This window comes from Enhydra lutris, unplaced genomic scaffold, assembly GCF_002288905.1.
Source record: "Enhydra lutris kenyoni isolate GAN:26980312 unplaced genomic scaffold, ASM228890v2 scaffoldscaffold39, whole genome shotgun sequence".
In the NCBI taxonomy this organism is placed as follows: Eukaryota; Metazoa; Chordata; class Mammalia; order Carnivora; family Mustelidae; genus Enhydra; species Enhydra lutris.
Window position 1 is genome coordinate 20,301,710 of NW_019154123.1, and position 134,494 is coordinate 20,436,203.

At 37.8% G+C, this 134,494-nt stretch overlaps 1 pseudogene; it reads left to right on the top strand.

Annotated features, from left to right (window-relative positions):
• The first annotated feature begins 5,226 nt into the window (after window positions 1-5,226).
• Window positions 5,227-59,723, top strand: LOC111154969 (annotated as a pseudogene).
• The last annotated feature ends 74,771 nt before the right edge of the window (window positions 59,724-134,494 follow it).

The window sequence follows — 134,494 nt, forward strand, 5'->3', positions numbered from 1 at the left end:
CTGAGGGTTAATGGGGGGAGGGGGGTGGGGGGGTGGGATTATGGACATTGGGGAGGGTATGTGCTATGGTGAGTGCTGTGAAGTGTGTAAACCTGGCGATTCACAGACCTGTACCCCTGGGGATAAAAAGATATTATATGTTTAAAAAAAATAAAATTAAAAAAAAAAAGCAAAAAAAAAAAAATATTTAGGCATGCTTATTTTATATATTTTGTGTCCAATAATTAGGAAATCTGTCTTTGTAGTCTTGATTTTGCTATTTTTAGACTGAATGAGCAAACTTTAGCTCATGTTGCACTGTTTTCTCCTAAGAGTTTTATTTTTGATTGTTTGTTTGTATTTATTAAATTTTATATGGAGAATTACTTGAGGTTTATGTTTAAGGTGAGTTCTTCAACAGGGTATCTTAAAGCAATACAAACCAGAGAGCACTTCCAATTAAACGCTTACTTTGGATTTTTGGCTCACACATGTAATGTAAATTTTGGTCCATGAAAGGGCCAGTGTATGGTTACAAATTCCCAAGGAAGACATCATCTACAACTAAGGAAAGTCTCCTTTCCATCTTCTTTGGTAGGGTAATTTAGCCCTAGTCCACAATTTATTTTTTCCCTGAGTGCCATTCTTTGGGAGACAGATTTAGGCAGAGAGCTGTGATCTGACTTCCTACCTTGTGCTGATCTTAAATTTTGTCTGTTTCCAGATCAGCCCTTGAAAACTGAGGCTCTAATTTATCTGGAATAAGCTGATATCCCAGGGCAACCATTGGCTTATTGCCTAATTACCTTTCTGGATTACTGCCTTACTATTTTTAGCCTTAAATATTTTTCTACCACTTTGCCAACTTAGCTACAGATTAAAGCTATTTGTATTTAAACATTTTATCTAGTGTTTTCAGGTATTTTGTACAGGAGGAGCTTCTGAATATTTTAGTTCACTATATGCTAGAAACAGGTGTGTCCATCATGTTTATATTTACCTTCACATCTGTCTACCACTAATCCACTTACTCAGTTTTAGGATAGCTAGGTCCCTTGGATGACAGCTCTTTAAAGAAATCCTCTTCCTTTCTGCTCATGTCCACACCCTTCTTTTCACTGCCTACCACTGAAATTTATCAATAAAATGAATCTAAATAGAACATAGAGATACAAATTCTTCTAAAATACCTTATGCTGTGGATGGAAAAAGTGAATACCTCTTTTAATCTTTTCTCTTTTACAGCTCTTCTTCTAGGCTGATAGTGGTAAAGGAACAGATCATCTCTCAGGTAAACCAGAATAGTCGAAAATGGAATCCGAACACTTAAAAAAATCATCATTATCACTTCAGCACACAACATATATCTTATTCAGTAGATAATTGCTAAGTACCTACCAGGCATTTCAGATGCTATACTAAGTTCCAAGAGCACAGCAAATGAGGCCCGCCCAATCTGAAATGACATTGAACATGTGCAGTGCGAAATGCTAACATACGTGCAAACAAAGTCAGTCCACGCAGGGTCCTGTCCTGCTGCACTTCCACAGCTCCTGAGGGCTCATCACTCTATGTCTCTCCTGTCCTTTCCCTAATAAGCAACCTTGATAGTGAAAACTCTGGGAGGAACCTTCATTCTCCCTGTAGCTGAAAGATTAAATAAAGTACACAAAATAGCCAACAAAACTCAGCAAATCCCCCAGTTTTGCCCTTTTGAAGAGAAATCACTTTCTCCTAAAGAAAAGGAATTTTAAGTTACATTCATTAAAAGTGGTTGGCTGGCAGTTTGTATTTTTCAGAAAGTTCATCAGTTTAATATAATGTGCTGTTCAATTTAAAAGAAGTGGTCCCTTATTAGAGATATGATTTATTCTTAGATAAATCACTGATTTATGGCTCACTATGGTATATATTTAATACTGTCAAAAAAATGAAAGGACACCCCAAACTATCTGCAGTGCCACAGCTACTCATTCTAAAAAGGATCTGAAGCAGCTGAGCCCCCTGGGTGTTAAATGTAATCTTTGCCTGGGATAAAAGCACGGAGAATTGCTGATCTTCATAAAAAGATCTGTCTCTACCCACTGCCTTCCTCCTCTCTCTTCTGCCACAGTGCAGTTCATCGTCAGAAAGCTCCAAACCGAAAATTAAGGGGGAAAATGGGTTATGTTTGTGTCATTTAAAAAAATCTGCAGCCAGACAGGACTCCTTTTTAATGCTTGCCAGAGGAAAGTTCATCACTAAAACAAATATAGCTTCTTGATGGTAATGGATAAATTTGACTAGAGAAATAATGGAAAACCTATAGAAAAACAGGAAATATGTTTCCCCAATCTTACTGTTATCATCAATTGAATGAAATGTAGTATTGGCTGCCAAAAGTAACTACATAAAAAACTCATGTAGCACCAATTTCCGATTCTGAGTCAGAACTTATGCCTTTATATTCACTCTGAGATCTCATCTACTTTTATCTGTATGGATTCTATGCTGATGACTTCTAGATCTACAGCTTCTATCCTGACCTCTCCCCTTCACAGAACACCCCCATTTTAGGCCTCTTAATATTTCCCACTTTGATACTCAACTCCACATCAAATTCAGTGGGACCAAAACAAAGCCTTACCATTTTCTTTCATTTTCTTTCAAACTGTATTTCCTTCCAACTTTACCATTTTACTCAAGAAACTCATCTGGTCTCCCAGTTGAAAAAATTTGAAAACATCTTCCACTTCAATCTTTTCACTCAGCTTCTGTGACTAGTTTGTCACGAAATCACCACATTCCCTATCTGAAACACTCCTTGGATGTACCCTTACTCTTTGATCCTGCTGTGGAACAGAGCTGGCAGCCTAGTTAAGCTTACACCACCTGAGACTTCCATTAAAAGACTTCTTTGTGATGTTCTCTAGATCCACTCAGTCCTTCTCTCTGCATTTCAGTTCATCTGACTTTAACTCTAAGAACCACCCTAAAGAATGTCTGCCTTCTTGCTTCCACATTGTAACTGATTTTCTCCAATATTACACCCATTCGTACTCCTGTGTTTTTGTCCATTTTGCTTTCCTTTCTGGGAATATCTACCTTCCCCTTCCCTGATATTTGCCTACTCAAATCCAGGTCATTCTTCAAATCCACATATGTAAATTTAGTTCAAAATAAGTATTATGTATTTTAAAATACATCAATTAATTGACAATGATCTAGTTACTCCTCTTCTCCAACCCTGTTCCAGACCCAAACCAGTATATCTAAATATTATAAAAGCATCATCCTTCCCTCAGAGACTAGGCAGAGTCATATTAATTTTAACTGAGTTCTATCTTCCCTTTAAAAATGATCCAATTGTGTCTATTATAGACTTTCTCTCTGTTTTTATACTGGTGCGAGACATAATATAATGATCCTATTTTACAATGTATAATGATCACAGGTTTTCATAGACCTTAGCATACTAGGTAAGACAAAGACTGGCTTCCATCTTCTAGGCTCTGGAAGAAAATCACGGACTCTATAATCTGCAGAGTAAGGGGTCTTTCCACTTTGAGTGTTCTTTGGTCTGCCCATTTTCTCTCTCATGAATTTGGAGCATTGTCTTCTGGTTTCATGGAGCCTTGACATGAAACCTGCTTTGTGACATGATCAAAGATATATTCTGAGTCACTAAGAGACAAAATAACTTATTTTCCTAAAAGATATCTCCTTACTTCTAACGTAAATCCCTCTGATGAACATCTGGCATGAACATCCCTACCACAGATATGAAGTAAATTCTCCTTTGGAGAACCTCATGGGTTCCTGGACCTGTGCCAAAAGTCCTAAAAGTGCAGTCCTAGAATTTCAACAGTATTCTCTGTTGAGAAACCAACACAAGTCTAAGTGCAAAAGAGGCTAATATTTTATGTCATCTGCTGAGAATCATGGAGAATATAGTCTTAAAAAATATAATAGCTTTCCATACTTGTTACAGTGTTTTATACAAACTGGAAAAAAATAAAGACATGCTCTATTTATTTGAACTCAGCAGGTTGTAATTTCATTTCAGACAAAAACTCTAATAAATACATTTGGAGTAATTGGCTTCATAAACAAATTTAAGTTTATAAGTATGGTAATTTCATGAAAACCACAAGTTTTAGGCATACAAAACTTATAATGTATAACCATTCATAAATTAGCAATCTGATTTCAGTGCTATAAAATAGTATAGTAATAGTTGTTAATTATCTTGTTTCCAATTGAAACAAATAATTTTCAATCTTTTGGCTTTTGGCTATAGACTGGAAAATATTTCTCTCCAAAGAAAATGTATCTTGGGTTGGAGACTTTAGCTCTTCACTGTGCAGGACAATCAGCTCTGGAGACACAAGGGTGGCTGGAGTACATATCATGCATAGGCATCGTTAATCAAAGTCAGAATCAAGGTTTGAGCAAGCTAATTTTGCTCTGCCCAAACCCTCCCAATATGACACAAAAACCATGCTCTTCAACACTATCTTTAACAAGAAATTAACTCTACAAATATACTGTGCTTTCAATAATTTTGATGAAAATTCCCAGAATATGGTTGCACAGTATGTGGTAGTTCCTTGGAAAAATCCCCTTTAATTACATCTTTGCTGGGGGAGGGCTTGGCTGGGGAAGGGACCTTATCCTCTCTTCTCTCTTGTCCTCCAACATCTCAGGTTGTCCATCTGCTTCTTCCAGGATTTCTATATTCCCATCTCATTAACTCACACACCTTTATCTTGTGGAACCATGTAACCCTACCCCAGCTCCTCTGACTCTGAACTTGCTTCCTCCACTGCTGAGGGCATTTAATTTACAAAGGGCTCCTCTATTACCTGGAAACACCCTACCCAAGAGGCAGAGAGATTAGAAACAATTTTAAGTATTGTTTTCCTCTTTATAAACCTTCCTTTATCATATCTGTCATATGCTACAAATGGACAAGGGGTCAGTTTAAATGGTTTCAGCTTCACATGGGTAACCAGACCTGTGCAGGTGGCATCATGACTGCCTTTTCTGGCTGGATCACCTGCTGGGCAGGGAGCAGCAAACTGGGTGGAAAAAAGACTGTATTCAGGTAAAGGAGAGAAGTAGATGGCAGACTAAGAGGAAAAGGACTGCATTCAATCTTTTAAAATACTTAAAAGTGGCAGATAAAAGGAAAAGGCACTGATCCCATGATGGTTCCGGTAAGAAATGTAGAAAAGCCATGACATTACAGGTGAGAAGCAAGGTGACATGACTTGGAGAGTGCAGGCTGCCCTCACTGAGACCAGCAGGAGCCTGGGCTGGCTGGCAGCCCCCAGAGAGTCAGGCAAGGAAGCCCTGCAGCACACCCCCATACTGTGCCTAGGTGCCTGGTGTGGGGAGTTCTGGACCAAGGTAACCCTGAGTAGCCTTTCTTTAGGTCACTCTATTTTTTTTTTTTTTTAAGCAGGCTCCATGCCCAGAGTGGAGCCCAATGTGAGGCTCATGACCCTGAGATCAAGACCTGAACTGAGATCAACAATCAGACACTTAACGGGCTGAGCCAGCCAGGCACCCCTCAGGTCACTGTTTTACCACAGCTTTCTCACATTTGTCTTAGAAGTAGATTTTAGATGAGAAGTCAAAAGATAAAAAAGATCAGGGAAATAAAACAGGTGGGGATTTTATATCTGGCCATCTGTACTGCTGAGGTACTTGCTCTTAGTTGGCTTTTAGACTTTAACCCAGTTAAAGTCTTCTTAATTAATGTTCAATTGGTATAAGACCCTATATTGACACTGTATAGGAGACAAAGATAAATAATTCATTTTTAGAAATTTTTTCACACCAGGTACAATTATTCCTACCTGTTTTGTCTGATTTCTGATCTATTATCTTTATTTTAACCACAACACTTCACTTATGGGGATTTTTTTTAATCTAATGCTTTCTTTAAAAAAGATTTTAGGTAAGTGATCAATTAAAACTAAATAAACGTATAACAAACATATATAAAGAGAATCAAGACATGGTCCTTGCCTTAGGGAACTTGCACTGGATTGAGAGATATAGGTGTATTTAAGGCAGACTGACAAGGCAAATAAAAGTTCCATGGAACACTGAGGGCAGGCTTCATCTAAGGAGGAGCATTTAAGAAAGGAATGGAAGTTGATAAGAAGGAGCAGAAGAAGAGCATACCAGGCAGAGGGGACAAAATGTATAAAGCTCCTGAGCTGGATAAGAGTTTGGCTAGTTTGAGGAACTGAGAGCAGACAGGTACCGCTGAGCCCAGAGACCAGAAGGGGGTGGGTGGCAGGAGGTGAAGTTGCCAAGGCAATGACTGAGGAGAACTGCTATGAGAACCACAGGATAGATGTGGTGATCACTCAGATAGAGGGACAATAGACCACATTCTTTACCTCAACAGCAACACCCTCATATCCTTTGTGTGCACTGTACCAGGTTCTTCCATTATTGGAGAAAAGATTTTTGTGGGATCAGTTACTGGTTAACTGGCTAATGGTCACACACCTTGATCACTTGGTGGCTACTGGTCAAATGCTTTGCCAGCTGATTAGTTTGGCTCTGATGGCAATCAATGCCAATGTCAATTTCCTTATAAGCTCATCCATTCCCTCATTTATGTATCCATTCGAAACATATTAAGCAGAGTTATTATCATATTCCTCGTCACAGCATTTGCATTTAAAACTTGTTTCTTTGTGGTTGTGTTTGTTGTTATTATTGTTATATAGCCAACTATATAACAACATGGTATTATTCATAGTTGCTTAAATCTAAAAACGTTCCCATTAAAAGCTAAGCAGAGAGGGAGGGGGGCACCTGCCTGGCTCAGTCAGAAGAGCATGAAACTCTTAATCTTGGAGTTGTGAGTTCAAACCCCATGTTTGGGTGTAGCGATTACTTAAAAGTAAAATCTTCAGAAAAATAAAGACTAAGCAGCAGATGCTTGGTTAAGGAATGAAATATTCATTTATAAAACAGTTTCAGTAGGAGAATCTGGGGATCCTTGTCATGATTTATTTTTTTTAAAGATTTTATTTATTTATTTGAGAGAGAGAGACAGCGAGAGAGAGCATGAGCGAGGAGAAGTTCAGAGGGAGAAGCAGACTCCCCATGGAGCTGGGAACCCGATGTGGGACTCCATCCCGGGACCCCGGGACCACGACCTGAGCCGAAGGCAGTCGTCCAACCAACTGAGTCACCCAGGCGTCCCCCTTGTCATGATTTAATTGGTAACAACTTTCCAGGAACCTTTCAAATAGGCAAATTTGTTTATTTTAGAAAAGTGACATCAAAAGGTATTTCATATCCTGGATTATTCAATAGAAAAGTTGTATTAAAAAGATAATGCTGAGGTGGAATAAGAGGAAGAAAAGAGAAAGTCTAGTTTTAAAATGTAGGAAATCCCCTAGAAGGAATAGGGTATTGAGACACAAATCTATTTTCAGGGAAATTAGAGAACTGAAATCTCCAATCATGATATAGGGGGAAATAATGCTAAAGCTGTGAAAGTCAAATGCAGATGTAGAAAAACTCCAAGAGAGCATTCTGATGGTTGCAGGCCTCAGGCAAAACTGTCACTCCAAAGCAGACAGAACACCCATCTGTCACAAGCCCTTGATGAGAGCACTGAAAACAGTGTGCAGAGTAGTAGCAGTAGTAGTGGCAGTGCTTTCCTGAGTAAGGTGTAGCTCCAAGGGTCTCAGGAAACAGGGAAAGATTACACTGTACTTGAATTTCAAATCAAACAAAGGAACATCCATTTAAAAGTTGTTTTTCTATACTTTCATATTCCCCAAAAGGTAAAATAATATGACAGACAACAGGAAAAGCTTTGATTGTGAGAAAATTCTTTTTTTTTATTAATTTTTAAATTTTTTTATAAACATATAATGTATTTTTATCCTCAGGGGTACAGGTCTGTGAATCGCCAGGTTTACACATTTCATAGCACTGATTGTGAGAAAACTTTTATTCTAGTTCAAAGATTTCCAAAATAAATGACATAAATGTGATAGTATAAAAATTGATGCAGGTAACTGTAATCCAGAAACTTTCTCCATATGAAATAAAAACAACAAAAGACAAACTGTAAATGTTTTCTTGGAAACAACTGTAGCTTTTTGATTGATTAAAAACAACTTCAGCCAGAATTCCACTACAGTCTAGAATGTAGAAAGTTAGCTTATGTGTTACTCCCACCCTACCAGCTCAAAAAAGACAGGTAAACCACACAATCATAGCTTTTCCTTAATCCAATAGAGAGCTGAGATCTTAGGGCAAAAAATAGCCAGAAATCCAAATGAAAATCACCCTATCCAAGGGGAAAGAGCAGGAGCATTGCCTCAGCTGTGGCGGAGCATGGGAGAGAAGGACCCCAGGAACCAGCCAATAGGCAAAAAGAATGCAGGTAAAGGCCAAGAAATGTGAGGTAGCATACAAGCACAGGATCCCTAGGAGCTATAAATAGAAGTGGAGCTCATACTTACTTCACAGACCTACACTGGGTCTCACAAGAAACCATGAGGACGCAGGCAGGGGAAAGGCAAGTGGCACAAGCCTGGAAGAGGGGAGTGACTGCTCTGCAAGAAGTGTATGGAACCCTATATGAACCTTCTCAGCTTCCTCCAGGTGAAACCCCATTGTACTGGGGGAAGGATTAAAGAAACCTCTTTACTCATGGGGAAGGAACAGTCATTCTGAACATTGGGGTGCCTGGGTGGCTCAGTCTGTCTTTGGCTCAGGTCATGATCTCAGGGTCCTGAGATCCAGCCCCATGTCAGGCTCCCTGCTCATGGGAACATCTGACTCTTGGTTTCAGCTCAGGTCGTAATCTCAGGGTCTTGAGATTGAGCAGCACATAAGGCTCTGTACTCAGTGCAGAGTCTGCTTCAGATTCTCTCTGTTCCTCTTCCTCTGCCCCTCCCCCTGCTTGTTCTCTATCTCTTTCTCAAATAAATACATAAATCTTTAATAAAAGAAACACTGGTCATCATTGGAGCATGCAAGGAAGTCACCTAATGTTTTTTAAACCACTCAATAAAGGGAAAGAATCAAGCACCTTAGCTGTCCTTCCTTCATGAACCAACCTTAGGGAACCCTAGTAGTTGTTGAGGGGAAGCTTCTCTTTAGCTGGATGTACTGTAGCTAATAAGGTAAGAAGTAAAAACAGAGGGGCATCTGGGTGGCTCAGTCATTAAGTGTCTGCCTTTGGCTCAGGTCATGATCCCAGGGTCTTGGGATGGAGCCCTGCATCAGCCTCCCTCACCAGCGGGAAGCCTGCTTCTCCCTCTCCTACTCCCCCTGCTTGTATTCCCTCTCTCTATCTCTCTCTCTGTGTCAAAAAAACAAATAAAATCTTTAAAAAAAAAAAGGGAAGTAAAAACAGAATATCACACTTTGGAATGCCTTATGAATTAATGGATCTAGAAAATAATCATCAGTAGGTGATAACACCCCCAAAATGGAGAAAAATAGACAATATGTACCTCCTGTTAGAATACCCAACACAAACTATGAAGTAGTCCTACAAAATAATCCATATAATTGTTTAATATCATTATTATTATTATTACTATCATCATCATCATCATCATAAATCTTTCAGGCAGGATAATGCTGTTATGGTATATTTATATAAAAGGAAGCCTATAATTTAATATGGACACTTTTACAGATAAAATGATGAAAAGAATTAGGTAGGGTCTAGATGAAATGACATTGTCCATGAGTTATAATCACTGAAGCTAGGTGATGGGTATGTAGGGCTTAATAAAATGGTTCTATTTTTGTATGTATTTGAATTTTAAAAAATTCGACTATGCACTGTAAAAAAAATTTAAAACCATATGAGCAGTGATAGCTGCTGAGAAACAATTTAATAAAAATCCTTACCCATTATTATTGTTTAAAACAAACCTTGATATAATAGCAGTAGATGAATTCTTCATGAATATTATTAGAAATATGCAGTTATATATTTACATATATAGTCATCCTAAAAGCAAACCTTGTTCTTAATGAAGAAACACTTAAGCACACCTTCTTGTTAAAGGAATAAGGCAAGAATGTCCTTTATCACCACTATTATTTAATATTGTTCTGGAAGTATTAGCCAGTATAATTAGGTAAGTGAAAAAAATTTAAATATAAAAAATAAGAAAGAATCTGCAGTAAAACTATCACAAATGATAAGAAAATTGAGTGAGATAGTTTGGCAGAAAGTTAGCATCCAGAAATCAAAAACTACACCCATTTAGAAAATCCTGAGTTTAAGGTGCCCTATTATATAAATATATTTAAAAAGGAAAAACTACATAGGAATAAAAATACTTAGGAATAAAAGAGGAAAATGTGCAGATCAAAACAAAAAGATTAAGTGCTACTGAGGAACACAAACAGACCTAAACAGACTTTGGTTAGAAAGATTTCAAAAATTATAAAGCACTTCTTCCAAAGTTAATCTTGAATACAACAAAATACATTCAATAGAAAATAAAGATGCCAATAAAATTTTTTTCTGGGGTAGATAAACTGCCTCTAAAGTTCATATGAGTAAATACAGATGCCCCCCAAAATCTGAAGAAATATTACTATCACAACCAGAATTCAAATATATTATAATAATTAAAACATACTGCTGCCTCTAGAAAGACTCAAATATACATAGAAATATAGTATTTGATAAACACAGCATTCCCAACTAGTGAGAGAAAAATGGATTATTCAGTAAATGGTGTTACAACATTAGGGAAGCCCTATGAGAAATTTAGATTTCTACTTTATACTTTTTACCAAAATTAATTCCAGAAGAATGAAAATCATATATATATATATATATATATATATATATGAATGAAAACATAAAAATACAGAATGAAAATATGAAACTTGATAACCTAAACCTACCCACTACATTGGGGAAGGCCTTTTAAAATATGACAAAAAGTCCAGAATCCATAAAATAAAAGACTGATAAATCCAACCTTATAAAAATTAAAAATTTCTCCAAGAGGAAAAAAATAAATCAAAATCAAAAGACAAATGAATAATTGAGAAATATCTGCAATCAACTGACTGGAAAAAAAATTCCCTTAATACATTAAGGACTCCTACAGTTCAATAGGAAAGAGAATAGCAATGCAATTTGAAAAAATGGGCAAATGATATAAACAGTTCATAGAGGAGGTACAAAAAGCTCTTAAATGTATAAAAAGGAACACAGCCTCACCTATAACAAGGGAACTTCAAAATGCAGTTGGTAGAGGTTTAAAAATTTAATAGCCCAATATAGTAATGAATCTCTGGTGGGAGTATAGTTATGTTTCTTGTGAAAGCAAAAACTGATTCACCCATATGAGGGATGATTTAATAGTATTGATTAATAATACAAATGAAGTGACTGAGCAATTCAAATTCAGGAGATTTATTTTCCAAATATTCTCCAAATATGCATTAACAAAATATGACATGTACTAGGTAATCATTGCAATGTTCTGTAAATAGCAAAAGACTAGTAATAATCCAGACATTCATCAATAAGGATCTAGCTAAATAAAGTATATCACATACAATGGAATACTATGTAACTACTAAAAAAAAAAGGCAGCTCTACATACATGTATATATGCTTGTATAGGCATCTGTAAACTGTAATAACACATAATAAACTAGTAATAATAGTCATCTCTAAGATAGGAAGTTGGTTGTCTAAGGGTTAAGATTAAGAAATAGATTTAATCTTCATAAAATACCCTCTTAAAGCTGTAGAATTTTTAATCATATGCATTCTGTACCTATTCTAAAATATTAAGTACAATAATTTTAATAATACACTGTGAGTTAGAAAAAAAAATACAATGTGATGTATCCCCCACCAAGGCATGCACACACATACATTTAAGGATAGCTTTAGAAATCAATGCTCATAATTATGACAGAATATCCTAGAACATTTCAAGGTGACTGCTTAATCATCTAGGAAAGATGGTCATTAGTGGAAAGTTCATTAAATATATTTGTAAATAAATACTACAAAAAGTAGAGTACTACTACAAAAAGTCTAAGTGTACTACAAAAAGCCTAAGTGTAAGCTTGATGAGTTTTTACAAGTGAATATGCCTGAGTCACTAGCACCCAGATCAAAGAAGAGAATATTACCAGCACCCTAAAAACCCGCTTACAATCACTAGCCACCACCATGATGTCTAACATTACAAAGTAATTTTGACTGTTTTGAATTACATATAAATAAAATCTTACAGTGTGGAGGGGTTTTGTTTGTTTGTTTGTTTGTTTTTGTTTTCTTGGTATCTAGTTTCTTTTGCTTAACATTATATTTATGGGTTTCATCCACATAGTTGCATATTATACTGTTATTCTCATGTAATGGTCCACTGTGTGACTGTACCATTCATCCATGTTGATGTACATTCAGGTTGTCTCTAACTTCTGACTGTAATAAATAGTACAGCTCTGAATGTTCTTGTACACCTCTGGGTGAACATATATGCACATTTCTGTTGGGTTTATACCTAGAGGTGAAAGTCGCTGGGTCCTAGGATAGGTGAGCATTTTTAGTAGATATTGCTAAGCAGTTTTCCAAAATGGCTGTGTCATATCTCACTCTCATTGTGCGTGATCAATTTCATATTTTAGCCATTTAGGTGGGCAACTAAAGTTATTACATTGTAGTTTTAATTTACATCACTTTGTACCTGTTCAGTGATGTGCCTGTTCAGGGTTTTTGCCCATTTTTCTATCAGGTTGTCTGAGTTTTTATTATTTGTTTGTTTTATAGTCTGCATATGAGCCATTTCTCAAATATGTGTAATGCAAATAATTCTCCAACTCTGGGGCTTTTCCTCCAGATATCTGCTTGGCTCTCTCTCTTTTCACATCTCTGTTCAGATGTCACACTGTCAGTGAAGCCCACCCTGGCCATCGCATATAGTGAATTTTTTCATGAAACCACCTGATATTCCTCACCTCTATTTCCCTGCTTTGATTTCTCCTTAGTATGTACAACCATATGACATGCTAAGTACTTACTTGTTTCTTACTAATTTCTCTTTCCCTCCCACCCTACACCCAATGGCATGAACTTATTTTATTTTATTTAATATGTTCCAGACATTCAATACATTTTTTTGTTGTTGTTGGAGGAATGGGTATAAACTAGATGAACTGCTCAGTGCTTTATATATATTCTCTATCTCTCCTTTATCCCTGAGTCTATGAAACATGTTATTTCCAAATTCAAACACACATTGATGTATGTTATGTGAACAAATTTTATCATCAAAAAGTGATATCAAATTTAATATTTAAGAACTGAAAATTAAAGATCACCTTTGACTCCAAGGGTCCAAAAAAAATCCCATTGATTCTTTGTCTCTTTGTTTTAACGATGAATCATCTGCAATGATGATTATTCTAGCACTATACATATATACATTGTGTTACCAAATAAATTAAAAAGAAACTCAACATACTAGTTCAAGCACTCGATTATTATAAAAATACAAAGAACTCCTCAAACTCAACACACACAAAACAGACAATTATATCAAAAAATGGGCAGAAGATATGAACAGGCACTTCTCCAATGAAGACATACAAATGGCTATCAGACACATGAAAAAATGTTCATCATCACTAGCCATCAGGGAGATTCAAATTAAAACCACACTGAGATACCACCTTACACCAGTTAGAATGGCCAAAATTAGCAAGACAGGAAACAACATGTGTTGGAGGGGATGCGGAAAAAGGGGAACCCTCTTACACTGTTGGTGGGAATGCAAGTTGGTGCAGCCACTTGGGAGAACAGTGTGGAGATTCCTCAAGAAATTAAAAATAGAGCTTCCCTATGACCCTGCAATTGCACTACTGGGTATTTACCCCAAAGATACAGATGTAGTGAAAAGAAGGGCCATCTGTACCCCAATGTTTATAGCAGCAATGGCCACGGTCAACAAACTGCAGAAAGAACCAAGATGCCCTTCAATGGACGAATGGATAAGGAAGATGTAGTCCATATACACTATGGAGTATTATGCCTCCATCAGAAAGGATGAATACCCAACTTTTGTAGCAACATGGACGGGACTGGAAGAGATTATGCTGAGTGAAATAAGTCAAGCAGAGAGAGTCAATTATCATATGGTTTCACTTATTTGTGGAGCATAACAAATAACATGGAGGACAAGGGGAGATGGAGAGGAGAAGGTTGTTGAGGGAAATCGGAAGGGGAGGTGAACCATGAGAGACTATGGACTCTGAAAAACAATCTGAGGGGCAGGAGGTGGGAGGTTGGGGGAACCAGGTGGTAGGTATTAGAGAGGGCACGGATTGCATGGAGCACTGGGTGTGGTGCAAAAACAATGAACACTGTTATGCTGAAAAAAAAAATAAAAAATTGGGGCACCTGGGTGGCTCAGTGGTTTAAAGCCTCTGCCTTCAGCTCAGGTCATGATCCCAGGGTCCTGGGATCGAGCCCCGCATCAGGCTCTCTGCTCATCAGGGAGCCTGCTTCCTCCTCTCTCTCTGTGCCTGCTTCTCTGCCTACTTGTGATCTCCATCTGTCAAATAAATAAAATCTTTAAAAAATTAAAAATAATAAAAATTTAAAAATTAAAAATTAAAAAAAAATACAATGACTTAATTATGTCAACTTCAAGAGAACCAAAACAAAGGATTAATTTCTTGACTAAATTCATCATTATTTCCAAAGAAGTTATGTGAGGGTGCAAAGAAGTTATGTGAGTAGTACTAAAAGGTATTACTGTAAAAAGTCAGTGAGTATTTAAATGAAGAAAAGAAAGAAAAATATAACTTAATATATTTCAGACATGATATTTAGGCTCAAATGTATCTTCCAATATGTGCTGCTATTAAATATTATAATACCAATCCAAAAATTGTGTCACTTATTTAAGATATAAGGTTTTTACCTTAACATTCCATTTTGCATGTCTTATATTTCAATATCTTTCACAAATCTTTCTTTACAGCTACTAATTTTATTTAACCAAGTATTAATAAATAGATACATATGGGGGGAAAAAGTCAGTGAGTATGAGCTTTAAGATCTTTCTTTATGTCTATGAGTGAACAGGGAGAATGGAGCTTCAATTATACCCACTGAACAAACATGCCACTTTAGATAATTCTATGTTGTCTAACAAGCATTCACTAGACATCTCCTCTCTGTGCATGGCCCAAGTTTCATTTCCCGAACTCTCAGAGTAGATGACTTGGTGGGAGAGAACATGTGTGCCTAAACTGGCATATGAGATTAGGTAACAAACAAAATGCATTATCCTCCTTCCATCCAGTCTTAATGTCTGTCTCCAGTCTGACTTGGGCTTCTGGGTTCAGGCTAAGTGAAATCTCTGACTTGAAAAGAATTAAGAACAAACAGCCCTGTCCTGCTTCTTTCCTAATATGCTTTAGGACAATAGGGGTACAGAAGAGAGTGTCTCATTTGTGAAGACGGCTTAATTTAAATAGCAGTTCATGAAGACTGACTTGAGCCAACATCAGGACTTCTTTGGTTTTCTCCCATCCTGTATCTACGGCCGCCCCTCATCACAGTCTTCAAGACATGATATGTGCTCCCCATCCAGGTGAATTTACACAAAATTGATTAACACTTCACTTGCATGTTATTAAACTTGACGTATGAGTTTTAAATCATATAGCTCATGGCACTTAGTCAACAAAACACTAAAATGTCTCTTTTTTATAATGATTTGGATGATGTGGCTGAAGTTTCCTAAAAATTATTGAGACTATAAACCAATTTGTTAAATTTAGTGAAAAAGTTTCCATATTAAGTAAGATGACTCTTTTTCTATGCAAAACCTTCTTGTGAAAGGTTAAATGACTTTTTCATCATTCTTTCAATGTCTAAGATAAATGGTCTTGGGTTGTCAGCCAGATGATATTTAACTCAGCACTCTACCAAAATTAAAAACAGCCTATGAGAAGAGGAAGAAAGAGATACAGGAAAGGGGGCTGAACAAAATAAATGGAACATTCATGTTTGTATGTGTGTGTTTAGACTCCCAGCCAGAATGTAAAGGATCACAAAATGATTGTGGGTTTTCTGCACCCTTTTTATGCTGTCTGACTCAGTGTCCAATGTGATGGCATTAAACAATGAACTACTGGAGAGGCACAACCTGGGACAGGAATACTGACCTTCAGAAAAATTGTGAAGAAGGAATGGTGTATCTTTAGTGCTTGCCAACAGTTGTTTCCTCCATTCTATCCTTTCCAGTACTCCTCCATCCTTGTAAACACTTTAATTTTTCAAGGGTCCAGGATCTCTCTTTCAGTGAAAAAGAAAATGCCCATGGAATACCTACCATATCTAGGTACAGCGCAAGACACTAGGTACAATGCGAGATACTTCCATAAGAACAAGGAAGATTGCTCTTGCTTGAAAACGTACACTACATAGGACGTATCATATATAGGATATAGATGTATGTTTAAAAAGCTACCAAAATACACAGAAGTTGTTGATATGATTCTGACAAGTTCAACTACATTAAAAAATTTTTAAGCCATCTATAAAGAGTAGTGATTAAGCCCATGTTTAGGACCAGATTATAGAAGATACTGAATAGCAACTGAAGGAATAGATTACACTGAGAGCAAAGGGAAGACATTAAAGGTTTTGGCAACAATGCATGAAAACCAAGCTTTCAAAAGAATAATTTAGGGAAAAACAGAGATTAAAAATGCTACTTTGGAAGCTACTATTGTCATAGCTGGCATGAGAATAAATAGAAATTCTGAATAGATCTATTTCTATTAAGAAATTAGCTTTATAATAAAAAAATTCATATAGTCTGCTTCTGAACATTTTAGATTGATACAGGATATGTTCTCTTGCAGTGAAAAGCTAAACAAATATTTCAGACTTTGCACAACAGGTAGTATAAGACTTTGATTTCTGAAAGAAAAGACACAGTATGATCCTTCTGATCATGCTGGAGACATTTTCTGGATTGTGATGCAGGGATGGGTAACAGAGAAGAGCCAAATGATCACTAGGAGTTAAGACGACGAAGACTGGTGCTGAGAAAGCTGAGGCAGTTGGAATGTGTAAAGCAAAATACTGGAAAGGAAGGTAATACAGAAAGAAAGAACTCTAGAAATAACCACAGTGGGTCCCCTTGAATGTCGTTTAATACTAACCTGTCATACACAGAATGAAATTCTACAAAGTTGAACAAAAAACTACCAGGGAGTTGTAAGCTGAACAATTCCCAGAGCTCATTCAGAGCTGATATTTGTTCAAGTTCTGTCCAGCTAAACTGAAGAGACTTTGTTGAACACTCAAGCCATTAAGACTCCAGAAAGATCATACCTTATTAGAAGGGCTAAAGTTTAGTCCCAGAGTTAAGGCTATTCTATAAGTACCCCAAAATGCTTCAATAGGCCTCAAAAAGATCAAACTGAATCACAAGTAAATCAATTGCCTGCTTAAACATAAGTCAACCCTCTTTAAAGAAAGACAACAAAATCCAGACCAAGAAAATAATATTACTAATGTCCAGCATCTCATAAATACCAGATGTATGAAGAAGCAGGAAAACATCAACCAAAAGTGGAAGAAAAAAATCAATAAGCAGACCCTGAAATAACAGGGAAAAATACTTTATTACAGTTACTATAAAGCTAAATATTATAAATATGATCAAGGATTTAAAGGGGGAAAAACATAATGAGGGGAGAAATGGAAGATGTTAAAAAGTGTCAAATGAAACTTCTGAAGCTGAAAAACAGTATCTGAAATGTAAAATGAAACATAACAATTAATAGATTAGGTAATATAAATGAAAAGATCAGTGAACTTGAAGACACAGATATAGAAACTATACAAACTGAAGTGGGAAGAAATAAGACTTAAAATAAGTGAATTGAAACTCTGTCACCTGTGGAACAACTTAAGAAGTTGAACATATATGTAACTGGAATCCCAGTAAAGGGAGGAGCCAGATATATCATGCAAATACTGATAATAAGAACACTGGAGTGGCTATATTAATATTAGACAACATTCAAGACAAAGAATGTTACTAGGAATAAAAAGGATCTCATTGTAATGTCAATTAATGTCAATTCATCAAGAGACCATAACAGTCCTAACTGTGTATGTACCTAATAACAAAGTTTCTAAATAGAAGAAACAAATGCACTGAAAGGGACATAGAGAAATCCACAATTATAGTTGAAGTTTTCAACAATTCTCTTTCAATTTTTAATAGAATAGAAAGTCTCTAAGGATATAGAAAAGTTGAATAGCACTATCAATAAATTGATCTAATTGACATTTATAGAATATTCCATGCACCAACATCAGAATACACATTCTTTTAAAGAACACATGGACAAAAGATCCCAAATAGCCAAAGCAATTCTGAAAAGGAAAAACAAAACCAGAAGCATCAAAATTCCAGGTTTCAAGCTATATTACAAATCTGTAGTCAACAAAACAACATGGTACTGACACAAAAACAGACACGTAGATCAATGGAACAGAATAGAGAGCCCAGAAATGAACCCACAACTATATGGTCAACTGATCTTTGACAAAGCAGGAAAGAATATCCAACATAAACAAAACAGTCTCTTTAACAAATAGTGTTGGGAAAACTGGAGAGCAACATGCAAAAGAATGAAATTGGACCACGTTCTTATATCATACACCAAAATAAATTCAAAATGGATGAAAGACCTAAATGTGAGACAGGAAACTATCAAAATCCTAGAGAACACAGGCAGAAACCTCTTTGACCTTGACTTCAGCAACATCTCAGTAGACACATCACCACAGGCAAGAGAAACAAAAGCAAAAATGAACCATTGGTACTTCAAGACAAAATCTTCTGCACAGGGAAGGAAACAGTCAAAAAACTAAAAGACAGCCTATGGGATGGGAGAAGATATTTGCCAACAACATATCTGATAAAAGGTTAGTACCCAAAATCTATATACAGAACTTACCAAACTCAACAACCCAAAACCAAATAACCCAGTTAAGAAATGGGTAGAAGACAAAGAAAGCCTGAAACCCAGACTACATAAGGGAGGAAAGGTGAGAAACCCTGCTCCCCCCAAAATTCCATCCCCAAATAATAAATATTTTACCCTCTTCTTAACAAATATCAATGAAAGATAGAGACCCAAACCTAGGGTGCGTAACTCTCCCTTGAGTTTATCCCCTCACATCTTAAGAGTAAACTCTCTCTAACAAACTCCTCACTTGTACTCCTCAACCACTGTCCTGTCCATCCTTGAATTCTTTCTTGTGACAAGATGAAGAACCTTCAGCAACTCCTTTGGGTTGGGCTGGGTCAAGGCCCCAGCACCCAGTGTGTCCTCAGTCTACCTGACAACATTTCTACTAGAATTTCTACTAGAATTTCTACTTAGATTTGTACCTAAAGGAAATAAACTTATATGTCTACAAAAACACTTGTACAAATATGTTCAAAATAGCTTTATTCGTGAGAGTAAGAAGTTGGAAACAATTCAGACAAGAGATAATAAAAAATAAATTGTGGTACATTTATTCAATGTAATACTTTTTTAGCAATTAAAAGGAGTAAACCAGGGATGCCTGGGTGGCTCAGTTTGTAGAGCGGCTGCCTTCGCCTCAGGTTGTGATCCCAGGGTCCTGGGATCGAGTCCCACATCCAGCTCCTCAGCAGGGAGCTTACTTCTCCCTCCCACTCCGCCTGCTGCTCTCCCTGCTTGTACTCTCCCTTTCTGTTAAATGAATAAATAAAACCTTTAAAAAAATTTCCTTTAAAAAAAAAGGAGTAAACCATTGATACACACAGTATGATATATCTCACCCACACTATGCTAAATGAAAGATGTCGGACACAGAAAAAAGTACATACTGAATGATTCCATTTACATAAAATTCTAGAACCATTAAAGCTAATTTAGGGTGAAAAATATCACATGGGGCCCCTGGATGGTGCAGTCAGTTGAGCCTATAATTCTTGGTTTGGGCTCAGGTTATGACCTCGGGGTCCTGAGAGAGAGCCCTGCGTTGGGGTCTGTGCTCAGCATAGAGTCAGCTTGGGATTCTCTCTCCTTCTTCTTCTGCCCTTTCCACTTATTCTCTTCCTCTCTCTCTCTCAAAATAAACAAATCTTTAAAAAAAGTTTTTTAATTATCACAAACATGGTTGTCTCTTTGGGGCTGAGATTGGGAAGAGTAGAGGGAATTTTATGGGAGGTGATAAATGTTCTATATCCTGGTAGGCCTAGGTTATATGGGTCACAATTCAATAAATTATAAACTTACCATTTATACATTAAATTGCCTATAAATTCTACCCCAACTTCCTACTGCCCCCTCCCAAAAAACCCCACTGGAAACAAATATTAAACTCTAATTAGGAGACTTGTTATTCCCAAAACTACGTATTGCCAATTCTGAAACTACCTTCTCTGTGTTCTAGGCTTAAGCAAATTAGTAAATTTATGGAGATTAATAGAATATAGAAAGAAGGAAGACTAGAACATACTCTGTGATACTAGATTGGAATTAAAGATACCATTGAAGTTTTTTTTTAATTTTTTAATTTTATTTTTATTATCTTTTAAAAATTTATTTCTTTTCATCATAACAGAACTCATTGTTTTTTAATCATTTTTTTTATTTTCAGCATAACAGTATTCATTGTTTTTGCACCACACCCAGTGCTCTATGCAATCCGTGCCCTCTCCAATACCCACCACCTGGTTCCCCCAACCTCCCACCCCCACACCTCTTCAAACCCTTCAGATTGTTTTTCAGAGTCCATAGTCTCTCATTGTTCACCTCCCCTTCCAATTTCCCCCAACTCCCTTCTCCTAACTCCCCATGTCCTCCATGCTATTTGTTATGCTCCACAAATAAGTGAAACCATATGATAATTGACTCTCTCTGCTTGACTTATTTCACTCAGCATAATATCTTCCAGTCCTGTCCATGTTGCTACAAAAGTTGGGTATTCATCCTTTCTGATGGAGGCATAATACTCCATAATGTATATGGACCACATCTTCCTTATCCATTCGTCCGTTGAAGGGCATCTTGGTTCTTTCCACAGTTTGGCAACTGTGGCCATTGCTGCTATAAACATTGGGGTACAGATGGCCCTTCTTTTCACTACATCTGTATCTTTGGGGTAAATACCCAGTAGTGCAATTGCAGGGTCATAGGGAAGTTCTATTTTTAATTTCTTGAGGAATCTCCACACTGTTCTCCAAAGAGGCTGCACCAACTTGAATTCCCACCAACAGTGTAAGAGGGTTCCCCTTTCTCCACATCCCCTCCAACACATGTTGTTTCCTGTCTTGCTAATTTTGGCCATTGAAGTTTTTTTTTTTTTTAAGATTTCATTCATTTAATCTTGGAACACTGAAAAATAAAACAAAATTTAATTTAAAAAAATAATAAAAAATAAGATTTTATTCATTTATTTGTCAGAGAGAGAGAGAGCATAAGCAGGGAGAACAGCAGGCAGAGGGAGAAGCAGGCTCCCCACTGAGCAAGGAGCCCGATGTGGGACTTGATTCCAGAGCCCTGGGATCATGACCTGAGCTGAAGACAGATGCTTAACTGGCTGAGTCACACAGGCGTCCCATCACTGAAGTTTTTAAAAATAAATAAAGATACAGAAATAAAGATATATGGACACACATGGATTTTCTGGCCCTCAGCTCTGAAGGGACCTAAAAGTGCCCTCCTTAATACCCATCACCCATTTAGCCCATCTCTCACCCACATCCCTCCATTGACCCTCAGTTTGTTCTCTATAGTACAGAGTCTCTTATGGGACATTTTGAACAAAAGGACATTGGGGCAACTGATTAAATTTGAATATGGACAATGGATTATATTATAGTGCAGTATCAGTGTTAGATTTCCTGATTCTACTAACTATACTGTAGTTATACAAAAAAATTTTCTTATCCTAACTAAATACACACACAGTATTTAGATGTAAAAGGGGGGGAAATGAACCATATCAATGGTGAGTTACCATTATTTTGTTATTATAATTGATAAGACACCCAATGTGATTTCAGAACAAGGTTATACCACGCTATTGTCTTTAGAGAGTAGTGACATTTCAAAAGCCACAGGTTGATAAATGTGCAGCATCAAATTTAGTATTAACTTGTACAAATTCTTGAGAAAATAACATGTTAAAGATAAGCCCAAATTTACATTCTAATTTCTCTAAACATTGATCCTGGCCTAAGTCAAAATTGTCTAAACTATGAGAAATAGTCTTGAAATCAGCCAACAGTGAGAGGTTAGTTGAACTACAGAGGAAAGAAAAGCTTTGCAATACTGAGCACCACCCCCCCCCAGCATATCAGGTTCCATTTGAAATCAGGAGACAGAAAAAAGAAATGAATTAAAATATGTCCCTTTAATAGTTTCTGTGCATGCTCCACAACCACCATCTATCTCTACCCCCATCCTCCCGCTCGACATACAGATTTCTTTTTCCCCACAGACACCACTTCCATTTGGGAATGGACCACAGTCATTTTTCATACATGTTTTTGTTTTTAATCTAAGCATCGATTTAGTATTATTGTATGCTTTTATAGCCCACACACCCTGGCAAGAGTTAACAGGAATTCCAGATATTATCAAATATATTTAAACATGATGCTTGAGTGGTCTTTGCAGCTGGTAGGTTATACATAAAATATGTTCAGCCAGTGATAGCGTCCTTATCTAAAGACAGAAGCTAGCAAAATTTCATCCTGTGTGCTCTGTCAGATTGTTCCCTTGGACAGATGGCAGAAGACTCCCAATGACAAGTGTGAGATGCTATCTGAGTGTCATGGCAGTGGTTTTTCTTATTGCCCTGGACAGAGCTCCCTGGCTACTCTCTTCATTTGAAGCGTGCAAATGAGTAGATGTGGATAGTAGAATGTGTGTGATCAATAAACTCACATAATTAGAATCTTGCTGAAAGGAGTATTCTCTCTATGAAAAGAACCTCCATTAAGCCACTTGATCTCCCTTACTAGACAAGGGCTCATATTGTCTCACCCTTTTGTATATTTTTCCCAAGTGACAAGAGTAAAGTGACAACAAAAATGACAAATTTTTAAGTGTTGTCCACCTTGTCCAGAATCAGGTTTTTAGTTCCTTGACTCACAGTGCCAGCTGGGAGCTCACTGGGGAAATTCAAATCCAACACCTTCCTCAGTATATACTGTCTGCTTTTATCTTATCTCATCTCCATGCTGCTAAAGTGCACTACTACTCATTGCAAATGAACCCATATACCCACGATGCACAAGTTCCTCCCTTAATCCCTATACTCCATGTGCACAGGGCCCTCTTTAAACCAAAGGTCAAGGTTGCACACCCCCTTCAAATCATCTCTGGGTAAGCCCTCCCATTCACCCTAGCCATCAGTCCCTGAAAAAATAATAAACATATTCCCCCAAGGCACTTTCACACTTACACACTTTTATAATTACACACACAGAGAATGGTAAAATACATGTTACATAAAACTTCCCATCTTAATCATTTTTAAGTGTACTGTTCAATAACATTAAGTACTTTTATACTCCTGTACAACAAATCTCCCAGATTCGTTCCATCTTGCAAAACTGAAAATGTACACCCATTAAAAACAAAGTCCCCAGGCCCTAGCGCCAACTTCTGACAGCCACTATTCTACATTCTCTCTGTAAATTTGACTACTCGAGGTACCTCATACAAATGGAATCATACATTATTTGTTTTTTTATTTTTTAAAAGATTTCATTTATTTATTTGAGGGAGGGTGATAGTGTGAGACAGAGCACGGATATGAGCAGGGGGAAGGGCAGAGGGAGAGGGAAAAGCAGACTCCCCACTGAACAGGGAGCCTGACATGGGGCTCCATCCCAGGACCCTGGGGATCATGACCTGAGCTGAAGGTACTACTTAACTGAATCAGCCACCCAGGCACCCCCATTATTTGTCTTTTAGTGACTGGCCTTTTTACCTAGTATCATGTCTTTAAGGTTCATCTATGTTGTAGCATGTGTCAAAATTTCCTTCTTTTTAATTATGAATAATATTCCTATGTATATGTACCAAATTATGTTTATCTATTCATCTTTTGATGAACACTTGGTTGCTTCCACCTTTTTAGCTATTATGAAGAATGCTGAACACAAATATACAAACATATCTTTTGAGACTTTGCCCACAATTCTTTTGGGTAGAATTCCAAAAGTGGAATTTCTGGAATATGTAGGAATTCTATTTTTAATTTTTTGAGGAACTACTCTACTGTTTTCCATAGTTGCTGCCCTACTTTACATTCCCACTATCAGTGTCTAAGATTTTCAGTTTCTCAATATCCTCTCCAACACTTGTTATTTCCTATGTTTGGTTTTGTTTGGTTTTGTTGACAGTAGCTATATTAGATTCCTAAGATTGCTATAAGAAAATACCATAGACTTGGTAGTTTAAACCATAGAAATTTATTTTGTCACAATTCTAGAAGCTGGAAGTCCAAAATCAAAGTATCATTAGGTTTGGTTTTGTTGGTTCACAGATTGACTGCCTTCTCACTGTGTCCTCACATGGGTTTTTCTCTGTGCATACACATCTCTAGTGTCTCTTCCTCTTCTTCTAAGGACAACAGTTCTATTGTTTTAGGACCCCGCCCTTATGACTCACTTAACCTTAGTTACCTAATTAACAACACTATCTCCAAATACAATCATATTCTAAGGTGCTGTGGGTTAGGGTTTCAACATATGAACTTGTGGGAGGTGGTGGGACATAATTCACTCCATAGAAGGGGTCATAAGAGTGCAAAATGGTATCAAATTGTGGTTTTGATTTGCATTTATCTAATGATTAGTAACGTTGAACATCTTTTTATGTGCTTATTAGACATTTGTACATTTTCTTGAGATAAATGTTTATTCAAGTCCTTTGCCTATATTTTAATCAGGTTTTGTTATTGTTGTTAAACTATAGGAATTCTTTGTATATTCTGTATATTAACCCCCTATCAGATACATGATTTCCAAATATTTTCTCCTATTCTATGGTTGCCTTTTCACTTTGTTGATTGTGTGCTTATATATTTAAAAAAATCTTTTAGTTTACAAATATTTTTTGAGAGTAGAATCCAGAAGCTACTCTTTACCTAATATTTGATATTTAAACATTCAATAATTTGTCTTAAAATTCATGTCATTTAATAACACTGTAACTACTTGACAAAAGTATCTAAAACCATGAAGGGCTTATAAACCTATTTTTCTTATAGCTTCCCTTTTTGGCCAGAGTGACTATCTTCCTGATGCATTCAAATATTTCTACTTACTATCAACATGGAAGCACATGTTTCTCCAAATATATCTATGGTCTTGGAGGTATCAATATTTCCCTTGATGGTCTCTTGACTTCTTTCTAGGCCTAAGAGAAGGAGTGTTAGCTTAAAAAAATTATTTACTCCAACAAAAAGAAAATAATAGGGCATTACTCATGAAATTATTCCAGTCAACAATGTACTTGCCTACTTATGATATTGATAGGCTATACCAAAAGGAAAATAATATAGAGTTCAACCTCAAGAATGGTAGGGTAGGGACCACCAAAAATCCACTCCTCCATTAAAGCAATAAGAACACTGATAAAAACTGTCAAAATAAACTTTTCCAGAACAAAAGGCTTATAACAATCTGAGAGTATTAACTTTTTAAAAAAATTATTGAGTCTCTGCAAGAACAGCAATTCTTGTGGTGCTTTAGCTACTTCCATGCTCCTCTCTTCAGCTCTGCAGCAGCTATTGAAGCCAACAGCTTCACAACTGCAGTGGCTGTAAGAACCAGAGCCCAACAGGCCCTAGGGAAAGGGGACACAAATGGGCTTGGAACTATCTAAAAGTCCCTGCCCAGAGAACTGTCACTGTTTGACCTGTTAAGCAGCTTGTTGAAAACTTCCATTTTCAGAACATATCTTTATTTTTTTTCCAGTCAGAGCTCACTCCATGTAAACAGCCTTACCCACAGAGCATTTGTCAAAACAAACAGCAACAATTGTCTTATATCATGGCTGCTCAAGACTGTGACATATATATATAGGGCTATCTGCATGTATAGGGCCATGCGCAAGCACAGAAAAAATCTGAGGTCCTAAACTCTCACCTCCAACTTACCTTGAGGTTTTGCACAAATTCTAGCTCCATTGGTTAATGGGAAGCTTGCCCCAACACATACACAGAACCAGTTAGCAATGACTAAGAGACTTATTGATTCAAGGTATTTAAGGAAATCTCTGGCCAATCATTAGCTGACAACAGAGCAAACTGATGGCCATAAATAACAAAGAACACAGACTTTCAGAATTAGTCCAAGAAAGTCACTAAACAAACAACATTAACAAAATTGATAGCAGCAACAACAAATTCTGGACAGGAGGAGAGTCTGATTTTCAGAGCTGACACACATTATTTAAAATGTCCAGTTTTCCACAAAAGGTACATAAGACATGCAAAGAAACTGAAAACTATGGCCTATATGCTGGGGGAAGGGAAGAGATTGACAGAGAAAGCCTCTAAGGAAGACTAAAAGTTGCATTTACCAGACAAAGATTTTATCTTCTTTATTTTTTTAAGATTTTATTTACTTATTTGACAGAGAGATAGAGAGCACAATTAAGCAGAGCAGCAGGCAGAAGGAGAAGGAGAAGGAGAAGCAGGCTTTCTGCTGAACAGGGAGCCTGATGCAGGGCTTGATCCCAGAACCCTAGGATCCCAGGATCCCATCACCTGAGCTGAAGGCAGCTGCTTAACAGACTGAGCCACCCAGGTGCTCCAGACACGGATTTTAAATTAACTTTCATAAATATGTTCAAAACCCTAATAGGAATCCATGCTTATACAGTTAAAGAAAGTTTAGGAATGATGTTTCACCAAACAGAGAATACCAATAAAGATAAAGGAATTATTTGTTTCAAGAGAAAGAAAGCGGAGGAAAAGGGTATAGAGAAAAATAACCAATTAGAAGTTCTGGAGTTGAGAAGCACAAGTGAAACTTAAAAATTGACTAGAGGGGCTCAAATTAGATTTGAGCAAACAGAAGAAAGAATAAGTAAACTTGAAGACAGGTCAAATGAGAATATCCAATCTGGAGAACAGAAAGAAAAAAGAACGAAACAAAATGAAGAGAGGCTCAGAGACCTAAGGGTTACTGTTAAGTATACCAACATACACATAATGGGAGTCCCAGAAGGAGAGAAGAGCATAAAAAAGTTATTTGAAGAAATTGTTGCCTAAAACTTCCCAAATTTGATGGAAAATATTTATTTGCATATCCAAAAAGGTCAATATATTCCAAGTGGGATGAACTCAGATATGCACACATCTGGATACATCAGAGTAAAACTGTCAAATCTAATGACAGAGAGAATCTTGAAAGTGTGAAGAAAGTAACTGTTCACACATAAGGGATTCTTAACAAGATTAACAGCTGATTCTCATCAGAAACACAGAGACAAAAAGACAGTGGCATGGTATATTTAAAGTACTCAAAGAAAACAACTGTCAACAAAATTCTACATCCAGCAAAACTATTCTTAAAAATTTGGGAGAAGTTAAGACATCAGATAAACAAAAATAGAGAACAATTTATTAGATTATGTTAGATAAACAAAAATAGAGAAAATATATCACTAGCAGAAATTGGCAAATTCTAAAATTCAAAAAGAAATGTTAGAGACCCAGAATAGCTAAAACAATCTTGAAAAGGTAGAACAAAGTTGGAGGATAAAACAAAACAAAACAAAATTAAAAAAAACAAAGTCACCTACTACTACAAAGTCACCTATTAGAATGGTTAAAATCCAAAACACTGACGGTATTAAAAGCTGTTGAGGACATGGTGCAACATGATCTCTCAAGCGAATGCAAAATGGAACAGACACTTTGGAAGACAGTTTGGTGGCTTTCTACAAAGGTAAACATACTCTTATCATACAATCTAAAATCACAATCCTTGGTATTCACCAAAAACATCAAAAAGTTATGTATACACAAAAACCTGCAACCTTATAATTACCTTATTTGTAAGTACCAAAATTTGGAAGCAACCAAGATGTCCTTTAATGGGTGAATGGATCAATAAACTGTGGTACATACAAAGAATATTATTTGGGAATAAAAAGAAATGAGCTATCAAGCTACGAAAAGACATGGAAGAAATTTAAATGCATATTGCTGAAAGAAGCCATTCTGAAAAGGGTATATACTATATGATTAAACTATATGACATTCTGGAAAAGGAAATACTATAGAGACAGTAAAAGATTGGTGGTTGCCAGGAGGAGGAGGATAGTGAGGGATGAATAGGCAAGGTACAGGGAACTTTTAGGGCAGTGAAAATACTATAATACCATAATGGTGGATACATGTCATAATGCACTTGTTCAAACCCACAGAATGTACAACACCAAGAGTTAACCATAATGTAAACTATGGACTTTGGGTGATAATGATATGTCAACATAAATTCATCACTTGCAACAAATGTACGACTCTGGTGAGGAATATTAATAATGGAGGAGACTATGCATGTATGGGGGTGGGAAGTATATGGGAAACATCTGTTCCCTTAGTTTTGTTGTGAACCTAAAACTGCTCTAAAAAAATAAAGTCTTAATATAAAAAAATAGAATAAATTAAAAAGAAAACAAATAAAATAACATTAAACTTGAGGTGCAAAAATGCCAAACAAACATACATAGCTACAATCAAGACAAAAAAATAATAATCAAGAAAATGTGATATTACTACCATAAACACAGAAATAGAGTAATGAAGTTAAATTGAGAGTCTAAAAAGAAACACATTTACAGTCAATTGATTTTGAATAAGGTTGCTAAGATAATTCAATGGGGAAAAAATAGTCTTTTCAACAAATATTACCAGGACAATTGAATCTCTAATGTAAAAGAATAAAGTTGGTCCCCTACCTCACATCATGTGCAAAACCTAATTCAAAATGGGCCAAAGGCCTAAATATAAGAGCTAAAACTACAAAACAGTTAGAACATAGAAATAAACTTCCTTGACCTTGGATTTACTAATGGTTTCTTAGATGGAACAACCAAAGCAGAAGCAACCAAAGAAAAATATAGATCAATTGGACCTCATTAAAATTAAAAATGTTTGTGCTTCAAAGAACATCATTAAGAAAATGAAAAGGCACCCTACAGAGTAGGAGAAAAATTTTGCAAACCATTTATCAGATAAAATATTTATATCCAGAATATACAAATAATTCTCACAATTCAACAATAAAAAGACAATCTAATTTTTAAAATAGGCAAACAATCTAGAGAATGAGTATACTGCTAATGAAATAAGTGAGTCAGAAAAAGACAAATGCCGTATGATTTTACTCATACGTGGAATTTAAGAAGCAAAGGAAAAAGACAAATCAACAGACTCAAATATAGGAAACAAACTGTTGGTTCTGAGGGGAAATATGTTGCGGGGATAGGTGAAGGGGATTAAGAATGATGAGCACTGCGTAATGTACAGAATCACTGAATTGTACACCTAAAACTAATATAACATTATATGTTAATTATAAGGATCTAATTTTTTCATTATGTTCAGTTAGCTAAAATTTTAAAAATAGGCAAAGGATTTGAAAGAAGTTTCTCCATAGAAGACATACTGATGGTCAATAAGCATATACAAAAATGTTTAGCATCTTCAGTGATTAACGAAATGGAACAAAATCATAATAAGATAGCACTGCACACTTACTAGAGTGGTATAACAAAAAATATGGATCTTAACAATTGTTGTAATTAAGTATAATTAAAAGAGATCTAGAGCTTAAGCGTATAAAGGACTTTGCTTTTAAGATAAGCTCTAGACCTCTTTTGTACACAGTTTCCTTCCAGGTTCATTGCCAGCTTGTGTTCACCATAAGAAGTAGGTGAGCTTTTGTGGTACCTGCTCCTTTACCGGCCATTTATAGGCTTGAAAACATCTTTGTGACACTGTCATTAGTTAGATGCGCGGTTTTGTTGATCTTTCCTCAGACTCTGTGTGAAAAATTAGTTATGGGCTGGTCTGCCTGTATGGATCCTAATTATAAGCTCTTGCACTGAATCAGTATACAATATTCCCATAAGACTCTGAGAAGGTCAAGACAGTTGCCTGATAAAGCAGATAATTTCCAATGGACTAAAAGAGGTTTTGTACCCTGTACCTCATCACCACCATCACCACCTTATTTTTAACTTTTTTCTTTATGTCTTGAGACCACAGTTGCCACAGCTACATGCAAACTTCCCTTACCTATCCTCCACCAAACACGCCACTGTACGAAGGAGACAAATTGCAAAAGCCTATGTGCAGATGATACTATTTTATTACCATAAACAGAAATGTCCCTATAGATTGTTGCCATTGCTTTCTAATTACTACCAGGCAAAATATAAGATCAATTATTCCAAAATTTAAGTCATCAGTTTTGGTAAATATTTTTCATCTTTTATCTGGTCTAAAACTAAAATGCATAAGAAAAAAAAAATGTATCAGGGATTGGCTCCAAGCCTCAGGGTTTAATCCAACATTTTGTGAACGATCTTATTAACTATGAGAGCAAATATTTCGTTACTAGCTTATCTTGGATAGTTGACCTGTAAGTACATTGTTAGTTAGAGGTGCTTTACTATCTGAGACCTGCATTCATCAACATGCACCTACAGACATTCATAAGCCAAACCAGAGCGGCTGTGTCACTTTCCCACCCCAATATTGGCTCTGATCCCAAATATTTCTGTGTAAAGCCTTGTTTCCACTCGTGGGTATTTCAAGTGGAGGAAAATTGGTTTTCTTTTTAACTGAGGTTCCAGTAGCATTTCCTCCACAGTCATGACTGAACATCAATCTTGTTGAGTTGACCTTTAAAGCATGGAATCCTGCATTAAACTGGCCACACAGAATATCTGCAGACCAGTTATTCGTCAGAGAACCCACTCCTGATCCTGAATCCACTGCTGCTCACTACTTACTAGAAGCTCACTGGAATCATGCATAGAACTATTCTCACGTAACGATTGCCATTTTTGCAGTAATTCTACACTGGAAACACACTGGGCAGTTAAGTGAAACATGTTACATTTACTCTAAGAATATTATTGAGGATGTTATCTGGGCCAAGAAGACAATGTTTGAATCTCTGAAGAAGAAATTTTTGTGCCTTTCTTAAGCAACTGGTTTAATTTTACCACAAAGACACTCTGAACAATGGAATTGATCCTATTTCTTTCTTCATATTGGCCATAAGGAAACTGTGAGGCAAGTTTATGGCATACTCTAGTACCCAACACTTACAATACGTGAGTTCATTCTTGCTACATCTATTGTTTTACCTTTATATTCCCTTGCCCCTATTTTCCCACTAACTAGTATTTGTTTCTCATCTTGGTGTGTATTTTTGTAAGCTGCTTCAAACACATCTTGCAAAGAGGATGGATATAAATAAATATGTTTCTGTAATAATGCTGTGTGAACGATAGTTCTACAAAGCAGTAGGATAAAATCTTATCAGAAAAGGGGACTTCTGTAGAATCTCTGTGGGTAGAAATTCCATTCTCACATAATTAAAAAGTAATAATAGGGGTATGTTACAGCCCACCTGACCAGGAAACTGAGACAGAAATGTTAATTGAGATTGCAGAAGCTGTGAAATTAGGCCAGGTAGTAATAATGGAAGACTTTAATTACTCAATCATAGATTGGAAAAATGCCTCACTGGGACAGAGGTTGGAAGTGAGATTTTTTTAGATAAGAAAAATTACTGCTTCCCAGCAAAGGAAGAGAAGGAGCCTATGCAGTAGAGAAATATACCAGAAATATTCTGACAACGAATGGAACCTGGTCTGAAAGGTGATGCAAAATCACCAACAGTGACCACCACACAATTTAATCCCACAGCTTTGTAGGCAAATTTAAATCCACTACATGTCTACTTATTATTTGAAAGCATTCTACTAAAAAAAAAAAAAAAAGAAAAAGAAAGAATTTTAAAACTCAGTAACAAACAAGAAAGAAACGAAGAGAATATGTTCAAAGTTACTTATCAGCAATCCAAGAAAACATCCAAGAGGTTATAATAACCCTCCATGGCTAGTTGACAGATTCCAAAACATAACTGCTGGGTGCAGGGGAAGGGAGATTTTTTTTCATAAAGCACGAAAAGAACCAAGGAAAGTAAACAAATAAACCCACAAAATATGGCAGGTTAGGAATAACTTCAAAATTAGATAAATTTTTTTAAAAAAGGTGATACATCTTATAGAGGTTTCCAAAAGGACTGGGAAGAGATTCTTTAAATCTATCAAAGGAGGGGCACCTGGGTGTCTCAGTCATTAAGTATCTGCCTTAAGCTCAGGTCGTGATCAGGGGTCCTGGAATCCAACCCACATCTGGCTTCCTGCTCAGCGGGAAGCCTGCTTCTCCCACTTCCTCTTCCTCTCCACACCCCACCCCTGGTGTGTTCCCTCTCTCACTGTCTCTCTGTCAAATAAATAAATAAAATCTTTTAAAAAAAATCTATCAAAAGAAAGAAGACAGTTTGAGAAACAATGGAATCTCTTTAAAATAATGACACCAAAATTGAACAAAAGGAGGAAGAGAGCAAAAGGATGGATAAAAATCTGTCTCGATTTTCAGAGAGATCCCTCTTCTAAAATAGCCCTTGAAACCCATATAAGATTGAAGACTGCTGCAGATAGTGATCATGAAGCAGAATAATAAGCTAAAGTACCAAAACAAACATAGATCACTTGGGGGTAAAATGTTCAGAAAAGAAACGATGCAACTTTTACCTACAGTGTATAACTGTAGCGTTACTGTAGATGGCCTCCATCCTAGACATATTAAGACCGGTTTCTCTTATGACAGGCAAGGAACTATGATTAAACAGAGACTTGTTGGATACCATTTTTTAAAGAAAACTTACTAAAAGGAAAGAGAATATGACGTATGAAGGGACATATTAATATACTGCTATTTTTGGCATCAGATATGTATGTTAGCAATAGATATATTTAAAATGTTTAATTCAATTATCATACGGTTTCGCTTATTTGTGGAGCATAAGAAATAAAACGGAAGACGTGGGGAGATGGAGAGGAGAAGGGAGTTGGGGGAAATTGGAGGGGGAGACGAACCATGAGAGACTATGGACTCTGAAAAACAATCTGAGGGTTTTGGAGGGGTGGGGGTTGGGAGGTTGGGTGAGCCTGGTGGTGGGTATTATGGAGGGCACGTATTGCATGGAGCACTGGGCATAGTACGTAAACAATGAATTCTGGAACACTGAAAAGAAATCAAAAAAATAAATAGAAAGAAAAAATAAAAGAAAATAAAATGATTAACTAAAAATATATTTTTAATTGAACTAAGACTGAGGGAAATGGTTATAGGGAGACTATTTTAGACAAAAGAGGTAGACTCTGAGAAACAAACTGAGGGTTTTGGAGGGGAGGGGGTTGAGGGGTTGGGTGAGCCTGGTGGTGGGTGTTATGGAGGGCACATATTGCATAGAGCACTGGGTATGGTGCATAAACATGAATCTTGGAACATTGAAAAGAAATAAAATAAAACAAAATTTAAAAAAAGAGGTAGAAAAACACAGTATCTCAAAGGTAGGTTCCTAGCCTAGTGGTTTAACACTTTTCTAAGTGATTTGAGAAATGAAGCAGAGAACAAAATCTCTAATAACTCAGATTATTAAAGAGACACACTAATAAAGATCCTACAAGTATTTTAAATAGAGTATGTGAATAGAGGGAAAATGGTAGATGAACAAAACCTGTACACATAAATAAGCCAAATTTTCCTAACAAAGGAAGAGCTCCAACTTAAGAAATCTTCCAAACAAAATAACAACCTTCCTAACTTTGCACCCGATTTCTTTCCTTCAAATTCACCTGCCCACTGAGGGGCCACTTTTCCTAGGAGGGTGTCTTGGGGCTGCTGGAGTTGAAGGGATGACCCTGTTTAGGGCAGTGTGCTTCAAGAGAAGCAACACAATGGGTAGCTGTGCAGAGTTTGGCATTTACAAATCATATTCACATTCAGTAACCCACCGCCTCCTGAAATCCAGCCTGTGGGCAGTTGCTCACTCCCTTTACAGATTAGGAAGCTGAGGGTAGTGAACATAATGTGAGCTCTCTGGCTTACCTCCAGGTCCATGCCCTTGCCAGACACCCTCTCCCAAATGTTAGGACCAAGAGGCACTTTTGAAACTTGAAAAAAGGGAATTTGGAACAAATAAAAAGGAATGCAGATCACACAGCAGGTAATAACCTAGAAGATTCACTCCCCAAGAAGTAGAGCTGGAGGAAATGGGAATAAAGGCAAAGGTGTTTGGCAAATGGAGAGGAAGGGACAGAGCCAGTTGGCCTCCGGGAGGCCCATCTTGTCATACTGGAAATGTTACATGACGTTGCTCTTGCTAAATCAGCCCCAAACTGAAGTTGCTTTTCTGGCCCTGAATGCCTCATTTCTTTCAGAAGCCCATTCCAGCCCTTGAGGTCTAGACTGCTCCGCTATGACTGGATCCAGTCCCCCTGGTCTCCTCTCCTGTGACAGATCTGCTCTAGCCCTTCTGATTCTAGAGAATCCCCAACCTTCCTTCCAGACACCATGCAGCACTGGCCTGCAGAGCCCTGACCTGCTGCCACACTTAATCTATTCAGCATGTCTTCTTGGCTGCCACCCAGGTCCCCACCGTGGGCACCGTGTCTGGCCTTTGTGCTGCCTTGTTCCCTTGTAGGCAGAGAAGCAGCAGCCGTGGAAGGACCTCATTTCAACAGACTGTAGGAAATGTGGGATTTACAACCTTTCACTAACCTGGAGTAGCAGCTGCAAATCAATCCAGAGTCTGTCATCTCCCTGATTGGATCTCTTTGGGAGAAGTTTTAGAAGTGAAGTGGTTTGCAGGTGGTCTCTTTGAGGCACATACCTGGAACCAATTGTAGAGCACTGGCATGAGGAAGCCGGACCTCATGCTGAAGTATGCATGGCATTCACCTTTATTCTGGGTCTGCCTTTTCCTCCCATCTGTGAAGAAACTACTAAATACATTCGTTCTGAAATGGTTTTGTTCAGCTTCCTATATAAGAAACAATGGTTGTTCAAAAGGAGTTTTTACAAAATAATAAAGGAAATAAATTAGCATTTTATACTGCCAAATTATGAGGAGGTAGCTGAGGGGGTTTGGGCATAAAACATATATGATACACCAAAATAATCACATGTAGCTGTATGTGCAGCCAAAAGAAGAACTGAAAGTAAAGGCTTTTCCTCCTGAGTTGAATAAGTATTTATTAACTGATAATAAATAATAGATACTGGTTTAGTGGGACATGTATCTAATTGCATACATAAGAGGAACCTAATTTTAAGAGTATTGTGATGGGACCACACTATTGGGATCTGATCCAATCTCTGCTAGGACAGTGCAGTAAAGCGTGTGAGAACATGAACTCTGAAGACAGGCAGCCTGGGTTCAAGTCCTAGTCTGACATTTACTAGCTCTGTGACCATGGAAAAGATATTAATGTCTCTGGCCTTGGTTTTCTCATCTATATGAAGGGCATACTTTTTCCAACCTTACAGAGCTGAATAAATAATTTTGAAAGCATGTAGAATAAATGCAGAAACTTACTTGCTCTTGAGGCAACTAGATCCTTTTGTCTGCCTTACATTCAGCTGCAATTTTTCTCCTTATAAAAGTCCACATACATGAATCATGGAGCACTACATCAAAAACTAATGAAGTACTCTATGGTGACTAACATAACATAATTTTAAAAAGTCCACATATTGGCCTAGCTTGGCAATATAAAATATTACCCTTCCACGTGACAATCCTTTAAATATTAAAAGACACATGGAATTTCTTTCTTAAAACACTTCTCCTATGTCAATTATACTTCAATAATATGTACATACATACATACAAATACTTCTCCATGCTGGCCACATGCGTTTCTTCAAATTTATCACATATGATAAAGTCAATGTGTTCGCTAACTCATAGCAGCCAAATCTAAGTTCTTTCATAGTTTCTTCCTTGCTGCCTTCTACTATAGTGCTATAACACCAAATATTTACTTTCCCAGCCCCCTCACCGCTAGAAATAGAAAGGTGGTCAGGTTCTAGCCAGGGAAACATCAAGAAAATTTACTTTGACACTTGATCTTTTGATAAGAGAGATACACTGACCTATGTTGTCCACTTTCTCCCTTCTTCCTGACTAGCTCAGGTGGGAACCTAAAGCCATGATGATCCTCTCACAACCACGAAGCTTGAGGCCTGAGGATGCTAAAGATGGAGGACCAAACATAGGAAAAAGCTTTGGCCTTCATGGCAGGGTCGAGCTGCTGAAGATGTGCTGGTAATTGTCCCTCTCTCAACTTCTTGGCACACGAGAAAAAGAACCTCCTTTTTGTTTACCAACATTAGTCCAAGAAAACCTAATTAGTACATCTTATAATTTAGTTTGGCAAAGTTTTTATCCTCCTACTTATTCTCCTTTGGATGTAGGTTACTTTTTTTTCTTTCTTTTTTTTTTTTTTCTTTTTTGAGGGAAGGAAGTGGGAGGGGGCAGTGGAAGAGAGAAAGAGAGACAGAATCCCAAGCAGGCTCCATGCCCTGTGCAGATCCCAGTGCGGGTCTCGATCTCACAACCCTGAGATCATGACCTGAACAGAAATCAAGAGTTGGACACTCAACCAACTGAGTCACTCAGGTGCCCCAAAGATGTAGGTTACTTTGGTCTCATTTTAAGGGATAATTCCAATCTTCTATTCATCTGCCATTTTTGATAATTTCCTAAAACTCAGGGTTGGATCTAAGATCCCATATTTAAATTTTGTAAAGTTCTTGGACATAAATTTACCCATAACTGGAAATATAAAAAATATGTTGCCTTGAGGAAAATAATAAGATCTTTAATCTTGCATAAAAACATACTAGTGATGAATTAGTGATATAAATTTTTTTAATTAGGCAAGTACAGGAAAAAATACAGAAGGATATTGAGAAGACTTTTATATATATGAAGAACATTCCAGAAGCCCAAAGGAAAAATAAATAGATTTGGCCACACAAAAAAAGTTTCCCTATGTTAAAGGGTAAAATATGAGTAGCAGAGGTGAAAACAATATATGAAATGCAGGTAGAAGACCAAGGATTGCTATTGATAACACATTTTTCCTACAAGTCAACAAGAAAATAATTTATTAAAAATGATCATCTAACTCACATACATGTCCAGTGAAAATACAGGCTATAGATTTGAATAGGCACTTGACCTAAGAAGACACACAGTGGCTAATAAGCACATGAAAAGATGCTTGGGATCATTAGTCTTTAGGAAAGATTCAAACCAGAATGAGATACTTTAGACTATTAAAATGTCTAAAATTAAAAAGACTGATCATATCAAGTGCTGGCAATGATGTGGAGCTAGTAGAATTCTCAGTTACTGCTGGTGGAATGTAAAATGATACAACCATTTTGGGTTTGTTTTTTTTTTTAAGATTTTATGTATTTGTTTGAGAGAGAGAGAAAGAGAGTGAATGAGAAGGAGAGGGAAAGAGACTCTGAAGCAGGCTCTGCCCTGAGCACAGCCTGATGAGTGCTCAATCCCACAACTGTGAGATCTTGACCTGAGCCAAAACTAAGATTTGATGCTTAACTAACTGAGCCACCCAGACACCTGATACAACCACTTTAGACAAGAGTTTGGCAGTGCCTTAAAATGTTAAATATGTACTGACTACATGACCCATCATTTTACCTCTAGGTAATTTACTTGAGAGAATGAAAGCACAGATCCACACAAAGACTTATACATGAACATTCATTATAGCTTTACTTGTAATGTCACCAAACTGGAAAATATCCAATGTCCTTCAAAAGGTGAATGGACACTTTCTGGAGAAATAAAAGAACTAAAAACTAACCAAGTTGAAATCAAAAAAGCTATTAATGAGGTGCAATAAAAAATGGAGGCTCTCACTGCTAGAATAGATGAGGCAGAAGAGAGAATTAGCGATATAGAAGACCAAATGACAGAGAATGAAGAAGCTGAGCAAAAGAGGGACAAACAGCTACTGGACCACTAGGGCAGAATTCGAGAGATAAGTGACACCATAAGACGAAACAACATTAGAATAATTGGGATTCCAGAAGAAGAGGAAACAGAGAGGGGAGCAGAAGGTACACTGGAGAGGATTATTGGAGAGAATTTCCCCAATATGGCAAAGGGAACGAGTATCAAAATCCAGGAGGTTCAGAGAACCCCCCTCAAAATCAATAAGAATAGGTCCATACCCCGTCACCTAATAGTAAAATTTGCAAGTCTTAGTGACAAAGAGAAGATCCCGAAAGCAGCCCGGGAAAAGAAGTCTGTAACATACAATGGTAAAAATATTAGATTGGCAGCAGACTTATCCACAGAGACCTGGCAGGCCAGAAAGAGCTGGCATGATATATTCAGAGCACTAAACGAGAAAAACATGCAGCCAAGAATACTATATCCAACAAGGCTATCATTGAAAATAGAAAGAGAAATAAAAAGCTTCCAGGACAAACAAAAACTGAAAGAATTTGCAAACACCAAACCAGCTCTACAGGAAATATTGAAAGGGGTCCTCTAAGCAAAGAGAGACCCTAAAAGTAGTAGATCAGAAAGGAACAGAGACAATATACAATAACAGTCACCTTACAGGCAATACAATGGCACTAAATTCATATCTCTCAATACTTACCCTGAATGTGAATGGGCTAAATGCCCCAATCAAAAGACACAGGGTATCAGAATGGATAAAAAAACAAAACCCATCTATATGTTGCCTACAAGAAACTCATCTTAAACCTGAAGACACCTCCAGATTTAAAGTGAGGGGGTGGAAAAGAATTTACCATGCTAATGGACATCAGAAAAAAGCAGGAGTGGCAATCCTTATATCAGATCAATTAGATTTTAAGCCAAAGACTATAATAAGAGATGAGGAAGGACACTATATCATACTCAAAGGAACTGTCCAACAAGAAGATCTAACAATTTTAAATATGTATGCCCCTAACGTGGGAGCAGCCAACTATATAAACCAATTAATAACAAAATCAAAGAAACACATCAACAATAATACAATAATAGTAGGGGACTTTAACACTCCCCTCACTGAAATGGACAGATCATCCAAGCAAAAGATCAACAAGGAAATAAAGGCCTTAAATGACACACTGGACCAGATGGACATCACAGATATATTCAGAACATTTCATCCCAAAGCAACAGAATACACATTCTTCTCTAGTGCACATGGAACATTCTCCAGAATAGATCACATCCTCGGTCCTAAATCAGGTCTCAACCGGTATCAAAAGATTGGGATCATTCCCTGCATATTTTCAGACCACAATGCTCTGAAGCTAGAACTCAATCACAAGAGGAAATTTGGAAAGAACCCAAATATATGGAGACTAAACAGCATCCTTCTAAAGAATGAATGGGTCAACCAGGAAATTAAAGAAGAATTGAAAAAATTCATGGAAACAAATGATAATGAAAACACAACGGTTCAAAATCTGTGGGACACAACAAAGGCAGTCCTGAGAGGAAAATATATAGCGGTACAAGCCTTTCTCAAGAAACAAGAAAGGTCTCAGGTACACAACCTAACCCTACACCTAAAAGAGCTAGAGAAAGAACAAGAAAGAAACCCTAAACCCAGCAGGAGAAGAGAAATCATAGAGATCAGAGCAGAAATCAATGAAATAGAAACCAAAAAAATAACAGAACAAATCAATGAAACTAGGAGCTGGTTCTTTGAAAGAATTAATAAGATCGATAAACCCCTGGCCAGACTTATCAAAAAGAAAAGAGAAAGGACCCAAATAAATAAAATCATGAATGAAAGAGGAGAGATCACAACGAACACCAAAGAAATACAGACAATTATAAGAACATACTATGAGCAACTCTACGGCAACAAATTTGACAATCTGGAAGAAATGGATGCATTCCTAGAGACATATAAACTACCACAACTGAACCAGGAAGAAATAGAAAGCCTGAACAGACCCATAACCAGTAAGGAGACTGAAACAGTCATCAAAAATCTCCAAACAAAAGCCCAGGGCCAGACAGCTTCCCGGGGGAATTCTACCAAACATTTAAAGAAGAACTAATTCCTATTCTCCTGAAACTGTTCCAAAAAATAGAAATGGAAGGAAAACTTCCAAACTCATTTTATGAGGCCAGCATCACCTTGATCCCCAAACCAGACAAGGATCCCATCAAAAAAGAGAACTACAGACCAATATCCTTGATGAACACAGATGCAAAAATTCTCACCAAAATACTAGCCAATAGGATTCAACAGTACATTAAAAGGATTATTCACCACGACCAAGTGGGATTTATTCCAGGGCTGCAAGGTTGGTTCAACATCCGCAAATCAATCAATGTGATACAACACATTAATAAAAGAAAGAACAAGAACCATACGACACTCTCAATAGATGCTGAAAAAGCATTTGACAAAGTACAGCATCCCTTCCTGATCAAAACTCTTCAAAGTGTAGGGGTAGAGGGCACATACCTCAATATTATCAAAGCCATCTATGAAAAATCCACCGCAAATATCATTCTCAATGGAGAAAAACTGAAAGCTTTTCTGCTAAGGTCAGGAACACGGCAGGGATGTCCGTTATCACCACTGCTATTCAACATAGTACTAGAAGTCCTAGCCTCAGCAATCAGACAACAAAAGGAAATTAAAGGCATCCAAATAGGCAAAGAAGAAGTCAAACTATCACTCTTCGCAGATGATATGATGCTATATGTGGAAAACCCAAAAGACTCCACTCCAAAACTGCTAGAACTTGTACAGGAATTCATTAAAGTGTCAGGATATAAAATCAATGCACAGAAATCAGTTGCATTTCTCTGCACCAACAACAAGACAGAAGAAAGAGAAATTAAGGAGTCCATCCCATTTACAATTGCACCCAAAACTATAAGATACCTAGGAATAAACCTAACCAAAGAGACTAAAAATCTATACACAGAAAAGTATAAAGTACTCATGAAAGAAATTGAGGAAGACACAAAGAAATGGAAAAATGTTCCATGCTCCTGGATTGGAAGAATAAATATTGTGAAAATAGCTATGCTACCTAAAGCAATCTACACATTTAATGCAATTCCTATCAAAATACCATCCATTTTTTTCAAAGAAATGGAACAAATAATCCTAAAATTTACATGGAACCAGAAAAGACCTCGAATAGCCAAAGGAATATTGAAAAAGAAAGCCAAGGTTGGTGGCATCACAATTCTGGACTTCAAGCTCTATTACAAAGCTGTCATCATCAAGACAGCATGGTACTGGCACAAAAACAGACACATAGATCAATGGAACAGAATAGAGAGTCCAGAAATAGACCCTCAACTCTATGGTCAACTAATCTTCGACAAAGCAGGAAAGAATGTCCAATGGAAAAAAGACAGCCTCTTCAATAAATGGTGTTGGGTAATTGGACAGCCACATGCAGAAAAATGAAATTGGACCATTTCCTTACACCACACACGAAAATAGACTCAAAATGGATGAAGGACCTCAATGTGAGAAAGGAATCCATCAAAATCCTTGAGGAGAACACAGGCAGCAACCTCTTCGACCTCAGCCGCAGCAACATCTTCCTAGGAACATCGCCAAAGGCAAGGGAAGCAAGGGCAAAAATGAACTATTGGGATTTCATCAAGATCAAAAGCTTTTGCACAGCAAAGGAAACAGTTAACAAAACCAAAAGACAACTGACAGAATGGGAGAAGATATTTGCAAAGGACATATCAGATAAAGGGCTAGTGTCCAAAATGTATAAAGAACTTAGCAAACTCAACACCCAAAGAACAAATAATCCAATCAAGAAATGGGCAGAAGACATGAACAGACATTTCTGCAAAGAAGACATCCAGATGGCCAACAGACACATGAAAAAGTGCTCCACATCACTCGGCATCAGGGAAATACAAATCAAAACCACAATGAGATATCACCTCACACCAGTCAGAACGGCTAAAATTAACAAGTCAGGAAATGACAGATGCTGGTGAGGATGCGGAGAAAGGGGAACCCTCCTACACTGTTGGTGGGAGTGCAAGCTGGTGCAACCACTCTGGAAAACAGCATGGAGGTTCCTCAAAATGCTGAAAATAGAGCTACCCTATGACCCAGCAATAGCACTACTGGGTATTTACCCTAAAGATACAAACGTAGGGATCCGAAGGGGCACGTGCACCCGAATGTTTATAGCAGCAATGTCTACAATAGCCAAACTATGGAAAGAACCTAGATGTCCATCAACAGATGAATGGATAAAGAAGATGTGGTATATATACACAGTGGAATACTAAGAAGCCATCAAAAGAAATGAAATCTTGCCATTTGCGACAACGTGGATGGAACTAAAGGGTATCATGCTTAGCGAAATAAGTCAATCGGAGAAAGACAACTTCCATATGATCTCCCTAATATGAGGGAGTGGAGATGCAACATGGGGGGTTAAAGGAGTAGGAGAAGATTTAATGAAACAAGATGGGATTGGGAGGGAGACAAACCATAAGTGACTCTTAATCTCACAAAACAAACTGAGGGTTGCTGGGGGTAGGGGGGTTGGTAGGGGGGGTGGGGTTATGGACATTGGGGAGGGTATGTGCTATGGTGAGTGCTGTGAAGTGTGTAAACCTGGCGATTCACAGACCTGTACCCCTGGGGATTAAAAATATATGTTTAAAGAAAATTAAAAATTGGGGCGCCTGGGTGACTCAGTGGGTTAAAGCCTCTGCCTTCGGCTCAGGTCATGGTCCCAGTGTCCTGGGATCGAGCCCCACATCGGGCTCTCTGCTCAGCAGAGAGCCTGCCTCCTCCTCTCTCTCTCTGCCTGCCTCTCTGCCTACTTGTGATCTCTATCTGTCAAATAAATAAATAAAAAATCTTTAAAAAAAAAAAAAAAGAAAATTAAAAATTAAAAATTAAAAAAAAAAAGGTGAATGGACAGATGAACCATGAGAGACTATGGACTCTGAAAAATAATCTGAGGGTTTTGAAGGGGCAGGGGGTGGGAAGTTGGGTGAGCCTCATGGTGGGTATTATGGAGGGCACATATTGCATGGAGCACTGGGTGTGGTACATAAACAATGAATTCTGGTACACTGAAAAGAAATTTAAAAAATAAAATAATTTTTTAAAAAGTGAATGGACAAATTGTGGTATATCCATACAATGCAATACTACTCAGCATTAGAAAGGATTTAATCATTGATATATGTAACAACAAGGATAATCTCAAAATGGTATGAAAAAGCCAGACTGCCCTCCACTGCAAAAAAAAAAAAAAGTAGGTAGCATATTTTTATTTTTATACTTATGTAAAATTCTAGAAAATGCAAACTAATCTACAGTAATAGGAAGCAGAGCATGTTTTGCCTGTGCTTGGAGTTGGAGGAAGGGAAGGGAATGAGAAGAGATTACAAAACAATACAAAGAAACTGTGGAGAGTGATGAACATGTTTGTTATCTTAAGTGTGATGATGGTTTCCTAGGTGTATGCACATATGTCAAAATTCATCAAATTGTACTCCTTAAGTATATGCAGTTTACTATATGTCAATTATACCTCAATAAAGCTGAAAAAAGTAAAAACAAAAAAGAGAAGAAAAGAAAGATGACCACTAATTGTAATACATGATCCTGAATGGAATCCCACACCAGAAAACAAAATTGGTATAAAGGACCTTATTAGAACTAGTAAAAACTATAAATTTATTCATAGTAGTATGATTTAGATAGTACTGCGTCAATGTCAAATTTTCTTAACTTGGCAATTGTACAGCTATCTGAGAAAACATACATGTCCTTAGAAAAGGCACACTAGAGAATTTAGGAAGGAAAGGGTGTGATGATTGAAACTTATTTTCAGATAGTTCAGAAAAATAATAGCATAACAACAGTATGTGTGCATGATATATATGGAAAGAGAGACTTCAGCAAAGTGTTGAGGTTTGATGGACCTGTAGGAGCTCTTTATACTATTCTCATACTTTTTCCATATGTTTGAAATTATTTCAAAATAAAAAGGTGACAAATAATATGTTAGCACAAATATTTATGAAAAGGCTATTGTAACATTTGTTTTTATGAGCAGAAGTTGGTATGACCTAAATGGGCATCTTTAAGGGAAGTCTTAAAGAAATTATGTACATTCATATTAAGAAATACCTTGCAACTTTTGAAAAGCATACCGTGTATCTCTTTCTTTTCTGACATGAAAAGCTCTTCAAGACAGGTCAGCGAAAAAAGCAAGCTATGTAATAACATGGTAAGTATGGTCCACATATATGAAAAAGCTAAGAAAAAAAATATTCTAAATGACTATGTATAGTAAATTTCTACAAAATTATTTGAAAGGATATACATAGAAATCTTAATGGTAGTTTTTTCTAAGAAAAGGATATTATACTGAGGGTGGAGGTAAGGATTTGGCAAAGCATAACTTTTATAAATTATTACAGTTTGAGTGTAGTATTTATTATTGTATTATATTGTATAGTATTATAATATATATACATATATATATTGAAAAATAGATTTTTCCTTCTCTTTGTCATATATGGACATTGCACTAGCAACCCTAAGTGATGCATGTTGCTCAAATTCTGTTAGGGACTAAAGATTAAGATCCATTTTGAGCTTTGTTCTCTGATACTTTTTGATAGGGTTCTGCTCCTATTTCTAATTCATCCCTATATTGGATCCTTTTACTACTGTTGTACCTATCTCCCAGGATATAAGTCCATCAAAGGTTCTAGGAGAAGCCTCAGGAACCCTTTTTGCTCCTTGTTCCAATTTTCCTTATTGCATCTGTGAATCATGTTTGGGAGCATCTCAGTTTAGACCCTACAGGTTCCATCTCAGTCCATAAGACTATGCTCCTGAGAGAAAGAAATGTCACTGTCAAATTAAAATGAAAATATGTTTTTTGCAGGAAATATGTGGAAGCAACTACACACATTTTCTATTTCAAGACTGCCTTTTTAACCTCACAAGGGTGCACAAAAGTGTGTTTCTTTTATTTATCATCTCTTCATGTTTCCTGTGATGAATTCACATCATAACAACGCTGATTAATCACAGATAAGAAGCATTCAAATGTATCTCCCTTATTCTTCTAGGAGCCCTGGGAATGAGGCACAGGCATTCAAGACAGGGGCGGGAAATGGGAACTGTAGGAATGCCTTCTCTTTTTGTAGGCAGACAGCAGAGCTGCCTACTAATTCTACTTAAAAACGGCTGGTTTCCAAATTTCCCAACTGCCCAATGCAAATGGATCTATTTCCCTCTCCATTGCCTATTTCACTCTCTATATTTTGGAAAATGCATAATAATAACAACAGTCTTTACCTTACATAGTGTGTAGCAGTCAAATTACAGTAAATCCTATAAATAACTCAAGAATATTAGGAAGATCTACAACATTCAGCTGCTACAAGTAAGAGAAGCAGGAGAAAGAAAGAAGACAAAGGAAATTAAAATGACTTTCTCTTTTTGACCTAACAAAGTTAGAATAAGACCGGTTTCAAGAACTAGAGAAATCATGTAATCAAGTGCTCTAAGGGATACACAATTCTACCTCTTTCTCCCTCCTCCCCACCTCTCTCCCTCTCCCACTTCCTCTCCCTCCCTCCTTCCTCCCTGCCTTCCCCTACCTCAGAAAGTAATCTCATCCTTTCGTCACATATTATTGAAATCCCAGTTCTTTAAAAAACTCTCATTTTTGCCTAGACTGAGAGCATGTCATTTGGAAGTGATGTGCAAGGCAAGAGATAACCAGGTAGAACTCAGCGATTCGCCACAGAAAATGGTTCCATGTTTGGCCGTAATGCTATCAGAGTCTGTCCCTCAATAGCTCTTTACTGCTCCGAGCTCAGAATCTGCTGATTCAAGACTTTGGCGGCATGGGGAGGTGTGAGGGTGGGAGAGAAAGGGAAGCCTAGCAGTGCAGGAAGAGTTAGGAAGAAATATTAATAGTCCTTCCAGAACACATAAGAAGTCAGAGGATTTTTTTAATAGAAATAGTGCCCACACCCCTTCTCTTCCTCCCTCCTTCTACCTCATTCCGTGTCTTCATTTCATGCTATGGTTGTGTTGATTGGGAGGGAAGAATCTTCTCAGCTAGCTGCTTAGTACCAAGCAGATGCACTTCAGTTGAAAATGGCTAGCGGTTAGGGGTTAGCCAAATACAGGCATCAGACATGATAGAGGTAAGTACAGATGTTTGGGTGGTGCGGTAATGGGAATTCAAAAAATGAAAGACTTCAAATCACCCAAAAGCACATTGGTACATACATATATTTCCATTTGTATAGGTTCCAGAGAGAATCAACACACACCCCAAATGGGCTGACAGAATAGAAACATCAGGGAATAAGTTATGTTTCCATTTCTTTGATAACTTTTCCTTCAGTTTCAGTACTTCCGTGCACATTGGGAGGGAGATAGCAAAGTTTCATTGTCTTTAATCAAAAAAGATTTTTAAATGGTTGTATTACCATATATTTATGATTCTCTTGTTTTAATACACCTCTTACACTTTCCTTTTATTTGAATCTAAAAGTACTTTAGATTTATAAAATAAATAAGTTGTCATTTTTTCAACTATGCTTTGTTCTAATAACTTTCCTTTGTGTTTGAATCATGGACTTTTAGAGTCCTGGACACATGTAGGTCCTCATTTATTAATAATGCTCCTGGAAGTAGAGAGCCAGATACTAAATTTACAAATTATATTTACATTTTATATGTTTTAAATTGTCCAATCTCACACTGGGAAATGAGATCCCTCGGATACTTTTCTGTCATGATGTCTCCAGTCAGAAGGCATTATTTAAGGAAACTGATAGGGAATTCTGTGGATCAGAGTCAACATAAAGTCATAAAACATTAATGTTTACATTTTTATTCATTACTGTGGAAATCAGTGGATCTTAGCTATTTAGTTATACAAATAATTTATCTAATATGTTAGAGGAGTGAGAAAGAAAAGGGGAGAGAGTCCAGTCTATTGTTTCCCCACATCTAATAGATCAGCCTGATTTTAATGTTAAATGGCTTTTTCGTCTTTCTTATCTTTATTTCCTATCCAGCCGGGCCAACACTTAGATGATTTGAGTACTTTCTTTTCTCTTAGAGCCTCACACCTAACGCCAAATTTCATCTATGATGAAGCTTCCTCAATACTTGCATACATACTCCATGTCTGATGATAAATTATATGGATATAGGAACCAAAATCATGTCTGTGAGTGAGAAAATTTTAAAACAACTTTATTTATCATCTTTATACTTAACTCCCGAAAATACTCATGTCTTTTGAGGTATAATCTTCATTATCTATTACTTCCAGGAAGAAATGATCATTGAAAATAAGGTGCTTAAATATATATTTACATGTGAATGGCATAGAATTTGTATTTCTAACTTGGGTTACTACTCCAGGTAATTTTCACAAAATATGGATGATCTTATGGAAACCAACAAATTTAAAAAGAATGCTAGAAATAAAAGCCTAGCATATAAGGATGACTTTTCACTATATAATTACTAAGAAATTTTCAAAATTATTGAGTCCTAATAATTTTAGTATCAAATCATTTATTTCAACTATTTTAATGAAATAAAAAGGTCTATAATATCATATATACCTCCTTGCTTTTCTAAAGTAGAGAGTAGTGTGAATGTAACAACTTCTAGAACACTCAGGACCACTATTAGTATCATTAATTATTGCAGTATTTATTTCTTAAAAAACTAAAAAGAAAAGAAAAGATGGGTACATTAAAAATTTCTCGTGTATTAAGGTCAGAACAAAGATAATAGTTTGGAGGTAAACTCATAGAGCAAGTCATAAAAGCCACATTTTGAAGACATAATGAAGGTAGGAATTAGAAATCTTAAGCCAGGTTAAGTTTTATTGTGTTCAAGCCAAGATTATCTGAGAACAATGGAAAACTCTTTCTCTACCTCATTTATAACAATAACCACCTATTCCTGTGCTAAGGCCACATTTTTCATAAATGACTGAGAAATTATATAATCAGCCCCATATGATAGGAACTCCTAAATGACTTGGACCCTCTACCGAGAGTCTTCAATGATGTCAAAGTCTTGAACTCATCAAAAGAGTTTCACCACCACTGTAAACTTCACCATCATAATGGGTGACATTTCTTCTAGATACTTATATTATTTCATTCAATCCTCACAACATTAACAGGAGATCAGTAGCAGTGTTTTGCAGATGAGGGAACTGGCTTTTAGAAGGGTTTTGTAACATTCACCAGGCCATATGACTGGGAAATTATGGAGGTGGGAAAGCCCTTGTTCATTACCATTCAGCTACACTACTTCTAGTCCTGTGGACCTCTAGAGAGGGTTTTGCCCTCATGAGGGCTAATATTCTCTGAGGCAGAACCCTGACACCAGCCCTCATGTCCATTTTTACATTCAACTCCAAGACCCTTCCCAAATCCCTAATATCATACTTTCATATCCACCTTCTGCTCAAATCAGCCCTTCTGCATCTTTGCACCTGTGCACCCCATCAAAATGGGCACCTTTCTTCCCACCACTCCATCCCTCAGTTACTAAATTAGCACCATTTTTGACCACAGCCTTCTCACCTTTCTTATTTCCCCACTCCATCAAACCTCTCTCCATCTCCTTCCTTCTATGGCCTTCTCAGACCTCCACTCAGTTGACTTAACATCAGCTCATCTAGCTTCACCAACTTTATAAGCCAATTTCTAGCAACACTTAGCCCTCATTCTTGGGTCAATTATTTTAACATGGCTGCCAGCCACTTCAGATTCACAGATTCACTTCCCATGTGAAACCATGGTTCTCTCCTCCTGCCCTACATGATGCTGTTGGCTACAAAGTCCCCTTAGATCCTCATAAGAGTAAAATGAAGTCAAATAACACTAGCCACTTTCCTCTAATACATGATGCTTGGTAAAAATTTTATTAATCTGTTTCCCCCTATTTCTTAAAATTAAAATTCTAAGCCCCTTTGCTTTCCTGAGTCCACATTTCAGGACTCTACTATAGGAGCATAAAGGACCCCAAATCCACCTTTGAGGATATCCAAAATATCCACCAATTTACCCATTCTTTCATCCTTCAACATTCATGGTTGTCTACATTCATTCTTTTCTTTTCCTTGATCTCTAAGAGAAAGAGAACGTCTCTTTACTATCATTTGAACTGTGAAATCTGTGCTCCACAGCCCAAATATTCCCTCCCTCTCAGGAAACTTCTTCCCAAATTACCTTCACTCATTATTTCCAGTCCCTCTTTGCAGACTCCTTTCCTTCAAAGACAAGCATGTCTCCTCCATGTTGAACTCTGCTTTATCTGGCTTTGCTCACTTCTAAAGACCTCCCTCCTTTCACTGGCACAGGTTTCGGGATGAATGATTCTCTACAATTTGATTTCTATTCCCACTAACCTCCAGAAATGGAATATTTCTCTTCTAATGACTCTAATAAGAGTCCTTCCTCAAATTCAGTGGCCTTTCCTCAAAGAAAAGGCCTTTTCTTTTCTTTGATCTTTCTGAAGTAGAATATTGTTTTCTACCTCATTTTTTTCACACCCCCTCTTCTAACTTCCCACTATGTTGCATTATTTAGTTTGTTCTCCATTTCTTTAGATGGTTCTTTATTTCCTTTGCTGCCCTTCTTCCTCTTCATACTCATACTCACTAATCTTCCTGTATACCTGTCTTTAGTGACTACAGTCTTTTCTTTTGGTAATTAACTCCTACTGTTTCAGCTCTATGGTTAAAATAAATCCTCCTCCTGCCTTCCCAATGCACCTGGCACTACTCCAATATCTTCCACTATCTGTAGAACATCTCCTTAGATGTTCTCTACCAACCTAAATCTATACACCAAAGTACTGTTTCTCACAACAGTACATGCATATAAATACACACCCATATCATATAGTCACCATTACTCATTGCCACTTCCTGTTGCCATCAAGTATCATTGACTCTACCTTTAAAAACTGTCTCTCACATCAGCCCCTCCTTCCTATTTCCAGCATGTTATGATTTTGTAACACTGTCTTGACTGTATTCCCTTGCCTCTGTCCTCTCTGATTTATGCTATATTCCTGCCCAGATCAATCTTTCCTTTATAAAGCAATTTATTTTTATGGCCAAATGAATTCATTTTATTTTAGAAATTTAAAAAATAAGGATATAATAACCAGTAAATACCTTTTATAAGCTTATCATCAGATATAACCTCTATTAATATTTTGATGTATTACTCTTCCAATGTTTTTAATACATACCTTTTTAATTTTTTACAAAATGGCATAATACACTGAGTTTAAAACTTAAACATGTATTATGAATATTTTCACTGCCAACAAGAACCTTTCTTCATCATCACATAATTTTAATGGCAAAAAAAGCATTTCCTCATATGAATGGGAAATATTTATTTAATTATTCCCCTTCTGGGGAACATTAAATTTGCTTTCAAGAGCTTAAATCTTATAAACAATAGGGTGATAAGCATCCTTAAAGTTAAATCTTTGTGCACATTTACACTTTTACTTAAGTACAATTGCTGAGTCAAAAGGTATCAGTATTTTTAATAGCTTTTGACATAAACATCAAAATTACCCTTCAGAAAGGTCATAACAATTTGGAATTCCACTAGCACTTTATGAAAAATGCCTGCTTTCTTGTACCTTATGCACACTGGGAAATATTTTTGAAAATCTGTGCCAACCTGGTTAGTGAAATAGTAAATTGAAGTTGAATCTCTTTTCATATGTTTGTTAGCAATTTGCAGTCAAACCTACTGAAAAAAAAAAAAAAAAAGGAGAGGGCCTCTGTGTGCTTATTGCATTTCCCATGTGAAGAGAAAAAGAGAATAGAAAGCTTGGAAGCTAAATTAGAGCCACAGTCTTCATGGCAGAGAGTATCAGGACTCTCTAATCCCCCTCATCTCTAACTCAGACAATATTTAAATCCCTTCCATTAGATTTCTCTCCCTCTCCCTCTCTCTCTTTCTCTCTCTCCCTGTCTTTCTCTCCTTGCTAACCCAACAAAATAATAATATCTAATGTTTTGAGGTGAAATGTGGAAAGACAGCATGTGTGAACTATTTCTTCATTCCTTCTATTAGCTTCAAAGCACCCTTTAAAACGTGCCATTTCAATAAGAGTTATACAGCTGTCAGCTCACCGTCTCCTTGAGCTTTTGCAGAAGAGTGAGATCTCCAGCAGTATGCTCATTATAGAACTCCACTCCAACCAAACAACTTGGATACACTATGAAGTTCACTGAGTGGGGGCTGGTTAATATGGAAATGTCTTTGCCTTTGATCCTGACAATACATGTTTGTTGGAAATCTGGGATCCGCCAGAAAGGGAGATAGATTTAAATAAAGGTGAGGTGAGATGTAAAGGTAGATCTTAGAGAAGACAGAGAAGAATGATCAGTGTGGAGACATGAGAGAGGACTAAAAACACTGGAAAGAAAGAATCATCATCATTTTCACCCAAACCATCACCTTCACTATCTATAATCAACTTTGGATGGGGTTTCTTATAAATTCAAAGGCTTAAATTTTAACTACTCCCTCAGTGTTTGATTAGGGGACAGTTTTTAATTCTTTCTTCTAGGGGTTGCCAGAAATGATCTGGGATTTGAAATCCAACAGCACATTGCCAGAGCCGTGGAAGGAGAATTGAAATAATTTTTGTTTCTCTGAAATCTGGGATACTGACAGACTTCTTTTATTTGTAATTCTACTTAAACTAAAAGGGAAAATTAGATATCTAAATTCTCTAAAAATGTCTAGGTATGCTTCTGTTTGGTAATTCAATTCTAGAACCTCAAGCCCAGAAGAAAAGTCATGGGACTCTGTCTTCTCATTCTATATGAAAGGTGAGGTAAGTCCTAAGACATAAGGATGCCTTCAGGTTCCCCTTGCAACCATGTGAAAGAATAAGGACTAGAATCCCAATTCCTAAATCTGTGTCCAGTGCTCTTCAGAACACAACCAGTTTCCTGGTATAACATTCCAGGGAAGTTCCTTTCCTTTATGGGTATGAGGCTGGAAAGAGGAGCATAAATAAACTTCATTGAGTCAGGGGAAGATTCTCTTGTAAGAGGCTTTGGCTTTGTGCATTCTCCCCTCCACCAGATTCTCCCCAAGCTCATTCCTTCATTGTTCCCTTCAGAGGACTTGACCTGAATCTGTTTGGTTTGTAAATTCAGAATCTGGAGTTGGAGTGACTTTTTCCATTAAAGAATATTATTTGATTATCTTCATAACTTTGCTTGTAATGCCTAAATTTTCTCTAGCAATTTTTAACTCATGTGATTAATCTTCAATGATAATATGACAGTTTAACTGACATAGTTTTAAAGAAACTATAATTAATTTTAATGCACAGCTCATTTTTTCCTAATTTCACACTTACATTTATCTAATTATATATGTTATATTAAAGACATTAATATTTCATTTGAGCAAAACATATATTTTAGGTTTCACATGGCTAGAATAAAGTAGGGGATTTTGACAACATAAAATTACATTTTCTTTAAAATTTCTGAACATAAAATTTATGTAAACCCTTATCTTCTGGGAACATTAATTACATTCAATGCCAAAAAAAAAAAAAAAAAAAAAAACAAAACCAGAAACTCAAAACCTAACAAAAATTCAATTCAGTCCTGAGACTAAGAACTGGGTCTGTGGTTTCAGCTCCATTTTCTCTCCTCCCTGTCACACACTTCTGCATATTTACTCTGATTATACAGCAGCTGCCCTAAAAATGATCACATATTGAAATCCATGTCATTGAAGGTGTGAGATGAGGGGTGTGGGCTCAGCAACAAGAAGAGCAAGAGAGATGTGGGACAGAAGCTCTGAAGAGAAGAACCAATAAATATTATCAAGAACTAAGGTCCAAGAGCAAGTTATCACAGAAGGCTGATGTCATCATTAAAATGTCATCCTAAGATTCCAGGAAGCATGAGAACCCCTAGAGGGAAAGTCACCTTCCTACTTTTCTTGCAATCCTTCTTGTTCCCACTGCAGGAGGAGCCCTCATAGTCCCTGCCACTCCGGCCTTTGCAACCTTTTCTTCTGTGCGTATTTTGGGAATTACGGTTTCATTTTCAAAATAATCTTGTGGGCCCTGCATCTTTCTGGAAATCACCCACAGTTTCTTTTTTTTTTTTTTATGTTCAGTTAGCCACTGTATAGTACATCATCAGTCTTTGATGTAGTGTTCAATGATTCATTAGTTGCATATAGCACCCAGTGCTCATCACAACACATGCCTTCCTTAATATCCATTACCCTGTTACTCCCCTCCTATCATCTCCCTCCCCTCTGAAACCCTCAGTTTGTTTCCTGGGGTTTATAGTCTAAGATGTGGCACATACATACTATGGAATATTATTCAGCCATAGGAAAGGATGAATACCCACTATTTGCATTGACATGGATAGAACTGGAAGGGATTATGCTAAGTGAAGTAAGTCAAGCAGAGAAAGTCAATTGTCATATGGTTTCACTCATGTGTGGAACATAAGCTATAACATGAGGACCATAGCAGAAGGAAGGGAAAACTGAAGAAGGAGAAATCAGAGAGGGAGATGAACCATGAGAGACTATCGCCCACAGTTTCTAATGTGATCTTACTTTTTTTTCCAGCATGGTTATTAGAAGATACTTTACTAACATGTTATTTCAATAAAAAATGTGTTCTCAAACAAGAATTACCAAACATTTGATGAAACCCAACACCATGAGAGGAAGTAACCTCAATAAATAGAGGAAATATTACCTAAGAAAGCATAGTTAATAGCACTTAGTAGAGCAAGACAGTAGATTAACTTCAATTAATTTCCTCAAAAATAGGTGAAAAAATATAGTGCTTGTGTATGTCTATATGTATATATTTGTGTATTCTTGTGAAATAATCAATTAGAGGTCACAGGCATTAAAAATGAGATTGTGGAAGAAATTCAAAAGATGGTCTACAGAGAAAAATGTACTTGGCAAAGAATGATTAATGAGCTGGAAGCTTAAGTGCAGGGATCTTACCAGAATGCAACAGAAATGAATAAAGATGTAAGAGTATGAAAACTAAATGAAGAGACAAGGCTAAAAGATCCAAAAATTTCATCATCTGACTAAAAGAAATTTAGGAAAAGAAAATAAAGAGAATGTAGGGGACTAAATACATGAATGTGTAGATAAAATTTCCAAAAATTAACAAAAATAACAAAGCCCTACCTGACTGAAAGGGCTTAGTAAATGTCAAGTAGAATTTACCATCCACAGACTCCTCCTGATAGAAAGTTCTCCAGCAGGAAGGATGTCCTCTAATAGTTCGGGAGTTGGAACAGATCTCATATATTAATGTCTCCATTTTACCAATAAGAAAGCTGAGACTCAAGGAGGTCAAACAATTTTATAATAATCATATAGTTATCAAAGGTAAGAGTCAGGGTTAAATCCAAGTATCCTGACTATGGCCCAGTAATTTTTTTCTCACCTTTCTGCAATAGGAATTCACAGATAATTAGGTCTGGTCAGGTTTCAAGTTGTTCCATAACAGCAAGACCCTATTGTTATAAGACTGTAAACATATTTTTTAAAAAAGAAAAAAGAAAAAAACTCCACATGGGTTTGAATTTAAGAAAAAAAAAAGTTGTGATTCAGTGGACATTTAGTCAAGAAAACATTCACTGTTGGGCGCCTGGGTGGCTCAGTGGGTTAAGCTGCTGCCTTTGGCTCAGGTCATGATCTCAGGGTCCTGGGATCGAGTCCCGCATCGGGCTCTCTGCTCGGCAGGGAGCCTGCTTCCCTCTCTCTCTCTCTCTGCCTGCCTCTCTGTCTACTTGTGATCTCTCTCTGTCAAATAAATAAACAAAATCTTTAAAAAATAAAAAAATAAAAAAAAAAAGAAAACATTCACTGTTGACTTCAATGACATCAACATCTCCATTTTCCTACATACTTGGGAGTGTATGCACTCCCTATGCACTAAGCAGTTATTCATTGAGTGATATGGCTTAATTTACCCATGTTGCTCCCCCAAGCCTTGATAACAGTCTTAGAGAAACTTGACTAGTTTTATTGTGGTTGTTGCTATTATTGCTTGTTTGTTCTTACTATTTACATAAAAGGTTTATTTACTATTTGAATTACTATAGGCAGTTTACTTAAAATAGCTAGCCTCAGTTTTCTCATCTACAATTTGGGTATATCAATACCTTTGCAGTGCTTTGCAGGACTCCTGCATGAATTTAATAATTGAATGTAAGGCACTAAAGCACAAGAAGGGAGTGCTTGCCCCAGGATGTGAATCAGCCAAATACCCACTCCTTCTTTATTCTCCGCCCTCATGCACGAAACAACTCCTTTCCTCAAGAAAGGGATTTCTCTCTCCCTTTCCCTATTTTGTTCTGCCTCCTTCCTCTTTACATTTTTGCTGTTGAAATGTGAGATTTTGTTTATAGACATAAATGAAAATAATTTATTTAGAGATATTTAAGATTCCCTAACTCTTTCTATTAACTCAGAGTTTTCAAAATACCTAGATGGCCTTTTAAGATAGAAAGAAGCAAGTATGAGACATAAGCTAAGAATCACATGTACAGACATAAGAAGTAAATTAAGGCAGTAGGTCTGTTTTGAGTTCCAGATTCTAACTCTATTAGTAACTGTATATTTTGAGTTCCAGACAAATGTGAAAGTACTTAGTAACTGTAATATGTTCTGCCACTCCCATATTATAAATGGTTTCAAGATTATTCAGAATAAAGAGTCTCTACTCCCAACACAGATATGAGACTGCTATTTAATATTCATACGAAAAATTCTTATGGGTGTGACACCCTGGACTGAAGCAACCACACAGGGCAGTCACAGGAAAGTATCTGACTGAGGGAGTGCTTCTCTCGGGTGGCACAAATCCACATTGTATTAATGAACACTTTTTGCTTTAGAGCCAACAGGAAATCCCAGCTTGGAATTTTGTTATAGAAGAGACTGTCTACTGGGTGTTTCTTCTGTGCCTGCATGAATGTGGCATATTTTAAGAAAAACCTTTCTAAAAATTCCACCTACACACTGTACAAGGATTTACTACTCTTAAAGCAAGCTCCCTTGGGCATCTAGAAAGGTAGTTCATGTACAAAAATCACTTTACTTGTCCTATTCTCTTTATTTACAGGAATCACCTGAAACAGAATCACTTACACCTTGCAGAGTGCATGTAAACCTGGGATACAAGTTTCCCCTGAATTTGGGAATTTAGAAAATGAGAGGGGAAAATGACAGTTTGTTTTTTTTTTTCCGAGCGCAGGATGCATATTGTCACTATGTTTAGGAATACAGAGCTTACCTCTGTTCTTCCTTTCTGCCCTGAACTAGCTGGTCCTTTACTGCCCCCAATAAAATGCAGGAGACATGAGAAAAAGAGTCTACCTTTGGCTGCCCAAGACATGATTATTTCCATTTTGACACCATTTTCTTACCTTAAAAAGTGACATTAAGGTGTTTTCCCCTCTCTCCCTGCTTGAAAATCACTTCCAAATACCAAGGAGAAAAAAATAAATAAGCAAATAAATCTCATGTTCATTGACTGAGGTAGAACATATAAAGAGTGGGAAAGCAGATGGTTAAGTAAAATAAATTACTGAGAGGAACAGAAAGGTAAACGTAATTATTTGCAGAGGGCAACTAGTGAGAAGGAAGCCAATTCAACCACACAACCTCAGAAAGACTCAATTAAGCAACATGTACGCCAGAAAAACAGGGTGGAAAGAAACTGAAAACAGGGATTGTTTAGTCCATATAAGAAGCAATTAGACTCTCCAAGTTCGTATCATTTCACAGCAGAATCAAGTAATTAGTTCCCTACCCGCAGGGTACTGGAAGTATATTCTCTGGAAAAATTAAACAAGAGAACTCTAGACTTGAATCAATTAGAACAGAAGAGGTAGAAAGTGAGATGCCAAACTGAAAATGGGAAGGGAGGATTACTTGAAAATCACTAAAGAGAGGAACCCTTCCTGACATTTTTCCCACCCAAATTCCAATATGCTATCACCACATACACAGAATTTTCAATAAACTTTTTAGAAACTCACTCTTAAATATAAGTGGATAGCAACATTTTACCATGAAAACATGGGCCAAAAACAAAGCAACAAAGTGAAATTTGAAGGAAACAGAGGCAATGCTAGGAACAAAAGAAATATCATTAACAAAGGGTCATAATTAATGTTCTTCAAAAAAAATACTATATCCATGAGATAAAGGTAACATATTTTAGAATATGGAAAAGAACTCTTAGAAATTATATATATGATTAGCCAAAATTGAAAAGTTAACAAAATGGTCAAAAGTAGAACAAAAAAGAAGAGGGGAAAATGGATGTGCAAAGAAAATAAAATTAGAAAATCGTTCCTGGAGGTCCAACATACAATGAGGAAGAGTTCCAAGAGGAGAAAGCAGATAATATTTTGAAAAAGAGGGGCACCTAGGTGTCTCAGCCATTATGTGTCTGCCTTCAGCTCAGGTCACGATCCCAGGGTCCTGGAATCGAGCCCCACATCAGGCTCCCTGATCAGCAGGAGGCCTGCTTCTCCCTCTCCCACTCCCCCTGCTTGTGTTCCCTCTCTTGCTCTCTCTCTCTGATAAATAAATAAAATCTTAAAAAAAAAAAAAGATTTTGAAGAGGAAATTGTTTTTCAAAAATATCAGAAAGCATCTAAGAAGTGAAGGACACTGAGTTTTTAGATTGAATGAACCTGCTCAGTATTTTCCAGTGAATAAAATAAGACCCTGCCAAGGCACATTATCATAAAATTTAAGAGTATAGAGAAGACCCAAAGAATTTTCAAAAAAGCAGTTTGCCTACAAAGAATTAAGCAAAAGAAGCCATGAACCTTTTCAAAAGCAACTGAATGAATATGGTTTTCAACGTAGAATTCTATGTATCAATCAAAAGTGAAGATAGAATAAATCAATTGACACACAGGCAAGGTATCAAATTTTTATCTTTCATGAACCTTTTCTCTAGTGGATGTATTCTTACAAAATGAAGAAAAGATATGGAAAGAAATGGAATCCTAGAAACACGGTATCTACTATAGGATCATGAATCTCCATGATAATAGCACAGAAATTGCCAGGCTATAGGACAGGACTAGAGACTCTAGAACTCAATCCAGGGTAATCTTGAAAGCAGAGGGTTTCAGGTGGGGTGTCTCAGAGCAAAGAGATGAACTGAGAATTTTACCATGTGACAAGTTATATTGAGAGGTGGTTTACTGAAAGTTAGGAGGGTGTTGGAAAACAGCCATGAGTCAAAGAAAATTAAGCAAATGAAAAAAGAAGACAACAGTTAATTCTAAGAAAAACCAGGAGTTATACAAGAAAGGAAACATTTACACTCCACACTATAATACATTGTAACATTACAATTTATGATTTATTATAACACCCTGCACTACAAAGCAAGGAAAAGTATTTTCACAATTATAACAACACTGCATAGGTATTTAACTAAAAATTGTGATGCATATATAGAGAGAAGAAAAAGAGAGGGCAACAGGATAGATGAGAATGCTAAAATCTCCATTGACTGTAATATAAGCTCAATGTATAAATGTGATTAAACAAGGAACACCTGTAGATACATGGACCAAATACCATAAAAAGAACCTAGAAATTTTTAAATGGCTCCTTTTTTCCAGGATGGAGAAGGAAGCATGAAGAAAAGGGTAGGTGACTGCTATTTTTGGTTAAAAGACTTTAGCACTAGCCACTTCCTGCTTCCCTGTGGGTGGGTCATTTCTGTGTCCCTGCAGTGTGGGGCAGGAGACCACCCAGGGAGATGCAGTGATGGAAGCTGATGTAAACCCAAAGGCCTACCTCCTCTAAGACACCCTTCTCACCAAGAAACTACTGGACTGGGGCGCCTGAGTGGCTCAGTGGGTTAAAGCTGCTGCCTTCAGCTCAGGTCATGATCCCAGAGTCCTGGGATGGAGCCCCTCATCGGACTCTCTGCTCAGCAGGAAGCCTCCTTCCACCTCTCTCTCTCTGCCTGACTCTCGGCCTACTTGTGATCTCTGTCAAATAAATAAATAAAATCTTTATTTATTTATTTATAAATAAATAAATAAATAAATAAGAAACTACTGGACCTTGTTTAGCAGTCATGCAACTACAAGCAGCTTCAGAAAGGAGCCAATGAGGCCACCAAAACCCTCCACAGAGGCATCTCTGAGTTCATCGCAATGGCTGCAGACACTGAGCACCTGGAAATCATCCCGCACCTTGCGCTGCTGTGCAAGGATAAAAGTGTGTCCTGCGTGTTTGTGAACCCCCGCTCCTAGCAGGCCCTAGGGCTATGGGATTTCCAGGCCTGCCATTGCCTGTTCTGTCACCATCAAAGTAGGCTCACAGCTGAAGCAGCAGACCCAGTCCATTCAGTACTCACTGAAAGGTTCTTAGCCTAACCTGGTGGCCTCTGCTCCACTCATCACTGAGTCCACCCCCCTAGGGTTGTGTCTGTGTTAGCATGCAGAGTCTCCAGCTGCCTTGTCTTGTTATAGTCTAGTATTAAATCTGGTTTTTGCATCTTTGTATTGCTTTTGTTTTGTTTTGCAGGTTGTTACCTATATGTTACTCCCCCACCCCACCCCAATCTCCCATTCTACTCTCAATCTCTCTCATCTTATCCTCTCTTTTGAAAAATGACCTAATGCTGAGAACAGGCAGAAGTTGAGTGGCGATACCATTCAAAGGCAGGGGAGAGCCAGGACAGAGCTCTGGTTCCAGGTTTCAGGCGCTTATTTCCTATTGTGCATAGGGCAAGGCAGAATTAAACACCATGCACCTTTCATCCCTTGTGCCTTGGTTTACAAAGTCATTCTGTACATGTTTGCTCTCCAAGAGATTATGCATCATTTGGGGAGAAAGCATGCACCCTGTGAGGTTGTAAGGTGTATGTTCAAGTGCCATTTGCTAATATACTCCTGCTATTTGCTTGGGTAAGGTGATGTAATTACCCTTCTCCCTCAACTCCCAACCATACCCTGAGGGTGGCAGAGAAGCAGCACATGAAAGAAATGCACCTCAGAATTCCAGAGGCTTCCTGGGTGAGTAAGACATGGGGCAGTTAAACTAGGTCTTGAAGGAGTCCAGAGTGGCCAGAAAATAGAGGGTCAACTGATGCTGGAATGAAGAAGTCTGGCAGGTTATGGAGACCTGACTGAAGCTAAGGCAGAGATGTTGGAATCCAAGGGAACATCCTCTCTGGTGAATGGAGTTGGCTTCAGTGGACACTTGGTACCAGCCCTAAGAGCCTTGACTCTTATTTCCTGCCACAATGTGGGTCAGATTTATGTATTCTTTATCACAGCAGAGACAGTGCTAGTGTGTCATTCTTGTGTGCAACCTAATAAATACATTCATATTCCAAAAAAGACTTACCAACATTTCACTGTTTGATTTAAAATACTGATAAACATAAAAGGTAAGTTTTGAGTGATAAGGTCTTTTTTAATTCTTTTTTATATTGGCTTTTTCATATTACAAGATATATGCAGGCTCATTGAAGAAGACTTGGAAGATACATAATAATTTGGAGAAGAAAGTTAAAAACTACCCATTCTTTATTCACAGAGAATCTTGAACTATATTGCTAACCATTCTTTATTCCTCTGTGGATTATTTTACACAATAGAAACTATTATCTGGATATGATTTATATTTTTTTTAGCCTGATATTTTATAATCAGAAGTTTTCATACATTTAAGTATTTTTCAGAAACATTTTTATTAGCTGTATAATAGTCCATCTGGTGATAGAACATAATTTAACTATTGCCATATTTTCAAACATTTTTTTAGATGTCCCAGTTATAAACAAAGCTATTTTAAATATATTTGTTTATTGATCCTTCTCAGTGCTTTATTACCTTTCCCTAGGAAGAATTCCTGGAAATAAATTGGTAGTCTGAATGGTAAAAACATTCTTGAGGATTTTGGCACTTGTTGCTAAATTGCTTTCTGAAAAGATCCTTCCAATTCATATTCCCACCAGCAATATATGAGACTATCTCATTTCAATGCCACTGTGCTGACATTGGATTTTTCTCATTATAAAAAATAATTTAAAACTAAACCTAAAGTAAAATGGAGCAGTTTTCCCCCAAGATCTTGGACTTTTTCAAATTTTTCAAAATTGGTGACAGGAAGATAAGCCTATTAAGCAAAGTCTCATAGAAAAGAAAAGATGCAGGCCCTTTCCCCCACTGCTCATACCCTCTCTGTTATCTGTGTATAGAACAGGGAACTGGTGAGATAATTTAGAGGAAGGAAACAGAAACAAGAACTGAAACATATTATTTCAGTATTCTCCTCAATATATGAAAAATTTGTGCTGATGGAGGTGTTAGTTAACAGTATGGTAGTCATCATTTTGCAATATATAAGTATGTCAAATCAACGCACTGTATACATTAACTTTATACAATGTTATATGTCAATCTCAATAAGGTGCAGGGGGAGAAATGTGGGGGCTGTAAGGGTGTTTTGAATTATAAAATTAATAAATACATTTATAAAAAACAAGATTCTCTGTGCTAATTTGCCTAGAACTTTCCACTTAGGTCAATGGTCACCTTGCCAAGATTATAGGGACATCTCCTTTTCTGGAAGTAGGGGCCAATAAAATAATTAACAGTGGCTAACATTTACTGAAGTCTTCCTAGACATGAGACATTTTAGTACAACGTCTCATTTAACCCACACAGTAACTCTATTAGCTAACAATTATTCCCACTTTAGAAGACATTGATGATCTGAGGAACTAACTTGCCCAAGACCCCAGAGTCTTGGCACACAATGGCACTGCCCGTCCAGGGTTCTCACCTTTGCAAACAACCATAAGCCAAAAGTGACCTGAAAAGACTTCGTGCTTCTGAGCTACATGCTGAAAAGTTTCAAACCCAACCGTAGTCTTACTGGTTTGAAAATGGGTCTACAAGTTAGAGGCTTTCTTTCTTTTTCTTTTTTTCTTTAGCATCACCAGGACATTTTATTTTTATTGAGTATATTTGACATAACAGTGTAAATTTAAGGTGTATGACATGTTATATATATATACTTACATGTTGTAACATGATTGTCATTATAGTGATATTTATTTAGCACCTCCATCACAGTATATAATTATCCAATGATCTGTTCAGTGGTTGGAATAATTAGGTTCTAGTCTCTTAGGAAATTTGATCATAGTACAGTATTGTCTATATTCATTATACTGTGCATTAGATCTCTATGGCTTGTTCACCACTTACTGCAAGTTTGTACCTTTAAACAACATCTATCTTATCTCCCCTCCACCATCCCCTGGTAACCACCATTTTACTCTACATTCTTATAAGTTTGGCTTTTTTTATATTCCATATGTAAGTGATACCATATAGTACATGTCTTTGTCAGACTTATCTCACTTAGCATAATGTTCACAAGATCCATCCATGTTGTCACAAATGGCAGGAAGCCCTCCTTTCTCCTAATATTTTATATATATATAAGTATATTATATATAATATAGATATGATATATCATATTTTTATCCATTTATCCATTGGATTAAAAAATCATATTTTTACCCATTTATCCATTGATGGACAATTCAGGTTGTTTCCATATCTTGGCTATTGTGAATGATACTGCAATAAACGTAGAGACGCATATATCTCTTTGAAATACTGTTCTCATTTTCTTTGGATATATACCCAGTTGTGGAATTTCTGAATCATATAGTAGATATATTTTGAATATTTTTTAAGATTTATTTATTTCAGAGAGAGAGAGTGCATGAGCAGGAGAGAGGCAGAAGGAGCAGAGAATCCCAAGCAAATTCGGCTAAGTGCGGAACCCCATGCAAGGCTCTATCCCACAACACATGAAATCACGACCTGAGTCAAAACCAAGACTGGACACTTAACTGACTACACCATCCAGATGCTCCATGTATTTTGAATTTTTTGAGGAACTTCCATATTGTTTTCCATAATGGTTCGGCCAATTTACAATCCTACCAGCAACGTAAAAGTTGCTCACATCCTCACCAGTTCCCATTGTCTCCTGTCTTCTTGATAGACTGTCCTTTTTTAAAAAAAGAAAAAAAAAACTGCCCAGGTTAATAAGAGATACATGGTAAGGAAAGGGTGAGCAGGAGCATTCTGGTTGGGGAGAGAAGAACTAGGGAAATCAAGTGATGGCAAATAAGGATTTGTTCCACGCTGTTTACAAAGACAGACTCTGGACTGATAGGTGAAATTGCAGGCAAGAAAATTTCAGCTCAATGTTTTTTAACTGGTTTCTAATTACATTTTTAACTTTAAAGAATTATGCAATTTAAAGTTATTATTAACAAGAGCTTCTCAACAATGAGGCAGACTCTCTCCTGAGATAATAAATAAAATTTCTTTTTTAAAAAGATTTATTTATTTATTTGACAGAGAGAGATCACAAGTAGGCAGAGAGGCAGGCAAAGGGGGCGGGGGAAGCAGGCTCCCTGCTGAGCAGAAAGCCCTATGCAGGGCTTGATCCCAGAACCCTGAGATCATGATCTGAGCCAAAGGCAGAGGCTTAACCCACTGAGCCACCCAGATACCCCCAAAATTAACTTCTGATAATTCTTTTGAGAAAGATTTACCTTCAAATATTTGGGCTGCACATGCCAGTCTAGAGGGTAACAAACATCATTTTATTTCAGTCACCTCCTAGCTTCTGCTGTTAGGTGCCAAACCACTACAACCAATAACTGTTCCCAACAGTTGTCACTAACCAAATGGGCAAAGCCCTGGTAGATGGACTCCAGAAGAAACTGTGTTCCAACTATGCTCTCCCATATACCCCCGATACATCTTAGGATTTATACTTTTCTTTCCATATTACCAATTACTCTACACATGCAGAAAATTACAACAAACCTTCTTAGACCCTCTACCAACATCTGTCAAATCTTATTGTACTATATTTTTGTTTATTTATTTGAGAGAGAAAGAGAGAGAGCATGTGTGCACGAGAGGGGAGAAGGGGCAGAGGGAGAAGGAGAGAGAGAATCTTAAGCAGGTTCCATGCCCAGCATGGACCAACACAGGGCTCAATCTCACAATGCTGAGATCATGCCCTGAGTTGAAATCAAGAGTTGGAGACTTAACTGACTGAGCTACTCAGGCATTCCTTAGTGTGCTAATATTTTAAAAGAACACAAATTACAGATACAGTTAAAGACTTCTGTGAACCTCTCTTTGTTCTCCTCTCTTCCCAGGGTTAAACACCATCCTGAATTTGGTACTCACTATCCCCTTGCATGTGTAACTATTTATATACTTTTCACTTTATATTTAGACACTAATGTATCTGTATTAGTTTCTGAGAGCTGCTATAGCAAAATACAAGTATCACCTGCTTTTTACACCCTTTGCTTTCACAGCAAAAACAGCGTTCAGTGTCTGTTTTGCAATGAGCCATTTAAGAGGTAATGTGAACCCGAAGCAGCCAGCGTGACACCACCAAGCTCCTTTGCTGGGACCTACACTCAGTACCTCATCATCAACCCGCCACAGCTTTGAACTGTGTCTGTGAGCATCTGTGCCTCATCTCCACTTATTTTGTATAACTGTTAGCAAGAGGTGTCCTAACTATAAGAAAAGGCTGAGGGAGGTTATTTTGGGGGTCCACAAATGCTCAAAATGTTTTCCATTTAAATTAACGGTAGTCTTTGCTTTATGCCTTTTTGGCTTCTAAAAAGTTTCATGGGAATACTCTAATAGCTAAGGAAACCTGCATCATAAACTTATGGCTTAAAATAATGGAGTTTTTTTTCTCACAGTTCTGGAGGCTTAAAGTCCAAATCAAGGTGTTGGTAGGGCCACACTCCCTCCAGACCCTTTAAAAGGATCTTTCCTTGACTCTTCCAGCCTCTGGTAGTCCCAGGTGTTCCTTGATTTGTGGCAGCTCAAGTTCAGTCTCTGCCTTCTTGGCATTCTTTCTGGTGTCTCTGTCTTTTCTTATAAAGACACCAGTCTTATTGTATTAAATCTTATCCTAACTTAACCAATTGCATCTGCCACAATCCTATTTCCAAATAAGGTCATATGCTGAGTACTAGAGGTTAAGACTTCAACAGATTATTTTGGGAGACACAATTCAACCCATAACAATGTCTGTAAACAATACCTGGAAATGATTGGTTGTTTTAAAACTTACATAAATGATATCATTCTGCAACTGGCCTTTTTTCATTTACTTATAATTCTGAGATTAATCTGTCTCCATACTTGCAACTGTGGTTTGTTCATTTTAACATAAGTATGGCATCGTATTCCCTTGTATGAACATAACACAATTACTTATCTATTCTCCTTTTATGGGCATTTTTGTTGCTTCTATTATGTAATGATCACAAAAGTTACTGCAATAAACTTCTTTACACACATTGCTTGTGTACCTGTGTGCCTGTTTGTCTCAGGCGTAAATATGGGAATGTGGGGACTAGGTTTGTAGGATTTGGGCATCTTCAGTCTTTAGAAAGTATTGCCAAACTGCTGTTCAAAACTAGTAATAACAAATTAAACACCCACCAGCTCTATCCTGGAATTCACACTCAATATCCTTGCTAATATTTTGTACAATCCTATTTTTTAAATTTTTGTCTATATAGCTGGTGTGAAATTATTTATTGCTTTAATTTCATTTTCCTGATTCCTAACTGGTTGAATAATGAGGCATATCTAGTAGCCATTAAGTTTTCTCTTTCTGTGAATTGCTTATTTATATACTTAAGATTTTTTGTTTTCTCTTGCTAATTTACTGGGATTTTTAATATATTTGGGTCCTAGCTGATTATAAGTTTTGCAACCTTTGCAACCCTCCTTCAGAGTTTAACTTCTCTTTTTTCCTCATATTGACACCTTTTGAAAATTTTAATATAGTCAAATTGACGAATCTTTCTCTTTATGATTTGTGTATTTGACATGTGATTTATAAGTATGATATTTTCCTATATTTACTTTTCAAATAATTTTCAAATAATTCAAATACAGAGAAGTTATAAATTTTTTTTACCCAGATTCACCAATTGTCAACATTTTATCAAATGTGCTTTTTTATTCTCTCTCTCTATATATATATAGTTACTCTACTGTATGTCAATATAATCAAATGTGTTGTATATTACATATTACCACAGGTAGAAAAGAATATAATTATAAGTGATAATTATATAAGTATAATTCACATTATATAATTATATTAATCACTATATATTACTTTAATTAGTATGTGTTAATGTACATTTTCTAAATAATTTGAAAGAAATATCCCATTTCTTTAACACTTCACTGTATACTTCCTGAGAACAAAGACATTCACTTACATCACCACAGTATAATTATCAGGAATTTTAACACTGATATAAAACTATAATATATAGATCATATTCAAATTTTGTCAGTTTTTCTAATATTGTAATTTTTTGAAATTTTTTTCTGGTATATGATCCAATTATATTACATTTAATTTTATGTCTATTTAGTTTCCTTTCATTTAAACACTTCATCATGCTTTATATCTTTTCCAACATTGACTTTTTTTTTTTTTTTAAGGCATACAAGCCATCTGTTTTGCAGAATGTCTCTTAACCATCTGTTGTTTTCTCATGATTAGATTCAGGTTATGGAAGGGCACCTGGATGGCTCAGTCGGTCAAGAGGCCCACTCCTGATTTCAGCTCAGGTCATAATCTTAGGGTCTCGAGATCAAGCCCTGCATCAGGCTCTGCATTCAACATGGAGTCTGCTTGAGGTTTTTTCCCCCTCTATGTCTGCCCCTCCCCCCACGCACATGCTCTCTCTCTCAAATAAATAAATAAATCTATCTATAGATTCAGGTTATGGCAGAAATTATACATAATTCTTTTTTTTTTTTTTGCTTTTCTCATTTAAATTTATAACCGTCTATTTTTATATATGGTGTGAGGTAGAGATGTATTATCTTTCCACATGGATAACTATTATTATTAATCAAATAGTGAGTTATTTCCCCAAACATTTATAATGATAATAAGATTTCTGCCATATGTCAATTTTTCATATATACGCGGTACCATTTCTGGGATTTCTGTCCTGTTCCATTGATTTATTTGCTCATCCATATGTCAATATTGCCTTATTTAATTATTTTAGTTTCACAATAGGGTAAGATAACCTACTCTGTTATTTTTTCACTTCAAAATTATCTTGGCAACTTTAACCTTTCGTAAAATTTCTCACACACACACACACACACACACACACACACACAACTGATAAAGTATTTACTTGACTGCTTTGAATTAACAGGTTATTTTCAGGGCAATTGCCATCCTTAGAACTAAATCTTTCCATTAATGTACTGAACATGATTTCTCTTTTTGTTTAGACCCTTTTGGGCAAATTTGATAAGGCTACACATAGAGGCCCTATACATTTTTTCTTGCATAAATTCTGAATTATTTTCTAGGTTACGTTTTATTATATCTTTAGATGTTATATTTTCTAAAATCCATTTTGAATTTCTTTAACTAACAGATAAGAACCACAAACAATTTGTATATATTGATCTTATGTCCAAAAACTTTACTAAATCTTCAAATCAAAAAGTTTTCAAGTTTATAGACTTTGAATGTAGATAATTACACTGCCTGCAAACAAAGACTTCCATTATACTGTGGAATAAAAACATCTTTGTATGTTTAAAGGAAATTTGCCTAACTTTTCACTATAAAGAATGTTTTCATGCTTTGAATTTCTTTGGGATTCTTGCTTTGATGTGTTAAGACTTTACTTGTTTTATATTCTAAGTGGCCTCAAAATCCCTATCAATGAACAAATACTCTTCATTATGTTCCTTAACCCCATATTCTGTTCCTCTTCTGCCCCATTTCTCACTTCTCTTTATAGTAAATTCTGCAAAAAGTTGTCTGTATCATTATTTCCATTAATTCTTTGCATAGGTTTTCTTGAACCCATTTCAATCAGGCTTTTATCTTAGTACTCCACTGAAATTGCTCCTGTCAACACCACCAGTAATCTCTACCTGGCCAAATAAAGTTCAGGTCTCAATCTCTCAGCAGCATTTGACACTCTGCCACTAGGCTTCAGAGATACCACATCCCCTGTTTTTCCTCTCTTCTCACCCTCCCCTCCTTATTCTCCATTGCTAGATCCTTCCCCTTTTACTCAAAATTGTGGAATGTTGTAATCTCAGTCTTCCTCACTATCTATTCCACATTGTTTGTAGGCAATTTCAGGCTGTCTCCTGACTTTAACAACCAGCTCTATGCCAGTGTGACTCCCTAGTATATATCTCCGGCCCAACTGCTCCCCTAAACTCCCAATTTATATATCCACCAGCCTACTTGACATCTTTGTTAGGATGTCTAATAATAAACTCATATTTCAGAAAACAAGCCCTTGACTTCTTAACAACCCCTCCCAGAAACATTCTCAATCTTAGGAAATAATATTCCCTGACTGGAGTTATCCTTGATAACAACTCTTTTGTTCACAATCCACACACAACCTGTCAGGAAATCCTGTTGATTATACTTCAAAACATATTTGTATAAAACCACATACAAACATATAGATGTGAGCCAGGAACCAATAAAAGGGAGGCAAGCCACCTCTAGAGAGTACTGGGCTGCTGGTATAAAAAGAGAAAAGTAGCTCTGGGTAAGTAGATAACTGTCTTATAACTAGAGGATCTGGTAGAAATCATGCATTTTTCTGATGTGTTCTCAAAAACTATGTGCCAAATTCCTTGTGCATGCAGACAAATACCATACAAGCAGAGGTGTTTGCTAAAAGGATTATAGATATCACAGTGCAGATTTCCTGCCAAGATAGTCTACTAAGCTTATGTAAAAGAACCCACCACAAGTACAGACAGACACATAGATAAAAAATTTTTTGTTAAAAATAACTTTAAAATACATAGCCAAGTTTGAAAGAAAGAAAGAAGTGGAAATTTCTACAAATAATTAATAAGACAAAAATCGGAGTCCATGTTCATTTTGGGGTCTGGAATTTGGGCTTGTCTGGGGAGGAGAGTTTACACACAAGGCTTCAGAAAAGAGCTTTCCTGTTCTTGAACAGAGACCTTCTTCCCACGAACCCAGGATTCTGCCCTAAGCAAGCTGCGCCTAAGAAGAATGGCCCACGATAACTCTCATTCATCACCTAATTTTTCACTCATAACCAAAATCCTGCAGACCAATGAGGAAAACAGTAGCATGTGTGAAAAACGACCAAGATAACAAACCAAACTGGTCCGAGGGAAGGAGAAACAACTTAGAGAACAGTGAAGTCTTTTAAAAATCCCAGTGAATTTCTTAGAGAGATTTGAGAAGTTGCTGCAGCTACTAAAAAAGTTTAGGCTGCTATGATGAAGCAGCAACTAAGAAACAAGAAAGAAATCTTGGGAATTAAAAGCATGATTGTGAAAATTACAAGTGCTACAGAAGTGCTGAAAGAAAAAGAAATCTGCAAAGTAAAACCAAAGACAAATGGAAAGCATGAGGGAAAAGTCAACAGAAACTATTTTTATAATATGTATTGTATAATATCTGACATATATGAAAGAATATATGAAACAGCTGTAAGTTATGACAATCACATGAACACCACTGAGTCCAACTCCCACAGAGCATCACCAATCTGTTTATTCTGGCTCTATGCCCACTGCCTGCCTCCCAACCAGAGGTAAATGTTATGACCTTGCTTTTGAAATTTTATTTTTTTTTGTACATATGAGTGTATCCTTAAACAATAGTTTTACTTGTTTTTAAACCCAATAAACCCAGATTTGTGGAGAGGGGTAGAGAGATATAAGGCTGTCCTTTCCAGAAGAGGACAGGACAGAGTGAGATGGAGGCAGACTGGAGTGGTGCATCTGCAAGCCAAGGGACACCAAGGATTGTGGGCAGCCAAATAAAAGCTAGGAGAGAGGTAAAGGATCTCTTCCTCAGAGCCTCTGGGAGGAACCAACCCTGTTGACACCTTGATTTCAGACTTCTATTTTCCAGAGCTGTGAAACAATAGATTTCTGTCATTTTAAGCCACCAAGTGATTAACTTATTACAGCAGCTCTAAGAATCTAGTACATTCATATTGCAAATCAATGGAGATTGGAGACATAAACATGACAAAAAGGATGTTGAGATATATACACATATATACATGTATAGATAAAGAATATGGAGGGGTGCCAGGGTGGTTCAGTGGGTTAAATGTCTGCCTTCGGCTCAGGTCATGATCTCAGGGTCCTGGGATCGAGCCCCGCATCAAGCTCCTTACTTGGCAGGGAGCCTGCTTCTGCCTCTCGGCCTACTTGTGATCTCTCTCTGTCAAATAAATAAAATCTTTAAAAAAATATGGAGAAAATGGAATTAGATCTCCAAATTACTCCTCTTCTTGAAAGAACAGCAGTATTAGATTTAGGGCCTAGGATGATTTCCTCTCTAGATCCTTAATTGCATTTGCAAAGACACTATTTCCAAATCAGGTCATATGCTAAGGTTTTAGGTAGACATGAATTTTGAAGGGTAAACTTAGTCAACCTACTACAATGCATCAATATCAAGATTCCATATAATTAAGTGTCGCGTTCTAGGCCCTTTTCTCTTTTCCATTAACCTGCTTTTCTATCCTTGAACCAATACCACACTGTCTTAACTGCAGATACTCTGCTTAATTATTGATATGTGAAAAACAAGTCCTACTTCCTCCTCCTTTTAGAACGTTTTAGCTACTCTTGGGGCTTTGCTTATCCATATAAATTTAGGCATCAGATTGTCTTATTCCTTCAAAAGTGCTGCTGATATTTTCATTGAAATTATACTGCATCTATTGAAAATTAGGGAGAAACTTACATCTTTATTGGATCCTCTAATTCATAAATATAATGTGTCTTTCCCTTTGTTTCAGCTTCCTTTAATATTTTTAATAATGTATTATATTTTCTCCCATATCTTTTTCCAGTGAGCTTTTCACTGTAGAATAATTTTAGATTCAGGGAGAAGTAGCAAAAGTAATACCAAAGATCTAGGTTTACCGCTCACATGGCTTCCCCTAATGTTAACATCTTATATCTTTTGCTAGGTTTATTCATAAGTAACTTGTATATTATGTTGCTGTTGTAAATGGTGAAACATAATCCACATGGTTCAGCAAATAAATAATAGGAGTCTCCAAAAATGAAAACAGAGGAGAAATTGTCAAAGAGCAAAATTTCTAAACAACAAAGAGGCAACAACCTTTAAATTGAAAGAGCCCACTCAGTCCTAAGCAAGATGAATGAAAAGTAGACTTTCACCTAGACCCTTCCTTATGAAATTTCAGAACACCAAGGAAAAGAGATCTTAAAAGCTGTGTAAGATTGTTTACTTTAAAATGTGTTATCCGGGACGCCTGGGTGGCTCAGTTGGTTAAGCAGCTGCCTTCGGCTCAGGTCATGATCCCAGCGTACTGGGATCGAGTCCCACATCGGGCTCCTTGCTTGGCGGGGAGCCTGCTTCTCCCTCTGCCTCTGCCTGCCATTCTGTCTGCCTGTGCTTGCTCTCTCTCCCTCTCTTTCTGACAAATAAATAAAAAATCTTTAAAATGTGTTATCCTGGAAAGCAGCTACTACATAGAACTTGGAGTCTCTGTGTTCAGTTTTTCCTTCTAAAAACACAATCTCTTTTTATGCCCTCAGTAGTTCTAAAGTATTCTCATGCATGTCTTGGATATTCCCTGCTAAGTCTATTCCTAGGTGGCTTACACTGTTACTGTTATTTACATTACAAATTAAAATTTTTTTTCTTATATTTTCTGGTTACCATTGGTGTAGGAAAGCTATTGATTTTTATTTTCGTTTATCCATATATGGTCACTTACCAAATTCTTATTATTTCAATATATCTTAAATCTGTAAATCTGTAGTGTTTTCCTATTACATAATTACATGATCTGCAAACAATGCCGATTTTGTCTTTCTTAGTTCTCTTGTTGCTTTTTCTTTTCTTACTAGTATGGCTGGGACATTCCAAAAAAAATTTAATAATAGCAATGATAGGGAGTATCCTTGTCACTACTTTTTACCTGTAGTATTGTACTCTTAAAAAAGTGCCTTTGGTTTCAGAGTCTCTATCATCTTATAGAAGAAACAGATTAATCTTAACATATCTTTGGCATTAATTGAAATGATCTGTTGAACCTTTTGATTTAATGAATTTAATCAAAATATCCCAACAATTGAATCATCTTTACATTTCTGGTATAAATCCTACTTAGTGAAGGTGTGGTATGAACTCAATTTTATTCTCCCCAAATTCCTAAATTGAAGCCCTAACTTCCATGGTGATGGTATGGGGAGATGGGGCCTCTGGGAACCACACAGGTTTAGACCAGATCCTGAGGGTCAGGGCCTCATAATGGGATTAGTGCCCTTATACAAAGAAACACACAGAATTTTCTCCCTTACTCTCCTTGCCATGTGAGAACATAGCAAGGTCATCTATAAGACAGGAAGAGAGTTCTCACCAGAAACAAATCGTGGTGGCATCTTGATCTTGAACTTTAAGCCTCCAAAACTGTGAGAAAAATTTTTTTGTTTTTTAAGCTACCCAGTCTCTGGTATTTTGTTAAGGCAGCCCTGGCTAAGAACTCCTTCTGCCTGACAGCCTTGAGCTGGGACATCAATCTTTTTCCACCATTAGACTCTAACTGAAATATTGCTACTTGGGTCTCAAACCTGCCAGTTTTTGGAATGGAACTTAACATTATCAGCTGTCCTGGTTTTGGCCCTCAGATTCAGACTGGATCTACATCATTAGCTGCCCTGGGACTTCCCCTTGCTGATCGCAGTTCTCGGGACCTGTCAACCTCCATGACTGTGTGAGCCAATCCCTTATGATAAATGTGTGTTTGTGTCCTAACCTAACCCTGACTAATATAAAGTGTATTGCCTTTTTAAAACACTCCTGAATTTATCTGCCAGTAGTTTATTTATACTCCGTTAACTGTTATTTTTCTTTAGTTTTTGTATATATGTATATCACTTTTACTATTAAGATTTGACACTGGGTTTGTGTCAACCTTGTAAAATTATCTGGAAATTTCACCCTTTTTTCTATGCTTGGGCAGTTAAAATAGCAAAGACAGTAGTATATGTTTCTTGCAAGTGTGTTGAAATTTTCTCTAAAAATCATCTGGTCTTAGGGGTACCTGGGTGGTTCAGTTAGCTAAGCATCATCCAACTCTTAGTTTCAGCTCAGGTCATGATCTCAAGGGTCATGAGATAGAGCCCCATGTCAGGCTCCTCGCTCAGAAGGGAGTCTGCTTGAAGATTCTCTCCCTCTGCCTCTAACCTCTCCCATCCCCTCTCTTTTCCTCCCTCCCTCCCTCTCTCTAAAATCAATCAATCAATCAATCAATCAATCTTTTCTAAAAAAAATCATCTAGGGGCATCTGGGTGGCACAGTCAGGTAAGCATCCGACCCTTAGTTTTGGCTCAGGTCATGATCTCAGGGTTATGAGATCAAGCCCTGTGTCAGGCTCTGTGCTCAGCAGGAAGTCTGGTTCAGATTCTCTCTCCCTCTGCCCCTCCCTCCTGTTCTATCCTGTTCTGTCCCTCTCTCTCTAAGATAAATAAATAAACATTTTAAAATATCATCTGGGCCTAGCATGCTTATTTTCAATAATTCTGTGACAGTTTTTAAAATTATTATTTCTTCCAGTTATTTTTCCACTTAGATTTTCATCTTTTTTGCATCAATTTTGGTCATTTTTTAATTTCCCCAGCAAATCATCCATTTTATCCAGAAGGCTTATTAGGACCATATTGTACCTGGTGTTTTCCTTAAAAATTGTTTAATCTCATCTTTTTACATGGTGATATTCCTTAATATTATGTATTTATATGAACTTTCTTTTCTCTCTACCACCCTTATCACAGGTTTGTATATCTGGTTAAATTTGTATAACGGGTTGAGTTTATATAAACCAGTATTTAATAAAATTTTGTTTTTCTAATTTGGAGGAGTAGTTTGAAGTACAGTTGACATACAATGTTATATTAGTTTCAGATGTAGTAATATGACATATTGACATAATATGACATAATATGACAGTAATATGACATACAATAAACATAGTAATTTGACAATTCTACACATTATTCAACATTCACCATAAGTTACCATCTGTCACCATACAAGGTCATAACAATATTATTTACTATATTCCCTATGCTGTGCTTTCCACCTTTATGAGTTTGTACCTCTTAAACCCTTGCACCCATTTTGCCCATCCCCCCACACACCATCTCTCTGGCAATCACCAGTTTGCTCTATGTATTTAAGAGTCTATTTGCTTTTTATTTGTTCTTTTATTTTGTTTTTTAGATTCCATGTATAAGTGAAATCATATATTTGTTTTTCTGTCTGACTTATTTCACTTAGCATAATACCCTTTAGGTCCATCCATGTTGTTGCAAATGTCAAGATCTCATCCTTTTTATGGCTAAGTAATATTCCATTGTATACCTATGCATTACATCTTCTTTATTCACTCATCTAGGGATGGACAGTTGGGTTGCTTTCACATCTTGGCTATTGCAAATAATGCTGCAGTAAACATAGTATTGTATTTATCTTTTTCATTTTCATTTGGGTAAATACCCAACAGTGGAATTACTGGATCATATGGTATTTCTATTTTTAATTTTTTAGGAACCTCCATACTGTTTTCCATAGTGGTTGCCCCAATTTATGTTCCCACCAATAGCATGCGACAGTTCCCTTTTATCCACACCCTTACCAACACTTGTTATTATTTGTCTTTTTAATATTAACCATTCTGACATGTGTGAAGTGATAGCTCACTATGGTTTTGATTTGCACTTCCCTGATGATCTGTGTTGTTGAGCATCTTTTGTGTCAGCCATCTGGATGTCTTCCTTGGAAAAATGTCTATTCAGGTCCTCTACCCATTTTTTAATTGGATTGTTTGTAGGTTTTTTGGTGTTGTATTGTATAAATTCTTTATATATTTCGGACATTAACCCCTTATCATATCTGTCATTTGCAAATATCTTCTCCTATTCAGTTAAATTGCCTTTTTGTTTTATTGGTGGTTTCTCTTTCTGTGCAAAAACTTTATCTTGGTATAGTCCCAATAGTTTATTTTTGTTTTTGTTTTTCTTGCCTGAGGTGACACTTCCATAAAAACATTGCCAAGACCAACATCTGAGAGATTACTGCTCATGTTTTCTTTTGGAAGTTTTATGGCTTCGGGTCTCACATTTATATCTTTAATCCATGTTGAGTTTATTTTTCTTTGTGATGTCAGAAAGTGGCTCAAATTCATTTATTTCCATGTAGTTGTCCAGTTTTCCCAACACCATATTCTATTTTTTCTTTTTTCCTACTCTTAATGGTTTCTTTTTTTAATTTCTCACTGATTTTTGCCCTCATTTTCCTTCTCCTTATTTTTTCTAGTTAAGCTTTCAGCCCTTTTTCTAATTTCTATGATTGAAAACTGGTATTATTTTCAAACTCTGTCACTTTCTAAAGCATTTCTAGTTCTATCTAGGTCTGTGGATTTCCCATAAATTCAGATATGGCCATATCTAATACTTGTAATGTTCTCTCAGTTGTTAATTACTCAACACACTGCACAGAACTAACTTTAGAAAAGTCAGAAAATGCTTGAAAAATTCTAAGGGGAGAGAATGAAAATATTATGGATACCTGTTTAGAAAAGGAAAAGGGGTAACGATTTAGGAGGTGGGCATGGAGAAAGGGAGAAAATATATACAAATCACTACCTCAATTTATGTTAAATGAGTACAATTTCTGGCCATATTTGAGACCTTGATTTTGAATCACTTCTTAGTCCATGGAAACACTTCTTTTCAGGCTATGTAAGTGTCTGGTTGGAGATTCTTAATGAACTGGTCTAAGAATCTTTTCCTGTTTCCTGTTGCCTCCTAATTTGAAGGGTACAGAAAACCCTTGGGATGCAAACTCTTTCTCAAAAATTTTTAGACACTGCTCAAACATTTTCTGGTATTTAGTATTTCAGATGAAAAGCCCAATGATTTTATTTTCCTTTTTTTTAAAAAAAAGATTTTTACTTATTTGACAGAGAGTGTGAGAATGAGAGAGAGCACACGTGCACAAGCAGGCAGAGCAACATGCAAAGGGAGAGGAAGAAGCAGGCTCCCTGCTGAGCCCAGAGCCCTACGATGACGTGGGGTTCCTGGGATCATAACCTGATCCAAAGGCAGCCGCTTAACCGACCGAGCCACCCAGGTGCCCCTTTATTTTCCTTTTTATGTATTATCTTCTGACCATATATCTGAGGATGGGTTTTCATTCTTGAAATTTAAAATTTTGCCAGAACTTTCAAATTTCAATTATAAAGCAGACTTCAAATTGTTCCTTTTTTTATAAATATAATGCTCTCCCTAATCTCATTATACTTTAAGATTTTCTTATATTTGCTCCTATGTCTCGGTTCTAATCAATATCAAAATGTACTGCTGCCCTTGTTGACTTTCTCTGTGGTTATAAGTCTTTTCATAAATTTAGGGACATTTTGTTTGCCCATTCTCTTGGGGAAAGAAAGTCTATGTTTGTCCCATATTGTGAGTTCAAATGGGCTCTGTCACAGCTCCAGAATAACTTGTTTCTATTATTTTAGTCTCAGACATTGTGAACATTTTTATTTTCTGGACTTTCAGTATAACACTTGAAGGGACAGTTGGTCATAAAAAGTATGGTAGAGAGCTGCTTCTCCAGGGGTTTCTTTGCCTGGTGGTATGGAGTGGTCATCCAAAGACTCATAAAAGTTATTCTCCAGTGGCATGATTGACGTTCTCAAGACTCCACTGGTCTGTGCAGAAATCAACTGGCACTACTTACTATGCCACCCATACATCTAGGGATGCATCCCATGGTCAGTAGCTTAGAAAATAACTTCATTCATTTATGAAATATTTTATAAGCACCCACTATGTAGAAGTTACTGGGCTAGACGAGATAGAGCAGAGATAAAAAGAGACATGGTATAAGCCCTTTCAGTAGAGGAGACAGACACAAACAAGCAATTATTCAAAAAAAAAAAAAAAAATACACACACACACACACACACACACACACACACATACACACACTTTATTCTGGAGTTTATAGGCAAGTTCTTGGATGAGGACATAAATTTGGGAGTCATTAAATTATAAGTAATCAAGTTTATGAGCATGGATGCTATTAGCTAAGTGGAGAGTACCAAATGAAATATAAAGGCACTAGGACCAAGATTTAAGGAATGTTAACCTTTAGAAGTATGATAGAGAAGGGCAAATTGGAAACTAAGAAGAACCAATCAGAGAAGTAAGAGAAAATTTTTAAAATATATTTCAACTAAATAGAATGCCTGAGTTAGACATTGTTATTTGCTTTCTCAATACCTATTCCCTAATTATTCCTTGCTAACAAAGCTCATCTTAGTTTGGGATAACCAAGTTCCCAGTTCCAAGCGAGATACACACTTTCTTAATCTCCCTTGTTTATGGGAGGAGCCATGTACCACAGTTCAGGCCAATAAAAGTGAAGTTTCCTACAACTTTTTTTTGACAAGTTTTTGTATTCTGACTTTTTAAAAAGAGGGAAAGGGGCTTCAGATACTGTTAATGCTGTTCGTTGTCCTTCTCTGCCTTGAAGATAGACTAGCTATCTGATCTTCAGCAACAATCTTGCTACTATGAGGTAGGTAATATGCATAGAAATAAAAGTCAACTTGTTAAAAGTAGGAAGGCTTGGATATATTCCCAGTGGGATCATTTAGTAGCATAACAAATGCTAACAGGCATTCACCTCCAAATTTTTTGTTAGATGAGAAGATTAACATTATTTTTGTTCTAGCCACTATAATGAACTTTTCTATACTTGCAATTGAACACATTTCTAATTAGCAAAATTTCCATCTTAAACATAAAATAGTTTCTCCACTATAAATACAATTGTATGTACTTTGGAAAAGTAGAAAAAATAGTCTATGTAATTCTGAAATACTGTTTCTATGTATTGCCAGTTCATTATAAAGAATGAAAGAACAGCACAGAACAAAACAAAAAACAATCCTCCTGTTTTCATCTGATTTTACTTGATAATGAAAAAGAAAACTGTTTTTTTTTTTTCCTTTGGTTTGGCTGCCAAATGTTGTAACTTAGTCTCTTTTAACTAAAAGTGTATTGCTAATACAGGATGGACCAAAGGAAGAGTTTTCTTTGTTTTCTGACAAGCGGAAGAAATGAAGAAGAAAGAACATCAAGTCCTACTTAACTTAAAGATAGCAGAAATTACATGTGCCTGACTAGAGGCATGAACTTTTGGTTAAAACACAGTAGAAAATCTATGATTTTCAGCTAGACACACCAGACCAAGGACATTTAAAGTCAAACTTTTTCATCTCTGATTATCCCCCCAAACTACCCTCTGCTCTGTCCCCAAGACTTGCCCTAAAAATGAATTGTTGCAATTACTACTATCTCAGACTAAGGATCTCATTTGACCCTTCTATTAATTCAGAACCTTTTGTTAAGTTCTTAGCACTTCTTGGGCCCCATACTGACACTGAAGATACAATGTCAAAAAGATAGGTGTAATAATATAAAAATCAGTGCTAGAGGAAAAAAAATCAATGAAAATAAACCTGAAAATTAAATAGAACATAAATCCTGCTCCTAAGGTCCCTAAATGGGCAAATAATAATAATAATTATAGATTAATGTGACAAATGATAGGACAGAAGTCTGTGAGCCTTAACAGCAGTGGTTCTAAAATTTTGGTTCCCATTTGAATCACCTAGAGGGTTTTAAAAAGTTCCAATGCCCAAGCCACACTAATGAGACTCTCTAAGACTGACATCCAGTCATTGGTTTTTTTTTTTTCTTTTAACTCTTTAGATATTCTAATATGTTACCCAAGTTTGAGAACCAGTGCACTAGTGCCAATCCCACCAAAATCAGGAACAAGATTAAGAGATGTTCTAGAAACGTTATTTTAAATTAATACAAGAATTGTGTCCAATGCAATAAGACATGAATATTTGAAATTATGTAGAACTGATATCACTGTCAAATATGAAAGCAAGGAGAAGTGATAAACTCTTAAAATTAGTACAATGGTTTGCCTAAGTAGTCAGATATGAGAATTAGAGAAACTGGAACTCATATATTGTTAGGAATGTAAATGCTATAGCTGGCTTTGCAAAAAGAGTCTGGCAGTTCCTTAAATGGTTGAACATAGAGTCCATATGACCCAACAATTCCATTTACAGACATAAATGAAAACATGTCCACACAATAATTTATACATGAATTATTCATAGCAACATTGTTCATAATAACCAAAAGACAGGATAAAATGTGATATATCCATAAATAGAATATTATTTAGTAATAAAAAGGAATGAAGTACACTACTGATGCATGTTACAGTATGGATGAACTTTGAAAACATTATGCTAAGTAAAAGAAGTCATTGAAAAAAGGCCTTATATTGTTTGATTTTATTTATATTAAATGTCCACACAAGACAATCTATAGAGACAGAGAGTAGATTGGTGATTGCCTAGGATGAGGACAATGTGGAGACTAGAGGGTAATGGCTAAGAAATTTGGAGTTTCTTTTTGGGTAATGATTATCTTCTAAAATTCATTGTGGTGATGATTATATAGCTCTATGAATACACTAAAAGCCATTGAACACTTTAAGTGAGTGAATTATATATTAACTGTATCTCAATAAAGCTGTTAAAAAAAGAATAAATATCTCAAATGCAACTGCTTTCTGGTATAATGTAATAAATAATAAGGACAATTAAAACTATATTTTACTTATAGTTCTTTCAACAAAGAACTTAAAAATTTATCTGGAATCTCAAAATGTAAACAAACATGGTGCTGCTTGGTTGAAGCAGAGGTGAGGATACCAGAGTCCAACCTGCTTGTTCCTGCCTTGTCCCTTCCTCCCAGAGACTCCTAAGTATGACTTAAAATCCACTGCTTTTAAAAATATAACAGGAATCTTTTTTATAGTAATGACAAAAAATAAAATAATTCCCATGTAAGAACCATATGATAAAACTGAATAATTTTACTGATGGATATAAAGGAAGGCCTGAATAACAATCCTCTTACATTTTGACACCATTTGTTTAAAAGAAACTGGATTTTGGAGAACAAGTTTTCTTAAATTCAAAGCTTTTGGTGCTTTTTTAAGCCCTAATTATGAAATTTTAAAAGAGAAAGGGATATACTACCTTCACCAACACAACTTCAGGAGCAATTTTGAGTAACTTGAAGTATATAAGAAATACTTGCTCTTCCTCATCTAGGTTTAGCCCCTGGAAAGTCAGATCTGATATTTTTCCAAGTATCCTACCATAGTCAGTGTGGAATCTTTAAATACCAAAACCCAATTTAAGAATCTCACTTTTCTTTTCTTTTTTATCCCAATAAAAAGGGAATAGACTTAAGAAAGACAAATCTAGTTCAAATCCATCTTTGCCACCTCATCACTTCGTTTTTTCAGCTATAAAATGTGGACCAAAATACCCACCCCATAGAGTTATTATACAGATTAGAAGCTATGCATGTAAAACACCTAGCACAGGATTTAGCACTTTGTAGGAGTCAATAAAAATGTGAGATTATTTTTTGCTATTCTTAGTTATAATGTGGTTATAAAAATGAACCTATTAACTGAAAAAATAACTACAACAACCTTAAACTCACTGACTAGGAAAGTTCTGCAGTGTTCAATCAATGGAAAATATGGACTGAAAGGATGTTTCTCCATAAGATATACTTCTCTATGACACATTTCATTGTCTCTACACTAGTTTATTTGAGATGCTTCAGAGGTTGGGGTGGGAGTTCAGAGGAAAGGATTTAAAGAGCAAATAAGTCTGAGAAATGCTTTGTACAACTAGATCCACTTTGAACATTTTCAAGAACTGGGGTAGGTCATCAACTATTTCTTAGGACATGGGACATTCAGTGTTAAACTGAGAAAGTCATCAGCAAACCCAGACAGTTGGCCACCCTAAATGGTGATATATGTTGTATACTTACATATAAAGATTATAATCAAGCTGATAAACTGTTAAATAAAGTATGTTCCATCCTTCCACCCTGACAAAGATACCCTCAAAATGACATGGAAGACCAGGTTGACATTCAGAAATTCTGGAGTACTGAGTGTTTACACTAGACCATGTCTAGTGAAGAGAGGCAGTCCCTAATCTCTGGTCCCCAGTCTATACCCATTCTCATTTTACCAGGCCAAGAAGCCTATAGATACCCCAATCTGTGCATCCATATCCCATCCATACCCTTCTCCCCTCCAGACAGCTGCTCTTTGCCTCAGGCACAGTGATGTGAATACTGCTTTCTGGAGGAAGATCTGTGGAAGCTGTCATTCATTCAGGTTCTAGAAGCAGGCTTGGGACAAGTGAGTGGTACATTCCAGGTACATGTGGGTAGGCAGACATCCTTGATTCTTGGGACTTCTTACCCCTTTAAGAGGGGGCCCAGTGAAATAGCCATCTTCGGACAATGTGCAAACTGCAATTTTTCCTCTGGGAGATATATAATTTACATTAGCACATTAAATGTTTTTAGAAGTAAATATACAACACTGATTTTCATTTTTGTTTTTTTTTTTTTTTTTTTTTTTTTTCAGCCTGAGTTCCACATAGCCCAAAACCTGGATATGGGCACCAGGGAACAGGCAGAGAAAGCTCCAGGAAAATCTATCTATGTCTGGCTCAAAGAAAAAGATAAGGAATCCTTAAAATTCAGAGAGAACAAGAGAAACTCCATCTCTTCCCTTCTTTTCCATGTTCTTTTGTGCACCCACCACCAACCTATCTCATAGTGGAAGCAACAGTGGCATCCAGGGGAATACTGAGTACCAAAAATTCTGAGGGTAACTTTCCTCTCTAACTGGACAATTCCTTAAAGAGTTGGAAAACTCCCAATACTTTTTTTTTTCTCTCCCTATCATCCTACCACTTGGCCTGAGATGTGGCACCATCATTGAAAGTGGACACCTGAGCAAGATAGTAAAGCCACAATTTTTTGGCCAAAGGATCAAAAAAGGGAAAGGCTTGGAGAGCCAGAAAGTACCAGGGAAATCATGAAAAGCTCAGAAAATTGGCTCCTTAAAGTCATTTATAAAATCTTAGGTTTACTCATGAGTGATGAATACATTGATCTCACCCTAAATAGCATACCTAGACTTTGACAACTGAATTACAGGATAAATTACCAACCCAGATACCAGACTGGCCACTGGGTAGCGCACACACACAAAACAGATAGGAAGAGCACAACAAAGGCTTTGTAATTTAAACTGACACTGGAACCATACTCATAGAAGGTAGTAGATCTGAAGCTGCAGCCTCAACTTAACAGGGTCAGCTGCCTATTAACACAAAAATATCAACATTCTCCATATGACTTAAATAGATGCAAAATCTCAAAACACAATATTAAAATATCCAGGATATAAAGAAGAACCAGGAAAATCTTAATGTATGTGGAAAAAGAAAATCAAGACACCGATGCTGAGATGACATAGAGGCTGGAAATTATCTGACTATGACTATTTTAAAAATTCAGTAAGACTTCCACTTCTGGGAAGATGAAGTAAATATACTTTTCCCTGCTCCCTTCGCTAAGTACAGCCAAACACACAGGACATTATATAAAATCACGATAACTAGACTCTGGAAAGTAGAAAGAAGGAAAAAAATAGGTTTTTGGGACCTGAGTTGGTAAGTTTCTTAGGCTTTCTTTTTCTTCATGCATCCCACTGGGTATTAGAGAGGCCAACAACCTGCAAATGCCAACAAGCACAAACAAAAACCAACAACAAAAGTCTGCTCTCTCTAGCCAAAGGACCTGTAGCACCTACAAAAAACCTATACCTAACTTCATACTTAAAGATGAATGACTGAATGCTTTTCTCCCAAATCAGGAACAAGGCAAGGATGTCTGTTCTTACCACAGCTATTCAACATGGAATACCTACATAGTGCAATAAAGCAAGAACAGGAAAAGAACTAAAACTCCCTACCTGCAGATGACATAAATGTCTACCTAGAAAGTCACCAAAACAAACAAACAACAAACAAAATCTTACATCTGTAACTGTGAGTTCATAAATGTTACAGGATATAAAAATCAATTGTATTTCCATATGCCAACAATGAACATGTGGAAACCAAAATTTAAAATATATCATTTATAATCACTCAAAATAAAAGGGAATCCTTAAGCACAAACCTAACAAAATATCCATGTGGCTTGTATGTTAATGAAAGATTTAAATAAATGGAGAGACAAACCCTGTTCACAAATTTTTCCAATCTGCGATTCAACATGGTAAGGATGTCCATTCTCCCCCAAATGATACACAGTTTCAATGCAATTCCCACTAAAATACTAGCCAGATTTTTCATAGGTATAGACAAGATTATTCTAAAATGCATATGAAAAAGCAAAGGAACTAGAAAAGCTAAAACAGTTCTGAAAAATAAAAAATAAACCGGGAAGAACCACTCTATACAATTTCAAGACTTATTACAGAGTTAGAGTAATCAAGATCAGTACCGGCAGGAGCGACACATAGATCAATGGAATCTGCTAAGTCTATTTGCTCTAACTAAAGCTGGAGATGGTCTCTAGGGGAATCAAAGACCAAAATAAGTGATACCTTATCTTTCCCAAAATCCTGGGCAAATTCTGTACACTCTGGCCCAAGTTTCTTAACATTCCATGTGCGCCACAATTTCCAGGCTTTAAGCAGAAATCTCCTGCCACTGACCTCTGTGTCCCTTAATTAGAAAATGTTTATGAACAACTTGCTTATTCGTGGTGGTAACAGAGTTGTGTCCATCAACCAGACCCACAGAGGGACAAGACCAAGAGCATCAGATCTCAGTGAGGGTCTCTGGCTTAGCCTATTCCTCCTGAGCTTCCCTTGTAACTGGCATGAGACAATGGTGATCCCCCAGGTCTGGTGGGTCCAGGCGGTAAGTGAATCTAAACAATGCACACTGACAAAGTTGCTCAGGAAATAATGACGGAAACATGTGAGATAGCAGTGTGTGTGTGTGTGTGTGTGTGTGTGTGTGTGTGTGTGTGAGTAGTTATCTATTTGTATATTTTCCAATCTCAAGACACCACCTGCATTCCTAGGCTTGTGGTTCCTTCTTCCAACTTCAAAGCGAGCATCACAGCATCCTCATATCTATCTGAGTCTGACACTGACTGTGCTATCTCTTTCACTTGTAAGGACTCTTGTGATTATATAGGGTCTATCCAGACAATCAAAGACAATCTCCCCATCTCAAGGTCCATTGGTTAGCAACTTATTTTTTTTTTTAAGATTTATTTATTTGAGAGAGAGAGAGAAAAAAAAAAAAAATGCATGTGAGTGCAGGAGAGGCTGAGGGAGAGAGAATCTTTCAACAGACTCCCTGCCCATTAGAGAGTCCTATGCAGGGTTCTATCCCAGGACCCCGAAATCATGACCTGATCCTAAATTAAGAGTTGACTGACCACCCAGATGCCCCAGCAACTTTAATTACACTTGCAATATAATTCTCTCTTGCCAATCACAAGTTCTGGGGAGTAGGGTATGAACATATTTGAGGGGCTATTATTCTGGCTACCATACTACTAATGAGATTATTTCAATAAATTTGCTTTACAGTTACATAATACTATTTTCAAGACCTCCCAAAAACCTGTGCATTTCTCCAGGTGTCCTGGGAGCTTGCATTTCTTGTGGTTATCTCAACTACACTCCTCACAACTCAAAGGCAGTGGCTCTTAAAGTATAGTATCCAAACCAGCAACAGCATCACCTAGGAACTTATTATCAATGTAAAACCTCAGTCCCACCCCACATCTACAGATTCAGAAACTGGGTTTGGGACCCAGCAATCTGTGTTTTAACAAGCTCTGCAGGTGATTCTACTGTATGCACATGTTTTTGAGAACTACTGGGCTAGAGACTATTAATTCTAAAGGCTTCTTACACTGTATCTAAAATATATTGCCTTCAAACCAGAATTATTCTTAACATCCACCGCTGGAACAAGTTCTGGTATTAGGAAATTCTATTCTATTATCCAGGAAGAAACAGAACAAAACAAAGTATACATACCACACACACAAAAAAAGTCACCAAAATATTAACAGTTTTTTGTTTTTGTTTTTGTTTGTTTTTGTTTTTCCTGAGCATTGGAATAATAGAGGGTTTTCCTCACTGGACTTTTCTGTTTCCTAATATTTTACAATAAACATACTTATGTTAAAGTGGATAAGAAATAGATCACAAAATGGAAGGAACAATTTGTAGTATGAACAGGAAACACATACCAAAATCCTCTGTAGCCATTTCAAAAGTCAGGCCAATCAATCAATAATAACAATTTGTCAGATTCTTTCTCTTTTAGTGCCTGCCGTCTCAGTTATTTGATCACTGTGTTGTAGTCATGGTCTTAATAGGTCAGTACACAGCAGAACAAGCCATTATAGAAGAGTAGAAACATCTAGAGATCCTCAGAGGAAGAAGTCCTACCTCCCGGATGTACCCAGTCTTAGATGAGGCCGCCAAGTCACCCACACCATCACCTTTTCTCAGGACTCTGATAAGCTCTGGACCAACAAACGCCCCAGGGTCCCGTTCACAGTCTAGCAACACACTGCACCCCCACCTGATTTTTTTTTTTCCAAAGCAGACAATGTGGTATTGTGATTAGATATAAACTGAAAGTGTATTTTCTGCCCTTCAGTAATTACACTGCCTTATGGTAGCATTATTCAGTGTGAAGCCTTATTATGCTGCAGAATGAAATTCTGTATAATTTTCTTCTCCTCCAATGCACAAATGGAAATCATATTTTGGTCTGAGTTGGGAAGAAAGGCTCAGTTATCACTTGTGAGCGTGGTGTTATTTTCCCCAGAATTAAAAAATCCATCTGGGTGTCCGACCTCGCTCACCCCGCTGCCTCTCCATTCAGCCTTTTGTATGCAGATGAACCTTATCAATTTCCACCGCCTCAAAAGCCCGCACCCAGCTTGGTGCCTCCCCCTGGTCCGCGCGGCTTTAATGGAAATGCATGAGGCTTTTTTTTTTCTTTGATGTCTATGCAATATACGCATGTGGATAAAAACCTGTGCTTTTATTTAGGGGGAGGGGGAGGGGGGCTCAAATCAAAGTTAAAGTCTCCACCCTATCGCGCCTCGCTGGCGATTAGCGGAGGAGAGAAAGGAACAGCAAATCCAACACAGAAGCTGTGAAACTGGGGTTATTCAGATTATTGACTAACAAATAAAGGGGCATGGGATGTTACATTTGTATTCTAAGGGTTTTCATCCCGCCACGGGCCTCATCAACAACTTAGTGGAGTGCTACTAAATCCCCTGTGTTAACACGCGGGGCTCTGGGGGCTCCATGTGATTAATGCATTAATTGCAGCTCCCTCAGGCCTGGCGCTGTCACTAATTCACTTAAGGCCAGTTGGCCTTGAGTTATTCCACAGGCTAGTGTAAACAACTGAGAATAAGACCACTCAGCCGTTTACCGGGATCCGATTGCTGGTTCGCAGGCTATTAGCAACTTCCAATGAATGATCCATCCGCCAGTGACAAAGCCTAGCCCGGGAATTGTCTGAAACCGCCAGGACTGCTGGAGATCAGAACAGCCTGCCTCTCCGCAGAGGCGGAGACTCCTGTGCCTCTCGGAAATGCAGCTTTGCCAAGGCCAGGTCCACACGGTACAAAGCAAACGGTTGTTTCAAAAACCAGTGCCAGATGGGATGGGGAGGGAGACAAATCATAAGAGACTCTTAATCTCACAAACGAACTGAGGGTTGCTTAGGAAGAGGGTGGCTGGGTGATGGACATTGGAGAGGGTATGGGCTATAGTGAGTGCTGTGAAATATGTAAGCCTGATAATTCACAGAACTGTACCCCTGGTGCAAATAATACATTATATGTTAATAGAAATAATTTTTTTAAATGCCTGGAAAATTTAGTCATCAACCCTCCGTATTCACCCAGAAAAATCATTCAGGAAGAAGGACAAACAGGCAAACAAAAACGGGTTTTCTTTGGCTTTCAGTATCCCACCCACTCATTACATTTCTAAGGGACTGTGATTCTATTGACAGGACTTTTGTATTGTGACTTAAAGATGCAATTCTTATGAACATAGACTTGTAGTAGAAGAGTGAAAGCGCCTTCCCTTTTTTTTTTTTTTTTTCCTTTAAGATTTTATTTATTTATTTGGGAGAGAGAGAGAGAGTATGAGAGGAGAGAGCTCAGAAGGAGAAGCAGACTCCCCGCCTTCCTTAAACATCAAGAACTGGGCTGGGTGAACTTGAGCAAGCAGCTTAGCTCCTGGACTCTGAAATGGAAATATTATTCCTTCTCTTTGCCTAATGAGATTGTTGTAAGGATTTTAAAGTAAGGATTTTTAAAAACCTTATAAGTTTTCAGAACTTACTAAGAATGTAATGTAAGTACTAATCAAGTGAAAAACTAAAGCTCTTACTAATATGTTAAAATAATATATCTTTGGTTTGTAGCAAAATTTCCCTAAAAGTAGCCATATATATGAGAATTTATAGAGATGAACTTCAAGCTTATAGATTTGTCAAAACAAGGATTAGCTCACTTTTTAAGATCTTAATAATCAGGTTTAAGGAAGGAAGCAGGAACTTCAGGGTTAAATGATAGACTCCGGGCTGGCCTCATTCGATTTCTGTCTGAAAAGGAAAAACTGTTTCAGCAACCAACAGGGAAGTCCATTTTATCTCTGTTGTCTCTACTTTGAGAAAAGGTTTCCTCACAGGGACCAGACATCTGTCTCCATGTAGTCATCACTCATTCTTCCTACCTGCTTCTTGAGATCCCAGAAAGCAAATCTCTTTGTCGAAGTTAGGGGGACACTTGACCCCACAAACAAGAGAATCTTAAGTCCTGGAGAGGGTTCTGCATATTGGACTCTAGGTCAGTGATCAGTCAAAACCATTGTATTTCCCTCTGGTTTTTTTTTTTTTTCTTCTTAAAATTTAAAAGTAAACACGTTTAAGGGCAAAAAGTTCAAACAAAATACAAAGTAAAAAGTGACAAGCAAATATTCCCATCTACCCCTACTCCACCCAATATCCTATTTCTGCTGGGCAAATATAACTTCCATTAAGTTTCTTTAGTAGCCTTCTGGCAATGGGGATGCAATTTACAAGTTTACAGGGATACACGAACTTGGAAAATATGCACACTTTTCTGCATTTTTTGAAAGGATCTTAGACATCTGAACATAATCATACATGTAATATAACAAAGTATTTACCAGAAAAGTATTTGTAATAGAATTTTGTGTCTAAATTCATATATGGTTCGGCCGATAGTTTTCTTGCATTGTTTCGTAGGTTGTGTTGATAGATTTACTAGTTTCATAAAATGATTTAGTAGCTTCTCTCAAAACTCTTCTTCCTTATGTTTTGGAACAGTTTAAATGACATGAAAATTATCTATTCCTTGAAAGTTTGTAAAGCTCATCAGTAAGATTGTCTGGACCCGGTACATTTTTTATAGGTAGTTGTTTTTATTCTTTTTTAAAATTTTATTTACCCATTTGAGAGAGAGAGGGAGAGACAGAAAGAGTACAAGCAGGGGGAGAGTCAGAGGGCAAGGGAGAATCAGACTCCCCACTGAGGGGGAGCCTGAAGTAGGGCTGGATACCAGGATCCGGAGATTGTGACCTGAGCCAAAGGCAGATGCTTAATTATCTGAGCCACCCAGGCGCCCCTGTTTTTATTCTTCTTCTAATGTCTTCTCTGATTAATGTTCTATTTTCTAAGCAAATTTTCCAAATTTAATTTCCAAATCTTTACTTGATTATTAGGATGCAAAATCCTCTATTACTCTGGAATGATTTTAATTATGCTTATTTTAATATCTTATTCTTTTTTGCTTCTAATTAGTCCAATTTCCTTCCATCAGCACATATACTCCTTGACTTTGCTGGCTCATTTTCATAGTTTTGCCTTTCCCAAATGTTTAATGAATCTGATTGTATGCTCATGTCTTTATTTGTAATTCCCTTTAGCCTATAAGTAGAAGCCTTCCTCCAAAGTTATAGCAGAGGCATGGAACACATGCTGGGGAGCATGAGCCAAGATTTCAATTCCTGGATATTGGGGGCTCTGTACGAGCTCCAACTTCCTGAGACACCATCCTTCTTTTCTGAGCAAAAGCCCAACCTCCCCATCTATGGCTTATTGCCTGCCTTGACAGGGAGAGCGGTGGGGACTTGAAGACATTTCTCCTGCCAGGTGAGGCTCTCACTCTGAATCCCAGCAGCCCCTCCTGTTCTGAAGATCTGGCCCCTGGTGGTTATACCTGGCAGCAGCCATATCCTCCTTTGCAGAAATGGTCTTCTGCAGACATTTCCTGCTACTGTCTGATTTCATCTGCCTTCATGTCTCTGGAAGTCCCCATAGTTTGGGACACATCAGTGACACCTATCTTCCACTCTGGTTGTGGGCTTTTCCTCCCAAGAACTACACCATTTGTCCATCATTTTTACTGATTCGGGGGGAGAGATATGTGCCTGTGCTGTGGTGTGTGCTCTGCGCTCTTGATCTTGTCTCTGGTGATTAATCTTAAATTGCTTACTGACTGTTGGCCCTGAAATGTGCACCTCCCCTAGACGAAGTCCTTGAAACAATGGTAAATGGATGAATCTGGAGATTGATGCTTGAAGAAGTGTGGGGAGAATAAAATCTTACGGTTGGTGAACATGCATTCTTAGGGAAAGTACTTGTATTTACCAGAATATTAGTGTCAAAAAAAAAAAAAAAATCAGACACCAGGTGAAAGGTATTCATTTGCATTCCCTGGTGACTGCTCTAGGTGGAGCCTGGGAGGGCTGGCCTTCCTGGGCCGTTCTAGGAAAGGGCTACACCTATTTGAATAAGAGAGAGGGAAGGGAAGACCATCCATTTAGGGGTCAACAGCAGCCTCACTATCTGATGCCTTGTGGAACTAATTCCTAATTGGGGCAGTGTTTGTCAACACTGACAGGACCCTAATACACTGTAATCGCTCCAGCCACAGCTCCGATAGAGATCTTAATCTTCACACTGTCCCCTTCACATGGCAGCAGGCCCAGTGCCTCCCTCGCCCTCTCCATTCTTGGCTCTGTCTGTCTCAATCTTCTCCCTCCACCTCACCCCCTTTTTATACCATGTTTGTACTGTGTTGCCTCCTCCCTTTGTCTCTCTTTCCATCCTGCAGTCTTTGTAGGATCCTGGATCTCCATTCTCCACCCTTCTCTCTTGTTCCTTTGTCTCTCTCATAAACACCCATCAAATCTAAATCCTCAAGAGTTCCCAGAAAGCCTGGGCCACATTTAATTTTACTATGGGGGTAGTTTGTAATTCAATGTCCACAATCTCTGAAATCATTCAGAAAGTCAAGTTACACCTTGGCAGATTTTCACAAATACAAGCAGAGGGTTAAGATAAATGTTTGTGGCAAATGGAAAGAGAGTGGCTTTTTGTTTCTTGGTGCCTCTGTTTTGCTAATTTGGCAAAATAACTGTCTCGGTTTAGCTAGTGTCCTGACTATAGTGTCTGCAGCACTGTCTGAACCTAGAAGCAACATGTTCACCACAAAGAGAGACATGCAATGGGCACCGCTGAATCAGGATGAGCCCCTTCAGTTCCATACCTGTGCTGGTGCCCACAAGGGTAATGACCCACTTCCAAGATGGTTTGGAGAGACCTGGGTAAAAAGCAGTGGCCACGTGGGCACTCCAGTCAGAGGCCCTGCAAGCAGATTCCAGCCAGAGGCAAAGGACTCATTGCATTTCCTTCAATTTTCAATTTTGCCTCCAAAATAGCCTGTTGATACTTGAGTCACACTGTTGGGCCTGAGTCCAGAGGCTCATCACTTCCTCTGGATCACTGCTAGAAACTTTCATCTCTCTCTGTCCTTCAAAGTCCTTCTTGGAAATGTTCATTCAGGAGATTCGTTATTCTCAGCCTGAGGGTCTCAGTTCAAATAGTCTACCTCTTCAGAGAGCAAAGCCCTGACCAGTCAAGCCAGAGGACTGGTAGCTCTCTACACACCCAGTGACTCCCTATCCTTAACCTGTTTGTTTTCTCCACAGCAATAATTTAAAACTGTACTCATCTCCTTTGTTTCTTTCCTTCCAGAAAGATAAGCTTCATGAAGGCAAGGACTGTCTCCCTCTTTCCCCCAGGATACCCTCATTACATTGCCTGGCACATAGTAGGCCTTCAATAAATATTTGCTGGATAAAAGATTGGATGAATGGAAGAATGAATGAAATGATGGAACACAGAATGAGGGGCTCATCCTCTAACTTCTCTCCTTCCTGACAATAGCGATCACAATTCCATTGCTTTCATTTTCTGTCCTCTCAAAGATCCTCAGTGGCCAATCAAATCCAAATTTCTGAATTTCTCCTTTGAGGCATCCTAAAATTTTGTCTAGCCAGTCTTGTTGATGTATTTCTCAAAATTTCCCCCGGCAAACCCTCAATTCAGGCTCATGCTCTCTCCTACCTGCCTTGCATATCCTCTCCTGGGTTGTACATATGCTGAAAGCAAGCCATGTTTTATGCTCTTCTGCACCCCTAAACTCATAGCAGGCTTCCCAAAACCTCTGTGGTCTGGTTATTGGCACCACTGCTTGCCTGATTCTTTAGAGTTGTCTCTCCACCTGTATTATCATAGTCTTCAGACAAGAATGTCCTTTGCCCATGTATGGAAACTACATGTGTCATGGAATTGAACTTACAACCAATTCAACCCTGTGCCCAGTTCCCCTAAAAACTCCCTCTGCATTAGAAACCTGGACTTAGGAGGTTTCTTGGAGTCGGGCGATAGGAGAGAATTTCTTATACAAAGCCTCAGGGATGTCTTTCTTCTTTCAGAAGAAAGAAAAATGTGTGGGGATATGGGGCCTGAGGAAGTGAGGGAAGGCTGATAATCGCTGAAAAAGGAGAAAAAAGACATAAAGGAAATTCTAAAAGGGGAGAAGACATAAGCAAATCACAAAGCCTGGGTCTAGTGACAGGACTTGGTGACCCAAGGAGACAAGAAGGTGAGGACTGAGTCAATAGGCTGTGGAGGGAGAGTCAGCAGGAGGGCCTGGGACCTGGCTTCCGGCAGGCAAGTACGTGGGGCCAACCGGAAAGGTGCAGAGGCTAACCTGGACTGGGCCATGTTCCTCCCCTTTGCTGTCTTCTCTGGCTTTGTCCTCCCCTCTGTCGTTCTCTAGCCTTTCCTCCTCCCCCAGCCCCTTTCCTTTTCTCCTTCCACACCCTCCTCCTCCTACCCTTTGTGTCACCCCACAAGGCCCCCTTTCCTTGCACACACAGAAACCTTCCTCCCTCTCTTGTGCACTCTCTCAGACACTACCTCTCCTCAGGGATGTGAAACTCTGTCCCCAGATGTGGTGGGAAACGGGGTTGAAGGCACACCATCAAACCACCACAGACTCCCACCTCCTCTGAATAGACAGAGTGGATGCTCTGCTTCTGAGGTATCCCCACCAAGCCCCCAACAAAGTAAGTCCTGAAAGTCCAGCCTCCCTCAAGTGTCGGCTCTCACAGAATTTTTGTTCTTCCTTTTCCCAGTGGCTTAGAAGTCTTTCTGCATTGGTCCCAGCCACGGACACACTTACCTGTGATTTATTGATGATAATCGTAGGAAAGCCATTTGTAATCAAACGTTGAACAAAGACATCCTCTCGCTGAGAGGGAGTGATAACGCACCATTTAGTAATTCTCGTGCGCTTGGTAATTTGGAGAATGAATGATAATTTCTGAGCCTTGAAAAGCTACGTTGACAATGCCTGGTGTTATTCACCTAGTGAATAAAGACACCTTCCTCTCCATGTCTTGTGATAAATTTCTTTTATTAGGGCCACTTACGTGGGACTTTATCTTAATGGTCTCTCATATGGGGCAGTTGTGCTTGAGCCGTCAGGTTGTTTTTCATCACGCCTTAAACACAGGGCTTGGAGAAAATAAATGGCAATCATGGCTCCAGGCAGCTCAGCTGCTGCAGAATTAGGTGCTGAAGCTAAGGGGTTTGCCCAATCACAACTGGCAGGAAATGCACAGAGAGAGTGGATCCCTACACTTCCATGAGGATGGTGAGACTCTCCCCACATACCCACCATCCCACTCCTGCTTGCCCTTCTCTCTCCCCTTTGTCCCCTTCTAAGAGACTCCTGCCTTCCCTTCTTGGTCCCCACTCCCACTCTATACCAGCATGTCCTTATGACAGCCACAGTAATGCCCCATTGGTTACAGGTTCTACAGCTCACTGCATTCAGAAACCCCAGGGGGACAGAGCCTTGGGACTGCCCTGGTAGAGGTCAGCTGCCTCTTAGTACTGTTCCTCTGAGCACCAGCCCTGGCAGAGGCAGGCTGCCTCAGTGTGCTATTCATAGACTCAGGGCCTCTCCACAGGCATCCTGGCCACCTCTACAGATGTCAACAAATAATCATGAATGCTGTCCTCAGGTATTTTCCCCTTTCCCACAGTCCCCCTCTCCTTAACCCCTTTTCTCACCCAGTTCCCATCTCCAGCTGTGTCACACCCCCAGAAAGGGCTGTCCACCATCTCTGCCTTTTAGTTTCTCCACCAGGTGGTGGGGGAGGGGCGTGGGAGAGAGGAATGGATGGGGCTACCTTCATGAGCCAGTGGTACACCTAAAAAACCATATACTAAGAGAGTAACTGTCTCCTTCTCAACCCTGGATTGAATTACAAAGGACTCCTTTCACTGCCTTAGCCTGGGACACATGTGGCTCCAGGAGATGGGGAGGATAATATTAACGAGAGCTGGCATTTAATTCATGTTTACTATATGTTAGAAACTGCACAAAGAACTTTGCCATTTAACCTTTACAACATCCTTAGATATAGGTACTATTATTTTTTTTCAGCTTTATTGAAATATAATTGACATAACATTGTGTAGGTTAAAATATACAATGTGATGATTTGATACATGTATATATTGTGAAGTGATTTAGGAACTAATATTATTATCTGTTTTTCACTGGTGGAGGAAAGAAACCAAAAAGGCCTAAGTTAACTGGCCAGAGTCACTGAACTAGAAAGTCCTGGATATGGAATTGGAACCCACACCTTCCAGCCTCAAATCCCTCAATCTTTTCCTCTCTGCTGTCCTGACAGTGACAATCCCATACAACCACACTCTTGAGTGCTCCTAAAGGGCTAGCAGGTGCCCTCTTCCACCAGAGACGGGTAAAGAGAGATTCCATGTCTGAGTCCATCTCATTGATTCCATACACCAGGCAACTGATGGCCCCGGGAGAATGCCTCCCCTGGGCCCCATGCCACCATGCCCTTGGGAGAGCTGGATGGATTTCCTGGCACCCTCAGTGGGGAGCTGACACTTGTTCTTCTCTTTCAGAAGATGGACCAACCTTTGCTTAGACACAACTATCATCTGTTCCTCAACAACACCCTTCTCTTCATCAGGGAAGTAATGGCCATGTTCCCTGGGCTCAAATACTACTCCCCCTGGACCACAAAAGAAAGCTTAACCTCCACTCAGCTCAAAAACTTACTGCCGCCCCCACCTCAAAGAGTGGCCAGTCGCATCACTAACCTCTACTCTCTACCCATCTACTCTATGTCTGGCTATGGGCTTTTTTGGTTGCATTTGGATCCTGCCTATAAATTCAGTATTGGGTTTCAAAGGCCATGTCCCAAAGGAGGGTATTTTTCTTTCCACTCATTCCTGTATGGAGAGATTACTGTGATGTACCACCTCACCTTGAGGGATACCCACCATCCCATCCAATCTCTGCCTCTTTTATAAACTAGCACAGATCCTAACCAGCCACCCCCCAAAGAGTGGGTCTATTTTCAGTGTCAAAAACCTATGAAACCTATAGTCATCTCTGGTCTGTCACTCCTGGTACAGAACCTTATAACACAATGTCTTTTCTCTCTTGCAGAGTTATGTTCATCTACCAGAATACCAAGCCATTCTTCAGCTTACTGATACATTTTTATCTCTTCTGCCTCCTTATCTGCCCCAAACCAGACATCAGTGGTCATCCAGGGCTCCTCTCAAACACCAAAAATGGGGACCTCATCAGAGGTGGCAGTCCTATTGTTACTATGACCATAAACATGAACTTCATGTATCCCCATGATCTTTACAGCTCTGGGTACAGAATTTCAAGTATTTTGAAATCTGTTGGTTTGTAAATTCCTTTGTGAGTAATAAGGAATTCCCTTAAGTGAAGCAGGAATGACCATGATCCACCACATTCAGAGATCCCTGGTCAGGATTCCTATTGAAACAACCAGAAAGTCAGACAATAATCCCAGACTAAGAATAAGCAGCATGAAAGGGAAAAGCAAATTAAAAAATATGGTTGTCACACTCATTGTTAACCTCTGAATGGATTGTGTCTCAGAACCAAGATCCAGTCAAGACTTTGAGACCAGTAAATCCTTTTAGTTGGTCAAAATAACTCAGAGAGGAAGATAAACATGTGGTTATTCTCCTAAACCTTATGATAGATTCAAGATACCCACATGTGAGAGGAAGGTGATGGGAGAGAAAACATGTTTTTAAAAAACTGTTGGTATACATGTTGGCATATAATGCTGATTAGAATCAAATATGAAAGAAGCTGGCCAAGTTCTATAGAGAGCTGCTGAGCTAAAATGTGCCTGAGCCAAAATATCAAGGATTGCTAAAGACCTAAATCAACACTTAGGCTTTCAATATTCTATGGCAAGGAGATGGGTTGAGAAAGCTGCTAAAACACTAAAAAGGATATATTCTCCAGTGCCCATTTCAAATGTGGTCAAGAACAGGGGAAAAGAAAGAACATCCCTGAGAACAGTGGATGGGGAGCTCCTCCCTGATCACAGAACCAAGAATATTCTTTACCTCCAGGAGTCCGGTCCCAGGTAGCAGCCACCAACAGGATTTCAGGATTGCTACAGACCTGTACTATAGGCTGTGTCTCCCAGTTTTCCCCTACTGAATAGTAGTTTGTATTTTGGTTATCCTATTTGTGTTCTGCCATTGTTAATTGAATGTAGGAAGGGACTTACTGTCTTTTATTTTTTTTTTAGCTCACTGGTCTCTGAATGCAGAGGTATGTTTTAAAGGAATCGATAGAGTGTAATCATTTGTTTTTACCTTAATGTTAGAAGCATACTTTATGAACAGCTCAGTGATCATTGCACTGAATGAATCGAGAAGGAAATAAAATTCTAGGCCACTACTAAGCCCCTCAACATTCAATATATATGTAGTAACAATATTAATAATATTTATTGCTTAATGTTTCCAAGTCATTCTATGGTCAAAGCCGAGAAGACTTGCTTGTGATTTCAGAACAAAATGTAAATGTTAGCAACCATACCAATGAAAAAGAGAACTTATAGAAGGAGGTAGAATTGGGAAGAAAGTATGAAACAAGGTCTAGGGCTGCCATTATCCTTATCCTATAAAGTTGGTGCAGAAAGATACTGTTGAATGTTGGTAGGACAAGGTATGACAGTTTAGTATATTATTTGAAGTTATAATACAAAAACAGATAATAAGAATAAAATTATAAAATATTAGAGAGAGTGAAGGGGGGAATTATGTATGTGATCCAAATCTTTCATTCATAGAGAAAACCCCAGTTAGCTATCTAATATATATTAATCAAGAAACTAAAGTATAAATACATTATTTAGGGTTAAAGAATTAAAAGAAGAAATTGTTTTTAAAATTAAATCTGGCAAGGGTGCCTGGGAGGCTCAGTGGTTAAGTGTATGCCTTCGCCTCAGGTCATGATCCCAGAGTCCTAGGATGGAGCCCCATGTCTGGCTGTCAGCTGGGAGCCTACTTCTCCCTCTCCCTCTGCCTGCTGCTCCCCTGCTTCTGCTACCCCCTGCTTCTGCTACCCCCTGCTTCTGTTCTCTCTCTCTGTCAAATAAATAAATAAAATCTTTAAAAATTAATTAATTGATTAATTAAATCTGCCAATTAGTACTAGAAATAAGGAGAGGTGAAAAATGATCATCTGTTTTCATCCTTAAGTTTTCTATCCTATTTTTCTTATTTTTTAAAAGATTTTATTTATTCATTTGATAGAGAGAGAGGGAACACAAGCAGGGGGAGTGGGAGAGAGAGAAGCAGGCCTCCCACTGAGCAGGGAGCCCAATGCAGGGCTCTATCCCAGGACCCTGGGATCATGACCCGAGCCGAAGGCAGACGTTTAATGACTGAGCCACCCAGGTGCCCCCTTTTCTATCTTGTTTTAATTATTACCATGTGGATATATTTATTTAATGAAAACCAAATAGAGGTCTTGAACTTTATTGTGGGCAACCTTTTAAAAACATCCGTGCTGGGGCACCTGGGTGGCTCAGTGGGTTAAAAACATCCGTACTGAAGTGAAACAAACATATAATAAAGTATACAAATCTCAGTGCATAGCACAAGAGCAAGATGTAGAAACTTCCAATGCCCCCAAAACCTAGAAAGTTCCCTTTGGTCTCTCCCACATACCCCAAACAACCACTATTCTGGCTTCCATCAATCTAGGTCAATGTCACTTGCTTTTGAAAATCGTATCACTGAAATCATACAGTATGTACTCTTGGCTTTTCTTTTTTTGCTCAATATTATGTCTAAGATGAATTCATGTGTGTGTTAGTTGTTACCAAGCAGTATGGATATAACAAAATTTATTTTTATGTTTTGTTGATGGACATTAGGTTGTTTCTAGTTCGAAGCTACTATGGATAAAGCTGTTAAATCTGCTATGATGATTTGCATGCTTATCTTCTGATGGATATCTGCACACATTGGCTATATACCTAAAAGTAAATTTGCTGAGTTATAAGGTAGTTATAGTTAAATACTGCTAAAATGTTTCAATATGATTGTATCAATCCCATCAGCAATATATGAGTGTTTCAGTCACTCAACATCCCCACCAACACTTACTACTGTCAATCATTTTCATTTTAGCCATTCAGAGGTATATGGTGATATCTTGTCACAGTTTCAATTGGCATTTCTATGATGACTAATGAGGTCATCAGAGAACATCTTTTTATATGTTACTGGACACTTGGATACCCTTTTTTGTAGAGTCCCTGTTCAGGTCTTTGCCCATTTTTTAAAAAAATTGGTTTGTCTCTCTTTTAGTTGTTCTATATATATATTGAATACATAGCAAATATCTCAAATACCTTCCCCTAATTTTTCTACTTTGTGGCTTATCTTTTTTTTTTTTAAAGATTTTATTAATTTGACAGAGATCACAAGTAGGCAGAGAGGCAGGCAGAGAGAGAGAGAGAGAGAGAGGAGGAAGCAGGCTCCCTGCTGAGCAGAGAGCCCGACGTGGGGCTCGATCCCAGGACCCTGGAATCATGACCCGAGCCGAAGGCGAGGCCTTAACCGACTGAGCCACCCAGGTGCCCCGTGGCTTATCTTTTTAATCACACTGTAACATCTTTTGGTGAACAGAAGTTCTTAATTTTATTGAAGCCCAGCTTATCACTCTATTTTTGTTACTGCTTGTTGTGTCCTACTTTGGAACCTTTACTCCAAGGTCATGAAGATACTTTCACAAATTGTCTTCTGGATGCCTTATTGTCTTACCTTTCATATTTAGGTATATAATACATTTGAACGGTCTCTCTCTTTTTTCTTCCTCCTTTTTCTCTTACTGAATCTATACAGCCTTCATTTTGGGGTAGGGTGGGGATCCCAAGAAAAATGGAAGACAGACTCTAAGGGTAGGATGTTTTTTCAATTTACTTGCCTACAGCTACCACATGGGCAACCCAGGCTCAGAGAGTCTATGGTCTTGCCTAAAAGCTAAGTTAACAGTGAGTGCCATGAAGCAGAGGGAGAATCAGAGAGAGTTTCTGGGGACCCTGTCTAAGCCAAGGGCCCAGAAACACGAGTCAGAGCAATCCAATGGCACAGAGGAAGCTGCCTGTTAGCAATGGTGCCAGAATGGTGTCCTTAGCAGACTCTTCAGTATGGTCTTGGTTGCCAGTTTTTCAAGTATAGTGTTCCAGTCCTCCTGTAGATTTTGTGATCTAACCAATGTCCTTCCAATAGATTCCCTTTTCTGATCAAGTTAACTTGGGTTTTATTTGCAAACAAAATCTCAATTTGGCAAAAGCAACAAATTTAAAATATTCCATAAGATGGCATGTCAAGAAAACTAAATGCACACTACAAGCTAAAGAGGTATACATATCCTCACTAACTGGGATCAAAACGTTTCTCAAACATTTCCCTAAGGTTCTCTGTGGCTGGAGACAGTCAATGGGAAACCTGTTCAAGGGTTGGTGGATGTGGAGACGATTGGGGCATTACTTGCAAATGGCCTTGGAAGCACCAGTTTACTCTGTATATGAGACAGAGGTTAATTTGGAACACAAAACTCTAACTCTTTACCCCATCCCCCAAACATTGCTAGGGATTACTGCACACAGTTTGCTCTCTTCTTCTTGAAGAAGAAATTGGCAAAATAAAATTCCTAAAATGATAAATTACGTTTAAAAATTAACAGAAAATTCCAAATGGTGTGGAAATTATGTCTTAATTAGAACACCATTTTTTAACTTCTCTTTATGAGGGAAGACTTTGGGGCATTGATATCAAGCAGGAGGAAGTAAAGAGCCTTGTGAAGGAAAGAAAACACCTGGAGACCTGCCTTGGCCTTTTTTTTTGCTTTTGCTAAGAGATTCTCTGAAGCCTGGGATATGATGTGGTCAAAACTCCATTCTTTGTACATGCCCAAATTCTTTACCCCTCTCCTTTCCCTAGATTATTACCCTAATATATTAACTTCACAATGCTAGTTGTTTTCCTGGCATCTATTCTGGAAAACCTTTTGACCCTTCACCAGATCCATCCATACCCCTTCAATCCCCACACATACCTTTCATGTTGTTAATTCTCTCTCCTCTCTGTCCTTGGCTTTCCTGTAGCATCTTGGATTAACCCCTGTCACAGCCCTGATCACATTATTCCGTCTTTAGCTTACTATATATCCCATCTGTTGGACTGTGAATTTCTTGAGTGGGGAATCATATGTCTTTCAGTTCTCTGTCCCCAGTGCCTGACCCAGAGGAAAAGGTCAATATTTGCTGAGTAAAAGACCAAATGAACAAGCAGGTAAATGGAGTGATTCAACCAACTATCTATGCTCAAATAGTCCTAACTAAGGTGATCAAATAATGTATTGTCATAAAGGGGACCCCACTGAAAGTGAAAGGACAATGGGACAATATGCATTATCCAGGATTGGTCTAAGCTATTAGGGACAGATGGTCACCCCAGCTTTACTCCATCTCATCCAGCCTGTTTCTCCCTCTTCTGCCACAGCACCCTGGGACTGAACCACTAATATTACACTAGATTGTTTCTGAAAAATGAAGATTGTGTCCTTATCTTTGATACTGAGCAATCTAGGTAGTAAGGTGGGGCTGACACTTGGGTTAGAAGTCAGGATTAGAGATAATGATTGGAGAGCCAGGCTCATTCATCTAGCAGAGTGAAATGAAGCCACAGGAAAGAATGAGATCCAGAAGACAGGGTGTCAGTTGAGATGACACAGGCTCAAATTTAGAGACTTGGACATAGTACACACTTGGAGGGAAGGAAAAGGGGTTGAGTGGAGGCCTTCCTACATTGTCTCATAAATGTTATCTCATTTAATCCTCACCCTGTGAAGCCCTATGACATAAGGAGTAATATTATTCCTATTTTATAAATGAGCAAATTGAGGAACAAAGCAGAAGTGACTGCTTCCTAGGTCAAAAGTCAGAAAGTGGCAAAACAAGTATCCAAAGTAGTTTGCGCTGATACTAAAGCCCATGATCCTAACCAGGATAGGAATTCAAGGAAGAGAGAAGGAGGCTTAGGAAGAAGGGGGTGTTCAATACCATCAAATGTTCTGAGGAGTCAAGGACAATAGAGAGGTAGAAGAGATCATTCACTGGACAATGGGGAGGTTAGTCGTAGCCTTTCAGTGGTCATATCACAGGAGATTAATAGAATGAATTGATAGGGAGCAAATGGAGATATAAATCAATAAAGACCACTATAGGGTTGTAACTTCATAAAATACTATACATATCCAGTAAAATATATTTATACATTATAACTATATGTGTGTATCTATGTGTATCTATACCTGTATATAAAAAATACTTCAGCTAAATTATCTAGCTTGATGATAAGACTTTGTTGAACAATTCTTAATTTTTTCACCATATATCAGCAAATTAAAATTAAAATAAAAAGTAGCAAACTGTGGGCAATATGAGGGTCAGAGCCAAGTAAATTTTTCACTGCTATATCCTGAATTTAGTATTATACTGAGATGTCCAATATATGATGAATTAATACATGAAGCATGAAGAAAGTGAGAAATGAAGGAGTGAGCCCAAGTCATGGCAAAAAGAATGACTCACATTCACTTCTTGCTTGTTCTTTACAAATAGTATACCTCTACCATTTATTCCTACCTACCAAGGGATGGAGAACCCTTTCTGTATTTTAGCTTAGGGCCTTACAATTTCACTCGTGCCAATGAATACAGTATTTCATCTTTTATACTTCTTTCTCAAATCTTTTTCTTACCTACCATTTGTTTTTTTTTCCTAAGTTAACTTTAATTCCTTCCATATTCCTCCTTTCCAGGCCACTACAAATGGAAAGAGTCATCTTTCTAACTATCTACACTTCTATAAGGAAATATTTTCAAGATTAAATTATAATAGGAAATCAAGGGTCGCCCGAAGATGCAGTAATGAACAGTGGTGAGTGACCCACTTTTTGAGACAGAGAACACTTACTCTTCTACGTTAGGGACTTAGCAACAGAGAAGTCACAGAAGAGATCATTATTCCATGAACCTGGTAGTAGGTCCCAAACAAGTCCACAGAAATGGAAGATCTTAAATATAGTCCTAGCAACAATGAGTGAGAGGAAATTGACAGAAACTAACTCTTACTAAGATAACACATGCCCAGAATCAATAAAAGGGCAGCAGGAATTAAATTACTAAGCTGATAAAGGACAGATCACCAGCAAGTCTGGGTTTTTAAAAAAAAATCTCTAGGGAATATAGCCTACTAAAAGATACTCAATGGATCTGGTTTTCTTAGAAATTCACTGTATTTGGTACAAGACTCTCTATATACCACATCCACTACACTTATCAGCCAGGCCTCAACCAACAAGATAACTTTTTACATACTACTTATCAATTTCTTATTCATATGATGTTTTTAAAAAAGCACAATAAATATTTTTAAGAACCTAATGTCAGTGCCCATTCCTCTAGCCCAAAAAGGATGACTTCAATAAGTGAAGGCATGACAGACTCTTAGATATACCTGCAAAGTTTCTGTCCCCAGTTCCTCTTCCAAGAAAATCAGCCTCTACCCCAATCAGAGGTCCACAAGAATTTGCAAATTTAATCTTCCCAGGAACAGATTTTTCCCACCTCCCTGCCACCTTTCCCTACCCAATGGAAGAGAAGGGAGAATCACAGGAGAGATAAGTTTTCTTAAAAATGCAGGCCTTTGGAGACGGATGTGCCTTTATAATATTTGGATTATAAAAGCAAAATAGTGTTCTTTTTTACACCATACAAATTCTTATTGGCCAAGACTTAACTGGGGAAGGAATTCTATCACTTAGAGATGCAGTATAATGTGGCCACATTTCAGCTCTAATAATGAAACCACTGGGTTTGTATCCAAAACTTGGAAATGAGACAAAAGTGTAATTATATCTGTTTTTTATATGGAAGTGTTTTTTTATATGACATCATCTAACAGGCCCACTGGAGGACTATTTAATTTGCTTTTTAATTTTTTTTAATATATTAAGACCCAGAATCTCTCTGGTTATGTGTTAATTTATAAATTGTTCTTGAGAAATGCAAATAGTTTCTGCATTATAGGGAAGATAACTCCAAAGAGTATAGTTTTATTGACTTATAAGACATTAACCAGTTTTGTCCCTAATTTAGCAAACTTATTTCAGTATGCCTTTCCCAACTGATAAGAGAAATCTGTTCTCTAAATGCTCTTTGAACTATGTTTAGTTCCTGTTAGTTCCCTCATTAATGAGTCACATTTTGATACATATCTACTTTACATTTATATGAGATACTTTAAGTATTTTTTATATATATTTTGACCTTATCTGTGTGACTTTAGATATGTTAAATCTATACATCTTAGTTTCCATATCTGTAAAATTAGAATAATATTAGTACCTACCTCAGAAGGAATTGTAAGAATTAAAGTAGTTAATATCAGGAAACAAAAGGGAAATTAAACTATTGGAACTACATAAAATAAAAAATTTTGCATAGCAAAAGGAACCATGAACAAAACAAAAAGACAACCTACTTAATGGGAGAAGGTCTTTGCAAATGATATATTTGATAAGGGGTTATATCCAAAATATATAAAGAACTTTCACAACTTAACAGCAATAAAGCCCAAAACATTCCAATTAAAAAATGAGCAGAGGACCCAAATAGACATTTTTCTAAAGAAGACATACAGCTGGCCAACACACACATGAAAAGATGCTCAATATCACTCATCATTAGGAAAATGCAAATTAAAACCTCAATGAGATATCACCTTACACTAGTCAGAATGGCTAGTATCAAAAAGACAAAAAATAGCAGTGTTGGTAAGGATGTGGAGAAAAGGGAACTTTTATACAATGTTGGTGGGAATGTAAGTTGGTACAACCACTGTGGAAAAAGTATGGAGTTTCCTCAAAAAATTAAAAATAGAAATATAATATGATCCAGTAATTCCACTATTGGGCATTTACCCAAAGGAAATGGAAGCATTAATTTTTTAAGAATATTTTATTTATTTATTTGTCAGAGAGAGAGAGCATAAGAAGGGGGAGTGGCAGGCAGAGGGAGAAGCAGGCCCTCCACTGAGCAAGGAGCCAGACGGAAGACTTAAGCCCAAGACCCTGAGATCATGACCTGAGCCAAAGGCAGATGCTCTACCAACTGAGCCACTCAGGCATCCCAAAAACATTAATTTGAGAAGATAAATAAACCCCTATATTTATTGCAGCATTATTTATAATAATCAAGATATGGAATCAACTCAAGTGTCCATCCATAGATGAAGGGGTAAAGAAGATATGGTAGAGACGCACACACACAATGGAATATTACTCATAAAAATATTACCTATAAAAATGGATAAGTTCTTGTCATTTCAACAACATGGATGCATCTAGAAGGTATAATGTTAAGTGAAATAAGTCAGTCAGAGAAAGACAAATACCATATAATTTTGCTCAACTGGGGAATTTAAAAAACAAAACAAATGAACAAAGGAAAAAAGAGACAAAAATAGAATCTTAAATACAGAGAACTGGTGGTTGCCAAAGGGGTGGTAGGTAAGTGGGTGGGTGAAACAGGTGAAGGGGATTAAGAGTCCACTTATGATGATCAGCACTGAGTAATATATAGAATTGTTGAATCAGTATATTGTACGCCTGAAACTAATATAACTCTGTTAATTATACTTCAATTAAAAAAGAAAGAAAAAGAAAAAAGTTAATGTTTATAAAGTACTTTGAACCATGTTTGGAAGAAAATATATAGGTGTTTGTTAAATAAACTTAAATAAAACTACCAAGACTGGAACAGGAAGAAACTGACAACCTTAATAGACCAATAACCAGTAACAAGATTGAAGCAGTGATAAAAACCTCCCAAAAAATAAGAGTCCAGGACCTGATGGATTCCCTGGGGAATTCTACCAAATATTCACAAAGGAAATAATACCTATTCTCCTGAAGCTGTTTCAAAAAATAGAAACAGAAGGAAAACCTCCAGACTCATTCTGTGAGGCCAGCATGACCTTGATACCAAAACCAGGCAAAGACCCCATCAAAAAGGAGAATTTCAGGCCAATATCCTTGATGAATATGGACGCCAAAATTCTCAACAAGATACTAGCTAATAGGATCCAACAGTACATTAAAAAGATTATTCACCATGACCAGGTGGAATTTATCCCTGGGATGCAAGGGTGGTTCAACATTTGCAAATCAATCAATGTGATAGAACAAATCAATAAGAGAAGAGACAAGAACCACACGATCCTCTCAATTGACGCAGAAAAAGCATTTGACAAAATACAGCATCCTTTCCTGATTAAAACACTTCAGAGTATAGGGATAGAGGGAACATTCTTCAATTTCATAAAATCCACCTATGAAAAACCCCACAGTGGATATCATTCTCAATGGGAGAAAGCTGAGAGCATTTCCCTCAAGATCAGGAACACGACAAGGATACCCACTCTCACCATTATTGTTCAACATAGTACTAGAAGTCCTAGCAACAGCAATCAGACAACAAAAAGAAATAAAAGGTATTCAAATTGGCAAAGAAGAAGTCACACTCTCTGTCTTCCCAGATGATATGATACTTTCTGTGGAAATCCTAAAAGAATACAACCCCAAATTACCAGAACTCATACAGCAATTCACTAATATGACAGGATACACAATCAATGCACAGAAATCACTTTCTTATACACTAACAAGGTAACTCTAGAAAGAGAAATGAGAGAATCTATTTCATTTACAATAGCACCAAAAACCATAAGATACCTTGGAATAAATCGAACCAAAGAGGTAAATGATCTATAGTCCAGGAACTACAGAACACTCATGAAAGAAATTGAAGAAGACATGAAAAAATGGGAAAAAATTCCATGCTCATGGATCAAAAGAATAAACAATGATAAAATGTCTATGTTGTCCAGAGCAATCTATACATTCAACACCATCCCAATCAAATTACCAAAGTGTCAAAGTGCTGGAACAAACAATCCTAAAATTTGTATGGAACCAGAAAAGACCCCAGTCACCAAGGAAAGGTTGAAAAAAACAAAAACAAAAACAAAAACAAAGCTGGGGGCATCACGTTGCCTGATTTCAAGCTATATTACAAAGCTGTGGTCATTAAGACAGCATAGTACTGGCCCAAAAACAGACACACAGACCAAAGGACAGAATAGAGAGCCCAGATATGGACCCTCAACTCTATGGTCAAATAATCTTTGACTAAGCAGGAAAAAATATCCAGTGGAAAAAAAAGACAGTCTCTTCAATAAATGGTGCTGGGAAAACTAAACAGCTATATACGGAAGAATGGAACTCAACCATTCCCTTACACCATACACAAAGATAAACTCTATATGGATAAAAGACCTCAATGTGAGACAGGAATCCATCAAAATCCTAGAGAAGAACGTAGACAGTAACCTCTTTGATATCAGCCACAGCAACTTCTTTCAAGACACATCTCCAAAGGCAAGGGAAACAAAAGCAAAAATGAACTTTTGGGACTTCATCAAGATAAAAAGCTTCTGCACAGCAAAGGAAACAGTCAACAAAACAAAGCGGCAACCCATGGAATAGAAGAAGATATTTGCAAATGACACTACAGACAAAGGGCTGATATCTAAGATCTATAAAGAACTTCTCAAACTCAACACCTAAAAAATAAATAATCAAGTCAAAAAATGGTCAGAAGACACAAACCAATACTTCTCAAAAGAAAACATGCAAATGGCTAACAGACACAGGAAAAAATGCTCATCAACATTAGCCATCAGAGAAATTAAAATCAAAACCACATTGAGACACCACCTTAAACCAGTTAGAATGGCAAAAATTGACAAGGCAAGAAACAAGTGTTGGAGAGGTTGTGGAGAAAGGGGAACCCTCTTACATTGTTGGTGGAAATGAAAGTCGGTACAGCCACTTCAGAAAACAGTGGGGAGGTTCCTCAAAAAATTAAAAATAGAACTACCCTATGACCTAGTAATTGCACTACTGGGGATTTATCCCAAAGATACAAATGTAATGAAAAGAAGGATAATATGCACCCCAATGTTCATAACAACATCCACAATAGCAAAACTGTGGAAAAAGCTGAGATGCCCTTCTACAGGTGAATAAAGAAGATGTGGTCTGATCGGCCACAGCAACTTCTTTCAAGATATGTCTCCAAAGGAAAAGGAAACAAAAGCAAAAATGAACTTTTGGAACTTCATCAAGATCAAAAGCTTCTGCACAACCAAGGAAATAGTCAACAAAACAAAGAGGCAACCCACGGAATGGGAGAAGATATTCACAAATGACAATACAGACAAAGGGCTGATAAACCAAGATCTATAAAGAACTCCTCAAACTCAACACACACAAAACAGATAATCAAATAAAAAAAATGGGCAGGAGACATGGACAGACACTTCTCCAAAGAAGATATACAAATGGCTAACAGACACATGAAAAAGTGTGCATCATCACTAGCCATCAGGGAGATTCAAATTAAAACCACATTGAGATACCACCTTACACCAGTTAGAATGGCCAAATTAACAAGACAGTAAACAACATGTGTTGGAGAGGATGTGGAGAAAGGGGAACCCTCTTACACTGTTGGTGGGAATGCAAGTTGGGGCAGCCACTTTGGAGAACAGTGTGGAGATTCCTTAAGAAATTAAAAATAGAGCTTCCCTATGACCCTGCAATTGCACTACTGGGTATTTACCCCAAAGATACAGGTGTAGTGAAAAGATGGGCCATCTGTACCCCAATGTCCATAGCAGCAATGGCCACAGTTGCCAAACTGTGGAAAGAACAAAAATGCCCTTCAATGGATGAATGGATAAAGAAGATGTGGTCCATATATACTATGAAGTATTATGCCTCCATCAGAAAGAATGAATACCCAACTTTTGTATCAGCGTGGATGGGACTGGAAGAGATTATGTTGAGTGAAATAAGCCAAGCAGAGAGAGTCAATTATCATATGGTTTCGCTTATTTGTGGAGCATAAGGAATAACATGGAGGACATGGGGAGATGGAAAGAAGTGAGCTGGGGAAAACTGGAGGGGGAGATGAACCATGAGAGACTGTGGACTCTGAGAAACAAACTGAGGGTTTGGAGGGGAGGGTCATAGGTATTATAGAGGGCACATATTGCATGGAGCACTGGGTGTGGTAAATAAATAATGAATTCCAGAACACTGAAAATTAATTAATTAATTAATTAATTATTTTTTAAAAAAAGAAGATGTGGTCCATATATACAATGGAATATTACTCAGCCATTGGAAAGGATGAATATTCAGCTTGTGCATCAGCATGGATGGGACTGGAGGAGAATATGCTAAGTGAAATAAGTCAAGCAGAGAAAGTCAATTATCACATGGTTTCACTTATTTGTGGAACATAAGGAATAGCATGGAGGACATTAGGAGAAAGGGAAAAATGAAGGGGGGAAATCAGAGGGGGAGATGAACCACGAGAGACTATGGACTCTGGGAAACAAATAGGGTTTTAGAAGGGAAGGGGGTGTTGGGGGGGGTGAGTCCAGTGATGGGTATTAAGGAGAGCATGGACTGCATGGAGCACTGGGTGTTACACGCAAACAATGAATCATGAAACACTATACCAAAAATTAATGATGTATTGTATGGTGACTAACATAATAAAAACAAACAAACAAACAAACAAACAAACTTAAAAGGACTTAGAAGTCACTTTTCAGCATCAGGACTAGATCATAATATAGGATATTTACTCCTTCATCTTCTTGGGTCTTTGTGTCACTAACAACCTGAAATAGAGATCTGAGCCATCCTAGAACAAGGGTAGAGAAGTTGCCAACCATGGGGATGACCCAGATTTCAATGGGGAAGGAGTGGTATATGTTTAAGGTGACTACCCAACTTTCTTAGTCTATCATGGGCCTGTCAGAGTAAGGATCTGTTATAGGCCTGTGATAAGGCAGGAAACATTTAATTTTTCAATATAAATTATACTACACTGCCATTTTGCAGATGAGGACAAAGACAAAGAATTGCCTGAACTACCCAAGAGCACTCACATAGATTATGGTGGAGTTGAGGTGAGAGCTTTGGTCCAAGGAGGCAAAGCTACTTCCACACGGAACTTCAAGTCCTGCCCAAATGGTAGATTATAATTACAAAAGATATTAGAAGGAAGAAGGGAGGGAAAGGAAGGAAGATGGGAAGTAAAAGAGGTAAACTCCTCTAACTTTCCTACTTCATTGTTTTGCTGAAGGGTGGTTTCATAGATAAGACCAGATAGGATTCACAGAGTGCCCAACAAATAGTTGAGAACTTGGGCCTATTTCATTTTCTAATGAAGATGATGTACTCTTTAGCCTCTTGCAATATCCTTAGCTCTTGCTTCAATGATACAGCCCTAGGTGTTCAACAAACTCCTTTTTCAGAAAATAGCTCTCGGGGCGCCTGGGTGGCTCAGTGGGTTAAGCCGCTGCCTTCGGCTCAGGTCATGGTCTCAGAGTCCTGGGATCGAGCCCCGCATCGAGCCCCGCATCGGGCTCTCTGCTCGGCAGGGAGCCTGCTTCCTCCCCTCTCTCTGCCTGCCTCTCTCCCTACTTGTGATTTCTCTGTCAAATAAATAAATAAAATCTTTAAAAAAAAAAAAAAAGAAAATAGCTCTCTTGTAGTGTAGTCTTTTCAAGATTACTCTTGCCTGGTCATTTCCTAAGGCTTCCTTGTAGCCCACAAGGAAGCTCACTAACCCTTTGCCACCACTGAGTGAAATAAAAATCACTCCCTCAACTGCACTCTCTTTCTCTCTCTCTCTCTCTTTCCCTCCCTCCCCCCGACTAGTCTTCCCTTTCATTTCTCTGCATAGCGGTTGAAATTTAGTGATATATGAGGGTCTCCTAAGAACCCTCTCAAACCACACTCTCCCAACAGCACAGGGAGAGAAGTGAAGGTTACCCCTCCTCTTCAGACCCTAATCATCCTTTTGAGTTGCTCCTCACTTGGCTGAGGAAGGAGAAAAGCACTCCTGACCTTCCAAATTCCAAGATTCTTCCTTGGTGCACCCTCCAAGCTTCTATTACAGAGGCTGCTGGAAGAGATGGTTACTAGATCAGTTTGGCCACCTCCTGGCATTTCCTCTCCAGATCTCTTAAAATAGATCAGCCATATGTCAACTACATGTATGTGTGTGTGTGTGTGTGTGCGTGTGTGTATTGTATGTATGTGTAGTCTACTTATGGGTCACACACACACTCAGACATACATTGCAGACATATTCCCCAGCTTTGTCAAGCAAAAAGTTTACTCTGCCACTCTCACTTTCAGTCCCTACCATACCCTGCAAAATGAATATCTTTTACAGGTAAGGAAATATGCTTAGACACTTGCCCAAGACCATTCAGCTTCCAACTAGTGGAGCTGGGATTTGAACCTGAGGTGCCTGACTTTAGAGCCTATACCCTTTGCACTACAGTTCAAAATGTTCTGGCTCACTAAGTCAATCAAAAAGCCTTTTTTTTTGGTCATTTTCAAGATAAAATATTGGACACTCTTCCAATGAGTTGCACAGGACTGCTTTGAGTCCTGTTGCCAGAGAGATATAGTATCCACAGTCAAACTGTCAAATTGCTGGAACAAAAACAAACAAACAAAATATTATCTGCCAAGGAATACAGCAACAGATTAAGGGCAGTCATTTGTTTTGTTTTTTTTTTTTTTTTTTTTTTTTCACAGCATCTGTATGAGCAAGATATTGAGAATATTAACCTTCATTCTATAAACCTCCATTCAGAAAGTTGCCTCATGTTCATCCTAGCTCTTGAGCTCTGCTGACCGAAAACATGTCTGGTTATAGTCAGTGGGGTCTTGAGACCTCTAGAAACTACAGGAGGCACTCCCAGGACACAAGGGGGTTAGGATTGCCATGTTTCCATTACAGCAGCCCAGGGGTCCCACAAAAAATTCATACATCTTCCCCACTAAACTCCAGGAGTCTGACTACTCCCACTGCAGTCCTTTTTCCTCACCCAGCCAGTCAGAGTCCCACCTTAATCCTTCCAAAACAAATCCAATGTCTTTCACCCCAAACTGTTCTTCTGCCATCACACCCTTTCTAAATGAATGGCACACCAGAAATGGCTACATAACTTGTGAGTCTGGTACAAAATGCAAATATAAGATACCTTATTCCAAAACCATTAAGAATTTCAAGACAGCTATAGCACAGCATTAAACCAAGCTCCAGGCCCTGTGGGACTTTAATTAAGTTCTTCAACTGCCCTGTTAGCGGCGTTTATTGCCTTCTCATCTATTGCCCCCCACTTCACTGTGAATAACTTGAGAAGAGAATGTGCCTTAATTTTGTGTCCTGAGGCTAGCTCCATGGACTTTCAATAAGGATTGAAAGAATGAATAACAGAACAAGAAGAGTGCCACAGGTCTTCCAGAACCTTGACACTTCAAGGTCACTCTGCCTTTGGAGAACAGAAGGAGCAGAGCAGCCCACCTGGATGTTTGCTGGGACAGGACCCTGTTAGGGGGACATGAAGCATGCCCATGAAGCCAGGCCTGGGAATTACCATCCACCAGTCATTCCAGCCAGAAATTAAGACTTTTCAACTCTTCTGCCTGCCCTCTCCATGCTCTTTACTCTCACATGCATAATAAACTACTATATTCTGTAGTTTATTCTAGCTCCTTAAAAGTACTCAAATCTGGCTCCTTTCTCTCCTCACTGCCAATACCTCTCTTCAGGCTTGAATCATTTTCTACTTGGTGTATTAGTTAGGGTAAGGGGCTGAGCTGCTGTAATAGAGATTCAACAATGCAGCGATCAGAGTTTGAAACCAGATTTGTCTCACTCCAAAGCACAGGTTCTTAACTTATAAGGGTATTTTCTAAGAAGTTGAAAAGTTCTTAGAAGAAAGAATGGAAGAGTATATTATTCAGGGTTCTTTTGGATGTAAGTGATAGAGTCTAAAACTAAAAAAGGAGGGGAGGAATAGATTGGTCCCCATAATTGGAGAGTGCAAAAGATAGTTATTTTCAGGAACCAGCTAGATCCAGGGCTTTGAACAATGTTATCAGGGACCCAACTTTGACTCTGCTTTTCTTTGTTTATTGGTCTCATTCCTTTCTATTGCAAATAGCTTTCTTTAGGCAGCAATGGAAAACAAACTACAAGAGCAGCTCTGGCTCACATGACCCAAAACCTGGTCCTCATCTTTGCTGTCTTAGATACTTAATTTGACCAGAGTCAGGAGTTGAACCTCAGGAAAGCCAATTATGTCAGTCTGGAGGCACAGGTGTTGTAGCAAGCTATAGGCCATGTCCACTTCTCTGACTGAGCAGTGATCGCTGGTGCCCTCCGGTAAGTGTGAGCATACTTCTCCCTTAGACTCCCTCTGACTCCCTGTCCCTGGCAGACTTCCAGGCAGGCTGCTGTGCTCTTTTTTCTCAAGGTAGCTCGAGTTTCCAGTGTCGGTGACCCTTGACACTCCTGACGCTCCTATTTATTCATTTCATTTCAACTCTATGGAAGAATACTGTATAAGGCACATTCTCTACTCTTAAGCTGCTCACAGTGTAGTGGAGGCAAATGAATGAGAAAACAATAAACTCCACTACAGAGCTGTTGAAGGTCTTACTAAAGTTACATAGAAGGAACAGTTGGGAATGCCCAACATGATGGGGTCCTGGGCTGTTATAACCCTGACAATGCTGAGTTGTTACACAGTGTACACAACTGAGTTGTGTTACTCAGTGTACACAACTGAGTTGTTCTACTGTCTGTTCCCTTATAAGAATGGAAGTTTTTTAAAGGAAAGGACATATCCTACTTCCCTCTTTATCCTTAACATGTAATACTCGGTATGGACATAGTAAATGCTTGATCCAAATAAATGAGGATAAGAATATAAGATGGAGGGATTTCCTAAATGCCCACTAAAATCAAGGCTCTGTGATGGAGGTAAGGGAAACACAAGGATGATTAGCTTCTTGTTCTTACAGGTCCAGAGGAGTGGGTTCTTAAAAAGTTAGCTGAGACTTCTTAATAAGTGGACTGTTGTATCTAAAGACCAAAAGTTCTCTCCTATTTACTCCTAAAAGAATGGAGCTTGAGCCAGTAAACTCATTACCCTTCTCTGCCCTGCAATTGAACAGACAAATAACTCTTTAGTTAGTCATTATGCTCTAATCAGAGTAATTTCCATACAAGAGGGTGGATTGAGTTCCCCAGTTGTAACATTTGTGAAATTCAACCACAAGCCCACTTATTAATGGTAATTAGTGGTCTATAAATAAAGCACAATCCTTTAGATACAGAAACCAAGCCATGAGCTTGTTTGAAATGTAAACAAAACATTCATGAATTTGTTAATTGCAATTCCCTGTTTGGCCTTTGGCCAACCTTCATTCCCTGGAAGTGGCCACTGATTGAAATGTTACATGTCCTCTGATGATGAGTCCTGGGGGTCAGAATCTAGCATTTGTGGGTTTATAGTCCAGAAGCCTAGTACCTTCTTATCCAAATATTTATTGAGATCCTGCAGTGTTTGGGTCAATGGGTTACCCAAATGAGAATGCAGCAAAATTCCAGGAAGGTGAGAACCTAAATTTTGCTGTTAGATGTGGACCCAAATATTAGGGGTGCCCAGTGGAACCAAAAACATGCCCCAGGGATCTCTAAAGGTAGAGGGGTAGGGGGGAAAGGAGACTTTTATTTATTTATTTATTTATTTGAGAGAAAGAGACAGCAAAGTGAGAGAGAGAATGAGCTGGGGGGAGCGGGTAGATGAGGCAGAGGGAGAGGGAGAAGCAGGATCCCCACGGAGCAGAGAGCCCAACAACACAACACACCACAGGGCTTGGTCCCAGGACCCTGGGATCATGACCCAAGCCAAAGGCAGAAGCTTAACCAACTAAGCCACCCAGCCTAGTGGATTCATTTGACCCAATGATGTCTCCATGTTGACTGCTAAACTTTAATTCCTGCTAAAATATTATAATACTTTTTATTTTCCTTATTTCTTGACTGATTTTTCTTGGGATTCAAGGTTCAGAGAGACACATACATTTTCTAAGAAATGCTAGGAAAGAATACCAGCATGGAAATGCTAGGTAGTTCTGAGTAGCCCACTGTCTCCCTTGAGATGTATGTTGTCTAATTCTCCAAAGTCTACAACAGCCTTGCTTTTTTCTCCCCTAAATTTAGAGGGATGTTAGATATCATTTATCATTTTCTCTTCAGTTATATGTCTGCCTGGCCCCAAACATATTTCAGACTTGCCTCTGGGTTTAGGGGGATGAAGGCCAAGGACATCTGAAAAGACACAGGCAAGAGCAATAGCTGCTTTGAATCTAGATCATGGGGAAATATTGCTGAAACATCACTGGATAGCAAGCTAAGATGTTTCCCACTTACTCAGTGGGAAGCTATCAAAGGTTTTAAAGGAGCATGACATCACCAAAGCCACATATTAGGAAGATGAATCTGTTAACAGCAAAAAAGACAGCCCCAGAGGCCATGGGCTAAAGGCAGGAGGCTCATGATGAGATCCCTTGAAGGAGGGAATGAGAGCTTGAAACAAAGTATAGGCAGTAGATGCAGAATGAAAGGGACAGACACCAGGTACATGGTGAAGGAGGGTGAACAACACTTGGCTGCCCATTGGAAGGGAGTGCTAAGAGAGTAGGCTCTGAGATTTTAAATCTACAGGGTCTGAGCTGTCCAGCTTGTCCAGGAATGAGGACATCAGGGAGAGGAGTAGGAAAGACCACATCTGAAGAAAGGTCCAGCTGCCCAGGATCCTACTAAAATATATTCACAGAGGGATGAGCAGGGTGCCCTCACTTTTTCCATACCTCTGCCCTTTTATAAACTTCTCAACTTTCAATGGACACCAGCTTCACATCTGCAAGCCAGAGGAAAGGAGATAAACTTAGTTTAAAAAAAAAAAAAAGATTCTCACAGGGTACTTGGATGGCTTAGTCAGTCAAGTGTCTGCCTTTGGCTCAGATGATCTCAGGGATCAAGCCCTGGGTTGGCAGGGAGTCCGCTTCTCTCTCTCTCTCTCTCTCTCTCTCTCTGATCTCTCTTACTCATTCTCAAATAAATAAAAATTTTTTCAAGTTAAAAAAAAAAGATTCTCACAATTGTTTAAAATTGTGTTTTCTTGTTTTTTCCCTTAATATAGCCTCTGTTCCAGCCAGGGGGAAAGACAGGATTCTCTTTGCACTGAAAGGAGTTGCCTGGTCTAGATTTTTTTTTTTTAAGATTTTATTTATTTATTTGACAGATAGAGATCACAAGTAGGCAGAGAGGCAGGCAGAGAGAGAGAGAGAAGGGGAAGCAGGCTCCCTGCTGCGCAGAGAGCCCGATGCGGGGCTTGATCCCAGGACTCTGGGATCATGACCTGAGCTGAAGGCAGAGGCCTTAACCCACTGAGCCACCCAGGCACCCCCTTGGTCTAGATTTTTATATAAAACTTCAGCCAGTGTGCTGCCTTCCAGACCCCATCACCCAGGCCCACAGCACACTGCTTCCCAGCTGGGCTGCCTCCATCAGTTAGGCACTCTCTGAGCATTCCCTCGCCCTCCCCAGCCCTGAGTAATTCAAACCTTCCCAGGGCCCGAGCTGCAGCTGCCCATTACCTAGGAGAGTTAATAAGAAATTCACCTTCCCTCCCTGGCACAAATGAATTCCAGTCAGTTCATTCTCACAGGAAATAAATTTTAAAATGGAAATTAAACAAAACAATTGCTAGGAAAGGTAATAACATGTTGCTCCTGAATTCTGCCTCTGAGAGGAATATATTACCATTCCCAAGATCATGGCAGGCTCAGAGAAACACCCCCCCACTCCCAGACACAGGGCTTTTGTAGTGGTCAGACAGGCAGGCCCTGTACCCCTTGTGTCCATTCTCTGGTGCCCCATCAGGCTATTAAATGGGTCTCGAAACCACATATCTACTCTTCAAAATGCATGGGCCACATGTAGGTAAGGGCCTCTGTACTCACTTCAGAATTCTTGGTGGCCTGGAGTCACAATGTCTTTGTCCCCAGGACTGTTTCCACACCAATCAAGACACTGTGCACTCTAATACAGTGATTAAGAGACAGGCTTGTGGTGGATACAGGCTCTTCCATTCACTACCTATGTGACCTTGGGCAAATTACTTAAACGCTCTAAGCTTTGGTTCCTTATCTGTTAAACAGGATAAAAAAAAAAAAATTTTTTTTAAAAACACCTCTGCCTCAGAGGATTACTGTGAAAGCAAATAAATTAATGCTTGCAAAGCCCAGTGCCTCACAGATCATAAGTGCTCAATAAATGTCAGTTTTTATTATTATCCTATTTTTAAAAGTCTTCAGGGGTGAGTAGATATTCTTCAACTTAAAGCAGTTCCCGTATGATTTATTGTTTAAAAGTGAATGTTCTGTTGAAACAGTTAATGTGCTTCCTTATAAGACATTTTAGCTTTAAGTGAAACTTACAGTTAAATTCCTGAGTCAGGAATTTAATAACAAAATTCAAAAATATTATTTGTTGAATAGATCCCATTGACCAGGAAAATCACAAAATTCTGAATTAAAACATTTCTACAGGTGGCTCCAAGCTACATACACACAAATGTGCAAGCAAGATGCTTCTTTTTGCTGCAGGAGAAAACCAGGGGTAGTCCTTACAAAAAGAGACAAAGATTGTTATAAAATAGCTAGATGGAAACACTAAGAAGGCAACCTAACTCCTACCCTTTTATTCATATAAGTTATCTAAAGAATACTGAAATAGTATAAGAATCTTCAAAAGGATGTGGTTGTCAGACTTTCTTTATGTCCCAAAGTGCCATTAGTGTTTTTATTCTGGGAGAGAGTTTCATTTCAGCATGAATCAAGGTTGTGATCCACTTAAACTTGAGAAAAAGAATCAGAGTTAGTTTGAGAAGAAAGATTTAAATAAAATCCAGATGAAACCATGAAGTTGGACATTAGCTTATTGCTACCTTGTGGGGGAATACTACACAGCCAGTAAAAATGATGATGGCCCTGTTGGTGGGACTGTACATACAAATTATCTGGAGGGCAATTCAACAATATATATTTAAGTTCCTTATAAATGTTCATATATTTTGATAAAACATTTAATTAATTTTAAGAAAATAATCTTGACAATATTTGAAGAAGAGGTACAATGATACCGAGACGTTTACCACTGTGTTGTTCACAGTAGTTAAAATTTGTCTCTCAATTAGGTAATGAAATTAAAACATTTTAGGAGCTGTTTAGCTCTGTGTATATGTGCTTTTTTTGCTATTATTTGCTCAATTTTCTCCAGTTATGTCCTATTTTTGTGTTCAATCTTGCTCAGTTCTACCAACTGCCAAGCAAGGAAGAATTTTAACGCAATGGATAAGAGCTTAAGTTCTGGGGTCAGGTGGTCATGGGTTTGAATTTTGCCTTTGCTATTTATGCTAAATTATCTGGTGCCTATTCCTTAACTTCATTTCTTCACCTGAAAAATGGGAATGATAATAGTACCTATCTAATAAGGCTACAAAGAAGATTAAACGAATTAATCTAATATCAGTTACATGGATTAGGGTCTAATATTTAGTATGCTTTCAATAAACATTAACTTTCCTCAATACAGCTTATTTCTGGCACCATTACACCAAACACATCTGAACTCTAAATCCATGAGCTCTCAATCAATACTTAGCCAAATCACTCGTGAAATCATCAGGAACGTGAGCAGACGTACCTGTCCCTCTTAACTACAACCCTGGTGATTCTTCAGTGCTTAAATTAATGCTTTAGAATTGGTGACACTTTAAAGGAAATCAAATGTGACAACCCTCCCCCCTCCCCCAACCAGTACCTCCTTCATAGAGTTCAACCTTCAGAACAACCTCAGGCATTTCTCAGACCCAAAAGACTTCAGCCTGGGCCCTGCAAAGCATGGACAGCCAAGGGACAGCATGCTTAGCCTCTCCCTTCTAGGAACCATCAATCCTTTAGAACAGGGGCCCCAAAGCAGTAGCCCTGGCCAGCCTTCCTCCTACCTATTTAGCCCATGCTGTTTTAAATTTTTCTAAATTCATTGTCAACAATTAGTTGGTAGTTTCCATATAAAATTTCAGGTTTTTTTTTTTTTTTTTTTTTAAGATTTTACTTATTTATTTGACAGAGAGATCACAAGCAGGCAGAGAGGCAGGCAGAGAGAGAGGAGGAAGCAGGCTCCCCTAGAGAGCAGAGAGCCCGATGCGGGGCTCGATCCCAGGACTCTGAGATCATGACCTGAGCCGAAGGCAGCGGCTTAACCCACTGAGCCACCCAGGCGCCCCTAAAATTTCAGGTTTTTATTGAAATATCAGAAGAGTTGACTACATTGGGCCCATATTCCCAAAAGGCAGCAATCCTTGGAAGTTGGGTAACAGCTGCCCCCTCCAGGCAGGGCATGGGATCTTCAGTGTGCCACAGCCCCGTCCCACCAGAAATATTTACCTGTATTTCCTGCCTACCCTGTGGGCACTTGGTTCTCTGACCTGCTCCACTGCTTCATACCATGCATGAATGCGCATGTGTCTGTGTGTGTGTATGTGTACATGCCCATGCCTATGCTACAGGAGGGTGTGAGCTGGAGGATATCTGGTGGGAATCTCTTAGGACTCAGGAATGTTTTTAAAAGATGGAGGCAGGCTCTAGCAGCACTGATGGAAGTGTTCTTAGGTAAGCAGGGTGTTTGGGGCTGCAGGGTTTCTGAACACTATTTAGAGGTTATGCCTGTGTGGGCCAGGCTGTAGGCAGCCCCTCGGGGCTGGCTAGAGTTCCAGAATTTCTGCACTGTCCCCTGTCAGCAAAGTGCTGAGACAACAAACTTAACCTCTCTGTCCAGCATGAGCCTATCAGCCATGGTTATTAAATCCCACAAAAGGGAGAAGAGGAGAAGTGAATAGGGCTGAAAGAAAAAGCGCTTTCCCCATTTGGATAGCTGTGCAGAACAGGAGCTGCTGGAGAAAGGCAGGGAGTGTAATTGCTGGCCTGAAAGAAAAAGGAAAACTATAAAAGGAAAGAAAGAAAGAGGGGGGGAAATTGATAATGAACGATTTATCCTCAGAGCTAACAGTTAATTAATTCTGAAAATATCTGTCAGGCTAATAGAAGTGTGTGGGGGGGGTGGGGGCTATGCCACATACACAATTAATAAAATAATAATAACAAAAAAGGAAAGAAAAAAGATTTTTTAAAGGTGTTACTATCTTCTTACAGGCTGGGCCCTTGGCTTCCCAATGTCATTTTCAACACAATTTTTTTCCCCTCCGTCTCTTTTCAGAAATTGTTCTCATGAATGATTTATATATGTCTAGTTATCTGGAGTGATTTCTATGGACCCCGGCGCATTGCTGCATAATTGTTAATTTTAACGCCATAATAGCTTCAGATGGAGGAAGAGATTAGGCATTTATTGCACAATTAAATGAAACATACTTGAGAATCACAAAGGGTTCCGTAATTATTTCAGACCATTAATAAAATGGGCATTAAATTATATGGGACACAAAAGGGAAAGGAAATAGATTTTCATTACAGCAATAGAAGCTGAGAGTAGTAATAGATCCTTGTTGAATTATCTTTCTCTCTCTCTCTCTGAAATTAATTGTTGCCCAGCTTATTTCAAAGCAAAATAAAGGAGGAAAAAAAAGTGTTTTAAAGAACCTCTGATGAAAAGGCTTTGTTTGATGGGGACAATAGCCAGTGATACACTCCAAAAAACAAGGTAATCTTTGATTCTGGCTCCTTGCCTTTGGTTCCGAAGACTTTAAAGGCAGTTTTTCAGCAGCATGGGGTTTCCCCACCCCTACCCAACTCCCAACATGTGAGGATCCAGGTGGGAGAGGGAAGAGTGGGGAGGTCAAGGAAGGCTGAGTATCTGGCTTCTCTCTCCAACCACTCCTGACAGGAGAACTCAGACCACTGCACATAATCCCACATGGCTTGACAACATTAAGACCATCCAGCTTGAACTACTTGAAAAGGAATAAAAATGGAAGGAAAATACACTTTATTCATTGTATAATTCACACAACATGCACTGCTCTTCAAAATGACACTGTGAGGTAGGTACTATTATTATCATCCCCATTTTACAGATGAGGAAACTAAGACTTGGAATAATTGAGGAAACTGCCCAAGGCCCCACAATCACAAGGGGGCTGTCGTGATTTTAAGACAAAGGAAACAGTGTCCCTGCCCTAAAAATACTCCTAATCTATCAGTGGAAGATAGAGAAGCATGCAGAAAGTCTGATACCACATCACTTACTCCTGGACAAGTAAGCCGCATCCAGGCACCAGAACACATCTACCGCTGCAACTGCAAAAAATGCAGTGAGATGAAACACTTCCTCATTTTTCCCCTTACTGATGTCATACCTTCTGAACAGATTTCAGGCAAATGCTCTCACCTAAAACAATAGCAGGTCTCAAATAACCAAGAAGCTCCTGCCTTGGACAATGTACCATTACTTCAAGCTTTAGGGCGTCACTACAGTATCCAGTCACCTATGAGGTTAGCTCTACCTAAAATCAGATGGAGCTCAACCTTAGAGTCCAAGATCACAGACTGAATGTCTTTGTCCTTACTGTGTTGCCCAGCTTTGCAGAACCTGCCCAAGCTATACACACATACTAGCGTTTTATTCCTAAAGCTTCAACTCTTGTGCCCCAGACCAGAATCTTGTAACACTCAGTAGGAACCTCAGTTTTTAGAACTCAGATCTAAGAGCCCCCATCATTCCACTGGGGACCAGATATCAGAATAGAGTACATTGTTTCTTTGGGAGAAACTCACCCAGAAGTAACAAGAACAACCCAGAAAGGGAGGCCCTTTGTGCAGATGCCCTGGAAAACTACCCAGATGTCAACATCCAGCAGAAGGTCAAGTTAGGAAGGATTACACACCAATTTTCCCAACACCATTTGTTCAAGAGACGGTCTTTTTTCCATTGGATATTCTTTTCTGCTTTGTCAAAGATTAGTTGACCACAGAGTTGAGGGTCCATTTCTGGGCTCTCTATTCTGTTCCATTGATCTATGTGTCTGTTTTTGTGCCAGTACCATACTGTCTTGATGATGACAGCTTTGTAATAGAGCTTGAAGTCTAAATTGTGATGCCTCCAGCTTTGGTTTTCTTTTTCAACATTCCTCTGGCTATTCAGGGTCTTTTCTTGTTCCATACAAATTTTAGGATTATTTGTTCCAGCTCTGTGAAAAATGTCAGTGGTATTTTGGTAGGGATTGCACTGAATGTATAGATTGCTCTGAGCAGCACAGACATTTTACTGATATTTATTCTTCCAATCCATGAATATAGAATGATTTTCCATTTCTTTGTGTCTTCCTCAATTTCTTTCATAACTGTTCTATTAGTTTTTAGACTACAGATCCTTCACCTCTTTGTATTAGGTTTATTCCTAGGTACCTTTTGGAAACAAATGGAAATGAAAACATAATTGTTCAAAACCTTCGGGATGCAGCAATGGCAGTCCTAAGAGGGAAGTACACAGCAATACAGCCTTTCTCAAGAAACAAGAAAGATCTCAAATACACAACCTAACCCAACACCTAAAAGAGCTGGAGAAAGAACAGCAAATAAAGCCTACACCCACAGGAGAAGCCAAATAATAAAGATCAGAGCAGAAATCAATGAGATAGAAACCAAAAGAATAGTAGAACAACCTAATCAACCAGATTAGGAGCTGGTTCTTTGAAAGATTTAATACAATTGACATACCTCTAGCTAGACAAAAAGAAAAGAGAAAGGACCCAAATTAATAAAATCATGGATAAAAGAGGAGAGATCATGACCAACACAAAGGTAATACAAACAATTCTAAGAACATATTATGATATGTTCATATCATATGCCATATATGCCAACAAATTAGGCAATCTTGAAGAAATGGATGCATTCCTAGAAACATATAAATTATCAAAACTGAAACAGGAAGAAATAGAAAACCTGAAAGTACCCATAACCAGCAAGTAAATGGAAGCAGTAATCAAAAACCTCTCAATAAACAAGAGTCCAGGGCTGGATGGCTTCCCAGGGGGAATTCTACCATTTAAAGAAGAACTAATACTTATTCTTCTGAAGCTGTTTCAAAAAGTAGAAATGGAAGGAAAACTTCCAAACTCATTTCATGGGGCCAGCATTACCTTGATCCCAAAATCAGCCAAAGACTCCCCTAAAAAAGGAGAATTATAGACCAATATCCCTGGTTAACATGGATGCAAAAATTCTCACCAAAATACTAGCTAATAGGACCCAACAGTACATTAAAAGATTATTCCCCCTACCAAGTGGGATTTATTCCTGGGCTGCAAGCATTGTTCAACATCCACAAATCAATCAACATCACATTAACAAAAGAAAGGACAAGAACCATATGACCATCTCAACTGATGTAGAAAAAGCTTTTGACAAAATGCAGCAAACATTTTTTGTTAAAACTCCCCACAGTGTAGGGATAGAAGGAACATACCTCAATATCATAAAAGCCATATACAAAAATCCCACAGCAAATATCATTCCCAGTGGGGAAAGACTGAGAACTTTTCCCCTAAGGTCAGGAACATGCAGGGCTGTCCACTCTCACCACTGTTGTTCAACATAGTACTAGAAGTCCTAGCCTCAGCAATCAGACAACGAAAGAAATAAAAGACATTCAAATTGGCAAAGAAGTCAAACTCTCACACTTCACGGATGACATGATACTTTATGTGGAAAACCCAAAAGACTCCAACCCAGAATTGCTAGAACTCATATAGTAATTCAGCAATGTGACAGGATATAAAATCAATGCACAGAAATCAGTTGCATTTCTTTTTTTAAAATATTTTATTTATTTATTTATTTATTTATTTATTTATTTATTTATTTGAGAGAGAGAGAGAGAGAGAGACAGAGAGAGCATGCACAAGAGGGGGAAAGTCAGAGGGAGAAGCAGACTCCCTGCCGAGCAGGAAGCCCGATGCGGGACTCGATCCTGGGACTCCAGGATCATGACCTGAGCCGAAGGCAGTTGCTTAACCAACTGAGCTACCCAGGCACCCCTTAGTTGCATTTCTATACACTAACAATGAGACAGAAGAAAAAGAAATTAAGGAATCAATCCCATTTACAATTACACAAAAAACTTTAAAACTTTTAGAAAAAGTATAGGGAAAAGGTTTGACTTCTTTTTTAGTTGGTGAAGGTCCCAGCCAAAACCATGATTTGTCACTAACCACCCGAATGTCCGTCTATTATCTATACTATTATATGTCTATAAGAAGTCCAGAGAGTAGGGATGACTGAATGGCTCAGTTGGTTAAGCATCTGCCTTCTGCTCAGGTCATGATCCCAGGGTCCTGAGACTGAGTCCCACATCCGGCTCCTTGCTCAGGGAAGAGCCTGCTTTTCCCTCTACCTGCCACGCCCCCAGCTTGTGCTCTCTCTCCCTCTGACAAATAAATAAATAAATAATCTTTAAAAAGAAAAAAACAAAAAAACCTACACAGCTGTCTTCCAAAGTGGCTTTGAGGAAATTCCCTTCTTTGACAAAAAGACATGTCATTTTATTTTTATAAGATTTTATTTATTTGAAGTGGGGAGAACACAGAGGGAGAACGAGAGGAAGAAGCAGAATTCCCACTGAGCAGAGAGCCAAGCCTGACATGGGGCTTGATCCTAGAACCCTAAGATCAGAATCTGAGCTAAAGGCAGATGTTTAACTGATTGAGTGACCCAGGCCCCCCAAGACATATCATTTAATATAAAAATTACCTCCTTGGGGAATTGTGTTAATAAGTGTTAGCTTTTATTCATATGGTCTTCACAGAATTATCAAGGTCCTAAGTTGTTTAAACCAACTATAGTCTCAGTTCTTCCCTCCCTCCCTCCTTCCTTCCTTCCCTGACTCTCTCCCCACCTCCCCTTTAAGGGCTGTGTGTGTGTGTGTGTGTGTGTGCGTGTGCGTGAGAGAGAGAGAGAGACAGAGAGACAGAGACAGAGAGAGAGAAATATATTTTCCTGCATCCAAGCCTCCTTTAGTGATCTGTAGTATTTTCCATATATGTTTATGGTCTCTTTTATTTCCTTTTTTAAAATCCCTTTTCCTCTTTCTCCTGCTCCCTTGAGAAAATTTGGAGATCAAATAATCTTTTAGAAATTGTTCTGTTATGTTCATCTCTGAGAGCATCTAATCCAGATAAACATATCTAATATAAAATGGAATAAATCAGATTACAAGGTCTCTTTTTTTTTTTTAAAGATTTTATTTATTTGATGCAGAGAGAGAGAGATCACGACTAGGCAGAGCAGCAGGCAGAGAGAAAGGGGGAAGCAGGCTCCCCACTGAGTGGAGAGCCCGATGTGGGGCTCGATGTGGGGCTCGATCCCAGGACCCTGAGATCATGACCTGAGCTGGAGGCAGAGGCTTAATCCACTGAGCCACCCAGGCACCCCAAGGTCTCTTAAAAGCTAATGGGGCAACCTCTTTTCCTATTAACTCAGGAGGGAGGATGATATATTAAACAGTCATATAAATTTGAAAAGGAAACTCAAGAGTTTCCTAAAAAAAAAAGTTTAACTCCAATATTTTGGTTATTTTGGCTCTTCCAAGGAAGAATTTTCTGTTTCTCCTGTAGCTCTAATAAATAATGCACTTGATCTTAGCCAAAAGACCGAGAAGCGATTAATAAATAATAAAATGTTTATCTGTAAATTAAGTTAATGGCCTTGGTTACTAGTTTATAAGATAAGAGATATTCAGGAATGCCTGGGTGGCTCAGTGGGTTAAGCCTCTGCCTTTGGTTCAGGTCATGATCCCAGGGTCCTGGGATTGAGCCCCGCATTGTGCTCTCTGCTCCACAGGGATCCTGCTTCCCTCCTCCCCTCTCTCTGCCTGCCTCTCAGCCTACTTGTGATCTCTGTCTGTCAAATGAATAAATAAATAAATCTTAAAAAAAAAAAAAAGAGAGAGAGAGATTCGGACTTTTAAATGTGATTTTTAAAAAGTATTTTAAATTGGTTTATAAATTCAAATATATTTGAATTGTACTAGAAAAAGTAACAGTCTTATCAAGATGCTTTGGACAAATTAGACTAATTAGATAATATTCATTTAAACTTAACTCTGTCTTCTCCCTGTTTTTACCGCTTCATAAAAATATAATGTAAGCACAATATTCTAGATTGTACAGGTAGAGTTTGTTTTTTAACGATTAAAATTTTTAAATTTCCTAATTTGGTTTTGTGAGTGTAAGTTATTACAAACTGTCTGAGATCGCAAAAAAGTTTAATTAAATAAGGTTGTAGTAATAGACATCTTTTAAAGGTATTAGGCTAGTAAAATTTTTTAATAATACAAATCATAAGAACTTAATGTGTAAACTTAAAATAATTTTCATACCCTTAGTTAACTTTAAGATCTTGAATTGATATTAATTTTTAAATTGATAAATAACATTTGAATACCTGGACAATATAATTTCCTTTTTTTTTTAAGAGAAGGGGGAGTGGGGAAGGGGAGAGAGAGATATGTCATTTCACACCTATCAGAATAGCTAAAATCAAAAGCATAAGAAATAACAAGTGTTGGTGAGGATGTGGAGATAAAACAACCATTGGTAGAAATGCATGCTGGTGCAGCCACTATGGAAAAAAGTATGGAGGTTCCTCAAAAATTAAAAATAGAAATGCCATATGATCCATTAACTTTACCACTGAGTATTTACCCAAAGAAAATGAAAACATTAATTTGAAAAGATATATGCATCCTTATGTTTATTGCAGATTATTTACAATAGCCAAGATATGGAAGCAACCCAAGTATCCATCTCCACATAATGGATAAAGATGTGAGATAGACAGATATGTGGATAGATAGATAGATAATGGAATATCGCTCCACCTTATAAAAGAATGTAATCTTGCCATTTGCAAAAACATGGGTGGGACTAAAGGGTATAATAATGCTAAGTAAAATAAGTGAGAGAAAGACAAATGCCATATTTCACTAATACATAGAATTTAAGAAACAAGTGAACAAAGAAGAAAAGAGACACACAAAAAAAAGACTTAAAGGACAAACTAGTGGTTGCCAGAGGAGAGGTGGGTGGGTGGATGGGTAAAACAGGTGAATGGGATTAAGAGTATTCTTATGGTGATAAGCACTGAGTAATGTATAGAATTGTTGAATCATTATATTGTATACCTGAAACTAACATAACACTATATGTTAATTATACTTAAATTTTAAAAAATCATTTAAAAAATAATTTTTGCTCTAAGTTACATCTTTTAAAATGTGTTATATAGCATATATAGCTTCATATTTGTTATGTATAACCTTATATGATATATATGTTACATATAGAACTTTATATGTTACATATAGAACTTTATATGTTACATATAGAACTTTATATATGTCATATATATAACTTTATATATGTTATATATATTTATATATTTTATGTATAAAAATACACATTCTTCATTTATTACCTTCTACAGATTTAGTGCTATTTGCCTTTATCCTAAAGAACTTGCTACAGCATTTTTTATGCACTGGTCTGCTAGCAATAAATTCTCCTAGTTTTTGTTTGTATGAAAATGTCCTTATTTTGCCTTTATTTTTAAAGAATAGTTTCATTAGATATGAAATTCTTAGGTGATAGTTTTTCTTTCAGTACTTTGAATATGCTGTTCTAATATCTTCTGGCCTCCACTGTTTCTGATAAATCGGCCCTTTGTCATATAATTATTCCTCTTTATATAATGTATTATTTTCTCTAGCTGCCATGAAAAATTTATATTTGCAGTTTAAGTATGATGTTCCTAAAAAGTAGTTTTCTTTGTATTTATCCTGGTTATGGTTTGTTAAGCTTTCTGCATCTGTAAATAAATACTTTCCATCAAATCTGGGAAGTTTTCTACCATTGTTTCATAAATATTTTTTCTCTCCCCTTTCCTTCTGGGGCTACAATGACCATATTACACCACTTCATATTATCTCACAGGTCTCTGGAGTTCTGTTGACTTTTCTTCAATCTTTTTTTTTTTTTTCTCAATTTGGATTGAGTAATTTCTATTTATCCACCTTAAAGTTCACAGAGTCTTTTGTTTTGGGTTTTGGTTTTTTGTGTGTGTTTGTTTAGTTGGTTAGTTGGTTGTAGGGTTTTGTTGTTTTTGTTTGTTTTGTCATCTCCAATTTTCCGTTGAGCCCATGCAGTGAATTTTTCTTTTCAGTGACTATACTTTCAGTTCCTGAATTTTCATATATATTCCATTTCTTAGATGAGATCTCTACATTTTCATTCACTGAAACTAATTTTTTAACTTTTTAAACATATTTTTCTAAATTCTTTGAACATATTTATAATAGCTGATATATGAACATATTTATAATAGCAGTATCAATGTGCTAAATCCAGCATTTGATCTCTCTTAGAGAAAATTGCTGTTTGTTGTTTTCCTCGGTATGGGTCACATTTTTCCTATTTCTTTGCATTTCCATAGTTTGGTTGAAAACTAGACACTGGAAGCTCCTGGGTGACTCAATCATTAAGCATCTGCCTTCAGCTCAGGTCATGATCCCAGGGTCCTGGGATCCAGCCCCACATCAGGCTCCCTGCTCTCTGGGAAGCCTGCTTCTCCCTCTCCCACTTCCCCTGCTTGTATTTCCTCCCTCATCTGTGAAATAAATAAATAAAAATTTTTTTAAAAGAAAAGAAAACTAGACACTGTAAATGATACATTGTAGCATCTCTAGTTTAGAAATTGTTGGATGTTTTTTCATTACTCAGTTAACATTCCTGGACTCAAACCACAAACTTCGTACCCCCTAATGTGTGACACAATTGATATGTCTCTGCTCAGTATTTACGGCTTCCTGCTAATGCTTTTCTAATCTGGCTCCCTTGGGACCCCTTCTGAAGCTGGGCATTTTGGAATATCAGAGATAAATCAGCAAGGTCTTTCCCCTCAAACTCAGAGTTTATTAAGAAAAGTAGGCAACATCATTATGATGCGACTAATGCTATAATAAAAGTATGCACAAGGCATACAGGTAGTGCAAAGCAGAAAGCAATTAACTTTGGGAGGAACCAGTCATCTAAGAAGACTTCATAGAAGAGGTGACTTCTAGGTTGGGTTTTGAAAGATAGTAATTTACAGGTGGAGGTAGAAAGAAGATATTTCAGATAGAGAGATATGTCAGGGTAGATAAGTACAAAACACAACATGTTCTAAGAATGAGAGACCATTTGTTGTAGTCTGAGCATAAGATATTAAAGAATATAAAGCTGGGAATATAAGCAGGGTATAAATCATAAACAGCCTGTACACCAAGTTAAAGGGTAAATACTTGATTCTAGTGATGATAATGAGTCATTGAACAGTTTTAAGCTACATTAAGTATGGATTAAGGTAGCCCAGAAAGACAATGATGCCAAGGTTGAGGGTAGTAGAAGTAGAGTGGAAGTAATTGAACAGCACCGAAAGGTAAAACAGGCAGCAAAATAGAGCTTGGGATACAGGAGAGGAAGAAGTCAAGGATGACAGTAGAGACCATCGTTTAGATAACCAGGTAGAGGACAGTGCCATTTATTCAAGATAAGAAATACAAGACGGGGGTGCCTGGGTGGCTCAGTGGATTACGCCTCTGCCTTCAGCTCAGGTCATGATCTCAGGGTCCTGGGATCGAACCCTGCATTGGGCTCTCTGCTCAGCGGGAAGCCTGCTTCCATCTCTCTCCCTCTGCCTGCCTCTCTGCCTACTTGTGATCTCTCTCTCTCTCTGTGTCAAATAAATAAAATTTTAAAAAAAAAGAAATACAAGAGGAACAAAGGTTTGAGTGGAGAGAAGGGCAGTTAATGGGTTCAGCTTCTGATATGCTGAGGTCAAGATGCGGGGACAACTCAGAAGAGAAGTCTGGAGGGCAGCTGAATATACAAATAGCTACCAGCATGCTCTGGAATCTCAGTGTGTGAGTAAGAACACCTGGAATGTTCAGATTGAGAAAAAAGGTGATCTGAGAACAACACCTAGGGTACACTGACATTTAAGGCATGGGCCCAAAAGGTGATTGACTGGAGAGGAAAGAGGACTTGGTGGTAACAGATAAGATAGTGGTAATCATAGTACTACAGGGAGTAGTGATCTCCCACTATAAACACCAATCCTACTGCAATCTTGAAAAGGGCTGGGTTCACCTACATCTTTTTCCATACCTATTATTGGCCACTCTGACTCGTTCTTAATTCAGATTGTATGTCAGACCTCTGACCTTATTAATTAATTAGAAAATTCCTAATAGGTACATCATCCACAGAAGTGTTATACAGTCGTGCTAGAAACTTCTGTCCAGTTGTAAATCAATCGCATTTCTTTAAGCTTAGCGCAACTGTCCCCTGGCAACTTCACCCCATCCATCAAATGTTGCCCATGAGGCACTGGTGATGAAGATTCACAGAGTCTCAGGGTCAGCCTCATTAGCCAGAGGCTCCTTTAGTATAATTCTCTATGGACCTCCCTTAATAGCCTTCACCAGAGGACTACTGCTCTGAGCCCAAGAAAAGGAGATAGTGTATCACAGAGAGATTAACCAATAGAATTCCCTGCAGTTCTCAGGAACCGGAAAATGGAGGGTTGTCCCCTGCATAAGAAACACATTGATGTACATACATACACAAAAACAGCACAAGAAGCACATTTAAAGAGGGAAGGTAAAAAGCAAACTAAGTGAGAATTTAAAAATTGAAAGAATTTTAAAAATGCTTTTTAAGGATTTAGAATTCATTTATACCAGTAACGACAAATTACATAAATTTCCAAACTGAAAAGAAATGTGTTTTCTAAAAGAAAAAAAAATGAATTACTAAATAACAATAAAAAGTTAAATGCTGAGCCATACTACCTTTCTTAAATTTTAGAAGATACACTCATAAGTTATAACAAAGGAGGAGGATTTAGGTATATATATGAATAATCCTGAACTGGAGATAATAAATTTTGAAGTAGGAACAACAGAGGTATTAGGGAGAAGATGGAAGAAAGGCTGGAGATGGTGCAGGGAAAGAATCAGGAACCAGATGTAGAGTTTTGTTTTGTTTGTTTTTTATTTGAGTATAGTTGATGCTAGATGGGAGTTTTAAAGAAGCTTATACTTTTTATGAAAAAATTAGGCTATCTAAGGACAGAGAAAATTATCCCCCAAGATTTATTGAGGTATAATTGCCAAATTATATGTATAATTAAAATGTACAATGTGATGATTTGATATACGTATTTACCAAAATCAAGTTAAATAACACATTTATCACCTCACATGGTTACCTTTTGGGGAGTTGGGTGAAGAGTCCTTTAGATCTATTCTCAGCAAATTTTGAGTTTACAATACAATATTGTAAACTAAGTCATCATGCTATGCATCAGATTCTCAGAACCTATTCATCTGATAACTCAAAGGTTGTACCCTTTAACCAATAGCTCCTCCTTTCCCCAATCCCTCAGCCCTTGGCAACCACCATTCTACTCTCTGAGTTTAACTTTTTTTTTCTTTAGATTCTACATATAAGTGATACCATGCAGTATTTGTCTTTATCAGCCTTATTTCACTCAGCAATAATGCCCTCCAGTATCAACCATGTCGTTGCAAATGGCAGGATTTTCTTCTATTTTATGGCTGAATAGTATTCCACAGTAGTATAGCAGGGTGACTACAGGTAGTAATACTGTATTGTATATTTTAAAATGACTAACAGTATATTCTGAAAGTCCTCATCACTACAGTTAATAGAGGGCAGGTGTGTGGGAGGATAGGTGAAGTAAAGGATAAAGATTGAGGTGATAAAGATTAAGGCGGGCACTTGTGATGAGCATTGGATGATGTATAGAACTACTGAATCACTGTATTGCACACCTGAAACTATTATAACACTACATGTTAACCATACTGGAATTAAAATGAAAAATTAATTTCAAAAGTTCTCATCACAAGAAAATAAAATTGTAACTGTGGTGATGGATATTATCTAGATTTATTATGGTGATCATTTCACAATATATACAAATATCAAATCATTATGTTATATACCTTAAATAATATATGAGATATATATAAATCAATAAAAATATTCCATGGAATGTGTGGATATTTAGGGAGGTAGATAGATAGGGAGGGAGAGAGAGATCTAGATAGATATCACCTTTTCTTTATCCATTCATCCACTGACAGACACTTAAGTTGTTTCCATATATTGGCTATTGTGAATAATGCCACAATAGGAACACAGATATCTCTTCAAAATCCTGAATTTGGTTACTTCAGATAAATGCCAATAAATGTTACTTTTAATTTTCTGAGGAGCCCCCTACTGTTCTCCATAATGACCATACCAATTTAAATTCCCACGAACAGTGTACAAGGGTACCTTTTTCTCCATATCCTCACCAACACTTGTTATCCAATATTTTTGAGAAAAGCCACACTAACAGGTGTGACATGATATCTCATTGTGGTTTTGATTTTCAATTCCCTGATTATTAGGGATGTTGAGCACCTTCTCATGTACCTGTTTTCCACTTGTATGTCTTCTTTTGAGAAAATGTCTATTCAGATCTTCTGCCTACTTTTAAATCAGGTTATTTCCTCTTTTTGTTAATGAGTTATACAAGTTTTTTTAATATATTTTGGATATTAATCCAATATAGAATATATGGAATAGAATAGAATATATGGCCTTTAAAGTTTTTCTCCTATTCTGTAGCTTGTCTTTTCATTGTGTTAATTTTTTTTCTTTGCTGTGAAGAAGTGTTTTAAATTCATGTAGTCCCATTTGTATGTTTTTTTTGTATTGCCTTTGCTTTTGGTGTCATATCCAAAAAATCATTGCCAAGACCAATGTCAAGGAGTTTTCCCTATGAATATATCACCTATGATATATTCTAGCCAAAATTCTTTAACTTGAATCATCAAGTTTTTTGCGGGGACTTTTTTTTTTCTTTTCAGTGTTCCAGAATTCATTGTTTATGCACCACACCCAGTGCTCCATGCAATACATGCCCTCCACAATACCCACCACCAGGCTCACCCAATCATCAAGTTTTTAAATCTAATTCCAGTTCCAGGCTGCCCATCTGCAACTGACTCAGTTAAAGTCACTCTTAACTGCTTGGGCTTGGCCAACTGCCCTGTCAAAGCTGTATTGCAGAACACAGCAATTAAGAATGCAGGCAGGCCCACTGCTAGATTGGTCACATATGAATTACACTGGTTAATCTTCCTAGCTATAGTACATTGGGGAAGTTATTTAACCTCCCTGTGCCTCAGCTTCCTCATCTGCAAAATGGGGATGATGCCTATAGCTGTCTCATAGGAATGCTTTGAAGATAAATAATTATAGCTGTGTTGCTCTTGGGTCAGCACCACACACATCATGAACTGCTCCATTGCTGCTAGCTATTATTAACTGTTAGATGTTCTTGTGTGACATGCTAGTAATGTAACAGGTATGACCATATACATCTTAGAGATATAAATATGGTCTTGTGCTGATTTATGTGACCCTGTCTTCCTATCTCACTTCACATCATTGTGCTTTGTCTCCACTCCACTCTGAATTTCAGCTTCATCAGTCTTGGAACAGTTCCTAAAATGTTTACCTTTCCTCCCTCCCAGGACATCACAATATATTTCTTTCATCTGGAATGCTCTTCACATGGCTGACTTTTTCTCACCTTAAATCTCATCTCCTTCTCAGTCAGACTACATTGGCCAAGCCATCTCCAATGGCTTCACCCACCCACAATTACAATCCTGTGCTCATTTTTAAAAATTATCTTGTTTTGTAATTATTTTATTTATTTATTTATTCACTTACCTATTTAAGTTGATATCTCTTTCTGCCCATGAAGATACCTCTGTCTCACTCACTCTTGTAATCACAATGCCTAGCACAGGGCTTGGTACACGCAGGAAGTCCATTAATAGCTGTTGAATGAATGAATAAATTAGAGAGGCCATTTAAGTCATTCTTCTTGACAAGAAATGGAAGGGGGGAAAGGAAGGGGATGTAGAGAAGAGGGAGAAGGGAGAAAAGAGAAGGAAGGAAGGAAGGAAGGAAGGAAGGAAGGAAAAGAAATGATGAAGGTAGAAGATCTACTTTAGAGAAATAGTATATATGGATATCTTTTACATGACTTTTTTTCTTCCTTAAAAAAAGAAGTTTTGCTCACTTCACCCCACTATAGTAAGATTGAAAATAATAATAAATATAGTAGTATACAGATTGGAAGCCAGAGATAAAATAATTTGAAGGAGAAGGAAAGAAAATAAAAGCCAAGGAATAGAGAGGTAGCACAATATTGGGGGAGGGGTGGCGTACAGAAACTGGCCAGTATGTACTGAAGTGAGCACTGCCAGTCTTCCTAGAAATGCTTAAATATTATTATTAATATATTCCCTGAGTTATTACATCAACATATATGCAGATTATCAGATCACCGACTTGGGTATAATTTTTACCAATCTTTTTAGGAACACAATGAGTAAATTACAAATATGAGATGGACTTCCAAGATAGCCTAACTCCATTATTACTGATGTAGATGGGTAAGTTACTTAGGTAGAAAAATAGGTAGATTTACCTCCTTGAATTTCAAAATGGATTTGAGGCTTTGAAGCAGGTCATCTCCTTCCATACTGGCAAATAATTTCAAGTATTAACCCAGAAATTAAAACTGACAACTGCTATCCAAAACCAAAAATTTTTACAAATGAATGGGAATGCTTTTTTTTTAAAGATTTTATTTATTTGACAGAGAGAGAGATCACAAGTAGAGAGAGAGAGAGAGGAGGAAGCAGGCTCCCTGCCTAGCAGAGAGCCCGATGTGGGACTTGATCCCAGAACCCTGAGATCAGGACCTGAGCTGAAGGCAGAGGCTTAACCCACTGAGACACCCAGGCAGCCCCGGGAATGATTTTTTTTTTTTTTTAATATTTTATTTGACAGAGAGAGATCACAAGTGGAGAGAGAGAGAGGAAGAAGCAGGCTCCCTGCCTAGCAGAGAGCCT